We start from the raw sequence: 110,018 nt of genomic DNA on the forward strand, positions 1-110,018 counted from the left end.
TCAGAGCAGATGAATGGCTTCTCCCTGGTGTGGAGCAGCTGGTGTCTCTGTAGTCCGAAGGAATTCTTGAAGCCCTTTCCGCAGTGACAGCAGGTGAAGGGCCTCTCACCGGTGGGACTTTGCTGCCGATTCATCAGATTGCCAAGTGACTTAAAGTCTTTCCAGCAAAAGATTCTGCCAGGAGGTTGAATGACTGTTTGAATGTCCTTCCACAGTGAGAGCTGGTGGGAGTTTACTGGTGTTTCACCAAGTGGGATGAAAGAGTGAATCCCTTTCTGCATGCAAAGCAGGTTAATGGTCTCTCCCCAGGACAAATTTGCCGGTGTCTCATCAGGTTGGATGACCAAGTGAGTCCCTTTACTCTCTCGAAGCAGGGTGACAATGTTTCCCCGGGGCCTCAGTGATCAGTCAGTAAAAAGATGATCGAATTAACTACCTTACTCAAATGGAAACAGGTAGAAAGAAGATTTGAATATTCTCAGGATAATGGATCAAGTTTATCTCAGTCAAAAGAAGGAATGTTTCCTGGTGCAGAAACAAGGATGTGGAGAACACGTTCCCAGTCACAGATCAGGTGAGCTCACCTCCCCCAGCGTGACACACACGGTCTCTCGTTGCAGTGGGTGTTCCTTTCCCAATCTGCACTGGAGTGATCACTGCCCGCTCCTTCACAGACTGGAAGAAGTTACAAGGCCTCTCTGCAAATTGGTTCATGATCTCACACAAGTGGTTTCTCCGCTCCCCGCTGTAGACAGTGTCTCACTCCCCAATGTGTCACGGTCAGTGTCCTGCAACAGTCCTCACTGCCTGGGGTCTGAAGTGAAACAAACCAGCATCTCTCCTTCCATGTTCACAGGCCGATGATATTCAGGTGCTGGGGAGCAGAGTGGGGTGTAGACCTGCTGTGATATTCTGTCTGAGATACCCAGTCGCAATTCCTCCACCTTTGATGTCCTGTAAAAAGTTACAAAAATCATCAATAAGTACAGGGTAGTGACTCAGAACAAATCACTTTAATCTCCTGGGTCTCTCTGACACTGATTGTAACAGCTAAGAGAAGTTTAGATAGGTACATGGGTAAGAGGGAAAAGTAGAGCTACTAATAGATGGGTCTGGGCAGAAAACCCAGCTAGCATGGACTAGATGGGCTGAAGGACCTGTTGCTGTACTGTAGTGCTCTATGATTATCCTGCCTCTGGGTCAGGATCAGGGGCTTGTGTCCAGTTCCAGAGACTTGAGCACAAGACTAGGCAGAGAGTTCAATTAGGGCACAGTCAGATCACAGATCACTGCATAAAGATTAGAAATCCCTGGACAGAAACTTTTGAGATTCTCTGCCTGAGATCACGATGGAGGTAGAGCCAATGAACATACTCACAGGTGATATCAAAGCACCTTTGAGCCATATGGGAGCCGAGGAAGTGGACTTCTGCATTGCGAAGTCCTACATGAAAAACCAGCCTGATGATTAACAAGAGATCTGCTAATGGCGGGGACACTAAACAGGAAAGCAAGGACATGGTGGTAAGCGGCTCTATTTCATTAGGAGACTGAGGTGATTCGGTATGTCAGAGACTCCACCGAATTTCTGCAGAGGTACCCTAGACAGCACTCCAGCTGGCTGCATCACTGTCTGGTGGAGGAGTCACTGCACAGGATGGGCGAAAGCTGCAGAGGGTTATAAACTCAGCCAGCCCCATCAAGGAGCCATCCATCATCAGGGATTCCATCACCCAAAACACGACCTTCTCACATTGCACTGTCAAGGAAGCACAGGAGACTGAAGACACAGAGAGAGAGAGAGGGAGACAGAGAGAGAGAGAGAGAGAGACACAGAGACACACACACACACACACACACACACGGAGACTGAAGACACAGAGACACACACACAAAATGTTTTAGCAACAGCTTCTTCTCCTCTGCCATCAGGTTAGTGAGTGGACAATGAACCCATGAACACTATCTCACTATTTTCACCCTCATTTTGCACTCTTTATTTAACTTTATAAAACACCTTTTTAATTGTAATTTGTAGTTTATTTTATGCATTACACAATACACCTGCCACAAAAACAACAAGTTTCTTCACACACGTCAGTGGCGATAAACCTGATTCTGAAGTCTTTACAAATCATGGACTGGGCACCAGCTGGTCCATCAGGAAGGACATCGAGGGATCCGTGAGACTGTAATGTCATGGGGATCATGATTATCTGGAGTGACTGGAGCAGTCAGTGAGATTCCCCATCGAGGAGAGACTGAAAAGAGATGTTCAAATCGATGGGCTGGTTTTAGATGAGATTGAGAGAACAATGTAAGAAGGGGCAGTGTGAGATTCATCACTTTACCTCTGATCTCTTCCTTCGATGCATCTTCCCTGCACTGACTCCATTTATTTTGGTTCCTCCAACACAGAGTGCAGAACAGTACAGCAGATGAACAGCCCTTTATAATACCATCCTCTTGCACAGGATCCACCTGTCCCCATTCCCTGCCTTTCACATATCTCTCTAAACGTTCCAGTTGCATCCGCTTCCCATCACTGCCCTTGGCAGGCCATTCCAGGTACCGTAACATCTATTGAGCTCTCTCTTAAATGTACTCATGGACTCAACCTCGAGGGCCGTCTGGGGTGGACTCTTACCGCAGGCTGGGACGGAGATCACACTCATTTGCAATATTCCAGAAACCACCTCCCCAGGGCCTCGATACACTGAGTGGCTACATTAATAAGTACACCTGCTCATTAATGCAAACATCTAATCAGCCAATCATGTAATAGCACCTCGATGCATAAAAGCATGCAGACATGGTCAAGAGGTTCATTTTTTTTTTTCAGACCAAACATCAGAATATTTAAAAAATGTGCTCTAAGTGACTTTGACTGTGGGATGTTTGTTGGTGCCAGACGGAGCAGTCTGAGTATCGCAGAGACTGCTGTTCTCCTGGGATTTTCATGCACCCCAGTCTCTAGCGTCTGCAGAGAGTGGGGCAAAAATTTTAAAAAATATATCCAGTGAGCGGCAGCTGTGGGGATGAAAAAGCTTTGTTAAAGAGCGACATCAAAGGAGAATGGCTAGACTGGTTCAAGCTGACAGCAAGGCAGTAGTAACTCAAGTAACCACACGTTACTACAGTGGTGTGCAGAGGAGCATAAATATACACTCAGTGGCTACTTCATGAGATACAGGAGCTACCTAATAAAATGGCCACTGAGTGTAACTGCAGCATTCTATATTTAAATTATTTTGTCATCTTAATTGCACATTCACTTTCAGTGACATGTATAAAATCTCAGGTCTCTCTGAACAGCCTCACTTCTGAATCCGTGGCTATTTAAAAAGTAATCCACTGCCCTCCTTATTTCACTGAACTGGACGGCTGGCTGGTGGCGCAATGAGATCTGCACCAGACTCCAGAGCGAAGGTTCCTGAGTTCAAATCCAGGTCGGGCCACCCCCGAGCATGCTTTCCATCCGTGCTGGGTTGAGAGTCGAGCTAGCCACTCCGCCTCGTTTAAAAAAAACACAAGGGTCGAGTCAGGAACACTCATAAAGTGACCCAATTAATCCTGACTCCACGCGCCAGACAAGAATGGCTGACTGTCTGGTGCGACACGCTTAAAAAAAATTTTAAAAAGCTGAACTGGATGAGCTCATTTCGAGCCAGAGTCATAGACTTTGCCATGTGATATTTAGTTTGCCCACTAGAGAAAGCATCTCTGGTGAAATGGAGGAGGAGAAGATGGCGACGCGACGGCAGCCCACGCGGCCTCTCCGGTGGTGACGTCTGTTATCTGTCAAGTAGGGTACTGTGCACAATTCTGATTTGATGGAGACGGACGTGAGAGTACGGAGGAACATCTGAAAAACTTCTGAAATGCCCGCTTCGTTGCCTCTGCTACTGTGTGGTAACCGGAATCTCCAGAGCAGAAGGCCCCGAAATCCTCGGCTTTGCATGTTTCAGCGGCCGGGGCGAGGTCGAAGGTGCTCGGCAGGGGATGGCGCTTGGGAGGCTGGTTGGAAGCTCGAAGTTTTCAGACAGACGGACTCAATGTCGGCTGTGGTCGGCTGCTTCCAAGGCATCGGCAAGTTGACGGTGCCTGGAGGTTTATGGCAGGGAGTTTCTCCCTTTTGCCGCCTGCTTTCGGGGACTCGGAGTCGATTGACTCGGGGACTTTTGAGATTTTATTTACCGTGCCCATGGTTTGTTCTTCATCAAATTATGGTATTGCTTTGCACTGCTGTAACTATATGTTATAATTATGTGGTTCTGTCAGTGTTAGTCTTTGGTTTGTCCCGTTTTCTGTGATATCACTCCGGAGAAACATTGTATCATTTCTTAATGCATGTATGCATTTCTAAATGACAATAAAAGAGGACTGAGTGTTCTCATAATCTAAAAATGCTTATCGTCCAATCGCAGGCAGATCCCACTGGATACTCAGATGACAATGTGATCTGAGATAGGGATAGGACTGTCCTGGCACGCAAAGTCAGGTCCAGTGGACTGGCGGATGACATTGATAGTGAAATCCAACATTTAGAAGGTGGTTCTGGAATGCCTCATGAAGAGCGAAGGGCATGACAAGGCACAGTAGAAATCATATTTATCCACTTCAGATACTCACGTCACAACTGCTCATACCACTGGGTCAACAATGGACCTGCCCCAGTGCCACAGGTTTTGCACTTTATAAATAAAAAAATTCTCACACGGGTTTCACTGTCATTGTTGATATGACAGATAATCAACCAGTCAAACATTCTCACTCACACATATCCTGTACACTTGATCATTTTCTACACACAGTTGCCCTGTTCTGCACCACCGGCAACTGTGGATGCAAGACACTTGGTCCCAGATCATTGATCATGGCTTGTGAAGGGTTGGGGCCCCTGCAATAGAGTCATAGAAAAGAACAGCACAAGAAACAGGCCCTTCAGCCCATCTAGTCCATGCTGAAACTGCCTACTCCCACCGACCTGCACCAGGAGCATAGCCCTCCATACACTGACCATCCATGTACCTCTCCAAGCTTTGCTTAAATGTTGAAATTGAGCTTGCATTAACCACGTGCTGGCAGTTCGTTCCACACTCTCACAACCCTCTGAGTGAAGAAGTTTCCCCTCATGTTCCCCTTAAACTTTTCACCTTGCACCCTTAAACCATAGGCATTGGTTGTAGTTCCATCCAAACTCAGTGAAAAAAGCCTGCCTGCATTTCCCCTAACTACATGCTTCATAATTCTGTACACCTCCATTAAAACTCCTCGCTAATTTTTTTTATGTTCTAAGGAATAAAGCCCTTACCTATTCAATCTTTCTTTATAGACCCGGCAACATCCTGATAAATGTTCTCTGTACTCTTTCAACCTTATTTACCTCTTCTTGTAGGTAGGTGACAGAAACTGCGCACAATACTCCAAATTAGGCGTCACCAACATTTTATACAACTTCAGCATAACATCGTATCTCCTGTACTCAGTACTTTGGTATTTAAAGGCCAATGGGCCAAAAGTTTTCTTTATGACCCTATCTACCTACACTTTCAACAAATCATGGACCTGTATTCCCAGATCCCTTTGTTCTACCACATTCCTCAGTGCTCTACCATTTACTGTGCAAAACCTACCCTGGTTGGTGCTACTGAAGTGCAACTCCTCACATTTATCTGCATTAAATTCCATCTCAATTTTTCAACCCATTTTTTCAACTTATGCAGATCTCTCTGCAAGCCATGATAGTCCTCCCCCGCCCCCAATTTTGGTACCATCCACAACTTTGCTGATTCAGTTAAGCACAGTATCGGCCACATTGCTGATACAGATGACAAACAACAATGGACCCAACACTGATCCCCAAGACACTCCACTAGTCACAGGATTCCAGTCACAGAGACAACCACCTACCACCACTCTCTGGCTTCTCCCACAAAGCCAAAGTCGAATCAAACTTACTACCACATATTGAATGCCGAGCAACTAAATCTTCTTGACCAACCTCTCATGCAGCACCTTTTGAAATACCTTACTAGAGTCCATGAAGACAACACCCACTGCCTTGCCTTCATCAGCTTTCCTGGAAACTTCCTTAAAAAACTTGACAAGGTTGGTTAGACATGACCTACCACACACAAAGCCATGCGGACCATCCTTAAGCAGACCCTGTCTATCCAAATACATATATAAATCCAGTCCTCGGAATACATAGCAATAACTTGCCCACTACTGATGTCAGACTAACTGGCCTATAATTTTAGATTAGATTATGAGAACACTCAGTCCTCTTTTATTGTCATTTAGAAATGCATACATGCATTAAGAAATGATACAATGTTTCTCCGGAGTGATATCACAGAAAACAGGACAAACCAACGACTAACACTGACAGAACCACATAATTATAACATATAGTTACAGCAGTGCAAAGCAATACCATGATTTGATGAAGAACAAACCATGGGCATGGTAAATAAAGTCTCAAAAGTCCGCGAGTCGATCGACTCCTGAGTCCCCGATAACAGGCGGCAAAAGGGAGAAACTCCCTGCCATAAACCTCCAGGCACCGACAACTTGCCGATGCCTTGGAAGCAGCCGACCACAGCCGACACTGAGTCCGTCTGTCCGAAAACTTCGAGCCTCCGACCAGCCCCTCCAATACAGCCTTCCGAGCGCCATCCTCTGCCAAGCACCTTCGACGTCGCCCCGGCCGTTGAAACAAGCAAAGCCAAGGATTTCTGGGCCTTCTGCTCCGGAGATTCTGGTTACCACACAGTAGCAGCAGCAGCGAAGCGGGCATTTCAGAAGCTTTCCAGATGTTCCTCCGTACTTTCACATCCGTCTCCATCAAATTAGAATTGTGCACGGTCCCCTACTTGACAGATAACAGATGTCACCACCGGAGAGGCTGCGCGCGCTGCCGTTGCACCGCCATCTTCTCCTCCTCCACCTTTCCTGTTTCATGTTCAGAACCTTTCTTAAACAGTGGAGCAACATTGACTATCCTCCAATCCACTGGTACCTTTCCTGTCACTGAAGAAGGTTTAAATATCTCTGCTAGGTCCCTTGCAATGTCTGCACTTGCCTCCCTAGGGTCCAAAGGAACACCTTGCCAGGCTCTAGGGATTTATCCACCCTGACTTACCTCAAGACAGCAAACACCTCCTCCTCTGTAATCTGTACAGGGTTCATGAAGTGGATGCCTTTTTGCCTCCTGTTGTGTCCTGAGTAAATACAGATACAAAAGAAAAAAATGCATTTAAAATCTTCCTCATCTCTTTTGGCTCCACACATGAATCACCATTCTGATCTTCCAGTTCTTATCCCTTGCAATCCTTTTGTTCTTCACATATCTGTTGAATTCCTTAGGATTCTCCTTCACCTTGTCTGGTAGAGCAACCTCATGCCTTCTTTTTCACCTTAATTTCTTTCTCAAGTGTTCCTTGCATTTCTTTTCCTCCATTGGCACCCCATTTGCTCCTACCTGCCTATACCTGTTATGCACCTCCTTTTTTCCCTTAAGCAGGCCCCAATATCTCTTGAAACGAAGGTTCCCTCCACTTGTTACTTTATCTTTTATTCCGACAGGCACATACAAGCTTTGTGCTCTCAAAATTTCACTCTTGAAGGCCTCCCCCTTACCAAGCACACCTTTGCCAGAAAACAGCCTGTCCCAATTCACACTTGCCAGATCATTTCTGATACCATCAAAACTCGGTCTTTCTGCAATTCAGAATCTCAAACCGTGGAACAGACCTACCATTTTCCATATTTACTTTGAAACTAATGGCATTGTGATTGCCAGATGAAGTGCTTCCCTACACAAACTTCTGTCACCTGCCCTATCTCATTCCCTAGTAGGAGATCAAGTATCACACACTCTTTCATTGGGACTTCTACTTACTGATTAAGGAAACTTTCCTCAACATATTTGAAAAACTATTCCCTACAATAACAACCTTGTTTCTTCCAACAGTCTATGATCTCAACAAATGTGTTCGGCTAAACCCCGCAGACTGTAATATAGTCTGTAATTTACCCCCCGTTAACATGCTCATACCGTCTTATTTCTCAGTTCCACCCATAGCACTCACTAGACGAGTTGAGCCCTGTGACATTTTCCCTGACTAGTAACCCACCCTTACACCTTTAACCCCTCCCACTCTGTCACATCTGAAACAACGGAACCTCGGAATATTGAGCTGCCAGTCCTGCCCCTCCTGCAACCAAGTCTCACTAATGGCTACAAAGATCATGATTCCAGGTGCTGATCCATCCACAAGCTCATCTGCCTTTCCGACAATACTTCATGCATTGAGATATACGTAGCTGGGGACACTAACCGCACCATGCTCAACCTTTTTGTTCCTGACTCCTACCAACACCCATCTCCACAATCTCTCAACTAAATATATTGGCATTCTGGTTCCCATCTCCCTGCAACTCTAAACTCCACCTTCCAGCACTAGCAAACGTTCCAGCTTGAATACAAGTACCCCTCCAGTTCAGGTGCCAACTGTCCCTCCTGTACAGGCCCTGCCTTCCCTAGAAGAGAACCCAATCATCCAAAAATCTTATGCCCTCCCCCCTACATCAACTCCTTAGCCATGTGTTAAACTGTATACCCTTCCCATTTCTGGTTTCACTAGTACGTGGCACAGGTAGCAATCCTGAGATCCTGCCCTTTAAGTGGGCACCTAACTCCCTTTGCAGAACCTCCTACTCTTCCTACCCACGTTCCCATGTACATGGACCACGACTTCTGGCTGTTCACCCTCCCACTTAAGGATGCTGAGGACCCTGTCTGAGATATTCTGGACCCTGGCACCCGGGAGGCAAAATACCATCCGGAAATCTCGTTCGTCCACAGGACACCCTAACTAACGAACCCCCTATCAGCACAGCTCACTTCCTCTCCCCCTTTCCCTTCTGAATCACAGTCAGAATCGGTGCAAGAGACCTTCCCTCTGCTGGGTCACCACCCCAACAGTCTCCACAGTGATCATACCTGTTGTTGGGGAATGGCCACAGGAGTGGGTTGCCTCAGGGGGCTCCGGGGTCCTCCCAACCATTTCAAAGACGTGCCGGTTAGTAGGTGAACTGGTCGCTGTAAATTATCCTGTGATTAGACGGGTTAAACCGATGTGATTGTCGGGGCGGGGCGGCCTCGTTGGGCCGGGAGTGCCTGGTTCTCAATACATAAATAAACCGCAATTTCCTAATTTGAGGCCGGCGGCGACTCGAAGCACAGGGCAGGCGATGAGAGAGAGAGAGAGTGCGGCTCCGGTACCGGCCGCTCCTCCGTCCGGGACGCCGCCTCCCGATGTTCATTAAAGCCGCGACCCGCCGCTGGGTTCGAAACCAGCGCCGGACCTCTCGCCTGGTGACGTCACGTCACACCCCGTGCGCATGCGCGCTGGGCTCCAGGGCGGTGGATTTAAACAGCCTGTCTCTGATTTCAGGTTAACACTCACATGTTGTGAGTGTTGCTTTGACCCCGGCGTCTGCAGAGTATTTTCTGCTCACTGACTTCAGGTTTCCTCGCTGCTTTATGGTCTATTATTGCAAAGAATTAAGGGCCTGAGGGAAGATTGCTGTATCGGAGGGAAATGAGAAGCTGTTGTATTCTCTGTCTGACCAAGACAAGGCTTCCTTCCAGCACGACAGATATAGCGATCGGACCCGAAGCCTTCTCAATTTACGGAATGGATCACACTGCTGATTCAGAAAAAAGTAAAATAACTAGGTGTGCATTTCATGATAAACTCTTGGCGGTGCTCTAATGTACCGGTTTTGTGGAACTCATGTTTGGTCAATGTGGAACACCGAATTATCAAATACCGTCCATTCCATTTTCCTGTGCAGTTCTTAACCATGATCCTGTACATACCACCAGCGGCCGACTATAATCAAGCACTTGCAATACTGTATGATGATGTCTACAAACAAGAAATAGTCAATCCCGATGAATTTCAAATTACAGTAGGAGACTTCAACCAGGCTGTTTGAAGAAATCCCTGCCCAATTGCCATCAGCATATAACCTGTAGCACCAGAGGCCCCAATATAGTAGACCACTGTTATTCTAGGATCAGAATGCCTACCATTCCTTGCCCAGACCACAATTCGGTAAAACAGATCACTTGCCTGTCCTTCTCCTACCTGCACACGGCAAAGGCCAAATGGCAAAGCTCCAGAGATTGGGACAACAAAGAGGTGACCGCAGGAGGCAGTGAGGCGGCTGCTGAGTTGCTTTGAGTCTGTAGACTGAGCCGTGTTCAGGGACTCATCCGGAGATCTGAATGAATCACCATGTTTGTAATGCACTTTGTTAAAACAGCTGCAGGCGAGTATGTCCCTTCAAAATCATTCAGCGTACAGCCTGGTCAGAAGCCCTGGATGAACCATGAGATGCAGATATGCTGTCAGCCAGGTCAGAGGCTGGTGACCAAGGACGTTACAAGAGGTCCAGGTAGAATTTCGTGAAAGTCATCTCATGGGCAAAGTGGCAATTCCAGCTCAAACTTGTATCAACAGTTATGGCGGGGCTTGAATACTGTCACCTCCTCTAAAGTTAAATCAAGCGGCACAGATCTGTAGAGGAAAAGGGCTAATAAGATACGTGACTAGGGTCAAGAAGACGGCGAAGCAAAGACTCTTGTGTCCAAATAGGGAACAGTACGTGCTAACTCTTGCGAGATAAGGCGTGAGTCTAGTCTGCTGTGGCCACAGAGACGGAAACTAATGTACTGAGCTCTGCAAGATAGTTTTTTTAGTGAACGGTAGTATATTGTTAGAGTCTGGTAATACTTCTGTACAATGATCGGATACAATAAGTCTGTTGTTACTGGGCTGAACTGTATAAAAGGACGCAATTTTAACTGGAGAGTACGGTCGGCTGCTAGTGGAGACCATCTCTCTCTCTCTCTCTCTCTCTCTCCTTGGTACCAAGTAAAATAAAGGTCCCAAAACGAGACTCAGGAGTCGAGCATTTTTTTTCCAAAGGTCAAATTTCCACGACAATCTGGCGTAAATCGGCAGGATCCAGGATATGAACGGGGGGAGAACTGCTGAGGAAAACAAACTCCAGCAGAAAAGGAACGTGATCGGGGTAGCTATCCTAACGTGCATGAGAAAGCTGCGACTCTTGTGCCTGGGGGATAGTCCTGGCTGCTCCAACGGTAACAGGGAGAGCCGGGACCATACATTCATAATCTGGCAATTGAGTAAATTTTTAATACGTGAAATAATTGGCAGGAGCGATTACAGGGACCTAACTCTGGGAGTAAGGCGACCCGAGGCCGCTCAGCGTAGAGACAACTCTGGGAGTTCTTACCTCCGGCCAGAGGCAGTTCCTATGTTATAATTATGTGTTTTTTGTTAGTTTTAGTCTTGGTCTGTCCAGTGTTTCTGTGATATTATACTGGAGGAACATTGAATCATTTCTTAATGTATGCATTTCTAAATGACAATAAACATGGACTGAGTGTCCTCATAATCTAATCTCCTAATCTAATCCCGGGGGGGCTGAGAAAAGAAGGGCGAAATTGGAAGAAAACATAAAGAACGCAGCGACTCGACCCTCACCTCTCGGGAAGGGATCACATGAACCAGTGAGCACTCAAAGGGAAACTGGGGTTTGGGGGAAGTGTGAATCAAGCGGCTCTGTTCACAGGAAGAAGAGACAAAGGCAAGACGGATGGGAACGGCAGCGGTCGAGCAGGTAATGCTGGTCCTGCTAATAAAGGAACCTTGAAAGTAAGTAAAAAGACGGAGAAGAACATCAAGCTTGTAAGAGAGCAACGAAAATTAATTGGGGATCCCCTGCTACGCCCCGGATCGCTGACCGATACAGTAACACGTGAAACAGGGAATGATCGATACGCGGGAACGTTTGGTGGTGACCTGTACCAGCGGACGCAAGGAGGATGGGCCTGTGGCGGAACGTTTAATTTGCGTAAAGCAAGGGATTGGAAAGAGACTGTGGAAATGGGAGATGGGGATCTGAAGTGGGATACGGATTAAATGATCCACTGTTTTAATAAATTGAAAAAGAGGTAGCCAAGAGACCCCAGCCCCTAAGCCCGCTGGGAAAGGTAAAGGACCGCATAAGAATAATCTCCCGGCCTCCCAACCGCCCCTGGGACGGTATCCCAGGCTGGCCCCGAGCGCCGCGAGTGCTTCCTCGGAGAGGGACACGGGCGAGTTGATACAGATGGCCACCGCCTATGGGCAAGGCCAGGGGCAGAGACAGCCAGGTCCTCTGCCACAGCAATCAGCCCCCTCCCTATGAGGACGCGGCCACGGCGGCTCCTGGAGATGCCGGAGATGAGACTGAAGTGAGCAGCGCCACAGGTGCTGCGGGAGGCCGCGTAACTTGATAGCAAACACGGGGACGAACAGAGAAAGCAGAAAAGGACAGGCCCCAAAAATCATGATAGGTGACGTACCTGTTTTAAAACCCTGGACCCCAAACGAAGTACACGCCACGGTCACGGAAGCGCCTGACCCCTTAAAAAAACCAAACGTCTTCCACAATTGGTTGGTCCAGATGTGTACTATATACTCGCCCCTCCCCGGGGGATGTGCAGATGCTATTAAAATGTGCCTGTGGGTCCACCTGGCCTTCGCTAAAGGGCACCTTTCTGATAGCCCCGGGGGAAGGGGGAGACTGGAGACAGGATGACACGGTGCCCGGTGATGAGACAACGACACACTGGTTGGAGAATGGAGGGGAAAATGCTATAATGGGGGCAGCACGGAAACATAGCGATATAGGGGAGGTGACACGGTGCTTGCAGAAGAAGTGCGAACCGATTCCAAATTTCATCGCAAGGTTTAGGCAGAAGTGGGAAGACAGTGGAGGGATACCCTTAGAGGGGAATGGCCCCTTAGCCATCCAGACTCTGTTGAACTGCATGTGGCCGCTGCAAGCCCAAGTATATAAATTACGGAATCTGAACTGGCAAACTCAAACGTGGGTGCAGACAATGACGCCTTTGTACAATATGGATCGGGAAGGACTCTTTCCTCAGAAAACAGACGAGAGAGGGAAAATGCCAGTAGGCCAGTAATTCCAAAGGGAAGGGCGCCCACCTCAGGGACCAGGACGGGGAAAGAGAGGGAATTTGGGTTTTTGAAGAATTCTCCCTGATCCCCCAAGCGACCCATAGTGTAGTGGTGGTGAGAAGGGCCACTAGGCCGGGGATAGCCCAACTACATGCCGAAATTGCGGGAAAAGGGCCATTGGGCCCGGAACTGTCGCATCCCCCCTTGCCGTCCCCCTCCCCGGACTTCAGAGGATCAACAGTCGCCCACGTTCTCTTTTACTCAACCCTCGCCTCAGCAATAGGGGTGCCGCGGAAAACCGGTGGTGCAGGCAGCAGCGATCAGACTAGCCAGGAGTATGAGAGAAAAGCCCATGATGGTTGTGAAAATAGGGGATAGTGAAGTGACTTTTCTGATCTATACCGGCGCTACCCTGTCTGCGGTCCCCTCCGCGGACGCGCAAGCTAACGGACAGTTGATTAGCACTATCGGGATAGCCGCTGTCCCGTTAACGGAATCCCTTTCGGCGCCTACCTTGCTAACAATAGATAACGTGGATGTTACTGACACCCTTATAATTTCTAAAGACAAGCCCCCTCCGCTTGTTCGGCAGACAGGCTCTCTGTAAACTAGGTTCTTGTACTGTCGACCTGATGGCATTTACATGGATCTCCCGCAAATTCAGGTCCCGCAGACTTTAAAGCTCACTAGAGGAGTGGATAATTGTCCTGATATTCCGGTATTGTACTGCTGGCAACTGGATTGCAACCCTTATTCCCCGCTCAATAAACTATGCACAGCCCTGAGGGATTCAACTGACTTGCAAGGACAGTATTTGCAATAACCATATAACAATTACAGCATGGAAACAGGCCATCTCGACCTTTCTAGTCCGTGCCGAACTCTTACTCTCATCTAGTCCCACCGACCTGCACTCCGCCCATAACCCTCCATTCCCTTCCTGTCCAGATATCTATCCAATTTAACTTTAAATGTTAAATTGAACCTGCCTCAACCACTTCTGCTGGAAGCTCGTTCCACACAGCTACCACTCTCTGAGTAAAGAAGCTCCCCCTCATGGTATCCCTAAACTTTTGCCCTTTAACTCTCAACTCATGTCCTCTTGTTTCAATCTCCCCCTCCTCAGCCCCTTCCTTTTTTCGTTTCCCATTGTGACTGCAGATATGCCAACAGATCCGAATCCGCTGTACAAACCCGTGCCCTTCTTTGACGCAGAAGTGACAGGCACCCCCAACTCGCCACCAGCTTCCTAATCTGCACTCGCAGCCCATGACGGTGACAACTGTTTCCAACTCTGGGGCTTATACCTCCTCGAAACCAGCCGGGAAAGCAAGGTGCTTCGCCACACCGCTTTCTACGGGCAGGGCGCAGGTCCCACCTATTATCAGCAGGAAACCTCTTATGTCGGAGGCACGGAGACCTTGAGATCCGAATCCCGTCTGTTCTTCGACCGTGATGGGCTGGGAGTAGCAGTAAAACTAAACCACCAACAACGAGACCGATGGAAAGCAGAGGGGCTCTCTCTCACAGGGGACCTGCGGACCCCCACCTCACAGTGGCCGTAAGGCCCCCCCCTACCCCCCGCTAAACCAAAGGACCTATGGTGCACCGTCTGTTACAAATTTCGCGCCCAACCCATACAATCTCTGTTCTAATCCCGGGCGCGGCTATGCTCACCATCGAATTCTTGATAGACAGATAGGAAGAATTACCGTAAAACCTATCATGTTAAAGGCATTATTCCAGCGGCAGTGCTCTCCCCAGCCAGGGCCCCTGCTTTACCCGAAAGCGCTCCCCGGCGTTAACACGGGACTGCGTGCCCAACACAAGAACCATGTCGGCATGGTGCGCACGGCACTAGAACAGCGGGTGAATTTCAAGAAGCGATCCCTCTTGCCCTGCGTGAAACAATATCGCCTGACAGAAGGCACAGAGCCCGTAATACAGTCCCTCCTGCAACACAAAGGTTAAAATATAAAGTCCCTGCAACACCCCCAATCTTTCGATTCCAAAACCTGGAAGGAACAACGAATGGCGATTCGTGCAGGACCTAAGAGCAATAAATAAGATTGTTCTCCCCATTGCCCCACTGGTCCCCGATACCAACATCATCCTCACTTCTATACCCGCCTCCGCCGGTACTTTCACCGTCAGAGACTTGTGTTCGGCGTTTTTCTCTGTACCTCTACATGCTGACAGCCAGTATCTATTCGCTTTCACCTGTAAGAACCAGCGGTATACTTGGTCCCGATTGCCACGAGGGGACACGGAGAGCCCAGCAGTGTATGCGGCGGCGTAAAGCGTGACCTGGATGAATGCCCCTTGTCCGATCATTCCACCCTTATCCAACATGCTGACGATATCCGGATAGCTTCGGACACGGGCTCGCTGCCCAGCTGATACAATTAAGGTGTTCCAGCATCCGGCTGACAGGGGACACCGGGTTTCCCCGGAAAAGCTGCAGTGTTGCCAGGACACCGTGCAGAATCTGGGGTTCGGGCTGACGGAGGGAACGAGAGGACTGAGGAAAGGCCATATAGAAACATAGAAAATAGGTGCAGGAGTAGGCCATTCGGCCCTTCGAGCCTGCACCGCCATTTATTATGATCATGGCTGATCATCCAACTCAGAACCCCGCCCCAGCCTTCCCTCCATACCCCCTGATCCCCGTAGCCACAAGGGCCATATCTAACTCCCTCTTAAATATAGCCAATGAACTGGCCTCAACTGTTTCCTGTGGCAGAGAATTCCACAGATTCACCACTCTCTGTGTGAAGAAGTTTTTCCTAATCTCGGTCCTAAAAGGCTTCCCTTTTATCCTCAAACTGTGACCCCTCGTTCTGGACTTCCCCAACATCGGGAACAATCTTCCTGCATCTAGCCTGTCCAATCCCTTTAGGATCTTATACGTTTCAATCAGATCCCCCCTCAATCTTCTAAATTCCAACGAGTACAAGCCCAGTTCATCCAGTCTTTCTTCATATGAAAGTCCTGCCATCCCAGGAATCAATCTGGTGAACCTTCTCTGTACTCCCTCTATGGCAAGGATGTCTTTCCTCAGATTAGGGGACCAAAACTGCACACAATACTCCAGATGTGGTCTCACCAAGGCCTTGTACAACTGCAGTAGTACCTCCCTGCTCCGGTACTCGAATCCTCTCGCTATAAATGCCAGCATACCATTTGCCTTTTTCACCGCCTGCTGTACCTGCATGCCCACTTTCAATGACTGGTGTATAATGACACCCAGGTCTCATTGCACCTCCCCTTTTCCTAATCGGCCACCATTCAGATAATAATCTGTTTTCCTATTTTTGCCACCAAAGTGGATAACTTCACATTTATCCACATTGTCCGGTCTTGGACAGGACAACTTCCATACGAGGTTGTGATGCACCCCAGAAGAATCCTTTCTACGGTGCATCTATAAAAATTAGTGAGGGTTTTAGGGGACAGGCCAAGTTTCCTTAGCTTCCTCAGGAAGTAAAGGCACTGGTGCTTCTCGAAATGTGGACATGTTCGAGAAGCACAAGAGAGCTGATTTGCCCACTGCCCGGATAATCTCAACCTAACCTTATAGTGACACGCTCTTCATTCTCCCGGTCAATGAAATGCCAATAAAAAACGACATGATACCCAAAAGGCGAGAGAGAACCAGTAAGTTAAACCCAAGCTGGGTCCACAGAAAACAAGTCACTATTAAACTCAGTGACAGGTTGGAGTGATGCTGAATCCACAGTAAACACTGTCAATGTAACCCATGCAATCCCAGGCATACAGATGCTAGGTAATGATGTCTAAAAATATAATTACCCTTAGAATTACATGCCTTTCATTATCTTGGTCCATGGGATAAACACAAGCTGGGCCTGATCAATCCTGGCTGGGTCACTCTTCCCAAAATTCATATTCACCGATCCTCAGCCAATCTCAGCACCTGGCTCCATCAAATCACGGTCGCCCAATGGGAATCCTACAACTGGTTCTCTCCAGCATCTTCTCTCTTCATCTCCCGCTGAACAAAAAAAAACCTAGACCAACCTTACTGCCCCTCATAAAACCTTTCCCTGCAGTCTTCTCTCAAACCTTCTCCCACCTCCACAATCCTAATTTGATGACACACATTTGATTCCTCAGCATCCCTTATCTTCAACGATAACCCAAACAGGCTGTCAGCAGGACAGACTGCTCTTACAGAACTGCTACAATGAAATACCTACAGCACAGCAGTGAAAATGTGAACACACTGATTCCTCACTTGACTGCAGACATGTGCAAGTGTTCAACTTGACACCACCTCAGATTCCGAGCTAGTGCGCAGTAATCCCCTAGAAGCTTTTGCAATATTTAATCATTGAACAGTTGGTTCATAATGTTGGGAAGTATCAAGAAAGAGTTTGGATTTTCACATACTAATCCACCTACTTGTTCTATTAAATGGTATGCATCTAGAAATGGAGTTTATTTGGCTTCCTGTCATCAAAAAGGAGAATTTTGTGTTCGTCTTGGGGATTTAGTTAGGAATGGTGTGGCAGGTTTGCTTCTTATGATAATTGTTCTCTATTTATTTTGCCTGTCAATAACAGGACATTCCTGAAATTTGCTTTGGTGAATGATACTTATTCCACTGCTACTTCAAGCACATATTGCAAGAAGGGATCTTTAATTTGCAGTTTGATTAGCCCTGATGTTTTGGTTTCCAATGTGCTGAGGGACTTACCTTTAGCTGGGCAAGCATTACCCAAACCAGTTGTAAAACCACCTGTTGAACTGAATGCACACACATCAATGCTACTGCTGAAGGCTTGCTTAGTTATGTACCTCCTGTCCTTCCACCTATCCCTCATTTTACTGCAGAGTGGGATAGAGTTATTAACCAGAATGAACCTATTATTAGACAATGGGATGAACTATCCAAGACTATTAAAGATTATATGGATTTTGCTTATGATTTTTTGCATAATCCACCCTTTTGGAGTAAAGTTTGGACCCGGGGACTGAATATTAATGTACATCTTTGGATTTGTATTATTTCACATGTTATTATTGTTCTGCCTTTTGTTCTAATGATTATCCAATGTATTTTCCTAAACATTTTTGATGGCAACTTAACAACTTTGTGTTTTGTGCTAAATACCATTCCAAATCTCTTTTTGTTGATTTTGTCTGACTTTATACCATGATAGTCTATATATTGGCGAGACTCGACGCAGACTGGGAGATCATTTCACTGAACACCTATGCTCTGTCCACCAGAGAAAGCAGGATCTCCCAGTGGCCACACATTTTAATTCCACATCCCATTCTGAAATGTCTATCCACGGCCTCCTCTACTGTCAAGATGAAGCCACACTCAGGTTGGAGGAACAACACCTTATATTCTGTCTGGGTAGCCTCCAACCTGATGGCATGAACATTGACTTCTCAAACTTCTGCTAGTGCCCCACCTCCCCCTCGTACCCCATCCGTTATTTAGTTTTATATACACATTATTTTTCTCTCTCTCCTTTTTCTCCCTCTGTCCCTCTGACTATACCCCTTGCCCATCCTCTGGGTTCCCCCCCTCCCCCTTTTCTTTCTCTCTGGGCCTCCTGTCCCATGATCCTCTCATATCCCTTTTGCCAACCAACTGTCCAGCTCTTGGCTCCATCCCTCCCCCTCCTGTCTTCTCCTATCATTTTGGATCTCCCCCTCCCCCTCTCAAATCTCTTAATCTCTTACTAGCTCTTCTTTCAGTTAGTCCTGAGGAAGGGTCTCGGCCCGAAACGTCGACTGTACCTCTTCCTAGAGATGCTGCCTGGCCTGCTGCATTCACCAGCAACTTTGATGCGTGTTGCTTTATACCATGATGTTGTCTTTCAGTATGATGTAATGCTACCTTATTATATTTTGTTAATTGCTTTGATATATGGTATGAATTCAGGTATATTTTATCATGTTTCTTTTATATGCTGTTGTACTGATAATATTTTTAATTGTCTAGTGTTTTGATAAGACTTTTGTATCTATGTTTTATAGTCTGATAATCTGTAAGCATCTTTATCAGTCTTATTTGACATAGTCATGAATGCTGGTGCTCCTTTTGTACAGTATTCACTCATAGAATCAGTAGTGTAATCCCCAAAATTTTCTGTGGATCAAAAGGGGAAAGATGTTGGCCATGGAGGAGTTAAAATAAGGAAGAAAACATCAAACTTGAATGGGTCAAGGACAGTGGAAACAGATAAACCAAATGACTTTGTTCTTGTCATGAGGTGGAAGGAATGGAGCTGCAATTTTGTGAAGCTGCTCTGCATCCTCCATTTTCTGAATTGGAGTTGCTTGGCTTGATCAATGTTTTAAACTAGACACAATAATGATCCAAGTAATCTGCAGGACTAGAGATAATTTTCCAAATAAGAAGTTATTTGTGAGGTGTTCTTTGGTTAGGTATAACGTACAGGTTTGTGAATGGTGGGGGCTGTGTCTGGCCTGAGTGATTTGGGCTGGCTGCTGGTTTGGTAGCTGATTTGAAACAAAGAGGCATAAATTACCAGTTGTCGCTTGCAAAAGAGAGCAATAAATGGATGCTGGCTTGGATCCAACAAGGTGTGTTAGGTCAGTCAAGATGACCGGTAGCCAATAACACTGAAATTTGAATTGGTAAGGAATGAATATAAAAATAGAGGATTTGAATGTTAAATAGCTAACTTCACAGATTCGTCATGACAAAGAACCCCCATGCCAGCAGCTCGAGGAAGAAGGATCAATTATCTGGCCAATAGAGATCCCCTATTTCAGTGGTATAAATTGGGGAAATGGTCTGAGTAGGTATTCTTACAGAGGGAACAGTAGAATTTGTGTTTTAAGTTGTTAGCCTGGGGTCAACATAATTACGTTGTTTGTGCCGAGACAATCAAGTGCAATCTTTAATTTATTGAGAGTTGCATAGTGAGTTTCCTAACCTAGTTCCGTTGATGAATAGTCAACACCTTCCTGAGTTTATAATCCTACTATGTTCCATGGGAAAGAATCCAGCAGAGGGAATGTGTTATAAACAGAAAGAGTGGTGAGTGTGTGGAACACACTGCTAGGGGTGGTAGAAGGAGAAATATTAGGTGCATTGAAGAAACACCCAGATACGCACGTGGATGGTAGAAAAAGAAGGGGCTACAAAAGGAGAGAAGGATTAGATTGCTTTTAAGAGTAGATTAAAAGGTTGGCACAACATCGTGCACCAAAGGACTGATAGTGTTCTATGTTCTATTCAGTCTATCTTTATAACTTAACTTTCAGTCCTGATATCATCCATGTGATGATACAGGCTTGTTCTTGCCCATCCCTTCAGCTTGTCCTCATCCCCTCAAGGTCTCTCCACACCCTCCTCAAGCCCAGTTCATTCACACAGAACAGATTTATTTATAATTGATGCAGAACACAAGTGTACCTGCAGTTCCAGGGGAAACAACCCAAACGTGCCCAGTAACCAGGGTCCAAACCTGGATGTGATCAACAGCAGCAATAACTGCAGAATCAGTTCCTGCAGTCACTTGTGAATGCACCGCTCTCTCAGCAGCTGCCGTGTTTAAATGCCCTGCATACCTTTAAAATTTCCCTCCAGTGACAAGTGAGTTCATCGACGTCTAGAGGTGAGATGACTGAATGAAGTTGAACAGGGCAGGTGAATGGTCTCTACCCAGTGTGAACTCGCTGGTGCCTCACAAGGCTGGAGGACTGCATGAATCCCATTCCACATTCTGAGCAGACGAACGGCCGCTCCCCGGTGTGAACACGCCGGTGTATCAGTAGACTGGACGACTGAGTGAACCCCTTCCCACACTCGGAGCAGGTGAACGGCCGCTCCCCTGTGTGGACTCGCTGGTGTCTCTGCAGGCTGAAGGAATGATTGAAAGCCTTCCCGCAATCGGAGCAGATGAACGGCCGCTCCCCGGTGTGGACACGCTGGTGACACTGCAGGCTGAAGATGTGCCTGAAACCCATCCCGCAGTGAGAGCAGATGAAAGGCTTCTCCCCAGTGTGAACCCGCTGGTGAGCCAGCAGATTGGACGACCGGGTGAATCCCTTCCCGCACTCCGAGCAGGTGAACAGTCTCTCCCGGGTGTGAGTTTGCTGGTGCATCAGTAGGCTGGACGACTGAGCGAATCCCTTCCCACATTCACAGCATCTGAACAGCTGCTCATCAGCGTGAATTCGTTGGTGGGTCTGAAGGTTAGACGACTGAGTGAATCCCTTCCCGCATTCGGAGCAGATGAATGGCCTCTCCCCAGTGTGAACTCGCTGGTGCGTCAGAAGCTTAGTCAACCGAGTGAATCCCTTCCCACACTCGGAGCAGATGAACGGTGTCTCCCCAGTGTGAATTCGTTGGTGCCTCACAAGGCCAGAAGACTGAGTGAATCCCATCCCACACTCGGAGCATTTGAACGGCCTCTCCCCGGTGTGAATTTGCTGGTGCCCCAGGAGGTCAGACGACCGAGTGAATCCCTTCCCACACTCGGAGCAGATGAACGGCCTCTCACCAGTGTGAATTCGTTGGTGTGCCAGAAGCTTCGACGACTGAGTGAATCCTTTACCGCACTCGCAGCATATGAATGGCCTCTCCCCGGTGTGAATTCGCTGGTGCCTCAAAAGGCCAGATGACAGGGTGAATCCCATCCCGCACTCGGAGCAGGTGAACGGCCTCTCCCCGGTGTGAATTCGCTGGTGCAGCAGACAGTCAGACGACCGAGCGAATGCCTTCCCACACTCGGAACAGGTGACTGGCCTCTCCCCAGTGGGTGTTTGCTGATGATCCATCAGGTCACTGTGTTGCTTGAAGTTTTTACCCCTGTTGGATGTGTCACTCTCACAGTGAAAGTTGGACCATGACCTCTCACTGGCACGTCACCAAGTGGGATGAGCAAGTGAATCCTCTCCCGCACGCAAAGCAGGCTAGCGGTCTCTCCTCAGTGAGAATTTGCCGGGATCTCATCAGGTCGGATGATTGAGAGAGTCCCTTCATTCGCCTGAAGCAGGGTGATAATGTTTCTCTGGAACCATAGTGATCAGATGACCAAATTAATTACTGTCCTCAAATGGAAACAGGTGGAAAGATGATTTGAATATTCTCAGGGAAATGGATCAAGTTTATCTCAGTCAAAAGAAGGAATGTTTCGCTGGTGCAGAAACAAGGATGTGGTGAACACGTTCCCAGTCACAGATCAGGTGAGCTCACCTCCCCCAGCGTGTCACACACGGTCTCTTGTTGCAGTGGGTGTTCCTTTCCCAATCTGCACTGGAGTGATCACTGCCTGCTCCTTCACAGGCTGGAAGAAGTTACACGGCTTCTCTGCAAACCTCATGGAAGTGGTTTCTCCCCTCTCCGCCGTAGACAGTGTGTCATCTCCCCAATGTGTCACAATCGGTGCCCTGCAACAGCCCTCACTGCCTGGGGTCTGAAGTGAAACAAACCAGCATCTCTCCTTCCACGTTCACAGGCCGATGATATTCAGGTGCTGGGGAGCTGAGTGGGGTGTCGATCTGATGTGATATTCCATCTGAGATACCCAGTTGCAATTCCTCCACCTTTGATGTCCTATAAAAAGTTACAAAAATCATCAGTAAGTACAGGGTAGTGACTCAGAACAGATCACTTTAATCTCCTGGGTCGGCTGTGACTCACGTTGGTAGCTCTCTAAAGGCTGATTTTTATTTTTGCATCAAATGTATGCCGTAGCCGCATACCCTACGCTGTACTCTATGCCAAACCCTATGCCGTAGCCTAACGGGCACCTCTCCCAAAATGTAACTGTGCGTTGCAGCGACGCAGACCGCAACAACTGTGATTGGCCCGCTTGGTAGCATCACATTTCCTCCTACGCTGCAGTAGCTTCCCATCGGGCGACTGAAGGGCAGGGAAGGAACTCTGGCTGCAATGCTTTCCAAAAAGCTTTACAGACCTCTGAAATTATGGATGACCCTGTGCTTGATGCCAGTTTGTAGCTATCTGCTACAGCCTGTTGACTTCCACCTGAAGCTAAAACTGGAATGGTGATTGCCAGTCTCTGAGTATACTGTGCGTACACTGATGTGGAATAAACGGTTGGAGACGATGAACCAAATCGTCAAATCTACCTGCCGACATCAGAAAATATTTAAAATGCATTTCCTCGTCCATGTCTCTCACTGGCCGGACAAGCACAGAAAATTCACCCTCCTTCAGTTTCAGTCACCATTGTTTGAAGTTTGAGTTTCTTCGTGTTGAGTTTCAACACGAAGAAACTCAACACAGTGGCATAGAAACCCCATCGCCAACTAGCGTTTTGGTGGTGAATTGCAGAGCGACGCAGACACACCAACGCACAAGTATAAATGCTCACAATGGCGTAGTCCACTTGCGTAGGCTATGGCGTAATTTAGTACGCACAAGTATAAATCAGCCTTAACTATGACAGTCTGATTGTAACAACTTAGAGAAGTTTGGATAGGTACATGGATGAGAGGGGTAGGGAGGCCTATGATTCAGATATGGGTAAATGGGTCCCAGCAGACATGGACTAGATGGGCTGAAGGGCATATTATTGTGCTGTAGTGGTCTAGGATTTTCCTGCCTTTGTGTCAGGCTCAGGGGCTTGTGTTCCGTTCCAGAGACTCGAGCACAAGACCGGACAGAGTGGTCAATTAGTTCACATTCAGATCACAGATCACTGCATTAGAAATCCCTTATACAAACTTCTGAAATTCTTTGCCAGGCTCGTAATAGTGGTGGAATCACAGGTGATATCAAAGCACCTTTGGGCCGTAAGGGAGTTGAGGAAGTGGACTTCTGCACTGTGAAGTCCTATGTGAAAAACCAGCCTGATAAAGAACAAGAGACCTGCTAATCGGGGGCGGGGGGGGGGGGTGTGGAAACAACATTATTGACCAGGACATGAGGCACAAATGCCCAGCCCTTCTCTCAAACATCATTCCAGAAAGGCAGTGCTCTGACGTCTAAATCAAAACCTCTGATCTGATTTTCAATCTGGATAAAATCAATGGAGAATAAAACCAAATTAATGCAGATTTACTGTATATAGTCGGCATGTAATTGTGTAAAAGGACTTCTTTCTGTGCTGTATCTCTCTAGGACTCGAACGTAGACTCATGAGAAGAAAATACAGGTCGATTTTTTTTTGTTTTGTAGCTGTTGTGATTAGAAGAACAGAATAGGGTACATATATATACAGTATCTGATCTTCAGAAGGACTTTGAAGGTTTTGAATCAAAATTAGGGTACCATGTAATGTAGTAGTTAGTGTAACACTATTACAGCAACAGAGACCGGGGCTCAATTCCCACTACTGTCTGTCAGTAGTTTGTACATTCTCTCTGTGACCTCTGGGTGCTCAGCTTCCTCTCACTTTCCAAAGCTGAACAGTTCAGTATTCTAACTGGAAATGGGTGTCATTGGCCAGCATGGGCTCACTGGCCCCAAAAGACCTGTAATTGTGCTGTATCTTTAAAACATGAAAAAGAGGTTGGCGATATTATATCGGTGAGAATTCAGGCTTGCATAATGGAAATCAAATGATTCGAGTAATAAGGGTCTTTCTAGGCTGGGAATCTGTAAGGATTGATGCAGGGGACCATGATCAATGATTTGAGGCCAAGTGTTGCTCATGGTGCAGAACTGGGCAATTGTGTGCATTTTAACAAGGATACAGAAAGTTATATATTAATTTTGTTGATTTTTGGGGTGCCGTGCAGATTGGGCCCCTCAAGCCACACCACCTAGCAATCCACCTACTGAACCCTGGCCTAATCAGGGGACAATTTACAATGACCAATTAACCTACCAACTGGTACCTCTGATTGAGAGAAAACCAGAGCACTCGTGATCTCAGGGAGAACGTACAAACTCCCCGCAGACAATGGCTCACTAGTACTGTGCTAACCACCACACAACCTTTGCCACCCATATTCAGTGAGGAAGATACACATTTCATTTGCCCTCTTTGGTCCTGGAGGGGCCCTACAGCCCACAAGAAGGTCCTTTGATCCAATTACCTGGTAACTACATACATTAAATTTGCATCAATTATGCTTTATTCCCCCTTGATTTATTTTCTGTATTTAGTAGTAGTATTGTTCAGTTCCGCTTTATCCACTCTGAGATCCGGATTTGTGTCTGGAAGCCTCACCACCGGTTCCCAACTCGTCTGCCTGAGCAGCGGCAACTGATGGGATCAATGGCCGCCTCCCTACCCACAATTCACTCCAGCCACTCCACGCATGCGCCACCGCGCACCTTTTAGGCCTACAGTAGCGCCTCAGGTCGGGCGGCAGGTTTAACCTCACCGGGGCGATTGCGGAGCCCGTACCGGATCGTTCCCCCCGCCGGGAGCTCCTGTTTGATGTTGATGAAACGCCGCAGCCCGGCGCTCAGCTCCAAACCTCCGCCGAACTGTACGATCGGCTGACGTCAGGCGCATGCGCTCTGGGCTTCTGAGCAATTTAATCTGTTCGCAAACTTGCATTTAAACAGCGCCTGTCTCTATTTTACGGCTTCCTCGCTGCTTTCTGGTCTTATTGTCACCAAGACCTTCTCTTGTCCCTTTCACGCTCTCCTGTCCATTCTGCTCGCAGCGCCAGTTGTGTGAAATCAGGTTCGGTGAGCGGGGCAGAAGACACTCGCTACCGGTAAGTTAATTACCTCGTTTACAGGGCAAGACAAATAATAAACAGTTAATCAAGTTACAAATCATTACCTACAGTGTACGCACAGGCCCTCACTGCACCGCTATTCTCGCGTCATCGGTCACAAGCTAGTTAGTGGTGACCCAGAAAGCAAAAGAGACCGACTGCTGGATTCATGTTCGGCCGGCGTTGTGGCACCAAACGGCGGTCAGCGGAAGGGCTGCAAAGCTCCTTAAACGGGTCACTCCCCAGCTAACAAGGAGGATGAAAATGCACTGGGTTCCAGAGTGGAACAAAAAAAATAGCAACACAGACAAAATGCTGGAGGAACAGGAAATGAATAAATAGTGGAAAGGAAGGGGAAAGACGACAGGATAAAAGGGTGGGGCGGGAAGGAGGATAGAGAGAAAGTGATGGGTGAACCCAGGTGGGTAGGAAAGGTAAAGGGCTGGAGGTAAGTGAATCCGATAGGCGAGGAGAGCGGAGGATAGGGGCAGGAGGACGGGAACCAGAGAGAAGTAATAGGCAGGAGAAAAGAGGTAAAAAACCAGAGTGGGGGATAGAAGAAAAGGAAAAAGGGAGCAATTTTTTTTACCAGATGTTAAAATCAATATTTATGCCATCAGGTTGGAGGCTATGCAGACAGAATTTAAGGTGTTCCTCCACCCTGCGAGTGAGTGCATCCTGACACAGTAGGAGGCCATGGACCGATATGTCGGTTTGGGAATTGGAATTAAAATGTTTGGCCTCCGGGAAGTTCTGATTTTGGCGGAGGGAGCGGAGGTGCTTGACAAAGCGATCCTCCAGTATACTATGGGTCTCACCGATGGCCACTTGGGGAGCATTGTCACAATAAGCGAGCCCAGTGGATTCGCAGGGTGAAGTGTTGCCTCACCTGGAAGGACTGTTTGGGGCCCCCTGTGGAGGTGAGGGAGTGGGCAGGTGTAACACTTAGGCTCAAGGGGGATTAGCGCTAGGAACAAATGGACAAGGGAATTGCAGAGGGTGCGATCACTGTGGGAAGTGGGGAGGAGGGGGAGGTAAAAATACAGTTGCAAGTAAAAGTTTATGACCCCTTTGCAATGACCTGGTTTTCTGTATTAATTACTGTTAAAATGTGGTCAGATCTTCACCTGTCAAAAAAATAGACAAACACAATCTGCCTAAACGAATAACACACAAACAATTGTACTTTTCATGTCTTTATTAAATACATCGTTTAATCATTCACAGTCCAGTCTGGAAAAAGTATGTGAACCCTTGTATTTAACAACCGGTAGAACTACTTTAGCAGAAATAACCATCAATAAACGTTTCCTGTAGCTGCTGATTAGATGTGCACAATGGCAAAGAGGAATTTTAGACTATTCCTTCATACAAAACTGTTTCAGTTCATCAATATTTCTGGGATACTTTGCATGAAAAGCCCTCTTCAGGCCATGCCACAGCATCTTTAATTGGATTATGGTTTGGACTCTGACTTGGCCATTCAAAAACACAAATTTTCTTCTTTTTATACCATTCTGTTGTTTTGTGTTTCAGATTATTGTCTTGTGCATCATCCAACTTCCATTAAAATTCTGGTGACAGATCACTACCCTGACATTCTCCTGTAAAATGTCTTGATACAATTTTGAATTTATAGAAACATAGAAAACATACAGGCCCTTCGACCCACAAAGCTGTGCTGAACATGTCCCTACCTTAGAACTACCTAGCCTTTGCCCATAGCCCTCTATTCTTCTAAGCTCCATGTCGCCATCCAGGAGTCTCTTAAAAGACCCTATCGTTTCCGCCTCCACCAATGCCGCCAGCAGCCCATTCCACGCACTCACCACTCTCTGCGTTTAAAATAAAATCTTACCACTGATATCTCCTCTGTACCAGCTTTCAAGAACTTTAAAACTATGCCCTCTCGTACTAGCCAATTCAGCCCTGGGGAAAAGCCTCTGACTATCCACATTATCTTGTACACCTCTATCAGGTCACCTCTCATCCTCCGTCGCTCCAAAGAGTTCACTCAACCTGTTTTCATAAGGGGTTCACTCAACCTGTTCCCCAATCCAGACAACATCCTCGTAAATCTCCTGTGCACCCTTTCTATGGTTTCCATGTCCTTCCTGTAGTGAGGCGACCAGAACTGAGCACAGTACTCCAAGTGGGATCTGACCAGGGTCCTATATAGCTGCAACGTTACCTCTTGGCTCTTAAACTCAATCCCACGATTGATGAAGGCCAATGCACTGTATGCCTTCTTAACCACAGAGTCAACCTGTGTAGCAGCTTTGAGTGTCCTATGGACTTGGACCCCAAGATCCCTCTGATCCTCCACACTGCCAAGAGTCTTACCATCAATGCTATATTCTGCCATCATATTTGACCTACCAAAATAAACCACCTCACCTTATCTGGGTTGAACTCCATCTGCCACTTCTCAGCCCAGTTTTGCATCCTATCAATGTCCCGTTGTACCCTCTGACAGCCCTCCACACTATGCACAACACACCCAACCTTTGTATCATCAGCAAATTTACTAACCCAACCCTCCACTTCCTCATCCAGGTCATTTTTAAAAATCACAAAGAGTAGGGGTCCCGGAACAGATCCCTGAGGCACACCACTGGTCACTGGCCCCCATGCAGAATATGACCGTCTACAACCACTCTTTGTCTTCTGTGGGAAAACCAGTTCTGAATCCACAAAGCAATGTCCCCTTGGATCCCATGCCTCCTTACTTTCTCAATAAGCCTTGCATAGGGTACCTTATCAAATGCCTTGCTGAAATCCATATACGCTACATCTACTGTTCTCCCTCCATCAATGTGTTTAGTCACATCCTCAAAAAATTCAATCAGGCTCATAAGGCACAACCTGCCCTTGACAAAGCCACGCTGACTATTCCTAATCATATCATGCCTCTCCAAATGTTCATAAATCCTGCCTCTCAGGATCTTCTCCATCAACTTACCAACCATTAAAGTAAGACTCACTGGCCTATAATTTCCTGGGATATCTCTACTCCCTTTCTTGAATAAGGGAACAACATCCGCAACCCTCCAATCCTCCGGAACCTCTCCCGTCCTCATTGATGATGCAAATATCAATGCCAGAGGCTCAGTAATCTACTCCCCCGCTTCCCACAATAGCCTGGGGTATATCTCGTCCGGTCCCGGTGACATATCCAACTTGATGCTTTCCAAAAGCTCCTGCACGTCCTCTTTCTTAATATCTACATTCTCAAGCTTTTCAGTCCACTGCAAGTCATCCCTACAATCGCCAATATGCTTTTCTGTAGTGAATACTGAAGCGAAGTATTCATTAAGTATCTCTGCTATCTCCTCTGGTTCCATACACACTTTGTATACACACTTCATTGTTCCCTCAATGATTGCAGGTTGTCCAGGCTCTGACACAGCAAAGCAGCCCCAAACCATGATGCTTCACAGTTGGGATGAGGTGTTGGTGTGTAGTGCCCTTTTCCCCCCAAACATAGCAGTGTGCATTTCTGTCAAAAAGTTCAACTTTTATCTCCTCTGTCCACAGAATGTTATTCCAGAAGTGTTGCGGTATTTGCAAACTTGAGATTTACAGCAATGTTTTTTTTGGAGAGTAGTGGTTTCTTTCATGGTGTCCTTCCATGAACATCTTTCTCGTATTTTCTTATAGTGGACACGTGAACAGAGACTTTAGCAAGTTCTAGAGATTTCTGCAGGTCTTTTGCTGTTACCGTTGCGTTTTTTTTCCACCTCCTTCGGTATTGCACGTTGTGTTCTTGGTGTGAACTTTGTAGGACGCCGACTCCTGGGGAGAGTAGCAACAGTACTGACTTTCCTCCATTTGTAGACTATTTCTCTTACTGTGGACTGATGAACACTCAGGTCTTTAGAAATGCTTTTGTAGCCTTTTCCAGCTTCATGCGTCTCTACAATTCTTCTAAAGTCCTCTGAATGTTGTTTTAATTGAGGCATGGTGCACATAAACAGATCTTTCTTGAGAAGAAGAAGATCTGTCAGTAACCTATAACCATATAACAGTTACAGCACAGAAACAGGCCATCTCGGCCCTTCTAGCCTGTGCCGAACTCTTACTCTCACCTAGTCCCACCGACCTGCACTCAGCCCATAACCCTCCATTCCTTTCCTGTCCATATACCTATCCAATTTAACTTTAAATGACAACATTGAACTTGCCTCAACCACTTCTGCTGGAAGCTCGTTCCACACAGCTACCACTCTCTGAGTAAAAAAGTTCCCCTCATGTTACTCCTAAACTTTTGCCCTTTTAACTCTCAACTCTTAACCTGATCTTGAGTGTCTTATAGGGCAGGGCATCTCTACAGCCCACACCTCCAATCTCATCTCATTGGTTGGAACACCTGACTCCAAATAGGTTTTGGATGAGGCGTTACCCCACAGGTTCACATAGTTTTTGAACCTAGACTGTGATTGTTTAAAAAGTTTACTCAGTATTGCCAAGAAGACGTACAATTCTTTGTTTGTTATTAGTTTAGGCCAGTTCTGTTTGTCTATCATTCATTTTAGATGAAGATCCAACCACACATTTTGCAAAACAAAAAACAGGTCATTGCAAAGGGTTCACAACTGTATGTTTACTGGGAGCATCCCTTTGGAAATGGCAGAAGTCGTGGAGGATGGTGTATGGGATGCAGAGATTCATGTGGTGGTAGGCAAGGACAGAGGAATTCTTATCACTGTTAAGGCTGTGGAAAGATGGGATGAGCCCAGATGATCGGAAAATGTATTTGAGGGCAGCGTCAGTAGTGGAGGGAAGGAAATAGTGGGAACAGATATGATGGGAGGCAATGGAACTGAGTAAAAGGTATAGCATTCGTACAGGAGATAGGGTGGGAGGAGATATAATCAAGATATCCATGGGAATTGTTAGGTTTATAAAAGATGTTGGTTGACAGTTTGTCTCCAGGTCGAGAAAGGGGAAGGAGGTGTCAGAAATGGACCGAGTGAATATAAGGGTGGGGTGGAAGTTAGAGGCAAAGTTGATGAAATTGATGAGCTCAGCACGGGTGCATGAAGCAGCACCAATGCAGTCGTCAATGTAGCGGAGGAAGAGTTGGGCGGTATTATTGGGGAAGGCTTTGAACAGACTGTCCTACGTAGACAGCAGAGAGGCAGGCACAGCTGGGGTCCATGTGGGTGCACCTGGCTACCTTCGAGTCTGGAGAAAATGGGAAGAGCTGAAGGGAAAATAAAGGGTGAAGGCCGGCTCTGCCAGATGGAGAAGGGTGGTGGTGGAGGGGAATTGGTTGGTTCATTCATTAAGAAAGAAGCAGAGAGTTTTGAGGCCTTCTTGATGGGGATATATGTGTGCATGGACTGAACATCCATGGTGAAATGAAGTTGGCAAGTTCAGGGAATTGAAAGTTGTGGAGGAAATCGAGAGCATGAGAAGTGGGTGGATTAGGTGGCAGGGGACTGAGCCAAGGGGCATAGAATGGATTTGAGGTATGAGGACACGGGTACAGTGGGGCAGGAGCAGGCAGAGACAATAGGCCTACCCAGACGGTCAGGTTTGTGGATCTTTGGTAGGAGTTAGAGGCAAGCAGTGCAGGGTTAAGGAAATGGAATTTGGTGGCAGTGGATCCGAGTTCTCCAGAGTGGAAGGGGTCAGTGATGGCGGAGGAGACTATTTTCTGATAGTCTGGAGAGGGGTCCTCTTCGAGGAGTAGGTATGAGGAGGTGCCTGAGAGTTGCCACCCGGCCTTAGCAAGGTAGAGGTCAGTGAACCACACTACCACAACACCCCTTTTGTCAGCGTGTTTGAAGGTGAGGGTGGCACTGGTGTGGAGAGAGTGGGGGGCAGTGTGCTCAGAGGGGGTAAGGTTCGAGGATTAGAGAGGAGTGCTGAAGTCAAGATGGTTGACGTCTTGTTGGCAATTCAAGATGCAAAGATCCAGAGCGAGGTGTCTGTGAAGAGGAGAAGGGGTGAATAGAGGAGAAGGAGGTCATCAGTGTGTGGAGTGGAATTCTTGCCAAAATTAAGGATGTAAACATAGTGGTGCTTTTGCATAAGGGGGAAGATGAAAGAAATAATTTAAAAAGTCTATTCGATCTGTTACATACCCCATGACTGGGTTGCCAAACCAGCAGAAATGGAACGCTCATTGGAGTCTGTGATTACTAGGACCTAATAAAGTTTTATTAAAGAAATAAGTAATACAGTACACTAATCACAAGGATATAAATGTAACAGGCTAGCAATGATAGTATACACATATACACAGAAATAGGGTAATAGGAGTCAACCAAGCTCTATCGCAGTCTAGGGGTAAAATGATCAGTCTTAAGTGAAGCAGAGTTCAGTTCAGTTTAGTGCAGTTCGAAGTAATCGCTGTTGTTGTACCGATGGGGGGGGGGGGGTGGAGAGAGAGAGAGAGATGCAGTTGGTTTCGGGCAGACTTTTTGATGTCTTTTGATCCCGCTGTGGTCACCGACTGTGACCCCTCTGTTCCGGATACAATCGTTCTTCCATGGTGAACCTGGCACCCAGGCAAGGGTGGACACACACCCCAGGTTCCCATCGATCGTACGTTTACACCCTGTGAGCCTCTGACCAATTCCCTCAAACTGGTCATCCAAACTCCCACCAACTTGTGGGGGCACACTGCTCTTTCCAGGGTCTTGTGGCATGTCATGCCTTAGCAAACCTGTTCTTTTTATCCCCCTGCTGGGGTATCACCTGTCCATCAAACTTCAAACAGTTCAGGTTCAAAGCAGACGGTCTGTCAATATCTGAATTGTGTTTCTTTCTCATTAATCTCTCTCTTCTCGCTTATTAGCATTTTGAATGTTTCTCCATTGTCTTCAGTTATCTCTCTCATTAGCATCATCCGTCCGGTAGCTCTGCTTGGTGTCACACATGACACTCCCACCCTTAAAAGGATTTTTACTGGTGTAAAAATTATGGGCATGAATGCACATTATAAGATACACACTAATTTACAGGTAGTCATCAGCTATTCGGCTAATACAGAGAACTTTAAGTTTTAACACCTTGACAGACAATCAGCAATCGCATTGTCAGTTCCTTTTATATGTTTTATCTTAATATCAAATTCCTGTAATACCAGGCTCCAACTTAATAAGCATTTGTTTTTATCCTTCATTGTGGCCAAAAACACTAATGGATTGTGATCAGTGTAAATTATCAATGGTTTCCGTGCCAGACAAATATAAACCTCAAAACGTTGTAATGCCAGTATGATTGCCAGTTATTCCTTCTCCACAGTGGAATAATTTCTCTGATGGACATTAAACTTCTTAGAAAAATAAGCCACTGGGTGGTCAATCTCCTCTTTGTCTGTCTGCGACAGCACTGCCCCTGCTGCTTCATCGCTAGCATCTGTTGCTAGGGAGAAGGGTTTTGAAAAGTCAGGCGCATTCAATATAGGGTGGTGACACAGAATCGCCTTCAGACTCTCGAAGGCTTGTTGACAAAGGTCGTTCCACACAAACTTCACATTCTTCGGCAACAGCTTAGTAAGAGGGAGGGTAGTATCCGCAAAGTTTTTGCAAAACTTCCGATAGTACCCCACCATCCCCAAGAACCTTCTCAGGGCTCTCTTGTCCGTCGGGATGGGAACTTCAGAGATAGCCTGCATCGGTGCCAGCTGCCCCTGTCCTACCACATACCCCAGATAAGTGACCTTAGCGCGGCCGAACTCACTTTTCGCGAGGTTCACTGTCAGGTTGGCTTCAGACAGCCGTTTAAACAGTTCCTCTACCGCCACAATGTGCTCCTCCCATGTGTCACTCCAGACCACTAAATCGTTAATATACACTTCTGCGTTCTTTAACTTCTTTATCACTGAATTAATCATCCTTTGGAAGGTCCCTGGGGCGTTCTTCATGCCAAAAGGTAAAACATTATACTCGTATAACCCGGATGGAGTGACAAGTGCTGAGATTTCTCTAGCCTGGTCGGTTAAAGGAACGCACCAGTACCCTTTCAGCAAATCGATCTTGGTGATGTACGTAGCTCTCCCCACTTTATCGATGCAATCGTCTACCCTTGGGATGGGGTAAGCATCAGTTTTTGTGATGGTGTTCACCTTTCTGTGATCTGTACAGAATCGTATGCTCCCATCTGGTTTCGGGACAACCACACAGGGAGAAGCCCATTCCGATTTGGATGGCCTAATAATACCTGTGGCTAGCATGTGTTCAATTTCTTTCTCCACTAGCTTGCCCTTCTCCAAGTTCATCCTATAGGGGTGTTGCTTAATAGGCTGGTCTGATGTGAGAACAACATCATGCACCGTCCCTTTGCATCACCTTGGGACATCCGGACATACGCCTGCGTGCCGGTTAATTAGCTTTATCAGCGGCTCGCTCTGTTCGGGGGTTGAGTGAGAGACCTTATCAGCAAAGTTGGCCAAAACAATAAAGTTCTCCAACCTGGTCGGCACCATATTTATCTTTTCAAGATGGGTTTTCCCCTTATCATTTGGCACCCCAGCCTCATTTATTTTTGTGATAACACTGACTAGATCTGCTTTCTGATCGTGGTAAGCTTTTAACCTATTAATATGCATTAATATGCATTAACTGTGTCAGCTTACGTCTACAATACTCAATAATATCCTTCTTCATGTTCGGCCAGTAAAATTTCATAATTCTATCGACTGTTTTCTTCACCCCAAAATGTCCACTGAGGGGTATCTTGTGGGGCAGGTTAAAAATCTCGTCCCTATAAATTTTCGGCACTACCACCTCGTGTACCACTCCCCACTCCTTATCTGCAGGCACGGTACTTGGTCTCCACTTCCTCATCAGTACTCCCTCCTTCACATAATAGCCCACTGGTTCCTTTTTTTATTTCTGCTTCGGAGAGAGCTGTCTCCGTCAAAACCGTCAGCTCCTCGTCTCGTTCCTGTGCCTGTATAAATTCCTTCCTCACTAAAGATAAATCTACCTCAACTCCCTCACTTCCTTCCACTCCACTATGCTCCTTCTTCTCACTTTCTAACCCCTCTTGGTACAAGGCTGGTAAAAACGTCTCAGCTAAATCTACATTCGCTTCGGCAGCCTTTCTGGACATGCGCTGAGTCACTGCGCAAGCGGGATAAACCTGTGAATCCATGGGCGGGTCCTCAGTCCTGGCAGGCTTGCTTGTCAGCTTTACTGCTGGGTACACATCTCCACCTGCAAGGTCGTTACCGAGTAAGACCTCCAGTCTTCCATCGGTAATTCGGGCCTCACCACTATCGTGATCGGTCCGGAGACCAAGTCACTTTTTAGGTGTATCTGGTGCAAAGGTACTGCTTCAGTCCCTTTCCCAATGCCTTTTATCACACTGACCTCCCCAGTCTCGGTCTCTGCACTAAAGTCTAACACCCTCCTTAAGATCAGTGACTGACAAGCCCCAGTATCTCTCCAGACCCGTACAGGAACTGGGTTTAACCCCTCCTTCACAGACACCAATCCGGCTGAGATAAACCTCTCGCGCCCTTCCTGAACTTTATCAGACCTCTTCTCTCCTAGTGATTTGTTTGCCGGCTCAATACAGCCCAGCCAGTCGGAGTCGTTTTTCCTTTCCCCGTCTCCTTCTTTGGGGCAAAATACCTGGACGCAATGTGACCGGCTTTCCCACAATTATAACAGACGACCCCAGGAGTCTTCCTACCAAACTGCTTCCTGTCTTCCTTATCCTTCTCACTAGTTCCCGGCTTACTTTTTGGCTTTTCCGGCGGACTTTCTCTGCCCTCTCGACTACCCTTGTGGTAGCTTTTACTTGGGGTAAACTTCGCTTTGCGTGTTAACGCGTACTTATCTGCTAACTTAGCAGTTGCGGCTAAGGTTTCTGCCTCTTTCTCATCTAGATAGGGCCTCATACCTTCAGGGACACAACCTTTAAATTGCTCAATCAGTATTAGCTGTAGCAGTCTGTCATAATCCCCATTGACCCCTTTCGAGGCGCACCAACGCTCACAATACATCTGCATCTCACAGGCAAACTCTAAGTACGTGCGGTCCCATTGCTTCCTCACATTCCGGAACCTCTGCCGGTATGCCTCCGGGACCAACTCATAAATCCTGAGTATCGCCTCTTTCAACACATCATACCTCTGGGCCTCTTCTGCTGCCAATGCCGAGTAAGCTTGCTGAGCCTTCCCCTTAAGTACACTCTGAAGCAAAACAGCCCACTTATCCCTCGGCCAGTCCTGACTTGCAGCGACTTTTCAAAATGTAGAAAGTACTGATCAACATCGGTATCATCAAATGGGGGAACCAACCTAACCTCCTGGGTCGCCCTGAACCCTCCACCTTGGTTTGGCATTTGGCCCCTCTCTAGCATCATCCTTAACTTCTCCAGCTCAAACTCCCTTTCCTTCTGCTTCTCCCTCTCTTCCCGTTCTAGCTGCCGTACTCGGAACTCATGCTCGAGTCTTCACTTTTCCATCTGCACCTGTACTGCTTCTCCACCAGGTTTGCTCATAGACACAACCTCCAGCTCCCCGTGGGGAAACATACCTTTAGATACATAATGCTCAACGATAGCTCTGTGCATCTCCGCTCTCCTCATTGTCGGCTTCCCCTTAAAAAGATTCAACCATTTTGCAACAGTCGCCAATTCTGATTCCCTGGCACCCTCTAATGCCTCCAAGGTTGGCGCCTTTAGAAATTCCTCAATCTCCATTTCTGCTGTTTGCCCTCTTTTTTTTCTTTTGGGAATTTTTAACCCAATCAATTTACCCAGTCCCAACTTTGGCATTCAGAATCCCGGACAAGATCCCCACTTATGTTACGTACCAGCAGAAATGGAATGCTCATTGGAGTCTGTGATTACTAGGAACTAATAAAGTTTTATTAAAGAAATAAGTAATACAGTACACTAATCGCAAGGATATAATGTAACAGGTTAGCAATGATAATACACACGTATACACAGAAATAGGGTAATAGGAATCAACCAAGCTTTATCGCAGTCTAGGGGTAAAATGATCAGTCTTAAGTGAAGCAGAGTTCAGTTCAGTTTAGTGCAGTTCGAAGTAATCGCTGTTGTTGTACCGTTGGGGAGAGTGAGAGATGCAGTTGGTTTCGGGCAGACCTTTTGATGTCTTCTCACCCTGCTGTGGTCATCGACTGTGACCCCTCCGTTCCGGATACGATCGTTCTTCCGTGGTGAACCCGGCACCCAGGCAAGGGTGGACACACACCCCAGGTTCCCACCGATCGTACATTTACACCCTGTGAGCCTCTGACCAATTCCCGCGAACCGGACCTCCAAACTCCCACCAACTCGTGGGTGCACACTGCTCTTTCCAGGGTCTCGTGGCGTGTCGTACCTTAGCAAACCTGCTCTTTTTATCCCCCTGCTGGGGTATCACCTGTCCATCAAACTTCAAACAGTTCAGGTTCAAAGCAAACGGTCTGTCAATATCTGAATTATGTTTCTTTCTCGTTAATCTCTCTCTTCTCTCTTATTAGCATTTTGAATGTTTCTCCATTGTCTTCCGTTATCTCTCTCATTAGCATCATCCGCCCGGTAGCTCTACTTGGTGTCACACATGACAGATCACTGTGACAGCAAAGTTGGGATCAGGAAAAGACGGGACGGCATTTATACAAAGTTCAGGGGATGGTGAGAACACAACTGGGTATAACAGGAGGGAGGAAGTTATACTTGATGATGACGAGGCCTTGGCCTGTCAGGGTCGAACACAGATGTTCTGTCCTACCTGTCTACATACAGAGGCCGGGGCAGTACAACATGGAGAGCAAGCTGCTGCCCCTCTCCGTGCATCTGATGAATCCAAAGGAATGGCAGAGACCGATACAGTTTGGTACTAGCAGCCTCGCTGGATTTAACCAATCAGCATTGAATTCAATGTAGGACTGCCTTAGGGACTCCAGCTCCGGATTTTTCCCTTGGGGTCTTACCCATTTAACAAACTAGGTTGAATAGTTACTTATTTGGAATTAATATGACAGGCATTTGTAATGGAGTTGTCAAGAAGCAATGCAGCATATATTGTTTGAATGCAATTCCCCTGAGGTGAAGAGGAAACATCTCGTTGCTAAATTGAAATCTTTGGGACATGGAATATTTGTTAGGATATCACTGACATCATAGTGTATGTAAGTGATTTGACTTTCTGAAAAGCTTGATTAGATGTTTTGATATTTGAGGGGTTTTTTTGGGATGAGGAATTGAGTGGGTACACTTCCTGTATCTTTGCTCCACACTCCAACTTGGTAGGTGTCGATAACACACCTTGTGTTGGTCTGCCAGTCCTTATTAAACTTTACAAGAAGAAGGTTCTGTGGGGAGTGAAGTGTATGAGGGACAGTTGCTTGTACAAGGGCAGGAACAGAAAGTCCCAGAAACGGTTTGTGGAATCCCTGTGACAACCTGATAAACCACAGAGAGCCCAGTTTCAGACCAGCTTGCTAACCACCTGTGAATGTATGGATCTGTATTCCCGCTTTGGGATGCTGATGGCCAGGGACAATGTGTTCCCTCGGTCGCTACATGGCTGATGAGCTAACGGGGCGGAGGGAACAGATAGTGTCAGGGTCACGGAGTTTCCCTTACCTGGCTAGCCGGGGTCACCCATGTACCTGGAGAGTTTGCACTGGATTAGTTATCGAACTGTTGATCGGGTGAGCTCCTGCTGGAGATCTGCCGCCAGCGGGCGAAACAAAACTAATGTGTCAGTTAGGAAAGTGTGCGGGAACACGGGTTTCGGACTCCGATAGAGAACCGAAACAAGACCAGTCGAGGAATCAGGCAATTGGAGAATCTCTCAGGACACACAGATGGACCCAAAGTTATCGAGGGCACTGTGGCTGCGGAAATTGCGACTTCCACTCGGGACCCACAGGTGATGACACCCGCTGTGCTCTGCTCACCGCGGCTCAGACACCGGAGTGCGTTCGGGTGATGGCGGCTCAGAATAAAACGGCAACCAGGGTCAACATCGGTAGCTTCGGACTTGAGGGCGAACTGGCATAAAACCCGAAACTGGTCAGATAAACTAGCGGAAAGGGTCAGTTTGGTGCATTTAATGGTTCCATGACGTCAGAGAGCTACAGAGTAGATGCATGCCATTTGGCCATTCGAATTCCAAAGTTGTACTTATCCAAATTTTTTCTTAAATGTTGCAATCAAACCAGCATCCACCACTTCCGTTGGTAGCTCGTTCCACACTCTCGAAATCCCTCTGAGTGAAGTTGTTCCTCTCATGTTCCCCTTAAGAATTTCACCTTTCACCCTTAACCCATGACCCCCAGCTTTGTCTCAACTAACCTCAGTGGAAAATGCCTGCTTACATTTACCCCATCTGTATCTCTCATAATTTTGTATACCTCTATCCAATCTCCCCTCATTTTCTGACAATCCAGGGAATAAAAGTCCTGACCTATTAAATTTCCTTATAGCTTGGGTCCTCAGAACCCAGCAACTTCTTTGTAAACTTTCTCTGTACACTTTCCATCTTATTGATGAAAGATACCAGATAAATTGTAAATCAGCAGATCCTGGGCACGAAGGATGGTTGGGAAATTGAAGATGCTGTGGTGGGTTGTTTCAGAGAGCGTTTTCCCAGGGACAGACACCGGAGGGGTCAAGTTCAGAGGAGAGAGGAGGATCTTGATGGAGAGTGGTGCAAAAAAATATAGAAACAAGGAAATGGACTTTTGCACTAGAACTCCCAAGTTCCTTTGCACCTCCAAAATCTAGATGCTCTTTCCATTTACAAATAGTCTACATCTTCCTCCTACCGAAATGCATGATAATGCAGGAATGGTCTCCTTTGGTTCTTTAATGCCAGCACATGCTCTCCTAAATCAAAATTGCTCAGATTGCTTTGAGCTGGTACTTGCTGGAGTTCAGAAGAATGATGGGGAATCTCATTGAAACTTATCAGATATTGAAAGGCCTATATAGAATGGACGTGGATGGGATGTTTTCTGTATTGGGGGAGTCGAGGATGAGAGACCACAAACTCAGAATCCAAGAACATCCCTTTGGAACAGAAGTGATCAAATGATGGATCAGAATCGATGGCCAATTGTCACCCCTCAGCCTATATCCCAGGAAAAGAAGCTACAGGTCATCCAGCCTCTCCTGATAACTCATGCCCTCCGGATCCCTTAACATCACCATTAATTTTACATTTCACTGGTTTTGATTTAAGTACACTGTCTGCTGCCTCTGTCTAATGTCTGTCATGATCAGACAGTATCAGGTTGTATCAGGCAGCATCTGCACAGAAAGATCCCTCCAACAGTATCAAGATAATTGGTCAGAACTTCGGCTGTTGCAGTTGCTGAAATGATAGCCCCAAGTCCCTGTGGGCAGAGTTTGTTGATCATGTTTGGAAAGGTTCCCACCCTGAGGGCATCCCAATGTTCAATGTTGAATAGCCAATGATGAATTTGGAACGAGAGGTCAGAGGGATACATTAATTCAATGGAATTTTAAATAGGGTTCTGGTCCAGTTAGCCCTGGCTACAATACTTAACATGATATTTACAGAAGGGCCTTGAGGCAAATTCACTATAACATGGGATTTACTGGAGCAGACAGATGAAAACTGTTTCCTCTGGAAGTTTGGGCTTCAGTTCTCTGTCCTGGTAAATGTTTAGATTCTGGATCTGCTGATATTTTCTCTTTTGGCACTTGACATCCAGTTGTTGGACCTGGATTGTATTTCCTGGCTGTATTTGTACAGTTCACACATCCCAATCAGTCTGCCTGCCTTTCCCAATGCAATTGGCGGACTAGGAAGATGTTCTGGTTTGAATAGACCCAATGGTCGCCAACCTACCCAGAATCCTCTACACTCTAGGAACCTGTCTTTCTGTCTAAAGTGATGTGGGTTTCACCATCAGCTGTCTCACGGTGAAACCAGGTCTGGGTATAACCATATAACATATAACCATATAACAATTACAGCACGGAAACAGGCCATCTCGGCCCTTCTAGTCCGTGCCAAACTCTTACTGTCACCTAGTCCCACCGACCTGCACTCAGCCCATAACCCTCCATCCCTTTCCTGTCCATATAGCTGTCCAATTTAACTTTAAACGACAACATCGAACCTGCTTCAACCACTTCTGCTGGAAGCTCATTCCACACAGCTACCACTCTCTGAGTAAAGAAGTTCCCCCTCATGTTACCTCTAAACTTTTGCCCTTTAATTCTAAACTCATGTCCTCTTGTTTGAATCTCCCCCACTCTCGATGGAAAAAGCCTATCCACGTCAACCCTATCTATTCCCCCTCATAATTTTAAATACCTCTATCAAGTCCCCCGTCAACCTTCTATGTTCCAAAGAATAAAGACCCAACTTGTTCAACCTTTCTCTGTAACTTAGGTGATGAAATCCAGGTAACATTGTAGTAAATCTCCTCTGTACTCTCTCAATTTTATTGACATCTTTCCTGTAATTCGGTGACCAGAACTGTACACAGTATTCCAAATTTGGCCTCACCAATGCCTTGTACAATTTCAACATTACATCCCAACTCCTATACTCAATGCTCTGATTTATAAAGGCCAGCATACCAAAAGCTTTCTTCACCATCCTATCCACATGAGATTCCACCTTCAGGGAACTATGCACCATTATTCCTAGATCCCTCTGTTCGACTGCATTCTTCAGTGCCCTACCATTTACCATGTATGTCCTATTTTGATTAGTATGCCCCAGTGTGGCTGCCCACGGTATTACTAGAGACTGCATCAGTTCCCTCCCATCAGCGGACTGCTGCTTGGTGCCAAGTGTGTTGATTAAAGTCACAACCTGATGTCCCACTCCTATCTGGTCCTGTGTTCCGCAGTGTCCCTCCACCCAGGGAGTGAACAAACGCTGTTGTGTTCCTGCCTCATTCTCTTCAAGAACTTGATGAGTTCAGGAGCTGCTCAGTTTATGATGTTGGGTCAAGGCTCACGTCGTGTTGATAGGAGCTTTCAGAGGCCCAGGAGCTCCTGGACCTGGTCACCATGGAAAGTACTTAAAAGTTTTTAAAGTTTTCCTTTTGCAGACTAAGACAAAGTTCAAAGTAGATTTTATTGTCAAAGTACGTTGATGTCACCAAATACAGCTCCAAGATTCAGTTTCTGGGGGGCATACTTAACAAATCTAGAGAGTAGTAACTATAACAGGATCAAGGAAAGGCTGCCCAACTCTGGCATTCAACCAGAGCGCAGAAGACAAAAAGACTGTGCAAATGTAAATATAAATAAATAGCAATAAATAACGAGAACATTAGATGAAGAGTCCTTGGAAGTGAGTTCGTTGGTTGTCGAAACATTTCAATGATGGGATAAGCGAAGTTATCCTCTTTGTTCAAGAGATTGATGGTTGAAGGGTTGTAACGATTCTCGAATGTGGTGATGAAAGTCCTGAGGCTCTTGTATCTTCTACCTGATGGCAGCAGTGAGAGAAGAGCATGGCCTGGGTGGTGAGGGTCCCTGACAATGGGTGCTGCTTTTCTATGACAGCATTTCATGTAGATGTGCTCACGGTTGGGAGGGCTTTACCTGTGAGGGACTGGGCCGTATTCACTATTTTTGTAGGATTTCCTGTTCAAGGGCATTGGTGTTTCCATGTCAGGCTGTGATACAGCCAGCCATACACGTCTATAGAAGTTTGTCAGAGTTTTAGGTGTCATGCCAATTCTTCGCATATGCTTAAGGAAGTAGAGGTGCTGCATGCTTTCTTTGCAATTGCTGGGCCAAGGGCAGGAACTCTGAAATAGTAATAGCTGGAAATTTAAAGTTGGTAATCCTCTCAATCTCTGATCCTCTGATGAGGACTGGCTCATGGACCTTTGCCTTCACTCTCATGAAGTCTATAACCAGTCCCTTAGTCTTGCCGACATTCAGTGAGAGGTTGTTGTTATGACACTAGTCGGCCAGATTTCCAGTCTCCCCCCTGTATGTTGATTCATCACCACCTTTGGTTCGGCCCACAACAGTGGTGTTGTCAGCAAACTTGAATATGGCATTGGAGCTGTGCTTAGTCTCAAGTGTAAAGTGAGTAGAGCAGGGGGCTAAGAACACAGCCCTGTGATGCACCTGTACTGATTGAGATTGTGGAGTAGATGTTGATGCCAATCTGAACTGATGAGGGTCTGTAAGTGAGGAAATCCAGGATCCAATTGCCCAAGGAGGTACTCAGGCCAATGCCTTTGAGCTTATTGATTAGTTTTGAGGGGATGATGGTATTAAATGCAGAGCTGTAGTTGATGAAGAGCGTCCTGATGTATCCCCCTTTGCTGTCCAGATGATCCAGGATTGAGTGAAGAGCCAACGAGGTGGCTTCTGCTGCCCTGGTAGACAAATCGGAGCGGATCCAAGTCTGCACTCTGGCAAGAGCTGATACGTTTCATCACCAACCTCACAAAATACTTCATCACTGCAGCTGAGCGGTAGTCGTTGAGGCAGGCCACCACGCTCTTCTTGGGCACCAGTATAATTGAAGGCTGCTTGAAGTGAGAGGGTAAAGATCTCAGTGAACCCACCAGCCAGTTGATCAGCACAAGTGGCCAGGTACCTCGTCTGGTTGAGTTGCTTACCTTGGGTTCACCATCCTGAAGGCAGCTTGAGAGACTGAAATCATGGTATCATTGGGGTATGTGTGAGTTTGTGATGGTTCCTCCATGTTTTTACAGTCAAAGTGAGCATCAAGGCATTGAGATTGTCTACAAGTGAAGCACAGCTGTCTCCAATGTCATTACATTTAAATTCAAGAGGTGACATCATTTAAATCCTACCACAGCTATCGGGATGGACTGTTTCTTGTTTGCAGACAGCAGCATACAGTACTGCTAACGTGTGATCATAGTCCATCGTATGTAATCTGTGGTCAGGATCACAGAGAACTCCCTTGGTAAATTGAACGGCTTGCATTTCACCATTAGATGTTTGGAGTTGGGGGAGCACAAGTTCAACAAAACAGCCACATCAGAGCACTAACAAGAGTTTATCATAAAACACACATCTCATCCTTTTGCCTTTCCCGAATCAGTAGTTTGGTCCATTCTATAAATCGAGAATCCTTCTGGTTTGACTGCTGAATCTGAGGAGCCCAGAGAAAGCCACGTTTCAATAAAGCATGCAGTTGTGCATTCTCTCAGTTGTCTCCGATACAGTAGGCTTGCCTTCAGGTCTCCAGTTTTGTTCTTTAGTGACTGTACGTTTGCCAATAAGACGCTGGGTAGAGGGGGCCTCATCCCTCGGCGTTTCAGCTGGCTTGGAGACTCGCCACCCCTCTCCTGTCCTGCATTCAGCCATGGCAGTGAACCTTTTAAAGGTGCCAGCCCTGTCTGGTCTGAGTTCTTCAGTCGACTGTGAGATATGAAGAAAAGTCTGTAGCTTGGAGGGAAATTATGTGCTGCACATTGCAGTAAAAGTAATTCACAAGAAGGATATTTAAGAGGATTTTGGAACAAATTTCTGCAGCCCACAGAACGCCACCAATGATCACCAGTACCATCTTGATCTTGAGTGAGAACAGGTACAGAGGATATTCAGAGCCCGAGCTGAATCTGTCTTTCAAACGGTAAGGCTGCAGGGAGTGTGAGAGATGCGGAATAAAGTTCCGGGAGAGAAGATTATGAAAGACAAGCTCACTAACAGTTTGTGTCCGTACTGATCTGTGTCCAGTAAAGACCTTTGCAATGCTCAGGAGTTAACAGGGGTGGGTGCAACAGGTGAAGACGGGGTCACGGGGTTTACCTGGTGTGAGCAGGCAGAGTCAATGTCCCCGCTATAGTTGGACACTGAAAATCCTGTATTGTTTATAGAAACTTCTAATGGGGTAAACTCTTGTTCTCAAGGTCTACCACCGAGGAAAAGAATGGAGCCAGTGTCCCAGCCAACAGATGCCATGAGAGGGAAACGGATGCCACAGGAATAGAGAGAATGGGCGACTGGGGGAGCTCGTGGGACACGTCATCTGATCCAAAGTTGTCAGGGGTGCTGAGGCCGCAGGTCGTACTGCAGAGATTACAACTTCCACCTGGGAAACACAGGTAATGAAAGACATGCTGGGCTCTGTTTACACAGTTTAGACATTGGAACGTGTCAGGTCTTGGTGGCTCAAAACAAAATGTCACCGTGGGTCAACATTAACCATTTCAGATTCCAAGCCGGTGGAGTTTATTGTCCTGTGGACAAGTGCATGTCTGTACAGGTGTAATGACAAACGTACAGCAGCATCACAGTACCTGGTATCATATAGGTAACATTCACAAGGAAAACAGAAATTAAATATGAATTGTAGCAAATTTCTACCAGAAAAGTCACAAATAGAACAAAAGTGAATTTTAATGCAAAGTAGTCTGTGTTACCAGACAGGTAATTAGGGTTGTGCTGGTTGGTTCAAGAACCCAATGGTGAAAGGGAAGTAGCTGTTCTTGATCCCGGTCATGTGGGACTTCAGGCTTCTGTACCTCCTGCCTGATGGTAGATGGTTGACTTGATGGTGAATTGGCACAAATCCCAGAACCTAATTGCATTAAACGAGGAGGGACAGTTAGTGAGAGATTGCAGTTCATGGGTTCCACTGCACTCCATTCACTCTGCTATTGTAGTCTGGCAAACCTGTCTGAGGCCAGAGGTCAGCTCTCTGACACCTCTTCTTACTTGCCACTGAATTAGACCCCAGTCTCCCATACCATCACTGACCTGATCCCCTCTGGAGATCTCCACTCTGCAGTTTTCATCCTCATTGTCCTCCAGCCCCCGCCCTGCCCATTTCTACCCTCTACTCCTGATTCATAGACCGAATCTCCCCAGCTGGCCATCATTTCTGCTGACTCCTGCCCCACTGAAACTGTAACCTTATATCTCAGTTGCATTTTGTTCCACTGGTTTAGTACTTTCTGACCCACGTCCATGTCACCACTTCAGCAACGTTCAGTTCCCTGGCCTCGATTCTTTTCACCATGAATGTCTTGTCCCTGTACACTTTTATCCCATCATCTGAAGAAGACATTGGCTCTCCCCATTTTTATTCAGGGTAACAGACCCGATGATTGCCCCCCTCCATCTGGCAGAACTGGTACCTATGCTCAACAACCTTGCTTTTTGGCCCCTCTCTCTTTCTCAGAACCAAAGGTGTAGCCACGAGCACTGTCACTGGCCCCAGGTATGCCTGATTTTTCACTGTCTCTGTGGAGCGATCCATGTTCCATGCCCGGGCACCAGTGCTCCAGAACTTTCTCTGCTGCATTGGGAATTGTGTTGGTGCTGCTCTCTGCACCAGCGCAGTGCTTGTCAATTCCTCAACTTCACCATCAGCTTCCACCCTACGCTAGATTCACCTGGTCCATCTCTGACACCGCTCTCATCTTTCCTTATCTCTTTACCTTCATCTTGGGAGACAGATCTTCTCTGAACTTCCGCAAAGCCATTGACTACATCTCTTCCCATCCAGCCTTGTGTGAGGATGCAATTCCCTTTCCCAATTCATCTCCAAAGTTTAGAAGGGTGGTGGTGGTTGTGGGGGGGGGGGGGCGGTGATATTATTGAAATCTCTTTAATGTCAAAAGCCCTAGAGAGTGTACATCGATAAGATGTTTCCATTGTGGGAGCGTCTAGGACCAGAGGGCTCAGCCTCAGAATAGAAGGGCATCTGTTTACAATAGAGATGAGGAGGGATTTCTTTAACCAGAGGATGGTGAATCTGTGGAATTCATTACCACACACTGCTGTGGGGGCCAAGTCATGAGGTACAGTGGTATGCAAAAGTTTGGGTATCAAAATTTCTGTTACTGTGAATAGGTAAGCGAGTAAAAAATGAACTGATTTCCAAAAGGCATAAAGTTAAAGATGACACATTTCTTTAATATTTTAAGCAAGAAAACATTTTATTTTCATCTTTTACAGTTTCAAAATAACAAAAAAGAAAAGGGCCCCAAGCAGAAGTTTGGGCACCCTGCATGGTCAGTAACACCCCCTTTGGCAAGTATCACAGCTTGTAAACACTTTTTGTAGCCAGCTAAGAGTCTTTTAATTCTTGTTTGGGGGATTTTCGCCCATGCTTCCTTGCAGAAGGCTTCTAGTTCTGTGAGATTATTGGGCCGTCTCGCATGCACTGCTCTTTTGATGTCTATCCACAGATTCTTGATGATGTTTAGGTCGGGGGACTGTGAGGGCCATGGCAAAACCTTCAGCTTGTGCCTCTTGAGGTAGTCCATTGTGGATTTTGAGGAGTGTCTAAGATTATTATCTTGTTGTAGAAGCCATCCTCTTGTCATCTTTGGCTTTTTTACAGACAGTGTGATGTTTGCTTCCAGAATTTGCTGGTATTTAATTGAATTCATTCTTCCCTCTACCAGTAAATATTTCCCGTGCCACTGGCTGCAACACAAGCCCAAAGCATGATCGAGTTTATGTGCTTAACAGTTGGAGAGGGGTTCTTTTCATGAAATTCTGCACCCTTTTTTCTCCAAACATACCTTTGCTCATTGTGGCCAAAAAGTTCTATTTTAACTTCAGCAGTTCACAGGACTTGTTTCCAAAATGCATCAGGCTTGTTTAGGTGTTCCTTTGAACCTTTTGAATCGTCATAGTCACAATCATACTTTATTGATCCCGGGGGAAATTGGTTTTCGTTACAGTTGCACCATAAATAATTAAATAGTAATATGTAAATTATGCCAGGAAATAAGTCCAGGACCAGCCTATTGGCTCAGGGTGTCTGACCCTCCAAGGGAGGAGTTGTAAAGTTTGATGGCCACAGGCAGGAATGACTTCCTATCACGCTCTGTGTTGCATCTCGGTGGAATGAGTCTCTGGCTGAATGTACTCCTGTGCCCAACCAGTACATTATGTAGTGGATGGGAGACATTGTCCAAGATGGCATGCAACTTGGACAGCATCCTCTTTTCAGACACCACCGTCAGAGAGTCCAGTTCCATCCCCACAACATCACTGGCATTACGAATGAGTTTGTTGATTCTGTTGGTGTCTGCTACCCTCAGCCTGTTGCCCCAGCACACAACAGCAAACATGATCGCACTGGCCACCACAGACTCATAGAACATCCTCAGCATCGTCCGGCAGATGTTAAAGGACCTCAGTCTCCTCAGGAAATAGAGGCGGCTCTGACCCTTCTTGTAGACAGCCTCAGTGTTCTTTGACCAGTCCAATTTATTGTCAATTCATATATAATCCTCCACCATGTCCACACTGACCCCCTGGATGGAAACAGGGGTCACCGGTACCTTAGCTCTCCTCAGGTCTACCACCAGCTCCTTAGTCTTTTTCACATCAAGCAGCAGATAATTCTGCTCACACCATGTGACAAAGTTTCCTACCGTAGCCCTGTACTCAGCCTCATCTCCCTTGCTGATGCATCCAACTTATGGCAGAGTCATCAGAAAACTTCTGAAGATGACAAGACTCTGTGCAGTAGTTGAATAGAACAGACGGTGTGATGAATCTGTGGCTAGACCTCAAAAGAGCAGTGCATGCTAGACGGCCCAAGAATCTCACAGAACTAGAAGCCTTTGGCAAGGAAGAAAGGGCGAAAATCCCCCAAACAAGAATTGAAAGACTCTTAGCTGGCTACAGAAAGCGTTTACAAGCTGTGATACTTGTCAAAGGGGGTGTTACTAAGTACTGCCATGCAGGGTGCCCAAACATTTGCTTCGGGCCCTTTTCCTTTTTTGTTATTTTGAAACTGTAAAAGATGGAAATAAAAAAAGTTTTCTTGCTTAAAATATTAAAGAAATGTATCATCTTTAACTTTATGCCTTTTAGAAATCAGTTAATCTTTTACTCGTTTAGCTATTCAGAGTAACAGAAATTTTGACCGGGAATGCCCAAACTTTTGCTTGCCACTGTATATGTAAAGTGGAGTTGATAGATTTGTGATTAGTAAAGGTTTCAAATGTTATGGGGAGAAGACAGGAGAATGAAGTTGGGCGGGATATAAATCAGCCATGGTGGAATAGTGGAGTGGACTCAGAGCTGGCTGGCCTCATTCAGCTCCTGTGTATGATGGTCTTCCCTGTATCTGTTCTAATGATGAGGCTTTGTTTCCACTCCAGCATGTCTGAGATCTCTTAATTTGTCAGAATATCACTTCCCAGTTTCATGCATGATTCCCATTCTCCTCTTCTCTCCCCCCGCCCCCCATCTGCCCAGGAAAGAGAAACAATTCTTACTCTACCCCTTCCTCTCTCCCACCTTCAGACCCTCTTATAATGGTCATCTCCGCTCTTTCTGTCCAGATCTGAAAAGTCAACTGGATGCTGCCTGACTTGCTGAGGCCCTGCAGCTTTCTGTGTTGATTTAGTGGTCAGAGATATTGGAAAAGGTATAACATTGGCTGTTCGGTTACTACAGAAACATCAGGATGAGTCAAGCACCAGCCACAGTGAAATGGAGATTCGAAGTGGCAGTGAGAGGTTTCTGAGTGAGTTCCTAGGAATGGGAATGGGGAGGGCCCAAATTTGGTTGGGTGGATGGTGTGGGGAGGTTTTGAGGGGTGGGGGTGATATGCACAGAGGGTGGAACAAGGAAGTGATCAAAGTTGATGAAGGAAGTGGCAGCTGGAGGGGCTGGCCATAAATATTGGCTGGGGAATTTGTATGTGGAGAAGTACAGAGGGAGAAACAGGGAGACAGAGAAATAATAGCTGTGCTGTAGGCTGAGATCACCAAAGATGAAACCCTCAGCTTTATCAGCTCCGTCCCCACCCAGACACCTCCACGTCTTCCGGGAGAGGCAGAGTGCAGTGTGGGCCTGACCAGGAGACAAGCTCCCTTCCCCGAAGGACATTGGGTTCAAATGAGTTTGCTGCCAAATATGCCACGATGCAATGAAATTCCTTGCATGTAGGTGACAGAGTGAACGGTGTCCATGGTTATATAAACACAGTGAGGAGCGGAAAATAACAGGTTGGTGGAAAGTTCAGCAGTGCCACCTGACCAAGTGCAAACAGAAATGATCCAGAGCCAATAGCGGAACAACTGAGAACGTGGGACCCCCTCCGGGAAGGGGATGTGAGAGAGTTGACTGGTTCAGGAGTCTGACAGCAGTGGGGAAGAAGCTGTTCTTGAGCCTGGTGGTCCGGGATTTCAAACTCCTGTAACTTGTCCAGGGAGATAGCAGAGAGGGAATGGCCAGAGTGGCAGGCATCCTTGATGAGACTGGAACAAGAACAGGCCCTTTGGTGCACAATGTTGTGTTGGAGTAATTAATGTAGTAATTAAATGCCTAACTCAACTCATCCCTTCTGCCCACCAATTGTCCCTATCCCTCCATTCTCAGCATATTCATGAGCCTTTATAAGGGCCTCATGCACACCTCTGTCGTATTTGTTTCCTCCATCACCCCAGCAGTGAATTCCAGGCACCCACCAGTCTGAAAATAATCTGCTCCACATCTCTGCTTTGAACTTGCACTTTAAATTCCCGTCCTCCACTCTCAGACATTTTGACCTTGGGACAGGCTGTCGACTCTATCTATGACTTACATAATCTTATTGAGCTCCATTGAGTCTCACCTCGACCTCCACAATGAGAGATGGTGTCCTCCATAGCCCTATCTTTCCTGCATGAGGTATAGATTGACTGGGAGGCTGGTGATGATGTGGGCCATTACTGATGGCTTAAAGCTCTCCATTATGGTCAAAGTTAGAGTCACTGGTCAGTAGTCACTGAGACTGGTCACTTAATTTGCCCAGGGAAAGTGAACCAGTTGGACCTTATCATGTTCCACTGATACTCAATTTTCCAAATTTCACAATCATCTTTATCTTTCTCTCTCTCTCTCTCTCTCTTTCTGTTCTAAATACATTTCACAGGGTCTCTGCAATGAACGGAATTTCAAACCAAACAACACGTCAGGATTCTGAATGTGGACGAGGCTTCAGCCAGGCATCTGGACAGTTGAGAGGCCAGGATAGTCAAACCAGAGAGAAACGGTGGGAATGTGGGGAATGTGGGAAGGGATTTGATTACCCATGCCTTCTGGAAATTCATTACCGCAGTCACACCGGGGAGAGGCCATTCATCTGCCCCGTGTGTGGGAAAGGATTCCCGCATTCGTCCCACCTGGGGAAGCATCGCCGCATTCACACCGGTCAGAGGCCATTTACCTGCACTGTGTGTGGGAAAGGATTCTCTGATTCATCCAGTTTGAGGAAGCATCAACGCGTTCACACTGGGGAGAGGCCATATATCTGCTCAACGTGTGGAAAAGGATTCTCTCAGGCAACCAGCTTGAGGTACCACAAGCGAGTCCACACCAGGGAGCGGCCATTTATCTGCCCTCTGTGTGGGAAAGATTTCTCACACTCCTCCAACCTGTGGAACCATAAGCGCATTCACATCGCTGAGAGGCCATTTACCTGCTCTGTGTGTGGGAAAGGATTCACTCATTCCTCCAGTCTGAGAAGACATCAGCATGTTCACACTGGGGAGAAGCCATTTGTCTGCTCTGTGTGTGGGAAGGGGTTCAGCCAAACATCAAATCTGAAGAATCACAAACGTGTTCACACGGGGGAGAGGCCATTTGTCTGCTCTGTGTGTGGGAAAGGATTCTCTCATTCCACCAACTTGAGGAAACACAAGCGAGTTCACTCTGGGGAGAAGCCGTTTGCCTGCTCTGTGTGTGGAGAGGGATTCACTGAATCTAACAAGCTAGTGACACACCAGCAAGTTCACTGCAAGGAGGGGTGTTCCCCTGTAGATAGGGGAAAGGATTCTGTGGGTCAGACTTCATAAGGACACACCAAGGAACCACTTACCCACACCAAGTGCGGGTAGGATCCACTCAGTCCGCTGCTTTGCGGAATCACCAATGTGTTCACAGGTCACTGCAGGAGCTGGATTCCCCTGTTGTTCCTGATAATTATATCCAGGACTGGATCCAGATCATTGTCCCAGTCTGAATTGACTCTGCTGATGTTTACAGCCACTGTAACTGGGACTGTCCTTGCTGTTTCAGTGGGAGCGTACAGCAGGATGGGGCTGACTGTCAATACCACCAACACAGAAGTGGTTTGCCAATGGAATACCAGTGTCCCACCCACTCTATCTGCCGTCACTGTTGGTGATGAAAAGCTGTCAGTAGTGCCATCTTTCAAACATCTGGGGAGCATTCTCTCTGAGGATAGCGGCATTGACGACGACATCCAGAGCCGCATTAAACAGGCATCAGCTGCCTTTGGCGTAGAGTCTTTCAAAACAGGAGCCTTCATCCCAAACGTTCTGTGTCACCACCCTCCTTTATAGCTGTGAAGCTTGGGTAACCTACAGCCGTCACATCAAGTCCTTGGAGCGCTTCCACATAAGCTGCCTCCAGCGCATCCTGGGAATTACCTGGCGTGAGCGGGTGCCTCACACTGAAATACTTGTAAAGACCAACTGCAGAAGTATTGAGGCCATGATCACCCAGCGTCAGCTGCAGTGGCTGGGGCATGTGATAAGGATGCCCCCATGTCGGCTACCCTGCAGAGTGTTATAAAGCCAGCTACATCATGGTCAACGCTCAGCTGGAGGGCCGAAGAAGCGCTATAAGGATCAGATGAAGAATGCTTTAAGGAAGTGCAAGATCGGACCCGAGGACCCAGAGGATGTTGCTGCTGACCGTACCACTTGGCGTCAGCTGTGTAGGGACAGGGTTTGTATTCTGAAGATGGAAAGAACAACCAGAGGACAGCAGAAGAGAGCCAGGAGAAATGCAGCCATGGTTTCCACCAGTACCACATATACATGTCCCACCTGCAATAGAGCTCGTGGGTCCAGGATAGGAATGTATGGTCATCAAAGATCTCACCGTTAAAGGAGTGGAGGTTGTCATCGGATTTCGATGGACAACCAAAGAGAAAGAAAGAAGAAACTGGGATAGACTTTTGACCTTCTTGGTAACAATGATTAAATGTCTTGAAAACGTGCTTTGTCTATTTAATGGCTGGTGTTGTAGCTCTCCAAAATATTGATATATTTTATGGCTTTTATTGAAGATTACTAACAGACAGAAGCTATTAAAGTTTCAGCTGGAAACACCATCTGAACTGGGAAGGGAAATATAGTAGCTTGTTTAAATTGCAGGGATAGTTGCGGAGGGGTGGACATGACGAAAGGAACAACTGTAAGAGGCTGCCATGGGGATCAGGGTCTCCTGGTGTGTTTGCTGATGGACACAGTTGGAAGTTTATAATACAAACGCAGGTTGAAAATGACTATTTGGCCCATCAATGATTCTGATAGTTATGTCCTGGAATTATTTCTGATTTGTGTTGTCTTGGAATCTTAAATGTCTTTACCAATAAAGGACATATCAACCTCTGTATAAATGTACCCAAATGACTTGACCCTCCTCAGCCACCTGTGGCAACGATTCCACAGATTCGCCACAAAGTCCTCCTCATCTGTTCTGAAGGGGCATCCTTGTTTTCTGAGGCGGTGCTCTCTGCTCCTAGACTCTCCCAGTACTGAAAACATCCTGTCCATGACCAGTCTCTCCAGACTTTTCAATATTTGGCAGGTCTCTGTTACATACGTGGGTAACAACCAAAGAAAAGAATGGCTCTTTTGTGCAAGAATGTTTATTTGGTGCATGAAAAAAAACCAAACCTACAAAAATTAGCAAAATGAAAACTGCCAATATTTACAAAAATATATCTAACAGAAAACACCATTACAACTACATGCTATTTTCAGTGTGAACTCATTGTCTCTCACTGCTGAAAGCAATCCACCTCATTTTTTTTTCGGCACCAGGCCATAACATCTTTAATTACCCACAAAATTAACAAGACCACTCATGATTGAGAATATAATGCACTCCACAATGTAGTTACAATCATATTAAAAATATACAGAAGCATTGTATACAGAATTCAGTATACAAACAATATGTACATGTTTAACTGGCCCCATTACTAAAGAAATGGTATCTTCCACAGTGTATGGGGGAAAGACACCATAAAGCCACCCTATTATAAAAACATACTGGGGAAATAAATTGAAGTGTGTACTGTCAGCATATTTAGTGTACTTGTCACCATGGAGTGGAGAGCGAGTTTGTAAATCTGCCACAAGTGAACTATGTTTGGAATGGCAATGGTGGAGCATCACAGAAGGGGTGGGGAACTGGTTCCAGAGAAGGAGTGCTGCGGTGGGGAATGCTGTGGGTGCAGACACACGCACGCCTGAAACACCAGGCAGGCTCATACGATTCCAAATAATTGGTTTATTGATCATCACAGAATGTCTCTCTGGTGCTCCCCACTCCCATCCTTCTCACTTTTCCATGATTCCCCTCTCCCTGCCCCCTTCCCGTTCTCAGTCCACAATTGAAACCCATACCAGAATCAGGTTTATCATCACTCACATATGTCAAATTTTTATGTGGCAGCAGTACAATGCAATACATAAAATTACTACAGTAATGTGCAAAAGTCTTAGGTACCCTGGCAATATCTGTCTGCTTAAGACTTTTGCACCTGGAGTAGGTGACAGAGTGAACGGTGTCCATGGTTATCACAACACAGTGAGGAGCGGAAAACAACAGGTTGGTGGAAAGTTCAGCAGTGCCACCTGACCAAGTGCAAACAGAAATGATCCAGAGACAATAATGGAACAACCAAGAGCGTGGGACCCCCTCTGCGAAGGGGATGAGAGAGAGCTGACTGGTTCAGGAGTCTGGTGCTTCGGATTTCCAACTCCCGTAACTTGTCCAGGGAGATAACAGAGAGGGAATGGCCAGAGTGACAGGCATCCTTGATGAGACTGGAACAGGAACAGGCCCTTTGGTGCACAATGTTGTGTTGGAGTAATTAATGTTGTAATTAAATGCCTAACTCAACTAATCCCTTCTGCCCACACATTGTCTGTATCCCTCCATTCTCAGCATATTCATGAGCCTATACAAGAGCCTCATGCATGCCTCTGTCATATTTCTTCCCACCACCAGTGAATAACAGGCACACAGCACAGTCTGTAAATAACCTGTTCCACAGCTCTGCTTTGAACTTGGCTCCTTACACTCTAAGTATGTGTTCTTTACCTGGGAGAGAGCTACTGGCTGCCTACTCTATCTACGATTTGGATAATCTTATTAAGTTCCATTGGGTCTTCCATCGGCTCCACAGTGAGAGATGGTGTCCTCCATAGAACAATCTTTCCTGCACGTGGTATAGATTGACTGGGAGGCTGGAGCAGGGATCCAATCACAGACCCAGTACTGAGCACACAGTGATATTAATTGAGTAACAGATCCCAAGGTGCAAACAAAGTCAGCATCAAACTTCAGGCAGAGATCAAAACATCCAGAGAAATCCAAAAACCAGAATCAGGAAACAGGCAGAGTTAATATTCAGACGGACGGAGTACAGCTACAAATGCTGGAAAGGCTCAGGAAAATTCACTGGCACAAAGAGGTGAAAACACAGGACTGAAATACACTGAGCAACAAACAGAGAGGCAGATGATAGGTGGAGCACAATGAGACACAGGTGGCAGCAATACAGGTAATAATGAGGAACAGGTGAGAGATGAAGTACTCAGGGGCCGGGACAAGAGCACATGGAGCATGAAAACAAACAAGAGCACATGGCAATACAAAACCACAGACTGATGGCTGGGGAAAAACACACAAAAAGGCAAAAGTTCAATGGGGGGTACTGACAGTACCATCCCCCTCTATGGACACCTACTGGCATCATGACAGGTAGAGCTGGGTGCTGGTGATGAAAGTCCCTGATGAGAGAGGGGTCCAGGATGTTATGGGTGGGGACCCAGCACCTCTCCTCAGGACCATAGCCCTCCCAGTCCACAAGGTACTGGAGGCCACAGCCCTGGTGACGAATGCCAATCAGTTGATGCACCGTGAGGGCCTCTGACCCATCGATGAGCTGTGGGGGAGGGGGGTTTTGGGACAGGACACAGGGGCGGCTCATGAAAGGCTTGATGAGGGAGACATGGAAGGTGGGATGAATGCGACAGAGAGTGGAGGGGAGCTTGAGATGGACGGCAGCAGGGCTGATGACTTTAGAAATGAGAAAGGGGCCAATGAAGCTGGGGCGAGCTTGCGGGAATCCACCTTGAGGGGCAGGTCTCAGGTTGAAAGCCACACACGCTGTCCCTGGTGGTAACATGGGGCCTTGGAGCAATGGCGGTCAGCTTGACACTTCATCCTAGTAGAGGCATGGAGAAGGGCAGAGTGAGTACGCCTCCACGTCCGCTGACAACGCTGGGTGAATGCCTCGGCAGCCAACCTTCTCCACTTGGGCAGGAAACAGTGGAGGTTGGTAGCCAAGGCAGCACTCGAAGGGGGACAGACCGGTGGATGAGGATGGATGAGAGTTTATGGCATACTCGGCCCAGGGTAGCTGCTGACTCCATGCGGAGGGGTTCTGGGAGACCAGACACCGTAGTACTGTCTCTAGCTGTTGGTTGGCCCGCTCGGACTGGCCATTGGTCTGTGGGTGGAATCCTGAAGACAGACTCAGAGGCACCCAGAAGATTACAGAATGCGCTCCAGAAGTTGGACGTGAATTGAGAGCCCCTGTCTGACACAACATCTAAACGTAAACCATGTAATTTAAAAACATGCAGTACTAGTAATTTGGCTGTTTCTTTGGCAGAGGGGCGTTTGGGTAAAGTGTACAGACTTGGAGAAACGATCAACTACTGTGAGAATGGTGGTATTACCATCTGATTTTGGAAGACCGGTGACAAAATCCAGGGCAATGTGAGACCAGAGTCTTTTGGGGATAGACAGGGATTGTAACAGACCAGCGGGTGACAGGTTAGAGTTCTTGCCTTGAGCACAGTCCAAGCAGGCTGAGACAAAGTTGCAGATGTCATCTCCCATGGAGGGCCATCAGAACCGCCGACTGATGAAGGCCTGAGTATGCTTGGTTCCAGGGTGACAGGATAACCGGGAAGAATGACCCCACTGCAATACCTGTGAGCTGGGAGCATAAACACGGTTAGTGGGGCATTGACTAGGGGCTGCCTCGCTCTCTTGAGCAGCTTGCACCCTGGCTTCAATATCCCACTGCGCTGCACCCACGAGGCAGTGAGCAGGGAGGGTGACATCAGGTACCTCAGGGGTCTCAGAGGAAGGAAATCTTCGGGAGAGGGCATCAGGTTTTCTATTCTTGGAAATGGGCAGAAGGACAGAGTAAAATTGAATCTTGAGAAAAACAGGGACCAATGGGCTTGACGGGAGTTGAGACGCTTGGCCGTACGGATATACTCCAGATTCTTGTGATCAGTCCAGACTAAGAATGGCACCTTTCCTCCCTCCAGCCAATGCCTCCACTCCTGCAGAGCTAGCTTCACAGCCAGCAGCTCCCGGTTTCCGACATCCTAATTCCACTCCGTGGGGGTGAGGCGGTGAGAGAAGGCGGCGCAGGGGTTTACCTTCTCGTCCTTGGCCGAGCGCTGAGGGAGAACAGCTCCTACGCCAATGCCAGATGCATCCACCTCCACAATGAACTGCCGGTCAGGTTGAATCAGGATGGGGGCAGAGGTGAAACGTTCCTTCAGGTCAGAGAACGCTTTTTCAGCAGCAGGGGACCAGGAGAATCTGACAGCCGATGAGGTAAGAGCAGTGAGTGGTGCAGCCGGTGTACTGTAGTTTCTGATGAAGCAGCGATAGAAGTTGACAAAGCCCAAGAAGTGTTGCAACTCCCGATGAGTCGAAGGTTGAGGCCAATTGACCACCACCTTGACCTTCTGTTGGTCCATCTGAATGGACCCGTCTGAAATTACATATCCCAGGAAGGAGACTGTATTGCGGTGAAACTCACATTTGTCAGCCTTTACAAAGAGCTGGTTCTCCAGGAGGTGCTGGAGAACTCTGCGGACGTGACCTGTGTTTTCAGCAAGGGACTTCGAAAAAACAAAAAAATCAAACTGTTGTCGAGATACACAAAAACAAATTGGTTCAGCATGTCCCTGAGAACGTCATTTACCAGGGCTTGGAAGACAGCAGGGGCATTGGTGAGAGCGAATGGCATGACCAGATACTTGTAATGGCCTGAGGTGGTTTTGAAGGCCGTCTTCCACTCGTTCCCTTCGCAGATGCGGACAAGATGATAGGCATTATGGAGATCAAGCTTGGTGAAAACTGAGGCTCCTGGCAGTAGTTCAGATGTTGAGGTCATGAGCAGAAGAGGGTAACGGTTCTTAGCAGTGACTTCATTCAGTCCCCAGTAATCAATGCATGGACGCAAGGAGCCGTCCTTTTCAACAAAGTAAAAACCAGCACCAGCAGGGGAGAAAGACGGCGGGATGATGCCCGCAGCCAGAGACTCTTGGATGTACTTCCTCATGGCTTCTGTTTTGGGTACGGACAGGGAATACAGGCGGCCCCTTGGGGGAGATGTACCAGGCAAGAGGTCAATAGCACAATCATATGGACGATGAGATGGTAGGGAAGTGGCCCGGGACTTGCTGAACACAGCCTTGAGGTTCATATATTCAGGAGGGATGGCACTAAGGTCCGGAAATTCCTCGGGGGGATCTGGGCTTGGAGACAAGGGGATCTGAGCATGGCGGAGGCAGTGGGAATGACAGAATGGGCTCCAGCCTAGAATCTTACAACTGAGCCAGTCAATGTGAGGGTTGTGTTTAACTAACCAGGGATGGCCCAGGACAATGGGAGCTTGAGGAGAGTCAGTAATATTAAGCGTTAACTGTTCATGATGGTTCCAGATAAACTGAGACTCACCGGGGCCGTGACATACGTGATCTTAGCCAGTCTCTGACTGTTCAAGGTGTTGGCCATTAATGGTGACTGGAGAGCTGACGTGGGTAATCCACACTGGGCAGCCAAGCCAGGATCGATAAAATACCCCTCCACACCAGAATTGACCAAGACAGAGACTGCTCGGAGTTGGAAGCCCCACTCTAGAGAAGCAGGTATGAGAGTGGGTGGCGTCAAGGAGGGCCGGACAGGGGTCACGCTCACCAGTACTCCTCATCCTAATGGTGAGTGCTTGGGTTTTACTGGGCAGGTGGAGATGAAATGGCCTGGTTGGCCACAGTACAGACAGGAGCTAGTGTCGATTCTCCTTTGTCTTTCAGTCAGTGTCAGGTGGGTACAATCAACCTTCATAGCTTCAGGCTCTGGAACAGGAATTGTAGATGGGGACAAACAGCAGGGCAATGTAGACTGACGAGGAGCTTGGAACTCACCCAGTGCCCCCAGGGACCCTCTGGAACCCCCCTCTGCGGCACTGCTGAAGGCGAACATCAATACGGATGGCCAAATCCACCAGGGCTTCAAAGGTGGCAGGAAGGTCCTGGGTGACCAGCTCATCTTTGGTATCTTCAGAGAGGCTGTTCAGGAAGGTGTCGTACTGTGCCTCAGAGTTCCAGCCGCTGGAGGTGGCTAGTGTCCAGAACTCTATGGCGTAACCTGACACAGATCTGCACCCCTGGTGCCTGTGCAGCATTTCACGGGCAGCCTCTCTCCCATGTTTGGAGCGATCAAACACTTACCTCCTCAGAAAACAACTGGAAACTACTACAGAAAATGGAGCCTGCCTCCCAGACAGTTGTTCCCCATTCCCTCGCCCAACCGGACAGTTGGGTGATGACATAGGCTACCTTGGCTTGACCAGTTGGAAATGTTGTTGGCTGTAGTTCAAAAAATGAGGGTGCACTGGGAAAGGAAAGAGAGGCAGGTACCAGGCTCACCTGAGTACTTTTCTGGAGGAGGGAGACGGGGCTCTTGGATGGGAGCAGCATGCAAGGACGCAGAGTGCGGGGCAGAAGATGCAGTCGCAGAATGTTGATGGGTGCTCTGGGACAGCTGGAGTGACTGAGTCTGGGCTACAGGTCTCACATGGCTACATTGGCAGAAAGCAATTCCCGGCCCTGAACACGGAGTCCAGCTGGTTCTGGGGTCTCCCCAGCATCACTCCCTGTTGTCCCAGGGCAATTCGCTCAGATGACCGGGGTCTGCTGGATCCATTCTGACCAGGTTGTACTGTCAGGGCACTGGAGCAGTGATCCAATCACAGACCCAGTACTGTGCACACAGTGCTATTAATTGAGTAGCAAATCCCAAGGTGCAAACAAAGTCAGCATCAAAGATCAGGCAGACAACAAAAGATCCAGAGAAATCAAAAGAGCAGAATCACGAAACAGGCAGAGTCAATATTCAGACGGACAGAGTACAATCCCAAGGTGCAAACAAAGTCGGTGTCAAAGTTCAGGCAGAGATCAAAACATCCAGAGAAATCCAAAAACCAGAATCGGGAAACAGGCAGAGTGGATATTCAGACAGACAGAGTACAGATACAAATGCTGGAAAGGCTCAGGAAAATTCACTGGCACAAAGAGGTGAAAACACAGGACTGAAATACACTGAGCAACAAACAGAGAGGCAGATGATAGGTGGAGCACAATGAGACACAGGTGGCAGCAATACAGGTAATAATGAGGAACAGGTGAGAGCTGGAGTACTGAGTAATACAGGGGCCGGAGTAGAGCAGGAGTGGGGACAGGAGCACATGGGGCATTAAAACAAACAAGAGCACATGGCAATACAAAACCACAGACTGACGGCTAGGGGGAAACACACAAAAAGACAAAGTTCAACTGAAACTACTGACAGCTGGTGACGATGTGTGTCGTTACTGATCTCTCAGAGCTCTTCATTATGGTCAAAGTGAGAGTCATTGGTCAGTAGTCACTGAGACAGGTCACTGAATTTACCTGGAGAAAGTGAACCAGTTGGACTTTATCATGATCCACTGATACTCAATTTTCCAATTTTCACAACCTGCCTTTCATCCTCGTCATTTTCTCCTTCCCCTCTTCCTGTTCTAAATACATTTCACAGGGTCTTAGCAATGAAGGGAATTTCAAACCAAAGGACATGTCAAGATTCTGAGCATAGACGAGGTTTCAGCCAAGCATTGGGCAATTGAGATACCAGCAGAGTCACACCAGGGAGAAATGGTGGAAATGTGGAGACTGTGGGAAGGGATTCAATTGCCCAAACCATCTGGAAATTCATTACTGCAGTCACACTGGGGAGAGGCTGTTTACCTGCCCTGTGTGTGGGAAAGGATTCCCTCTTTCCTCTAACTTATGGAAACATCAATGTGTTCAAACTGGAGAGAGGCCGCACATCTGCCCAATGTGTGGAAAATGAATCTCTCAGGCAACCGGCTTGACGTACCACAAGTGAGTCCACACCAGTGAGAAGCTATTCAACTCTTTTGTGGGTGGGAAAGGATTCCCTCATTCCTGCACCTTGAGGAAACCCAAAAGAGTTCACTCTGGGGAGAAGATGATTGTCTGCTCTGTAAGTGGTGGGAAGGGGTTCAGGCAAAAATCAAATCTGGAGGATCACAGGCGTGTTCACTCTGGGGAGAGGCCATTTGTGTGTCCCATGTGTGGGAAGGGGTTGAGTCAAGTATCAGATCTGAAGAACCACAGACGTGTTCACTCCGAGGAGAAGCTGCTTTTCTGTTCCCAGTGTGGGAAAGGATTCTCTCATTCATCCATCTTGATGAAACAGAAACGAGTTCACTCTGAGGAGAAGCCATTTGTTTGCTCTGTGTGTGGAGAAGGATTCAGACAAGCTAATGATGCTCCAGCAAATTCACTGCAAGGACGGGTCTTCCCCTGTAGGTATTGGAAATGATTCTGTGGGTCAGACATCATAATGACACACCAAGAACCTATTTACTAGGATTCACTCAGTCAGCTGCTCTGTGGAATCACCAATGTGTCCACAGGTCACTGCAGGAGCTGAATTCCCCTGTTGCTCCTGATAATTATATCCAGGGCTGGATCCAGTTCATTGTCCCAGTCTGAATTGAATCTGCTAATGTTTACAGTCACTGTAACTGGGATAGATCTTTTTTGGTAACAATGATTAAATGTCTTGAAAACAGTCTTTTCTACTGCTGTTCTACTCTCCAGAATATTGCTATATTTTATGGCTTTTATTGAAGTTTACTAATGGGAAGAAGCTAATAACGTTTCAGATGGAAACTTCATCTGAACTGGGAAAGAGAAATACAGTAGTTACTTTTAAATTGCAGGGATTGTGGGGATAGGACAAAAGGAACAACTGTGAGAGGTTGCAATGGGGATCAGGGTCTCCTGGTGTGTTTGCTAATGGGACAGTTAGAAGTTCATAGTACAAACACAGGTTGAAAATGCCTATTTGTCCCATCATTGCTGCTCTGCCATACAATCACTTCTAAATTGCCTCTTCTTGACCACCATGTATGGGGCAAAAACGCCGTAAAGCTAACCGATTATGGGAACATACCGGGGAAAGCAATTAAAGTGCGCACACTCAGCGTAACGACAGCAGAATGATGGGCGTGTGTGTTAATGCGCATGTGTACAGACTGCGGTTACCTAGTGCTCTCCATCACAATACCACCCTCCTGTCCTGCGGCGGCGATCTTTGGCGGCCGAGACAGGTAGACATTTCCTTTCCCGGCTTTATGATGGACAGAATATTTGGAAGTCTGGAGCTCCAGATACCACCGCATCACCCTGGCATGACGGTCGCTCACCGTCTGAATCCATGTCACTTCTTTGTGTTCTGTGTAAAGGTCAAAATCCCCGCCAAGGAGGTCGTACCGGAGGCTGTCAGGGACCCGTTGAATAGCCAGACACTCCTTTTCAATTGTGAAATGCCTGATTGCTCCAGGGAGGAGATTTTGGCTCATGTAAAGGACAGGTCGCTCTTCTCCAGGTTGTCCTTGTGCCAACACTGCTCCGATACCTTCTGCTGAAGCATCCAGCTGGGGAAAGATCCATTAGTTAAGTCTAGCCTCTGAAGAACAGGTGAAGAACACGTGAGCTTTAAGGACTGGAAAAACGTTTTCACACTGACTTGTCCACTTCACTGGGTTACTTACGTAGTGCCCTGGTTAAATTTTAAAATTGTATTTCTACTGAAATGCTGTTGGGCATTTTATTTTAGTAGTTTTCTGCAAACGCAGTGCGTTTTGTTAACGAGCTTCATTGACTAGTGTTTTGGTTTCAGTGGAAAGTAAGGAGCCATTTGCTCCACTTAGGTATGTTGTGTCGGCCAATCGGATTGTCTTGGTACGCATTGTAACTTTCTGCTCAGTGTGGTGGGATGGAAGATGGAAGAGCTGGGCAGGATCAGATTCCTGAAGGACTGTAGTTTGGTTTTGGATCTTTGGTTGGCAGGGGCTGGAAGACAATGGGCTGCTGGCGACGGTGGTGGAGGCAGATACCATAGGGTCTTTTAAGAGACTCCTGGACTGGTACATGGAGTTTAGAAAAATAGAGGGCTATAGGTAATTTCTAAGGTACGGACATGTTCGGCACAGCTTTGTGGGCTGAAGGGCCTGTTTTGTGCTGTACGTTTTCTATGTTTCTATGCTTTACCTGCATAGGCTGAGAATGTTCTCTGGGGTCAAGCCCACACTGAATGGGGAAGAAGAAAATGATCCTTGTGCTGAGCAGAAATCTCATTTACTGGATAAATGGCAGTGCTCAGATAATATGAAAAACTAGAGACTGGTGGGAGAGCTTACCGGGTACGGCGGCTGATAACTAAGACTCCTAAAGGCAGAAACCCCATTGGCCATGTCAGCTAACAACGCACACGCTCCGGAAGATGCCTTTGGCACACCTGAAAGTTCAGCTAATCTTATGATGAAGTTTAGGCACACATTCCAGGAGGAAGGAGAGACGCTTTCTGCCTACCTTTTGAGGTCTGAGAAAATGCTGCACTGTTTGTGCCTCAAAGGGGGCATTCAACTGTCTAAGAGAAATTGCTTGAGGGTGGAGCAAGTTGTAAAGGGCACTTGACATGACATGATTCCTATACGTATTCGAATGATTCACAAGATGCGCCCTCCCTCCTCCAACTTTCACTGAGTTACTAGAAAGGAGGAAAATATGACTGAGAAGCGGAATGCTTCCAAAAGCCCAGCAGTGCCACCAGTGGTAGTCTGTCTTGGTAAACTGACCCCTGATGCCACAGAGACAGAGTTTTTGAGGAATATCGTGAAAACCCTTCGAGCTGAGCTGATCAGATGGAGGTCTGCTAAATGTGACACGTCCGTTAGGAAACCCGACCCACCTGTAGGACTTGCTAAGCAGGGGAACACTGCTGAAAGGGGTCTTCTGACAAGAGAGGCGACTGGTATTTTCTGTTACAACTGCGGAGAAGGTGGACATTTTGGGCATGACCGAGGGACAGGAAAACATTTGAAAAGTAAGTTAGCAGTTAACCAAACAGAAGAAAAGAAGCAAATCTATGGAGGGATCCAATAAAGCAATGGGCTGGCGTCTCGGAGAGAACATTTCCTAATCAGTGCATCAAGGGAAATACTAAAATTGCAAAACACTATTCCTGAAGGTTTTCTGGGACCAAGCTCTGACGAATCCATATGGATTGAATGTACTTATGCTACAGCCATAATTGACACAGGTCCTCAAGTTAATTTACTTTACAGATCCTTTTACAACCAGCATTTGGCGCATTTACCATTGACGCCACTCGGTGCCTTTGAGATTTGGTGTCTTAGTGCTGGCGATTTCCTGTACGATGGTTATTTGTTGCTGAAACTGAAGATTTTGGAAACTGATGTTGGAGTAGCTGAGACTATTGCTACACTAGTGTGGTCTGCTCTGATCCATTCTTGTAGGATGAAATACTCCCACTGGGAGAAAGCTCATGGGAGCATGCAATGAGAGAAATGGAGAATTTTTTTTTGAGAACCTTGTCTATTTACCAGTGTTCAGAGCTCCTTTTGAGAATGTGCGAGTTCCTCCTCAGCAGGATGATGAGCATAAACGAGGAAATGTGTGGTACACCCAGTCTAAACCTGCCATATTATGTCCTGGAGGAGTAGCTAGGGTGACAGAGAACCCTTCTTTCCGAGACAGGTCTCGCCGGTTAGCACCAATGGAGGTTGAAGATGTTCGGCAGCACCTGCTTAAACTGAAGGAAGCTACAGTCAGTCACGGGGCAGTGGGGCCTGAGCCACCTGGAGGTACGAGTGATGGACATCCTCTAGTAGATAGGAAAGGTCGCAAGGCAGAAGAAGCGTTAAATGTGATAAGGAAGTCTCAGAGAATCAGGAAACCCTCAGATAAGCTGGCATATGATGCAGCTGGGAAACAAAGTGTTGCATCCATCCCAGTAGAGAGATACGTTACAAATCCATTTACAAATGGATTGGTGGTTATGAAATCACAAAATTCAGTTGAATACTGTGTTATTAATAATAGGTTGGTAAGTTTGAAAGGCTTACAAAGTCACGCGGACATGACAATTTTTGGTGGAGGGAGAATGTCATGCCCTGGTTAATCTACTGCTATGTTATTAGGCATTTAACCTTTGCTGTTTTCTGCAAGTACAGTGTGTTCAGTTAGACTAGTGTTCTGGTTTCAGTGGGAAATAAGGAGCCATTTGCTCCACTTGAAATGTTTGTGTCAGCCAATCGGTTATGTATTGGTATGTATTGTAACTTTCTGCCCTGTGGGATGTGATGGAAGATTCGAGCGAGCTGGGCAGGATCAGATTTCTGGAACATACATACTCACGAGCGTAGTTGCCAACCTCAGTCAGCTGTCCAGTTGAGAGGGCGCTGAAACTCCGCAGCAGAGTCCATCATTGTGACGCATCCGCAGGGTCAGCAACTTGTCCTGGGACATTCAGGGATCTGTCCACCTTTTTCTGGAGATTTCTCCGGCCCAGAACTGCTTTAAATACCTCCCTCCTCCCATCGAGTCTCCCCCCTCCTTTTGTTCCAAATGCCTCATTGGCTGTGAATCACATTGGGATGTCCTGAACGAGGTTACCCTGCGGAATGAGTTCGACAGCTTTCTCCCTCTGATCATTTCATGTTGCAGAGACAATAAAATGGAACTAGGGATTAATATGCTGGAAGAACTCAGCAAGTCAGGCAGCACCTGTGGAGGAGAGTTAGCGGTCGATGTTTCAGGCTGAGACCCTTCACCAGGTCCGGTAGAGAATGGAGCAGAAAGCAGAATAAGAAGGTGGTTGGGAGAGCGGAAGGAGTACAACCCGGCAGGTGATAGGTGAGACCGTTGATGCACCATCAATAACTCCAAAAGACTGGAAGTAGAGTAAATATTGAAAGGCTTTTATTAGCAGTAAAATGTGATCTCCACCATGCTGAGTATCTGCTCTTGGACTGAGAGGAGGAGCAGTGACACAATCGCCTTTATTCAGGGGTCCGTGGGAGGAGCCACAGGAGCAGTCAGCAGAGGGACGAGTCCAGACAGGTAACCCAGTTACAACATATATACATGGTTTACCACAACAGTGTAAGATGAGTGTGTGTGTGTGAGAGAGAGAGAGGTTTGGGTGGGGGTGATGAAGGAAGAATTGGAAGGCGACAAGTCGAAGACGTAAAGGGCAGAAGAAGAAGGAATCTGACAGGAGAGTACAGTGAAGCATAAAGAAGATGGTGGCAATGGGGGAGGGTGGGGGTGTGTGCAGTGGGTGTCAGGAGGAGGAGGGAAAGTAAAGGCACTGTGTCATCATCTATTGTATTGTTTGTGCAGTGGATGGAGTGAAAATTCTTCACGAAATGGACCCCCAATCTTCGCTGGGTCTCACTGATGCGGTGGATAGATAGGTGATCCCGACAGACTCGCAGGTGAAGTTTCCCCTCACCTGGAAACACTGTCTGGAACCCTGAATGTAGATGAGGAGGAGATGAAAGGGCAGGTGTAGCAATTATCTCTCTCATGGAGCAAGTGCCTGGAAGAAGGTCAGTGAGGAGGGATGAGGAGTGAGAGATGTCACTCAGTATCTATGGAGTAGCATAAACGTCAATGCGTCAGGTCTGTAACGTGGAAACAGGTTCACGGGTTTGAGTGAGACAGAAAACACTAAATGATCTTTTTCCTTTTTACAAACTGTAAAAGATTTGACCAAATACACAAGTCCCCCAAGTGACACAAACTAAAAACTAAATACTTGGCAATCAGATACTTCCCAAAGACAGCAAGTAGAGAGCAAACTTTACCAATGGTTTTTCAGCACTGGTCACAACCTCAGTGTGAAGAGGAGCCCCTGGAGAAACAAGAAAAGAGGCCAAACCTCCAGGATGAGCTATTTTTTACACCTTGAGGGGCCTGAAATCGGACACTGTTGTCATGACACCCAAGGCAACCAATGGGCCAATCAATGACCAGCATGGTAGAAGCAGCTTTCCACTAACATGTAAACCAACCCCCACATTCCAGGGCCGAGACACTTCACCAGGACTGGGAACGAAAGGACTAGAGCTTAAAATTAGAGGGTGGAGAGTGGAAGGAGTACAAGCTAGAAATTCACAGGTGGAGCCAGGTGAGGGAGAAGGGCGGTGAGTGGGGGAGAGGGGGTGATGTGAGAATCTGGAGGTGATACATGGAAGAGATAGAGGGCCCCAGCCTGAAATAGTGACTGTTTATTCCTTTGCATAGATGCTGCCTCACCTGCATCTTTTGGAGTTATTTTGGATTTCCAGAGTCTTCGGTGTTGACAACAGAATAACAGAGAGGTGGAATAAGAGGAGGTGTCAGAGACAGCTGACCTCTGACCTCAGACAAGTTAGCCAGGCTGCAATATCACCATGTATGTCTGCTTGCTTGAGATTGAGGTTGGGATTGGTACAGAGTGAGTGGCGTGCAGTGCATCCAGAGAGTGGAACCACTGAACCCTTGAAGTCCAGTCGCTCACTAACTGTCCCTCCTTGTTTATCGTAATCGGGTTCTGAGCTTTGTGTCAATTCACCAACATGTGAATCCTCTACTGTCAGGACGGAGTTAATAGAATCTTGAAGTCCCACATGACCAGGATCAAGAACAGCTACTTCCCTTTCACCATTGGGTTCTTGAACCAACCAGCACAACCCTAATCACCTGACTGGTAACACAGACCACTTCACATTAAAATTCACTTTTGTTCCATTTATGACTTTTCCAGTAGAAATTTGTTACAATTCATGTTTAATTTCTGTTTTCCTTGTGAATGTTACCTATATGATACCAGGTACTGTGATGCTGCTGTACGTTTGTCATTACACCTGTACAGACATGCACTTGTCCACAGGATAATTAACTCAACTGGCTTGGAATCTGAAATGGTTAATGTTGACCCACGGTGACATTTTGTTTTGAGCCACCAAGACCTGACACATTCCAATGTCTAAACCGTGTAAACAGAGCCCAGCATGTCTTTCATTACCTGTGTTTCCTGGATGGAAGTCGTAATCTCTGCAGTACAACCTCAGCACCCCTGACAACTTTGGACCAGTCGCTGTGTCCCACGAACTCCCCCAGTCGCCCATCTCTCCACTTCTCTGATATCCGCCTCTCTTTCATGTCTTCTGTTGGCCAGGACCCTGGCTTTATTCTTTTTCTCAAGGTTAGAGCTTGAGAACAGGAGTTTTCCCAATTAGAAGCTTTGAAAAATTACACGATTTTCATTGTCCAATTACCTGACTCTGCCCACCCTGTCGAGGTAAACCCCATGACCTTGTCATCAACTGTTGCCTCCGCCCCTGTTTACTGGACACAAATCAATGCAGTCACAAGTCATTAGTGAGTTCGTCGGGAACTGGACTCTTGTTTATAATCTTCTCTCCCGGACCAGTTCAGGTTAGTGCCTACCTTCTTCCCTTTGGAACTTTAACCCACATCCTCACACTCCCTGCAGCCTTACTGTTTGAAATGCAGGTTCAACTCGGGCTCTGAATATCCTCTGTACCTGTTCTGACTCAAGATCAAAATGGCGCTGGTGATCATTGGTGGCATTCTGTGGGCTGCAGAAATTTGTTCCGAAATTCTCTTAAATATACCTCTTTTGAATTATTTTTACTGCAACCTGCAGCACATAACTTCCCTCCAAGCAACGGACTTTTAAATGAACTCACTGATCTTCATATCTCACAGTCAACTGAAGAACTCAGACCAGGCTGGCACATTTAAAAGGTTCACCGCCACGGCTGAATGCAAGGCAGGAGAGGGGTGGTGTGTCTCCAAGCCAGGCTGAAATGCAGAGGGATGAAGCCCCTGTACCTAGCATCTTACTGGCAAATGTGCAGTCACTGGAGAACAAAACTTGAGACCTGAAGACAAGACTACTGTATCGGATACAACTGAGAGAATGCTCAATTGCATGCTTTATTGAAACATGGCTTTCTCTTGACTTGCTAAATTCAGCAGTCACACCAGAAGGATTCTTGATTTAGAAAATGGACCAAACTGCTGATTCAGGAAAAGCAAAAGGAGGAGATGTGTATTTTCTGTTAAAACTCTTGTTAGGGCTTCAACGTGGCTGTTTTGTCAAATTTATGTTCCCTCAACTTGGAAAATCTAATGGTCAAATGTTGTCAGTTCAATTTACCTAGGGAGTTCTCCCCTGTAATCCTGACCACAGTGTAAATATCACTATTGTCAAGTGTTTGCGACACTGCGTGATGCCATCTATAAAGAAGAAACAATCTATCCCAAAACATTTCAAATCATTGTCAACTTGTTTGAAGAAAACTTGCCCAATTACCACCAACATGCAACCTGTAGCCCCAGAGGTCCGAACATATTTGACCACTGTTATACCAAGATACGGAATGGTGATCATTCCTCGCCCAGACCGCTTTTTGGGAAATCAGATCACTTCTGCTACCTGCATAACCCTAATGCACAAGGCAAAGACTAAAAAGCAAAGCTCCAGAGATTAGGACAACAAAGGTGGTCGGGGGAGACAGAGAAGCGGTTTTGGGTTTGCTTTGAGTCGGTGGATTGGGCTGCATTCAAGCACTCACCTCAGGATACGAATGGATATACTGTACCGTAGTTGTAATAGGCTTTATTAAGACAGCTGTAGGCCAGTGTGTCCCCTCTGAATGATTCAGAGTCTTCCCCAATCAAAAGCCCTGGATGAACCAGAAGATCCAAAATCTGCTGAGGGCCAGATCAGAGGCATTCAAGTCTAGGGGCCAAGAAAGTTTAAGAGGTCCAGGTATGATTTCTGGAAAGCTATCTCACGAGAAATATGGACATTCTGGACCAAACTTTGATCAATGAGGGATGCTGGTCAACTGTGGCAGGGTTTGAATGCTATTACTTATTATAAAGTTAAATCAAACAATGTGGGAGACGGCAGGTCTTTGCTTCCAGATTATCTCAATGCTTTCTGTGCTTGCTTTGACCATCCGAACAAGGAGGAACTATCACAAACTCCACATCCCCTGATGATTTCAGTCTCTGAAGCCAACATGCAGGCTGACTTCAGGAAGGTGAACCCAAGGTAAGCACCTCGACCAGACAGGGTACCTGGCCACGTACTAAAGACCTGTGCTGATCAACTGGCAGTGAGCTCACTGAGATCTTTAACCTCTCTCACTTTGGCAGTGTGGTACCCGCCTGCTTCAGTTATACTGATGCCAAGAAGAGTGCAGTGCCCTGCCTCAATGATGATTGCCCAGTTGCACTTTCATCCACAGTGATGAAGTGTTTTGAGGGGCTGGTGGTGAAACAGATCAGCTCCTGTCAGAGTGGTGGTTTGGATCTGCTCCAATTTGCCTACACGAGCAACAGGTCCACAGCAGATGCCACCTCAAGGGGTCTTCACTCAATTCTGGAACATATGGACAACAAGATGTATATATCAAGATGCACATTATCAACTTCAGCTCTGCATTCAATACTATCATCCCTTCGGAGCTAATCAATACTCTCCAAGACCGGGGTCTCAATACCCCCTTATGCAATTGGACCTGGATTTCCTCACTTGTAGACCCCAGTCAGTTTTGATTGGCAATGACATCTCCTCCAGGATCTCCAGCTCATGAATCCAAATCTAATGACTGAATGTCAAGAGAGTTATTATACCCATGACTGTGTGGCTAGCTCCAGCGATAATGTGGTTTTCAAGTTAGCTGGTGACATCACTGTCATCAGATAGATTGACCTCAATGCTGAGATGGATGACAGGAGAGAGACGATGAACCTCGAGGCTACAATAATCTGGCCCTGATTGTCAGCAAAGATAGAAGAGTTGGTTGTTACCGCATGGCAGTGGGGGAGTGAACACAACCCCATCCTCACCAATGGAGCTGCTTCAATTTCCTAGTTATTTGTCCCACCACAGCATCTCCTGGTCCCTCCTGGCATGACTACTGCTCTGCTCCTGACTGCAAGAAACTGCAGAGACCGGACCGACATCATGGGAACCATCTCTCAAACCACCCATCTCAGACGTTTCCTCGTCTCCCCTCTCCCAGCAGGCAAAAGATGAAAAAGCCCAAAAGTGTGTACCACCAGGCTCGAGGACAAGTTCTGTCCCACTGTTATCAGACTCTTGAACTTGTACAATAAGATGGACTTTTTGGCCTCACAAGGTACTTTACAATCTGCCTATCTGGCACTTTATTCTTTACCTGCACTGCTCATTTTCATCGTCTGTACACTTTATTCTGCATTGTTATTATCATTGAAAGGCTCACTAGCGGGAATCACAGAGACTTCAAATACAAAGAACTTAGCAATGCCCATGATCCCAAATGAGACACCCTCAAGACAAAGTGAAATCAGGGCTGGAGCTAAGACAAACAATTAGACACAAAAAATAAACGATCTGAGGACAAGGCACATCCACGAGTTAACAATGAGAAAATGCAGTCCACGTAGTAACTGACCAAACCCTAGTTGTGACAATGACCGTATTTCATCTCAATGCACTGTGTAATGATTTAATCTGTAGAAGAGTATGCAAGACAAACGTTTCACTGTAGCTTGGTCCATGTGACAATTATAAACAGATACCATCCATACTGATGCGGTATGTACTTTTCCAGTGTTTGAGAAGACTTGTATCGTGCACGAGATCCTCTGGAACCTTTACCGATGCACACTACCAGCGATTCTGACAGGTTGAATCAGTCTGTTATGCATCAGGTGAAGAGTCTCAGCCCGAAAAGTCGACTGTTTGTTCCCATTCATGGTTGTTGCCCGACCTGCTGAGTTCCTCCAGCGCTTTGAGTGCGTTGCTCCAGAATTCCAGCCGGTGCCATCACTTTCAAATGACCGTCTCCACTACTTTACACCGACTGGCTTCGGGTCTCATGCTAGTTCGTCACCAAGACTGAAGCGAGTGATGTTGGCCCACGTTGCTCACACAACCCCCCACACACTCCAGTCATCTAAAACACGCTGAACAGGGCCGCACTTGTGTTTCGTCCCCGCAGTTCAGGAGTGGAAGTCGCAATCTCCGCAGTACGGCGCGCGGCCTCATTTCCCCAGACAACTTCGGATCGGTCGCTGAATCTCGCGAAGACCTCCAGCCGCCCATTCTTTCCGCTTCGCTCTTGTTTCTGTTTGCCTCGCCAGCGAGGTCCGACGCAATGTCCCGAAACCTGCGGCTCTGCACAAGTTCTCTTCCGGATCCCCGTTTGCGTCCTTCCTCCAGAGGAACAGGGAGTTCAACCAATCAGAGTCCTCCACAACCCGTCTCCGATGTCCATTCTCCAATTACAAGGAGGCAGCGATCGACGCCCCGCCCAGGCAGACAGGTAAATCTTGAGACCACGTGGCCTCCATCCCTGTAAGCTCATCAGCAAATCACAGCGGGCGCACCAGAGATGGTCATCAGCATCCCAAAAAGCGGATACGGATCAGTGTCGGTAATAAGTTAGCGAGTTCGCTTTTAACTGGTCTCTTTAAGTCATCTTATCTCCCTGAAGAAGGGTCTCGGCCGGAAGCATCGACTATACTCTTTTCCATAGATGCTGCCTGGCAATTTTGGTCATGCACGTTGGTGGGAGAAATAAGCAGGCAGACTATTATTTAGATGGGGACAGAATTCAGAGATGCAAAGGGACTTGGGAGTCTTTGTGCAGGATACCCTAAAGGTTCACCTCCAGGTTGAGTCAGTTGTGAAGAAGGCAAATGCAATGTGGGCATTCGTTTCTAGAGGTGTAGAATATAAGAGCAGGGATGTGATGTTGAGGCTCTATAAGGCACTCATGAAACCACACTTGTGTGCAGTTTTGGGCTTCTTATTTTCAAAAGGATATACTGACATTGGAGAGGGTTCAGAGAAGATTCACCAGAATGATTCCAGGAATGAAAGGGTTACCATATGAGGAACGTCTGGCAGCTCTTGGGCTGTATTGCCTGGGGTTCAGGAGAATGAGGGGTGATCTCATAGAAACATTCCGAATGTTAAAACGCCTGTACAGATTAGACATGGCAAAGTTATTTTCCATGGTAGGGGAGTCTAGGACAAGAGGGCATGAATTTAGGATTGAAGGACATCCATTTAGAACAGAGATGCGGAGAAATTACTCTAGTCAGAGTGTGGTAAATCTGTGGGATTTGTTGCCACAAGCGGCTGTGGAGGCCAAGTCATTGGGTGTATTTAAGGCAGAGATAGAGAGGTATCTGAGTAGCCAGGGCATCAAAGGGTATGGGGTGAAGGCAGGGGAGTTGGGATGACTGGAAGAATTGAATCAGCAATGATTGAATGGCAGATCAGACTCGATGGGCTGAATGGCCTTCTTCTGTTCGTATATCTTATGGTCTTATGGTTTTAAGACCAACACACCACACACCTTCTTAACAATTCCATCAACTTGCTTGGCAACTTTGAGGGATGTAGAGCCTTGGACTCCCGAGATCCCTCTGCTCCTCCACTGCTAAGAATCCTGCTGTTCACCCTGTATTCCATCTTCAAGTTCGACCTTCCAGACTGTATCACTTCACTCTGTTCTGGATTGAACTCCACCTGCCGTTTCTCAGCCCAGTTCTGCATCCTATCAATGTTCCATTATAATCAATAACAACCTTCTACACCATCCACAACACCCCAACCTGCATATCATTTGCAAACTTGCTAACCCACCCTTCCATTTCCTTATCCAAGTCATTCAGAAAAATTAATGAGGATTCATCATGATGTTACTTCTTTTGGAGAATGTTAATTAGACAGAGAGATTGGATAGGCTGGGATAGTTTTCCTAGGGTAGAGCAAACCGAAGGGTGATGTTTTAAAGCTATTTGACATTATAAAAAAGGCATAACTACCACAGGTAGTCAACAAATTTTCCCCAATGTTAGGAGTACCAAAAACAAGAGGGCATAGATTACAGTGATACAAAGGAACTTTAAATATGATTGGAAAGGTTTCTTTTTACGCCTGATTTATATAACATTAGGGAAGTTATTCAGAGAATTGTTAGTCACTGCTAGCCCCGGGGTGAAACTGTCAAATACTAGAAGTCAAGACACAAGAGACTGTGGATGCCGGAAATCTGGAGCAACACACAAGGGAGCTGGAGGACCTCAGCAGGTCAGGCAGCATCTGTGCAGAGAAACGGACAGTCAATGTTTTGGGTGGATATTTTCTCTTCTCCCCTCTCCCACTGGGCAGAAGGTACAAAAGACTAAAAACACATACCACAGGCTCAGGGACAGTGTCTACCTCGCTGGTAATAAGACTATTAAATGAGTTCCTAGTTTGATAAGATGGACTCTTGACCTCACAAGTTACATCATTATGAACCTGCACTTTATTGTTTACCTGCACTGCACTTTATCTGTAGCTGTTACACTTTATTCTGCAATGTTATTGTTCTGCCTCAATGCACTGTGTAGTGATCCAATCCGTATGAACAATATTGCCAGGCAAGCTTTTCACTGTATATCGATAAGTTACCATTGCGTCCTTGCTCCTCTGCTACAATAGTAGCAGGAATAGCTGTGGTGTGGGTTGTTTCACTCTTGCCTGTGGATTAGGTGGCGGGACCAGACCTCGCTGCACCTTGGGCCCTCAACAGATCTCTTGTTCATCATCAAGATGATTTTTCATGTAGGGCTCACAGTGCAGAAGTCCACTTCCTCGGTTCCCGTATGGCACAAAGGTGCTTTGATATCAGCTGTGAATATATTCAATGACTCCACCTCCATTGCAATCTCATGCAAAGAATTTCAAAAGATTTTCATCCAGAGATTTCTAATCTTTATACAGTGATATGTGATCGGAGTGCAAACTAATTGACCTCTCTGCTCAGGCTTGTGCGTAGATCTCTGGAGCTGGACATAAGCCCCCTGATCCTGACCCAGAGGCAGGATAATCATCGATACTACAGCCATTTGGTCCACCTAGTCAATGCCAGCCTGGTCGCATCTACCTGCACCTATATCATAGTATTCCACACCCCTCTCAAACATGTATCTATCCTTATTTCTCTTAAATGCACTTGTCAGCCAAGCAGGAGATCACAGAGAGAGTTGGAGTCAGTTCCCTGTGGCTCTTGTGCATCAGTTTTCAAAAAGGAGTGCTGCCTAGTGGGGTTTGTCTACTGAGCAGGAGGTTGCAGAGAGAGTTGAAGATGGTTCCTTGTGGGTTTTGCGCACCAGTTCTGAGAAGGGTCTGGGATCGGTCTGGCAAACGGGAGATTGCTTGGGCTATTAGTAACTTAGCAAGGGCCAATAAGGAAAAGAGAGTGTCAGCAGAGCGGCCATTACGTGAGTGGACCTGAAGGAGACAGCCAGAAGCCAGGTCCAGGGATATCTTGATCGGGTCCACCACATTCTAAAGGAGGAGGGTGAAAAGCCAGAAACCATGCTACATATTGGTATGAAAAGGAATTAAGTCCTAAAAATACAATATAGGGAGCTAGGTTGAAAGCTGAAAAGCAGGATCTCCAGCGTGTTAACTTTTGGATTGCTGCCTGTGCCACATGCCAGCGTGGGCAAGAATAGGATTATTTGGCAGATGAATGCGTGGCTGAGAAACTAGCGCAGGGGGCAAGGTTTCATATTTCTGGATCATTGGGATCTCTTCTGGGGAAGGTATGACGGGTGGGTTACACCTGAACTTGAAGGGGACCAATATCCTTGAGGGTAGGTTTGCTAGAACTATTGGGGAGGGTTTGGCGGAGAGGGGGAGGATGGGGACCAGAGTGATAGGTCTGAGGATGGGTAAGTTGCCATACAACTAGACGTGTGTAGTGAGATTGTGAGGAAAGACGGGCAGATGATAGGGCAAAATTGTAGTCAGTGGGATGAGTTGAACTGTAGGCTGGGGCAAAATCAAAAAGAGTGATGAAAACAGGATTGAAGGCATCATATTTAAATGCACACAGTATACAAAATGAGGTAGGTGATCTTCTAGTGAAGTTAGAGATTGCCATATTTGACATTGTGTCTATCACTGAGCCATTGCTGAAAGAAGATCATAGTTGGGAGTTTAACATCCATACAATTTGCATTGAATCAAAAGGACAGACAGGAAGGCAGAGGAGATTGTGTGGATCTGTTGGTACAAAATTAGAAAGAGGTGACATAGGATCAGAAGATGTGGAATCGTTGTGGGTTCAGTTAAGGGATTGTAAGGATAAAAATATCCCAATGGGATTTATATATGGGCCTCCAAATAGTAATGAGGATGTGGGTTACAAATTACAAAGGGAGGTGGGAGATAGAAAACACACATAAAGATGGCAGTGTTTCAATAGTCATGGGAGATTTCAATATGCTGGTAGATTGGGAAAACTGAGTTGGCGCTGGATCCCAAGAGAAGGAACTTGCAGAATGCCTACAATATAGTTTTTTAGAACATCTTGTGGTTGAACCCACTAGGGATAAAGCAATTCTGGATTGGGTGTTGAGTAATGAAACAAATTTGATTAGGGAGCTTGAGGTAAAGGAATCCTTGGGAGTCAGTGAGCATAATATGATGGCATTCACCCTGCAGTTTGAGGAGCAGAAGCTAGGATCAGATGTATCAGTTCAAGTTCCAGTTTAATTATGATTCAATCATACAAGAATACACATAAGTACAGCAAAACAAAACAGCGTTACTCCAGGACCAAGGAGCAAAACGCAATACCAACAGTCATGCACAGCAGAAGGCACATATAAGAAAGCAGTACAACAGAGTTGTACAAAAAAAAATGTGTAGTCCAGGCCCCTGAGTCCATGAATGCTCAGCAGTCTGCAGTCGAACATGATACAGCCTGTCTTCTGCCGAGCAAACACTGGGGGCAGCACCAACTTCAGCTTGGACGCCACAGCACACCACCTCCAACACTCGGACTCCAAAGACTACCGCTGGTGGCTTGAGGCCTAATCCTCGCTACAACCAAAGCCACTTCAGACCCCAGGCTGTGGGAGGTGTTGCAAAGCACTGACTGTGACACAGCTGGGGAGAAGACATACTGCATACAGTGGGGAGGTGAGAAACCACTGATGTGAGGTCAGGAACCAAACTGTAGAGAAGCCATGTAACTTCTTCAGCTCTGAGAAGGAGCAGACAGTGATCACTCCAGTGCAGATTGGGAAAGGAACACCCACTGCAACGAGAGACCGTGTGTGTCACGCTGGGGGAGGTGAGCTCACCTGATCTGTTACTGGGAATGTGTTCACCACATCCTTGTTTCTGCACCAGTGAAACATTCATTCTTTTGACTGAGATAAACTTGATCCATTATGCTGAGAATATTCAAATGTTCTTTCCTCCTGTTTCCATTTGAGGAAAGCAAGTAATTCAGTCATCTCTTTACTGACTGATCACTGAGGTTCTGAGGAAACATTGTCGCCCTGCTTCAGGCACATGAAGGAACTCACTCAGTTGTCCAACCTGATGAGACACCAGCAAATTCACACCAGATTCAACTGCTCTGCGTGCAGGAAAGGATTCACTTGCTCATCCCACTTGGCGACACACCAATGTGTTCACACCAGGGTGAGGCCGTTTTCTTGCTCACATTGTGGGAGGGGGTTCATTCAGTCATCCAACCTCCTGACACATCCAACCATGGGAAGGACTTCAAGTAACCTGGCAACATGATGAACTGCCAGAGAATTCCAGGCAGAGAGAGGTGTTCACCTGCTCTTACTGCAGGAAGATTATACAAATTCCTTCAGCTTGTAGGGACACCAGTAAGTCCACAGCAGGAAGCAGACATTCACCGGCTCCAAGTCTGGAAAAGGGGTTCACTCTTTCGTCTGACCTTCCAACACGTCACACTTGGGAGAGTCTATTCACCTGCCCTGACTGTAGGAGAACTTAACCTCTGGAGACAACGACAAACTCACAGTAAAGGAAAAGTTTAAAAGTTCATATGTGTGACATTTAAACACGACGGCTTCTAAGACAGTGGTGAGTCACAAGTGACTGCAAGTTCTGATTCTGTAGTTGTTGCTGCTGTTGATCACATCCCGGTTTGGACCCTGGTTACTGGGCACATTTGGGTTGTTTCCCCTGGAACTGCAGGTATTCTGCACCAATTATAAATAAATCTGTTCTGTGTGAACGAACTGGGCTTGAGGAGGATGTGAAGAGACTTTGAATGAATGCGTCAAACTGAAGGGATGGATGAGAACATGACAGATGGAATCAAAATTGGGAAAATCAGAGGTCATCAACCTCAGTGGGATATTCCCGATGTAAATGGGATCACGGGGTATCAGAGGGCAGGAAAATGGTGTCCAATCACTGTCAGTCGAAATTGTGGACTAGTGGAGCAAGTGGGAGGAGACAAATGACCTGTTCCTGTGATATGACGGATGCACAGAGCAGGAAGCGCAACCCACTGTGGGTCCTGCAGCATCTGTGGAGGCGGATGTTGTGAGTCATCGCTCTGGGTTTACTGATGCAGGGTCCCAACCGGAAACAGCAACTTGTACCTTCATCATCCACAGACGCCGTTCAACGTGGTGAGCCCTATCAGCGTCCTGTTCTGTGGTTCCAGGCTCCAGAATCTGGTTCACCTGGGGAAATGGGCCAAGTGCAAAGGTGCATTTTTGGAAATTTAAACCAGGGCAGGGCTCGCACAGTGAATGACAATGTCCTGAAGAGTACTGGAGAACAGAGTGACCTACGTGAATGGAGTTCCCTGAAAGTGGTGATATGGGCGTACGGAGTGGTGAAGGTCACCTACCCTCATCAGTCAGGGGCTTGAGTGCAAGAGACACCACGTTGTGTTGAAACTCCACAAGGTGTTGATGACACCAGTTGTGGAGTTCATGTACAGTTCTGGTCACCTCTCTATAGGAAGGATAACATTAAGAAAGCAAAGATGGAAGATAGACTCACAAAAATGATACCAGGTCTGGAAGGCTTGAGTTATTAAGAGAGACTGGATGGAACATGGAACACAACAGCACAGTGTAGGCTCTTTGGCCCATGGCTGTGCCGAGCTTTTAACCTACTCTAAGATCAATCTAATCCTTCCTTCCTACATTCCCCTCCATTTTTTTCTATCATCCACGTACCTATCTAAGAGTTTCTTAAATGTCCCTAATGTATATGCTTCTACCACTCTGTGAAAAAACATTTTCCTCTGCTGGTTATTCCCTCTGGAACATAGTAGGTTGAGGCATTGCCTACGGAGGTTTATAAAATGGTGACGGGCTTTGATAATTACAGCTGTTTCTCAGGAGGAGAGTGTCAAACTAAAGGGTATCAGTTTCAGGTGACAGAGAGAATTAAATGGCTCTTTAGGGGCATGTTGTTCCACACAGAGTGGTGGGTGTCTGGCTTATAATGGTAGAGGGAGTGGGAGAGGCAGGTACAGTTACAGTGTCTAAAAAAACTTTTGACCGGTTCCATGGACAGGAAACGTTTACAGCAGGGGTTCCCAATTTGGGGTCAATGGACACCTCGATTAATAGTACTGGTCCACACAGTAACACTTTTGGGAACCTCTGGTTTAGATAGATCTGGGCCAAATGCTGGTAAATTGGACAAGTTCAGGTTGCAGCTCAGTCAGTTTGAACCAGTCGGGTTGAAGGACCTACTTCCATGCCTTACACCTCTGACACCGTCTGCCATCTCTTGTGTCTTCACACAGCCCACTGGGAAGGGCACTGATGCAGGATACGGAGGGGTTTCACCCTGATATCAGTGTGTTGCACACATCCACCAGCCTCAGCCTGACAGCTCCGGGTAGTCACAGACCAGCTGCCCTCTCAGTGCTCGGGATCAATGCCGCCTGCAGTGGGGTGGAGATCATGAATATCTACACCAATATTTTGTATATATGTGCAGCCTCCCTGGCCACCCTCAGGGTCGCTCGGCTCGCTGTCGTCTAGGGGAAACAGCCTCGGCCCCGCCAAACTGGGTAATTCGTTTGTGTGGATGCTGTGTGAGGTACCCCACCCCGCCCAAATAACAGACAATACACCAGATGCAATTAAATGATTTACAGTTTATAGATATTACTGGAACTATATAATTAAAAGAGAATAAAATATAAAAGGAAAATAAAAGGCGCCACACTTATAAAAGTTCAATCTCTTCGTGCACAAAAACCGTTGGAGCTCAAGGACCTTCTTCTTCACCCTGCGACCCCCTCGGACCACCTCGACCGGCCGCCTGGGACCAACAACGGTGGTCGACCAGACGCTCCACACGAGTCTGTCTCCGTCTCCTTGCCGAACGTCCCGCTCGGGGTCCGACCCCGTTAGCGGACTCACAGCACCTGGTCCATCCTCCGTCTCGCTCTCCCGCCTTCTGCCCCAAAACCCCGCGCATACAGTATCTTCAAACACACCAAAACCATAACAACTATCCCAATTGGTTAATAGCACTCTCTTATCACCCTCTAAACCACAATAAGCTGCTAGCGCAAACTTTCTCAGCGTTAAAGCACAACAAAGCCGCATTCCCCAGATTAACATAACAAAAACGCCATTTTAATTAGCCTCCGCAGTAACATAAAAATCGAAACCCCCTTACACTCTCCCCCCACCAAATAAAGTCATGTCCTCATGACTTCTAAATAACTCGCCACCCAGTCCTACAGACACACAACACACACATACACAGATACACACAGTGACAGTGCTCCCCAAACAGTGGACCTTACTCCCGTCCCACGGGCGCTACATAGGCCAACCTATCTGGGAGCTTCTTAACCCTCTGAGACCTCCGTACCCCCTCACCTAAACCCACAAGGCTCAGACACTACTGGGATACCTCGGGCCTGCTTGCCAACTCCTCTCTCACTCAGGCCACCACTACAGCTCGGAGCCCCCTGTCCTGTGGCCGGGGCCCCGCCTCTCCTCCTTCCTGATCCTGCCGTAACTCAGACTGCCCACAGCTAGCCCTCCCCACTACACCTGACTCAGTGGGAGAAGGGCCAAAGGTCTGTTCCTCAATCACGGGGAAGTTAGCGAAAGGCAGCATGTACCACATGTGCAGCACATCATCCTTCGAATCCGTATTCTTCCTCATTCCCTCGATCGGTAGCTGCTGTTTGAGTTTCTCCAAACTGAAACATTTAGCTGGGGCTACCCCTTCAGCCTCCTGCAGTCGAGACGTCAGCTTCTTCGGGGACTCCTTCAACTCTCGCCACAGCCTCAGCATTTCTGACTCAGGGTTCCTGGCCATCTCAATCTGGGACGCAGTTACCCCACCAGCTTCTTCCACCCTGACTTGAAAAGCAGCAGTTAAAGGATGTTCAGCCTCCGGTTGTTTCTTCCTGAGGGCGTCTTCCAGGTCAACTTTCAGTTTTTCCACTTCATTTAAACTCGCGATAGTCATCTTCAGGTTCCTTTCAAGCGTCCGCCTCCCTTTTCCGAGATCGGTCCTCCATTTCTTTACCTCCTCGGGAGTGTAGTCAAACTCCCCTCCCTGGGCTCTCGGTTTTCTGTTGACCTTAGTGAGAACACTTCCTTGATCTTCCCCAACTTGTAAATCTTCCAATCTGTTCTGAATGGACGTCTTGAGTTTCTGCTGATACCTTCGAAGGTGGGTCATTGTTTCTTCTCGCTGGATTAATTTGTCAGTATATGACCGCAGTGCGGTGCAAATCCCCTCTCTTCCCTGTGTCTCATTCAGATTGACGACCTGGGTTTCCATCCCCAGGTCCACCACCGTCTGTCCCAACACCAGGAAGTTCAACTGGTATGTCGGGTCATTTTCGTCACATTGCACCAAACTCCTCCGGCCAAAAACTCCTCCACATTTGACACTTCGCTTCGGTCGCCCGGGCTCAGCCACTCGCCTCGCCTCATAGTCCCCCCAGGCGAATCCAAGCTCTAGGCAGTCATCCACATACGTCAAAACTCCACACACCTTCACTTCCCCCACGGTTTTCCTCATGCCCCGCGGGAAGGATGCAGGGGCTCCGGATATGCCCTTGGGCATCTTTTCGGATCGGAAGAATCCTAGGGAACTAATAAAGGCCATCTTCGGATCAACAGCCGCACTCCTCAGGATCTGGCAACATCCACCCCTCCGATGCAGCACATTAAACCACATCGCATCATCCACACACACGCTGCCTTCATCTTCCACGCCGCCAGGGTCCAGTTGCCGCGACCTCTCTCTCACTGAGGTGTCTTCAGCGGTCAACTCCCCTCCCTCGTGGTGGTTCGGAGCATCTACTAAGAGTCTCACCCTCAGCTACTTTCCCCAGGCCGTACCACCGCTGGGTCTCGTTTAAATTCGGTACCGGCTCAAGGCTGCTACACACGTCCTCAGAAGCAACTCGACACGCTGGGTGCCCAGACAATGCCCCCATGAACTCCAGGGTCATTAACCAATCATCGTCTTCTGGATAACTACTACCACTAGTACCCAAAGTCTCCGGTGCCCTTGCGGTTGTCAAGGGTAAATGCTTCAGACACCGGTTGTAAAACGAACTGTCCAACAACTTGACCTGTGCCCCGGGGTCGAGGATGGCTTTAGCATCGCTTCCCTCTATCCATAGCGACACCCTGGGGCGTGGCCCCTCTAAGCCTTCAGGAATAGGGTCTTCTCCTTTCGGAAGTTCAGTGGTACATTGCTGGGAACGTGCTTCCACAGAGACCCCAAGCCGTTCCCCCCACTGGGCCTCCACTAAGTTTCCCGACACCTCTCTGATCAGCTGAACAACTGATCCCCTGAAATGATCCCCCTGGCACTACAAGCAATTTAGCCGCCCTCCTCGCCAGAGAAGACACACTGAAAACTTTCCCCCCTCTTTCAAATAATTGACAGCTGTCACTACGGTGTAAGTGAACCAGTCCTGCATTCCCTATAGTCCTCTCGCGTTTCACTTGATCCCAGCCGCCTGTACTTGACCCATGACTCCTTCTCCTGATTACAGCCTCAAATGCTGGAGCATCTCAGCAGGTCAGTCAGCATCTATGGAGGGGAATACACTGTCGAGGCTCCAGTCCAAGACCCTTCATCAGAACCGGAAAGGAAGAGGGCAGAAAATGGTACAAAATGGTGGGGGAAAGGGAAGGGACACAAGCTGGCAAGTGAAGGGTGAAGCCAGGTGAGCGAGAAGGTAGATGAAGTGAGAAGATGGGAGGTGATAGGTGGAAAAGGTAGAAGACTGAACAAAAGGGAATCTCATAGGAAAGGAGAGTGGACCATGGGAGACAGGGAAGGAGAGGCACCAGAGGGAGGTGATAGGTGGGTGAGGAGAAGGGTTAGGGTGGAGGATCCAGCATGGGGAATAGAGAAGGGGAGAAGTAGGAGAGGGGAGAAATTACCAGTAGTTAGAGAAATCAATATTCACACTGTCAGGTAGCAGGCTACTCAGATGGAATTTGAGGTGTTGCTCCTCCAAACCGAGAGTGGCCTCATCATGCAGACAGGAAGACATGGATCTCATTCATAGTTCCTTTCTCCAGTCGTCCTTGCCCTTTCACTTTAACAGGTACGTGCAGACCAAGAACACTTGATTAAAGGCTTCAAATTTAGAAAGGTCTCCCACTTGCCAGGCGTCCCTTTTCCTGCAAACAATCTTCCCTCAGCGAGTTCTTGTCTATCTGTTGAGCTCGGGGTGGCACACTAGAGAGGTGGCTAGCATCTCACTGTTGCAGCGCCAGCAATCCTAGTTCAGTTCTGCATTGTCTATAAGGGATTTGTACTCTCCACATAACGGTACGGGCTTCCTCCACGTGCCCCATTGTTTTTCACACATTCCAAAGACCGACGGGTTGATAGGTTATTCAGTCACATGGGTGTAATTGGGTGGAGCAATGATGTTGGGCCAGTTACCATGTTGTATTTCTAAACAAAATAAGCATTAAAATTTATAACATTCCCTCTTGTTGTTTCCGATTCCCAGCATCGGGAATATTGTTGTGTTGTTATTTGCATAGTTCAGATGTACAGTTCATTCATCATTAATTCCATAATTGTTAGGGTGAGTTCCCTCACTGGGGAACACCTGGGCATGAATTTGTTTATGGTGGGGAGGGTGACATGGGCAGCCACCAAACAGTACTCGACAGTTTGTAGGTCAGGCTGCAGTGGCTGGGATGCAAGATGACTGGGGACCTCATAATTGTACCACGTGGAAATGTTCCACCAATCTGCTCGGGAAAGGCCTGGCTTATTGGCCCAAAACTCACACCGGTATCACAGATTCTACCTATTAATAAAAACCACCAAAACGCCAATGATATCTTATAACCAGATAACCATATAACAATTACAGCACGGAAACAGGCCATCTCGGCCCTTCTAGTCCATGCCAAACTCATACTCTCACCTAGTCCCACCAACCTGCACTCAGCCCATAACCATCCATTCCTTTCCTGTCCATATATCTATCCAATTTTACTTTAAATGACATCGAACCTGCCTCAACCACTTCTGCTGGAAGCTCGTTCCACACAGCTACCACTCTCTGAGTAAAGAAGTTCCCCCTCATGTTACCACTAAACTTTTGCCCTTTAACTCTCAACTCATGTCCTCGTTTGAATCTCCCCCACTCTCAATGGAAAAAGCCTATCCACGTCAACTCTATCTATCCCTTCATAATTTTAAATACCTCTATCAAGTCCCCCCCCCCAACCTTCTACACTCCAAAGAATAAAGACCCAACTTGTTCAACCTTTCTCTGTAACTTAGGAGATGAAACCCAGGTAACATTCTAGTAAATCTTCTCTGTACTCTCTCAATTTTGTTGATATCTTTCCTATAATTCGGTGACCAGAACTGTACACAATACTCCAAATTTGACCTCACCACTGCCTTGTACAATTTCAACATTACATCCCAACTCCTATACTCAATGCTCTGATTTATAACGGCCAGCATACCAAAAGCTTTCTTCACCACCCTACCCACATGAGATTCCACCTTCAGGGAACTATGCACCATTATTCCTAGATCCCTCTGTTCTACTGCATTCTTCAATGCTCTACCATTTACCATGGAAGTCCTATTTTTATTAGTCCTACCAAAATGTAGCACCTCACATTTATCAGCATTAAACTCCATCTGCCATCTTTCAGCCCACTCTTCTAACTGGCCTAAATCTCTCTGCAAGCTTTGAAAACCTACTTCATTATCCACAACTCCACCTATCTTAGTATCATCTGCATACTTACCAATCCAATTTACCACCCCATCATCCAGATCATTAATATATATCACAAACAACATTGGACCCAGTACAGATCCCTGAGGCACACCACTAGTCACCGGCCTCCAATCTGACAAACATTTATCCACCACTACTCTCTGGCGTCTCCCATCCAGCCACTGCTGAATCCATTTTACTACTTCGATATTAATACCTAACGATTAAACCTTCCTAACTGACCTTCCATGTGGAGCCTTGTCAAAGGCCTTACTGAAGTCCATATAGACAACATCCACCGCTTTACCCTCGTCAACTTCCCTAGTAACCTCTTCAAAAAATTCAATAAGATTTGTCAAACATGACTTTCCACGCACAAATCCATGTTGACTGTTCCTAATCTATCCAGGTAATTATATATACCATCTCCAAGAACACTTTCCATCAATTTACCCACCACTGACGTTAAACTCAAAGGCTGATAATTGCTAGGTTTACTCTTAGAACCCTTTTTAAACAATGGAACAACATGAGCAATACGCCAATCCTCCGGCACCATCCCTGTTTCTAATGACATTTGAAATATTTCGGTCAGAGCCCCTGATATTTCGACACTAACTTCCCTCAAGGACCTAGGGAATATCCTGTCAGGACCCAGAGACTTATCCACTTTTGTATTCCTTAAAACCACCAGTACTTCCTCTTCTTTAATCATCATAGTTTCCATGACCACCCTACTGCTTCTCTTATGTTTAATATCTAAATTCGGAAGTTTAACATAGGTATTAATTAGACAAAACTTTATGTGCTCAAGATCAAGACAATTTATTGGGCACAGGTAAGGGACATTACAAATCATCCCAGTTAGAGGAGCTGTAAAGATCAAACTGGGATAGTAAACCCAGTCCTATCCTGGATATAATTCTCGGGAACAATTACACTGGAATCCAGCTCCTACAGTCACTTGTGGACTCAATGGGTGAGTGAGTCTCTCCCCGCCACTTGGAGTCAGTGAACACCCTCTCTCCAGTATGAATTTTCTGGTGTGACGTAATCTTCTGTGACTGAGTGAAACCCTTCCCATTGTGAAGGGAAAGGTCTCGCTAGTGTGTAATTAGCTTGTCAGTAGTGAATCCTTACCCACACACAGGGCAGTCAAACATACTTCAGCAGCGTGAACTAGGCGATGTACCATTAACATGTCAAGCTGAATGCATCCCTTCCCACACTGAGCAGGCAGACAGTCTCTCCATGGAGTGAACATGCTGGTGTCTAGACAGGGTAGACAAATTGGAATATGGTTTCCCACACACAGGATAGGTAAAGGATCTTTCCCCAGCAACACATGTAAAAATTGCTGGTGAACGCAGCAGGCCAGGCGGCATCTATAGGAAGAGGTACAGTCGACGTTTCAGGCCGAGACCCTTCGTCAGGACCAACTGAAGGAAGAGACAGTAAGAGATTTGAAAGTGGGAGGGGGAGGGGGAGATCCGTAATGATAGGAGAAGACAGGAGGGGGAGGGGTCTGGAACGGTCATTGGCAAAAGGAATTCAAGAGAATCATGGGACAGGAGGCCTAGGGAGAAAGAAAGGGGGAGGGGGGAAAGCCCAGAGGATGGGCAAGGAGTATAGTGAGAGGGACAGAGGGAGAAAAAGGAGAGGAAAAAATATATAATAATAAAAGATAAATAAATAATAGATGGGGTACGAAGTGGGGCATTAACGGAAGTTAGAGAAGTCAATGTCCATGCCATCAGGTTGGAGGCTACCCAGACGGAATATAAGGTGTTGTTCCTCCAACCTGAGTGTGGCTTCATCTTTACAGTAGAAGAGGCCGTGGATAGACGTATCAGAATGGGGATGGGATGTGGAATTAAAATGTGTGGCCACTGGGAGATCCTGCTTTCTCTGGCAGACAGAGCGTAGGTGTTCAGCAAAGCGGTCTCCCAAACCTGCGTCGGATCTCGCCAATATATAAAAGGCCACATCAGGAGCACTGGACGCAGTATATCACCCCAGCCGACTCACAGGTGAAGTGTCGCCTCACCTGGAAGGACTGTCTGGGGCCCTGAATGGTGGTGAGGGAGGAAGTGTAAGGGCATGTGTAGCACTTGTTCCGCTTACAAGGATAAGTGCCGGGAGGGAGATAGGTGGGAAGGGGTGGGGGGGACGAATGGACAAGGGAGTTGCGTAGGGAGCGATCCCTGCAGAAAGATTGGGGGGGGGGAGGGAAAGATGTGCTTAGTGGTGGGATCCTGTTGGAGGTGGCGGAAGTTATGGAGAATTATTTGTTGGACCTGGAGGCTGGTGGGGTGGTAGGTGAAGACAAGGGGAACTCTATCCCTATTGGGGTGGTGGGAGGATGGGGTGAGAGCAGATGTGCGTGAAATGGGGGAGATGCGTTTGAGAGCAGAGTTGATGGTGGAGGAAGGGAAGCCCCTTTCTTTAAAAAAGGAGGACATCTCCTTCACAAACATGAGGAAATCTACAGATGCTGGAATTTCAAGCAACACACATAAAAGTTGCTGGTGAACGCAGCAGGCCAGGCAGCATCTCTAGGAAGAGGTACAGTCGACGTTTCCGGCTGAGACCCTTCTCGGCCCGAAACATCAACTGTACCTCTTCCTAGAGATGCTGCCTGGCCTGCTGTGTTCACCAGCAACTTTGATGGACATCTCTTCATCCTGGAATGAAAAGCCTCATCCTGAGAGCAGGTGCGGCGGAGACGGAGGAATTGCGAGAAGGGGATGGCGTTTTTGCAAGAGACAGTGTGAGAAGAGGAATAGTCCAGATAGCTGTGAGAGTCCGTAGGCTTATAGTACACATCAGTAGATAAGTTGTCTCCAGAGATAGAGACAGGAAGATCAGGAAAGGGGAGGGAGGGAGGTGTCAGAAACGGACCAGGTAAATTTGAGGGCAGGGTGAAAGTTGGAGGCAAAGTTAATGAAGTCAACGAGCTCAGCATGCGTGCAGGAAGCAGCGCCAATGCAGTCGTCGATGTGGCGAAGGAAAAGTGGGGGACAGATACCAGTATAGGCTTGGAACATAGATTGTTCCACAAAGCCAATAAAATGGCAGGTATAGCTGGGACACATACGGATGCCCATGGCTACACCTTTCCCCAGTTGGACTGCACTGATGACTTTCCAGATGGGATGAGTAAAAGGATTTCCCACACTTCCATCGTTGTGCTGGCTCTGGGGTTTCGGCAGTGCAGACGCTCGTCGAAACCCGAGGACAGTTTCTTCCGCTGCGACTGACGCTGCTTTCATCCACGTCCAAAGGATGGCGGTGCACAGATTCCGGTGGGGTGAGCAACTCTGGCTGATCTTGGCATGTTTGGATCAATCCTCCCCGTTGCCAACACCCTGCAAAATAGGTTTAGAGCGGGAGCAGGGAGAGGGAGAAAAACGAAACACAAAGATTAACCCATGAACACTACCTGTCATTACTACCCCTTTTTTTGTCCGCTGCTTATCTTTAGTGTGGGCACAAGGCCAAGTGGTTAGGGCATTGGACTAGCTACCTGAAGGTCGTGAGTTCGAGCCCCAGCCAAGGGAACATGTTGTGTCCTTGAGCAAGGCACTTAATCACACATTGCTCTGCAACGATACTGGTGCCAAGCTGTATGGGTCCTAATGCCCTTCCCTTAGACAACATTGGTGTCATGGAGAGGGGAGACTTGCAGCATGGGCAACTGCTGGTCTTCCATACAACCTTGCCCAGGCCTGCGCCCTGGAGAGTGAAGACTTTCCAGGCACAGATCCATGGTCTCACAAGACTAACGGATGCCTTTATATTAAATCTGTAGTAACATAGTAACATGCACTGAACTGCTGATGCAAAACAACGAATTCCACTAGATACACTGAGTGGCCGTTTTATTAAGCACTCCTGTACACCTGTTCGTTAATGCAAATATCTAATCAGCCAATCAGGTGGCAGCAACTCCATGGATAAAAGCATGCAGACATGGTCAAGAGGTTCAGTTGTTGTTCAGACCAAACATCAGAATGGGGAAGAAATGTGATCTAAGTGACTTTGATCATGAAATGATAGTTGGTGCCAGACGGGGTGGTTGGAGTGAGTCAGAAATTACTGATCTGCTATCTTCAGGGACAACAGTCTCTAGAGTTTCCAGAGAATGGTGCAAACAAAAAAAAAAATCCAGTGAGCAGCAGTTCTGTGGGCAAAAACATGTTGTTAACTAGAAAGCTTCTGAGGAGAGTGGCCAGACTGGTTGAAGGTGACAGTAAATAAAGTCAACATGTGTGGCATCAGTGGGTTGGAGAAGAGCACAACACGTCAAACCTTGACATGGATGGGTTACAGTAGCTGAAGACGACAAACTTGCACTTAACCTTGCGTATAAAATTATGAAAGGCATTTATAAGGTAGTTAGAGTGTTTTCCCCAGGGTGAAATCCTCAAATACTAGGAGTCAAGACACAAGAGTCTGTGGATGCTGGAAATCTGAAGCAACACACAAGGGAGCTGGAGGAACTCAGCAGGTCAGGCAGCACCTGTGCAGAGAAATCTAGACATCAATGTTTTGGGTGGACATTCTCTCTTCTCCCCTCTCCCACTGGGCAGAAGATACAAAAGACTGAGAACACATACCACAGGCTCAGGGACAGCTTCTATCTCATTGTAATGACTATTAAATGAGTCCCTAGTAGGATAAGATGGACTCTTGACCTCACAATGTACCTCGTTTTGACCCTGCACGTTATTGTTAAGATCCTGAACTGCACTTTCTCTGTAGCTGTTACACTTTATTCTGCTTTGTTATTCGAACTTGTTCTCCCTCGATGCACCGTGTAACAATTTGATCTGCATGAACAGTATTGTGAGTAAGCATTTCACCACACCTTGGTACATGTGACAAAAATAGATTAGTACCAATAGCAATCAGGACAAGAGCCCTTTGGTTTAAGTTGGTATGGGTTTAGTATTACTGCCAGCAAGTACCGAGGTAGAGTGAGAAGCTTTTGTTTTGTTTGCCCTCCACACAGACCAAGCCACACAGCATTCAGGGTCAACGGTCAACTTGATTCGCTGTCACAGAGCAGCTGTGGGACAGAGTCAGCAGACAGTCTGAGGTGTAAGGCACAGAAAAAGGCCCTTCAGCCCAACTGGTTCAGACTGACTGAGTTGCAGCCTGAACCCGTCCAGTTTACCAGCATCTGGCCCAGATCCTGCCCAACCCTTCCTGTCCATGAAACTGTCTGAACGCCTTCCAGACACTGTAATTGTCCCTGCCTCTTCCACTTCCTCAATCGTTGTGAGCCAGACACCCACCACACTCTGTGTGAAAAACCTGCCCCTAAAGAGCCATTTCAATCTTTCTCTCTCTCTCACCTGAAACCGATGCCTTCTAGTTTTACACTCCCCTACCCTGAGAAACGGCTGTGATTATCCACCTATTGAAGCCCTCGATCACTTTATAAACCTCTTTATAATAAAGTGTTTTTCTTTCTTACCCTGCCAGAGGTGGTAGAAGCAAGATACATTAGGGGCATTTAAGAAACTCTCAAATAGGCATATGGATGATAGGAAAGTGGAGGGCTATGTAGTGGGAGGGGGGGGAGGATTAGATTGATCTTAGAGTAGGTTAAAAAATCGACACAACATTGTATACCAACGAGCCTACACTGTGCTGTTGTGTTCTACACCCCACCGAGTCTCTCTTTATAATTCAAGCACCATCCTTGTGGTTTAACTTCCCAAAAAGGAATACTTGGCACGTGATTTTGCTTCACCTGCCAGTCCTTGGCTCTGGTGAACCAGATTCTGGAACCCTGGAACCACAAAACAGGACACTGGAAGAGCTCAGCGGGTCGAACAGCATCTGTGGAGGAAAAAGCTGCAAGTCAACGTTTTGGGTCGCGACCCTGTGTCAGGAGACAGATTGTCTTCTCACACCTTCTGCCCCCATGCATGCTGCTGGACCCTCAGCTCCCTGCTTTGTGTGACCATCCTACCACAGGTAAAGGCCATTCAGCCCCTCTCACCTGCCCCATCAGTCAGCAAGACAGTGTTTGGACAACATTTTCTTGCCGTCTGACACCCCATGCTCCCTTTAACCTCCCATTTTCCCACATTTGACTCCATCTGCCATGTTCTTGTCCGTCCCTTCAGCTTGTCCGCATCCCCTCAAAGTCCCTCCATGTCCTCCTCAAGCCCAGTTCATTCACACAGAACAGATTTATTTATAACTGATACAGAATACAAACGTACCTGCAGTTCCAGGGGAAACAACCCAAATGTGCCCAGTAACCAGGGTCCAAACCTGGATGTGATCAACAGCAGCAATAACTGCAGAATCAGTTCCCGCAGTCACTTGTAAACTCACCGATGTGTCAGAAGCTGCTGTGTTTTAACGCCCCACACACAAACTGCACACTTAAACTTTCCCTTTTGTGTGAGTTTGTCGGTGTTTCGACAGGTGAGACGACCGAGCGAAGTTCTTCCCACATTCGGGGCAGGTGAACGGCCTCTCCCCGGTGTGAATTAGTTGGTGCCTCAGAAGGTCAGACGACCGAGTGAACCCCTTTCCGCACTCGGAGCAGATGAAGGGCCACTCTCCAGTGTGAATCCTTTGGTGCATCTGAAGGTCATAAGACCTAGTGAATCCCTTCCCACACTCGGTGCAGGTGAAGGGTCTCTCACCGGTGTGGACTCGCTGGTGTGTCAGAAGCTCGGATGATCTAATGTACCCCTTCCCGCACTCGGAGCAGGTGAAGGGCCACTCCCCGGTGTGAATTCCTTGGTGCATCTGAAGGTCGTAAGACCTAGTGAACCCCTTCCCGCACTCAGAGCAGATGAACGGCCTCTCCCCGGTGTGAATTCGCTGATGCATCAGAAGCTTGGATGACTGAGTGAACCCCTTCCCGCACTCGGAGCAGGTGAACGGCCTCTCCCCGGTGTGAACCCGCTGGTGAGCCAGCAGGTTAGATGATCGGGTGAACCCCTTCCCACACTCAAAGCAGGTGAACAGTCTCTCCTGAGTGTGAATTTGCTGGTGTATCAGTAGGCTGGATGACTGAGCGAATTCCTTCCCACACTCCGAGCAGGTGAACAGTCTCTCCCTGGTGTGAACCCGCTGGTGTATCACGAGCTGTGACGACTGAGTGAACCCCTTGCCACAATGGCGGCAGGCGAACGGCTGCTCGCCGGTGTGAATTCGTTGGTGCGTCCGAAGGTCGTACGACTGAGTGAATCTCTTCCCGCACTCGGAGCAGACAAATGGCTGCTCTCCGGTGTGAATGCGCTGGTGCCTCCGAAGGTCGGAGGATTGAGTGAACCCCTTCCCGCAATCAGAGCAGGTGAACGGCCGCTCCCCAGTGTGAGCCCGCTGGTGTATCAGCAGGTGGGACGACTGAGTGAAGCCCTTCCCACACTGTCGGCAGCTGAACGGCCTCTCCCCGGTATGGATTCGTTGGTGTGTCTGAAGGTTAGATGACTGAGCGAATCCCTTCCCGCACTGGGAGCAGATGAACGGCCGCTCCCCGGTGTGGACTCGCTGGTGTCTCTGCAGGCTGAAGGAGTGCTTGAACCCCTTCCCGCAGTGAGAGCAGATGAATGACCACTGCCCGGTGTGGAGTCGCTCGTGTCTCTGCAGACTGAAGGAGTGCTTGAAGCCCTTCCCGCAGCAAGAGCAGGTGAACGGCCTCTCCCCGTTGTGAACTCGCTGGTGAGCCAACAGGTTGGATGAGCGGGTGAATCCCTTCCCGCACTCGGAGCAGGTGAATGGTCTCTCCCGGGTGTGAATTTGCTGGTGTATCAGTAGGCTGGACGACTGAGTGAACCCCTTCCCGCACTCAGAGCAGATGAACGCCTGCTCCCCGGTGTGCACTCGCTGGTGTGACTGCAGTCTGAAGGAATTCTTGAAACCCTTCCCGCAGTCAGGGCAGGTGAATGGCATCTCCCCCGCAGGAATTCTCTGGCAGCTCATCGGGTTGCTGATTCACTTGAAGTCCTTATCGCGGTTGGATGTATCAGGAGGTTGGATGACTGAATGAAGCCTCCCAGCCCCACCCAGGGAGAGCAGAACGGCTTCTCCTCGGTGTAAAAATCAATGGTGTCACCAAGTCGACGACTGAGTGAATCCAGAGATGGTGAGCGTCCTCTCCCCAGTGCCAATTTGCCAGCGTCTCATCAGGTCAGATGACTGAGCAAGTCCCTATCACGCGCCTGAAGCAGGTGATAACATTCCTCCACAACCTCAGTGATCAGTAAGAAGATGACAGAATTTTCTGCTTTCCTCAAAGGAAACAGGTGGAACATTTGAATATTCTCAGGGAAATGAATCAAATTTAACTCAGTCAAAACAATGAATGTTTCACTGGTGCAGAAACAAGGATGTGGTGAACATGTTCCTGGTCACAGATCAGGTCAGCTCACCTCCCCCAGCGTGACACACACGGTCTCTCGTTGCAGTGGGTGTTCCTTTCCCAATCTGCACTGGAGTGATCACTGCCCGCTCCTTCACAGGCTGGAAGAAGTTACACTGTTTCTCTGTAACTGGTTCCTGACCTCACGTCAGCAGATTCTCTCATCGCCACTGAGGACATCGTCTCCCCAGCTGTGTCACGCTCGGTGGCCTGAAACAGCCCTCACTGCCTGGGGTCTGAAGTGAAACAAACCAGCATCTCTCCTTCCACATTCACAGGCCGATGATATTCAGGTGCTGGGGAGCTGAGTGGGGTGTAGACCTGATGTGATATTCTGTCTGAGATACCCAGTCGCAATTCCTCCACCTTTGATGTCCTGTAAAAAGTTACAAAAATCATCAATAAGTACAGGGTAGTGACTCAGAACAAATCACTTTAATCTCCTGGGTCAGCTGTGACTCAGTTGGTAGCTCTCTGACTATGACACTGTAATTGTAGCATTAAAGAGAAGTTTGGACAGGTACATTGATGAGAGGGGTCGGGAGGGCTATGGTTCGGATATGGATAGATGGGTCCAGGCAGAAAATCCAGCTGACATGGACTAGATGGGCTGAAGGGCCTGTTACCATGCTGTAGTGCTCTATGATTATCCTGCCTCTAGGTCAGGATCAGGGGCTCATGTCCAGCTCCAGAGACTTGAGCACAAGACTAGGCAGAGAGGTCAATTAGTTCACACTCCAATCACAGATCACCACATAAAGATTAGAAATCCCTGGACACACAACTTTTGAGGTTCTCTGCCTTAGATCGCAATGTTGGTAGTGTCATGAATATATTCACAGGTGATATCAAAGAACCTTTGAGCTTTGTAGGGTCACAGGAAGTGGATTTCTGCACAGCTAAGTCCTGCATGAAGGACTCTTGGCAATTTCTGCAAATGTACAGTGGCAAGCATTCTAACTGGCTCTCTGGTATGGAGGAGCCACTGATCAGATTTGGTAAAAGCTGAAGGGTGTTGTGAACTCAAAACATCTCCATCATGGCAAACAGCCTCCCCACCTTTCGGGGACACCTTCAAAGAGTGATGTCTCAAAAAAGTTGCCATCTGTCATTAAGGGCCCCCACCACCCAGGACATGCCCTCTTCTCACTGCCACCATCAGGAAGGAGGCACAGGAGACTGAGGACAGACACCCACATTTTTAGGAACAGCTTCTTCCCCTCCGCCATAAGTGTCCTGAATGGACAATGAACCCATGAACACTATCTCACTATTTTTGCTCACTTTTTGCACTTTCTTAAAACTTTATAATGTATACTTATTGCAATCTATAGTGTTTTATTTATTGCACTGTACTTCAGCTGCAAAATAACAAATTTCACAACATATGTCGGTGACGATAAACCTGGTTCTGAAATCTTTACAAATCACGGACTGGGCATCAGCTGGTCCATCGGGAAGGACATCGAGGGATCAGTGAGATTGTAATACAACTGTAATGTCACGGGGATCATGATTATCTGGAGCGACTGGAGTGGTCAGTGAGATTCTCCATCGAGCAGGGACTGAATAGAGATGTACAAATCGATGGGCTGATTTTGGAGGAGATTGGGAGAACAACGCAAGAAGTGGCAGTGTGATATTCATCCCTTTACCTCTGATCTCTCCCATCGGTGCACCTCCAGAACAGTCCATAGAGTTTAAAGAAATGGCACGAGAACAAAAAATGTACAGTGAGCAGCAATTCTGTGGATGAAAGTGCCTTGTTAATGAGCGAGGCCCGAGGAGAACAGCCAGACTGGTTCAAGCTGACAGGAAGGCGACAGTACTCAAATAACACACAACATATCAAACCTCAAAGTGGATGTAGCCCAGCAGCAGAAGAGCATGAACAATGGCTACTTAATGAGATACAGGAGGGACCTAATAAAATGGGCAACTGCAGCATTATGTATTTAAATGATTTTACCATACCCTCTGTCATCTTAATTGCGCATTCACTTTCAGCGACTCATGTACAAAGCTCCCAGGTCTCTCTGAACACCCACACTTCTGAATCGGTAGTCGTTTAAAAAGTAATCTACTGTTCTATTTACTTCACTGAATTGCATGAGCTCACAGACTTGGCCATGTGATATTTCGCTTGCCCTATTCACACCCAGCAGAGGTAGCACCTCAGATGAAGGAGATTGTCGTGTCCATTCTGGGGAACCTCACTCACTTTCATTCCACATCAGAGACTCAGCTCTCACCTGTGGCTCCAAATAGACATGAAGGCTAAACCGGGTGAGGGTAGCTGGTGGTCTCCTACCCCAGTGAGATAGGGCCATGCCTGTCCGAGCATGCAAATTCAGCTCTGGCAGACTGGGCAGATGAGATCAACAGTGAGATCCAACGGTCTGGAAAGTGGAACGGCAATGCTTTGTGGACAGCGAAGACATGACAAAGCACAGAAGCAGTCATGGTCATCCACGGTAACCAAGGAACACCCAAGTTGTGCTCACAAGATCACAAGACAAAGGAGCAGAAGTAGGCCATTCGGCCCATCGATTCTGCTCTGCAGCTCCCCCATGAGCTAAACTATTCACCCATCTAGTTCCAATTTCCAGCTTTTTCCCCATATCCCTTGATACCTTGACTAATTAGATACTTGTCAATCTCCTCCTTAAACACCCACAATGATCGGGCCTCCACAGCCATATTTGGCAACGAATTCCACAAATCCACGACCTTCTGGCTAAAAAAATTTCTCCTCATCTCTGTTTTAACTGGGTACCCTCTAATTCTAAGACTATGGCCTCTTGTCCTGGACTCACCCACCAAGGGAAACAACCTTTCCACATACACTCTGTCCAACCCTTTCAACATTCGAAATGTTTATGAGATCCCCCCTCATTCTTCTATACTCTAATGAATACAGTCCAAGAGCCGACAGACGCTCCTCATATGTTAGCCCCTGCATTCCAGGAATCATCCTCGTAAATCTTCCCTCAACTCTCTCCAACATCAGTACATCCTTTCTAAGATAGGGGGCCCAAAACTGCACACAGTATTCCAAATGAGGTCTCACTAATGCCCCATAGAGCCTCATCAACACCTCCTTACTCTTATACACTATTCCTCTTGAAATGAATGCCAACATAGCATTCGCTTTCCTTACCGCCGATCCAACTTGGTGGTTAACCTTTAGAGTATCCTGCACGAGGACCCCCAAGTCCCTTTGCACTTCCGATTTTTGAATTTTCTCCCCATCTAAATAATGATCTGCCTGATTATTTCTTCTTCCAAAATGTACAACCGTACATTTGTCAACGTTGTATCTCATCTGCCATTTCTTTGCCCACTCTCCTAAACCGACTAGGTCTCTCTACAACCTTTCCGTTTCTTCAACATTTCCTGCTCCTCCACCTATCTTGGTGTCATCCGCAAACTTAGCCACAAAACCATTTAATCCATAATCCAAATCATCGATATACATCGTAAAAAGAAGCTGCCCCAACACCAACCCCTGCGGGCAACCAATCAGAATAGGATCCCTTTATTCCCACCCTTTGCTTTCTGCCTATCAGCCAATGCTCCACCTATTTCAATATCTTTCCTATAATTCCGTGGGCTCTCATCTTATTAAGCAGCTCATATGTGGCACCTTATCGAAGGCCTTTTGAAAATCCAAATACACAACATCCACAGCCTCTCCCTTGTCAATCTTATTCGAGATTACCTAAAAAAATTCCAATAGGTTGGTGAGGCAGGATCTTCCCTTCATGAAACCATGCTGGCTTGGGCCTATCTTGTCATGCACCTCGAGGTATTTCATAACCTCGTCATTGAGGATTGACTCCAATATCTTTCCAACTACCGATGTCAGACTAATAGGTCTGTAACTTTCTTTTTGCTGCTTCCTTCCTTTCTTAAATAGCAGAACTACATTTGTGACCTTCCAGTCCTCCGGAACCATGCCAGAGTCTATTGATTCCTGGAAGATCATTTCCAATGCTTCCACAATCTCCAAAGCCACCTCCTTCAGAACCCTTGGGTGCACCTCATCGGGACCGGGAGACTTATCTATTCTTAGTCCACTTAGCTTCCCAAGCACTTTCTCTCTAGTAATCTTGACTGTACCTAATTCTATTCCCTGATACCTCTGGCAATCAGGTATATTGATCATGTCTTCCACTGTGAAGACTGATGCAAAATACTCATTCAGTTCCTCCGCCATCTCTTTGTTATCCATTATAATTTCTCCAGCATCATTTTCAATCAGTCCCGTATTTACCCTTGTCACTCTTTTACTCTTCATATACTTAAAAAAACTCTTAGTATCCTTTTTTATGTTAATCGCCAACTTCCTTTCATAATTCATTTTTTCTTTCCTAATGACTTTCTTAGTTTCCTTCTGTAAGTTTTTAAAAGTCTTCCAGTCCTCATTTTTCCCACTAATTTTTGCTTCCTTGTACACCTTTTTTTTGCTTTTATTTTTGCCTTAACCTCCATCGTTAGCCACATTTGTGCCATTTTTCCATTCATGATTTTCTTTTTTCTTGGAATATATTTTTCCTGCATTTTCCTTATTTCTTGTCGGAATTTCATCCAATTCTGCTCTGCCATCCCTCCATTTAGCTTACTTTTCCAATCGACTTGGGCCAGTTCCTCTCCCATACCACTGTAATTTCCCCTGTTCCACTGAAATATCGATACACCTGATACCAGCTACTCCTCTTCAAATTTGAAACTGAACTCAATCATATTATGATCACTACCTCCAAGAGGTTCCTTCACCTCCACCTCCCTAATCGCCTCAGGTTCGTTACACAGCACCCAATCCAAAACAGCCAGTCTCCTGTTGGGCTTCTGGACAAGCTGCTCCAAAAAGCCATCCTGTAGGCATTCTACAAACTCCCTGTCCTCAGATCCATTACCTTCCTGACTTTCCCAACCCACTTTCATATTAAAATCCCCCATAATTATCTTGACATTTTCCTTCTGACACGCTTTTTCTATTTCCCACTAGACCCAGACTTCCAAGGTCAAGACAGTGGGGCTGTCCCAGTGCAGTGACTTTTCCCACTTTTAAAAGTTCTCCTGCACAGGTTTAACTGTCAAATAGGATGGTAAACAAATCAATCATTCTCACCCACGATTCCCATCTCAGCACTTGAAACTTTTGTATCCTTGTTACAACAAGTACAATACACCATCAGTGCATATGGATACAAGTCATTGATCATAGCTTGTGAACAACTAGGGCACCTGCATCAATCCTTATATCTTCCTAACCTGGAAGTAACCTCTTTATAACTAATCTTCTGGTCTATTTCTATTATGCAACCTCTAATTCACATCACTATAATATCACCAACCCCGTTTTATTTTAAACGAGGCATGGAAACACGCTCTTCCAAGCCAATGAGCCCGCACTGCCTAATTATGCCCGTCTGACCAATTAACTACTAAACGGTTCATCTTTGGAAAATAGGAGGAAACTACTATACCCAAAGGCCACAGAGAAAACGTACAAACTCTTTACAGACAGTGGCAGGCATTGATCCCAGTCACCTGCGCTGTAAGATCATTATACTAAGTACTACAGTACCATTCTGCCCTAATTTTGTTTCATAACTTTGTGTAGTACCTTTCAAATCCTTCTCAAACGACAGATACACTATATCCACCCTTTTCTGTTCTTCTAGTTACAACACCAATCATTTTTTTCAATTGTCAATAATTATTTTTCTTAGCATAAATATGCATTGGAGTCATAGGCAGATACTGCACAGAAAAAGGACCTTTCACCCAGTCGATGCCAACCATGTACACTAAATCTGCATTAATCATGTTTTAGTCTCCTTCAATATTATCTAGATAAAAAATCCAGATCAGAGATTTGTTTTATTTACTACAAATTTAACTCAGTTCCTCTTTACCCGGCCTGAGTTCCAGTTTCAGCAGCTGCATGACTAGATTTGGGCATTGAGAGGTTGACGGGGTGTGGAAGTCTGACCATTGGCTCGCAATTCATCTTCCTGTGCACCAGGCGCAGTAGCATCAATGGCCGTTGCCTTACCCACAATTCCCCGCAGGCTAGCAACCGCCCTACCCTATCGATAGGTATATGACAGCCACCATTTCAGGCCGCCAGCGACGGCTCGGGCAGAGAGTCCCAGGACGGGGGCGTGAGCAGGGTTTACCATCGCCGCGGCAGCCAGCGATGCTTGTGGCGTTCATACCAGCTCTTTCCCTCGGGTCCTGTTCCTTGACGGTCATTAAACTGACGCTTGGCTTCAAGCCGCCTTCGAACCACCGTCTGCGTCGAACTCCACTCTGGGTGGCGTCACGTCCGATGTCGGGCGCATGCGTGCTATATTCCTGCACAACTGCTCGCCTGCAAACATGCATTTAGGTAGCGCCTGGTCACTATTTCACTCTGCTTCACAGTCTTTGTAAAGCCCTTTATTGTCACCTAGGTCTTCTCGTACCCCCTTCTAGCTCGCTTAATCCATTTCTCACTTCCTCACTGGCGACCTTGTAACTCTAGAGCCCTGTCTGATTCCTGCTTGATAATTTCTTCCTTTTGATTAGATATTTCACATATCTTGCCAACCATGGTTCCTTCACCCACCGTCCTATTCCTGCCTCAATGGGACAAACCTGTCCCGAACTCCCTGCAAGTGTGCAAGTGCTCCCTGTACAAGAGGGACGGGTTATGCTTGAGCCCGAGGGAGTCCAATATCCTTGTGGGCAGGTTAGCTAGAGTTGTTGGGGATAGGAACCCAAGTGATAGTACTGAGGATGGAGTAGTTGGTTTACAAACAACAGCAATGTGTAGTGAGACTACTACCGAGGAGAGGGTGATGACGGGGCAAAATTGCAGCCAACAGGATGAGCTGCAATGCAAAAGGTGGACAAAATTGAAAAGGTTGAATACAGGATTGGTGTCAAATCTGAGGATGTGCAGTATACGGAATAAACTTGTAGCACAGTTACAGATTGGCATGTATGGTGTCATAGGCATCACTGAATCGTGGCTGAATGAAGATTATAGCTGGGAGTTTAATGTCCCAGCTATCAAAAGGGCAGGCAAGTGGGCTGAGGGGGTGGTGTGGCTCTGTTGGTAAAAAATGAAATCAAGTCATTAGAAAAAGGTGACAATGGGTCAACTGGAGTTGAATTATTTGGGTAGAGCTAAGGAACCTGCAAGGGTAAGAAGACCCTGATGGGAGTTGTACGCAGACCCCCAGACAGTAGTAAGGGTGTGATTTACAAGTTACAACGGGATATAGATAATGCATACAAAAGGGCAATGTTACAATAGTTATGGGGAATTTCAATATGCAAATAGACTGGTGAGGGTGAGGTCCCTGACAAAGAACAATCCAACCAAGACCTCAACGGTGGAACAGGCGGATGAAGTTACTTCGAACTCAGTGGCTGTGATGGCGGATGAAGGCTGCAACAAATCCATCAGCTCCAATCGTCATGGTTTCCGTGCCATTGGAGTCAGCTGGTTGATTTGTGAAGTATCGTGTGCTTCTTGGAGTGCAACATCAAGTACACGTTAAACAAATACACGCACAGGCGTCTTCACTCTGTGGACCACTTCTTCAGAGCAAAAACCATCATCCTCGACCTCAAGGGATAGCCACGACGACGAGACTGGAAAAATGAGATTGGTGCTGGATTCCAAGAGGGGAGTTTACAGAATAACTACAAGATGCTATTTGGAGCAGCTCATAAGGGGTCAGCTTTTCTGGATTGGGTGCTGTTCAATGAACCAGAATTGATTAGAAAGTTTAAGGTAAAAGAAACCTTTGGGGAAAGTGATCATGATATGATCAAATTCACCCAGAAAGTTGAGAAAGAGATGCTAATTCTCGGATGTATCAGTATTACAGTGAAGTAACGGAAATTACAGAGGCCCGACAGAGGAATTTCTGGAAGCAGTTTAGAAGGCACAGGATATATACATCCCAAAGAGGAAGAATTTTTCTAAAGGCAAGATGAGACAATCATGATAACAAGAGCAGTCAAAGCCAACATAAAAGCCAAAGAGAGGGCATATAATAGAGCAAAAATTTGTGCAAAGTTAGAGGCTTGGGAAGCTTTTAAAAACCAGCAGAAAACAACTAAAAAGTAATTAAGAAGGTAAAGATGGAATACAAAGGTAAGCTAGCCAAAAGTTTCTTTAGACACAAAGTGTAAAACAGAGGCTAGTATGGGTATAAGACCACTGAAAACGATGCTGAAGAGGTAGGATGGAATACAGTGTCAGGAAGTGTATGGTCATGCATTTTGGTAGAAGAAATAAAAAGGTAGACTGTTTCCTAACTGGAGAGAAAATACAAGAACCTAATGTGCAAAGTGACTTGGGAGTGCTTGTGCAGGACTCCCTGAAGGTTAATTTGCAGGTTGAGCCTGTGGTGAGGAAGGCAAATGTGAGGTTAGCATTCATTTCAAGAGGACTGGAAAATAAAAGCAACGATGCAAAGCTGAGACTTTATAAAACACTGATGAGGCCTCACTTGGTGTATTGTGAGCAGTTTGGGGCCCCTTATCTTGGAAAGGATGTGCTGACACGTGAGAGGGTTCAAGGGAAGTTCACAAAAAGGATTCCAGGATTGAACAGCTTGTCATATGTAAGAGCGTTTGATGGCTCTAGGTCTGTATTCACCAGAATTCAGAGGAATGAGGGGTGACCTGATTGAAACCTATCGAATGGCAAAAGGCCTTGATAGAGTGGATGTGGAGAGGATGTTTCCTTTGGTGGGAGAGTCTAGGACCAGAATACAGCTTCAGAATAGAGGGGCACCCTTTTAGAATGGAAATGAAGAGGAATTTCTTTAGCCAGAGGGTGGTGAATCTGTGGAATTCTTTGCCACAGGCAGCTGTGGGGGCCAAGTCATTGGGTGTATTTAAGGTGGAGGATGCTGGATTCTTGATTGGTCGGGGCATGAAAGAATGTTGGAGGAGGGAGGGAGGCAGGAGATTGGGGCTGAGAGGAAAATTGATCAGCCATGATGAAATGGTGGAGCAGACTCAATGGGCCAAATGGCCTAATTCTGCTCCTATACCTCATGGTCTAAACAACTTCCAAGTTTCTGTTGTTCATTCCCCTGAATACATCCATTCCCAAATTATTCTCCCCAGTTCCTGCTTAATTGCATCATAATTCCATCTTCCCCAATTAAATACTTTCCCTACATCTTCGCAGATATAGTGAAAAACCTTGTTTTTCAAGGTATCTCTACAGATCATATCAAAACATCACTACATTGAGACAGTAAAGAGAAAATCAAGATTGGAATGAAGAATATACAGTAATTGTAAGAGTTACATAGAGAACGCAGGGGAACGAGACAATACTTACTCTAAGATGCAAGGGCACGACAAGTTAGATCGTGAGGTCAAGAGCCTATTTTTATCATTGTAGTGTAAAATCAGGTTCACGGGTTTGATGGGTTGGATCAGAAGATGCTGACAACCAGAAGAAAGTTACCTATTTACTTGCAGGACAAGAGAGACACTAAACATTCAGTAAATCCTTCAAGACGAGGGAGGAGAAGATGGTAGCATGACACAGCTCGCAGCGGCCACTCTGGTGGTGATGTCTGTTATTTGTCAAGTAGGGTGCTGTGCACAATCCTGATTTGATGGAGATGGACGTGAGAGCACAGAGGAACACCTGGAGAAACTTCTGAAATGCCTTCTTCACTGCTGCTGCTACTGTGTGGTCCGGAATCTCCGGAGGAGAAGGCCTCGAGTCCTCAGCTTTGCTTGTTGCTCGGCGGCCGGGGTGGGGTCAAAGCACTCGGCAGAGGATGGTGCTCGGAGAGGCTGTATCGGAGGGGCTGGTCAGAGGCTCGAAGTTTTCGGACGGACTCAGAGTCGGGTGCTTCCAATGCATCGGCGAGTTGGCAGCGCTTGTAGGTTCATGGCAGGGAGAGTTTCTCCCTTCTGCCGCCTGCGTGAGATGATGAGTCGATCGGGACTTTGAGACCCCTTTTTTACCGTGCCCATGGTCTGCTGTTTATCAAATTATGGTATTGCTTTGCATTGTTGTAACTATGTTATAATTACGTGATTTTGTGTCAGTTTTAGTCTTAGTTTCTCCTTTTTTTTATGATATCATTCTGCAGCAACATTGTATCATTTCTTAATGCATGCATTTCTAAATGACAATAAATGAGGACTGAGTGTCCTCATAATCTAATAATCTAATCTAAGTTACAAGTACTTATCCAAAGTGTGCACTTGGACCTTCTTTCTTTGCACCACACTTCCATTCACACCGCAGCCCCGGTCGTGACCCAGAGAGCAAAAGAAACTGGGTGCCTTCGGCCTGCTAGAGATATCCTCTACTGGCTCCACAGTATCATCAGACTGGGGATTGCAGTGGCTTATTAACTAGTGATGAAGGCAGTAGGCAGGACTTAATAAAAGATAGGAAGAATTTACCATGTTGCTGAGTCTTGAATGTTGATCTGTTTCTGAAATCAGTCCAATTACATTAACTAACGATCTGAAAAAAAGTGTTAGGAGATTTTGTCAGTGCAAAACCTTAAATAAATAGGGTAATCTTACAGTTTTGTAAATGTAGTAAGTAATGTGAGAAAGCCCTGGGGTTAAAAGTTTGACAGGAAGGAAACTGTCACAACAGGATTATATTGAACAACAGTGGATTTGGGAAGTCATCATGGGAGTGCCCCTAGATGTAGCCATGGACCAAGTTAAAAATAATTTTCTCGGGGGTGAAGTTGTAACCACTAAACATTTATAAGTGTTTTGTAATGGAGTAAGAACAGATAGCTTCTTGGTGTTTATTTAATTTGATAGAAAAATTTGCCGGATAGGGTTAATTTAGGCCATATGAGTGATATGGTTTGGAGCTCTGTGCTGTCCCCTCTGAGAAGTTTTCAGTGCCAGAAGTTTGGTCATGTGTGTAGGGGTAAACATTGGTGTGGTAGATGTGGTGGAGATTATGATAATTGTGGAGAAGGTATTAGGCCAAACTGTAACAAATGGGGAGGGTAACATAGTTCTGCTTAAGCAGGGTGTCATGTAGATAAGAAGGCTGTCCCGATGACTGCAATGGTGTTGCTTCTTGCACCCGTGCTGAACTTGTCGACTTCATCCACTTTGCATCCAACTTCCACTCTGCCCGCAAATTTACCTGATCCATTTCTGACACCACTCTCCCCTTGCTCGATCTCACTGTCTCTGTCTCCGGAGACAGCTTATCCACCGATGTCTATCATAAACCCATTGACTCTCACAGCGACCTGGACTACACCTCGTCCCACCCTTTTAGTTGCAAATCACCATCCTCTTCTGTCAATTCCTCCGTCTCCACCACTTCTGCTCTCAGGCTGAGGCTTTTCAATCTAGAACGAAGGAAATCTCTTCCTTTTTCAAAGAAAGGAGCTTCCCTTCCTCCACCATCAATTCTGCCCTCAACCGCATCTCTTCCATTTCACACGTGTCTGCTTTTATCCCGTCCTCGCGCCACACTACTAGGGATAGCATTCCTCTTGTCCTCATCCGCCTCCACTTTCAGCACATAATTCTCCAAAACTTCCACCGTCTCCAGCAGGATCCCACCACCAAACACATATTTCCCTCACCTCCCCGCCTCCCGCTTTCTGCTTTCCACAGGGATCACTCCCTATGTGACTCCCTTGTCTATTTGTCCCTCCCCACTGATCTCCCTTCTAACACTTATCCTTGCAAGTGGAACAAGTGCTACACCTGCCCCTACACCTCCTCCCTCACTACCATTCAGGGCCTCAAACAGACCTTCCAGGTGAGGCGACACTTCACCTGTGAGTCTGTTGGGGCATACACTGTGTCTGGTGCTCCCGATTTGGCCTCCTATGTATTGGTGAGACCCAACCTAGATTTGGAGACCGCTTAGCTGAGCATCCACGCTCCATCCGCCAGAAAAAGCAGGATCTCCCAATTGCCACCCATTTTAATTCCACTTCCCATTCCCATTCCAATATGTCCATCCATGGTCTCCTCCACTGTCGGGATAAAGTCATACTTAGGTTGGAGGAAAACACCTTATATTCTGTTTGGGTAGCCTCCAACCTGATAGCATGAACACTGATTTCTCAAACTTCTGGTAATGCCCCACCCCTTTTCCTTCAGCATTCCCCATCCCCTTTTCCCTCTCTCACCTTATCTCCTTGCCTGCCTATCGCCTCCCTCTGGTTCTCCTCCCCCTTTTCTTTCTTCCATGGCCTTCTGTCTCTTTCACCAATGAACTTCCCAGCTCTTAATTTCATCCCTCCCCCTCCAGGTTTTACCTATCACGTTGTGGTCCTCTCTCCCCTTCCCCTCACTTTTAAATCTACTCCATAGCTTTTTTCTCCAGTCCTGCCAAAAGGTTGACTGTACTCTTTTCCACAGATGCTGCCTGGCCTGCCGAGTTCTCCCAGCATTTTGTGTGTGTTGCTCGGATTTCCAGCATCTGCAGATTTTCTCTTATTTGGCTGTGGAAGTGCAGTGTGTTTGAGTAGAAATGGACATATCATATGAAGGGGCCCGACAGAAAGTATAGAAGACGGTCAGGATGACCTTTTAAATATCCAGAATACAAATAGATTAAAGTCACTGTATAAAGTGAATGATTTTAGAACAAAGGATTTGCTGATTGTTGACAAGCTAAAATCTGTTATTTTTTTTTGTACAGTTCACTACATCTGGCAAATGTGGTAAATTGTACCAGATAAACTAAAGATAGGACAGAAAAAAATTAAAAGTGTTTTAAAAGCTGCAGATAAACACCTAGAGATAAAAGAATAAACTCTGGAAATTATTAAATTTGCTTTAACAAGGAGGGGTAAATAATATTCAAGCTTCAAAGAAGAGTTGTTATTTTTTTTTGCTTTTTTCCCTTTTTTTCTTTTTTTTTAAAATCCTACAATGGAATGCCAGAATTTTTTTATGAATAGTCAGGGAATTTTAATGGGGAGTACTATGTGGGATTGCAGTGATGAATGTGAAAGGGGCAGAGGTGGAAGACTCTCTGGAGGACAAGTATTTGACTTGAATGATGTTTAGTAGGTGATGGTTGTGCACCTTAGTTACGGGATGCAGGTTCATGAGTTTGACCAGTGAGACAGAAGATACTGATTATAAATATGCACATTAAGCATTTATTTACAGACAAACAGTGTGTAAGGGGTTTCTTCTTTTATGTTACTGTGTACTCCCGCTAGTTGCTTGGCACAGGTTTTCAGAGCCTTACCAGGTACTCCATCGGGACCTTCTGCCTTGTGAGGGTTCAGTGTCTTTAAAGACAATCTAACATCAGCTCTGAGACAGAGATCACAGGCTCATCAGGTGCAGCAGGGATCTGCACAGCTGTAGTTATACAGCTTTCAAAGCGGGCATAGAAAGCGTTGCGTTCATCTGGTAGTGAAGCATCACTGCCATTCATGCTATTGGGTTTCGCTTTGTAGGAAGTAATATCTTGCAAACCCTGCCAGAGTTGTTGTACATCCGATGTCACCTCCAATCTCATTCGAAATTGCCTCTTTACCCTTGAAGTAGCTCTCCATAAGTCATACCTGGCTTTCTGGTACAGGCCTGGGTCGCCAGACTTGAATGCCACAGATCTAGCCTTCAGCAGATGACGTACCTCCTGGTTCATCCGCGGCTTTTGGTTTGGGAATGTACATCAAGTCTTCGTAGGCACACATTCATCCACACAGGTTTTAATGAAGTCGGTAACAACTGTAGCATACTCATCCAGGTTCGAAGATCAGAATCAGAATCAGGTTTATTATCACTGGCATGTGTCATGAAATTTGTTAACTTAGCAGCAGCAGTTCAATGTAATACATAATATAGAAGAAGAAAAAGAAGAAAAAAATAAATAGTAAATCAATTACTGTATATGTATATTGAATAGATTAAAAATCATGCAAAAAAACAGAAATAATATATATTAAAAAAGTGAGGTAGTGTTCATGGGTTTAATGTCCATTCAGGAATTGGATGGCAGAGGGGAAGAAGTTGTTCCTGAATTGCTGAGTGTGTGTCTTCAGGCTTCTATACATCCTACCTGATGGTAACAGTGAGAAAAGGGCATGCCCTGGATGCTGGAGGTCCTTAATAATGGACACTGCCTTTCTGAGACACCGCTCCTTGAAGAAGTCCTGGGTACTTTGTAGCTAAGATGGACCCAGTTACAAATATTTATGTAAAGTATGTGCTTGGGCCCCTTTCTCAGTGCAGCATACTTCTAAGTTTCTCACAGCACTAGCTGTGTCCCAATCCACGGTGACACAGAGAGCAAGACTTTCTGCACGCAAGATTTATACAAGATTTATATATAAATGGGCTGCTTAGATCCTAAATGGGCCGCTTAGATCCTAAATGGGCCATTCCCTGGCTAACACGGGGGAGTGACTTTCGATGAACCACCTACTGCAACGATCATACATGTGGTCTGTTCAGTACTTTCCTTAGAAGCAGTCCTGATCCTGGATGTCCTACCAGGCTTTTGTATCTTCTAGCCAAAAAAAAGGAGGGAGAAGAGAGAATGTCTGCTGTGGATGGGGTCTTTTCTGAGGCAGCAAACATGTAGACAGATTCCATGGAGGGGAGGCTGATTTTCATAGTAGACCAAGCTGTGTTCACAACTCTGCAGTTTCTTGCGGATGTGAACAGGACAGTTGCCAAACTAGATTGTCGTGCACCTGCAGAGGATGCTTTCTGTGGTGCGTCTGTCATAATTGGTGACCTCCTTTGGGACACACTGAATTTCCTTTGCATTCTGAGGAAGTTGAAGTACTGGTGCATTTTCTTGATCGTTATCTACATGTGGTTGGACTGGGCAAGTGATGTTTACAGCTAGGAAGCTGAAACTCTCAAACATCTCCACCTCAGCATCATTGACCCCTCCATGAGCGTGCACTCTGCCCCACTTCCTGATGTCAATGACCAGCTCTTTAGTTTTGCTGACATTCAGGGAAAGGTTAACACAACACCAAGCCACGAGGCTCTCTAACTCCTTTGTGTACTCTGTCTTGTTGTTATTGGAGATCTGGTCATCAGTGAACGTAGATGGAGTTAGAGAGCACATTACACATTAGAGAGTACAGGGAGTAGAGTAGGAGCCTGAGGATGCAGCCCTGTGGATACCGATGTTGAGAATAATCATGGCAGAGGGGATTGCTGCCTATCCTTACTAATTATAATTATCTATGCTCTTTGTGACTTTACAAACCTCTTTAAAGTCAGCCCTTATTCTCCTTCATTCCAGGGAAAAGTCCCAACCTATTGACGCTCTCCTTGTAACTGAAATCCACTGGTCTCGGCAACGTTCAAGTGAACTTTTTCTTCATCTCAACAAGGCTAATCACATCCTTTCTATAGCACGGCGACAAGAATTGCACGCATTAGTCCCTGTGCTGTCTCACCTTTGTCTTGTAGAGTTGTAACTTGGCCTCCAAACTCTGGTAGGTGGAGGAAAGTAAGTCATACACTTTCCTCACCAACATCTCTTCAGATGTCTCTAATTATTTACTTGTATTTGTTGGTCTCTGTTCCACAATGCTCCGCAGGATCCTGTCAATCACATGTCTGTCCTATCATCATTTAACTTCCCAGAATGTATGATGTCACACTTTTCTGAGTGAAATTCCATTTGCCCACTTTCCCAGTTCACTCAGATCAGGTTGTGACCTCAGACAACTTTTTCTCTGTAAAGTACACTGCCAATTATGGTATTGCAGCTAAACGTACTAATCATTAAACCTGTCCACAACCAACTGACTAGTGACAATAAGGAAGAACTTTAAACACATCTAGTTTAAAACCAAATTGAATTACTTGACTAGGTCCATTTACACACCAACGGAAACAACCCACAACAGTGCTCAGAAATGGTTACAACTGGAAGTGAAGAACGGCAGTAATAACGGCTGAATCCACTCCTGGAGTTCAAACCTTCATCACTGGCTGTAAAGCAGGCAGAGAGGTGTATAAGATGATAGATCAAGTGAACTGCCAGAGGCTTTTCCCCAGGGCAGAAATGGCTAATACAAGGACATATTTTTTAAGTGATTGGAGGAAAGCATGGGGAGGGGGCACTGTCAGTTGACAGTGGTGGGTGCATGGAACACTGCCAAGGGTGTTAGTAGAGGCAGATGCATTAGGATTATTTAAGAAACTCAATGATAGAAAAATGGAGGGTTGTTTAGGAGGCAAAGGTTAGATCTTAGAATAGGTCAGAAGGTCAGCACAACATTGTGGGCCGAAGGGCCTACACTGTAAAGTTATATATTCTATGTTCATGCAAGTGGGATTAGTGTAGAGAGCCGTGAACGGGTTGGGCTGGAGGGCCTGTTTCTGTGCCGTGACTCTGAACATTCACAGGGTGAACAGTCCAATGGTGCTGCCCCCTATTCCGATGTTGTCAGGAAAGGTTGTGGCAACATCTTTCAGAAGAGCTGCTTTCTCAAGCAAACGCAGCTACGTCAACCAGAGCTGGAGAACTATTCCCAAGGTCCCAAATAATATTTGCTCTCCAGTCAGCAGTATACATATCCTTCCACAGTCACGGCAAGGTTTCTGTGAGCACCACACGAAATGCCCGATGAACCCAGCAGGACCTAAGGAGAGAAATTCAATG

At 46.7% G+C, this 110,018-nt stretch overlaps 2 protein-coding genes and 1 pseudogene across 7 annotated transcripts; 1 reads left to right on the forward strand and 2 right to left on the reverse strand.

The window, feature by feature from the left end:
- The window catches only part of LOC140204016 (uncharacterized), a 10,523-nt pseudogene extending 832 nt beyond the window's left edge, over positions 1-9,691 (reverse strand).
- Positions 9,692-20,049: 10,358 nt separating this feature from the next.
- LOC140203998 (uncharacterized) lies at positions 20,050-99,697 on the reverse strand. Of its 6 annotated transcripts, none has more exons than XM_072270218.1 (4): positions 99,607-99,697; positions 91,430-93,755; positions 84,691-84,696; positions 20,050-21,690 (listed from the first exon to the last, which is right to left on the reverse strand). In XM_072270218.1, exons 2-4 carry the CDS (start codon positions 92,938-92,940, stop codon positions 20,742-20,744), a joined length of 2,466 nt encoding a protein of 821 aa, XP_072126319.1. In that variant the 5' UTR covers positions 92,941-93,755; positions 99,607-99,697; the 3' UTR covers positions 20,050-20,741. The 6 variants fall into 6 exon arrangements, 1 of the variants encoding a protein (XP_072126319.1); XR_011887486.1 differs by lacking the exons at positions 20,050-21,690; positions 84,691-84,696 and adding exons at positions 87,630-88,352; positions 90,746-90,834 and having other exon boundaries at positions 91,339-93,755; XR_011887485.1 differs by lacking the exons at positions 20,050-21,690; positions 84,691-84,696 and adding exons at positions 87,630-88,352; positions 90,746-90,834 and having other exon boundaries at positions 91,224-93,755.
- Positions 25,548-53,013, forward strand: LOC140204017 (uncharacterized). The gene is made up of 3 exons (XM_072270240.1): positions 25,548-25,727; positions 44,552-44,746; positions 50,533-53,013. Exons 2-3 carry the CDS (start codon positions 44,637-44,639, stop codon positions 51,452-51,454), a joined length of 1,032 nt encoding a protein of 343 aa, XP_072126341.1. The 5' UTR covers positions 25,548-25,727; positions 44,552-44,636; the 3' UTR covers positions 51,455-53,013.
- Positions 99,698-110,018: the final 10,321 nt, after the last annotated feature.

This window comes from Mobula birostris, chromosome 10 (assembly GCF_030028105.1).
Source record: "Mobula birostris isolate sMobBir1 chromosome 10, sMobBir1.hap1, whole genome shotgun sequence".
NCBI lineage: Eukaryota > Metazoa > Chordata > Chondrichthyes > Myliobatiformes > Myliobatidae > Mobula > Mobula birostris.

What these genes read in the sequence shown, in the direction of transcription:
- LOC140204017 (XM_072270240.1), top strand. Translation starts at nt 44,637, where the DNA reads ATGGGCGACTGGGGGAGCTCGTGGGACACGTCATCTGATCCAAAGTTG. An exon ending in CTTCCACCTGGGAAACACAG is followed by an intron (nt 44,747 to 50,532) that starts GTAATGAAAGAC and finishes TACATTTCACAG; the next exon opens with GGTCTCTGCAATGAACGGAA.
- LOC140203998 (XM_072270218.1), bottom strand. Translation starts at nt 92,940, where the DNA reads ATGAGCTGCCAGAGAATTCCTGCGGGGGAGATGCCATTCACCTGCCCT.